The following is a 131,397-nucleotide window of genomic DNA, read 5'->3' as shown; positions in this document are numbered from 1 at the left end:
ACACACAATTTGCTCAAAATCACAAAACCTGCTCTCAAACTCTTTCATCAGTCTGTTAATGACTTGGCAGTATTTTTTTTACAGCTTTATCAAAAGCCATAGATGCAGAAACATTGTCACGAAGAACTTTTTGCACAGAGGGGAGGGCACAATACTTTTTCTTTGCAAATGCACAGAGAAAATGCTTGAAAAGCTTTTACAGCACTTATCATATTTGTGACATATCTGTGCCTTGCAGCTCACAGTTCAAATTGTTCAGTTTTTCTGTGACGTCTGTTAGAAAGGCAAGATCAAGCAACCACTCAGTGTTGTCCAAGAGGGAGGTGTCCTCTTCTCTGCTCTGCATAAACTCCTTTATTTCACCCAAAAGTGCCAAGAAACGTTTCAAAATCTGCCCTCTGCTGAGCCATCGGATTTCTGTATGCAGCAACAGGTCTCCATATTCTGCGGAAAGCTCCTCCAAAAGCATCTTAAATGCCCGCTGTTGTTTGGCTTTAGCGCGAATGCTATTGATGATTTTTACAACAGGGGTCATTACATGGTCAAACCCGGTCACTTTATATCGCCTGCTGGTGGATGATACAATGTAGTGTAGGAAAGGTGGAAAATCTGGGTCATTCTTGCAACCATTGCCGGTGCACCATCGGTAGTTACCGACACGAGCTTCTCCAGCGGCACTTTTTTCTCCATGAAGAAAGTTTTTGTCGCATTGTAGATGTCCACTCCTTGTGTAGTTGTCCTCAGCGGTATCAACGTGAGGAGCTCTTCTTTAGTGGAGAAATTGGCAAATACCATGCGAATAAACACTATTAGTTGAGCTGTACTGCTGCTGTCCACAGATTCATCACATTGGATGCTGAACCACCGGCATGTATCTAAGTCCTTGTCCAGCTGCTCATTCAGGTTTTCAGACAAAGCTCACACTCATCTGGACACTGTACTTGCCCCACGTTGTACATCAGCCAGACGTGAGATAACATCCGCCCCATTTTTATCGTCTTTAAAAACAGTCTCTGCGATTAGCATCAGAGCCCCCTTGACGATCTCTCCATCAGAAAACGTCTTCTTGTTTTTAATCAAATAATGTGTAGCTCTGAATGAAGCTTCGGTTGCCTTTTTGGCTTTATTCAGCGGTCTTGTGAAAAAGGTCTGCTGCTTGGTCAAAGCGGCTTTTAAGCGCAGTCTTGGGGGGGGGGGGGGAGTTTGTGTTTAAGCTGCCGTGAGCGGTTTGATAGTGTCTCTCCACATTGTGCCGCTTTGAAATCGCCACCGTAGCTCCACAAATAAGGCAAACACACTTATCTCGTATTGATGTAAAAAAGAACTCCTCTTCCCAGTGTTTGTTAAAAACATACGTTTTTTCCTCTTCTCAGCCATGTTTTTTTTTTTAGCACGGTATAATCAATGATGTATTAGCTAGCAAAAGCGGGGTTAATTGTCATGCGCAGGTAAGGCGCAGCATTTTGGTGACACCTGCTCTGGATCATCACAGACTTGCTGTGAAGTGACAGAGGTACATTTTCTTTCCATCCGATTATCTAACTCATCTCAAAGTCGCTCATCTCATACGTCATTTATTAAACTTTGTAATATTGGACTGGATATGATAGCATCAGCACCTGGAAGTGAAGCTTCCTACACTCTCCTGAGGAGACTCCTGTGGTGGGTGTGTGCGGAATTCTGGAGTTCCTCGTACGTTCTCAAAAACATGTCAGACTGTTGTTTGACTCTTTCAGTAGCCCGTTAAAACGGGACCGTGACTTATTTCTTGGTCCATGTCCCTGTTTTAGTCCTTTGCGGGCAGCTCCTCAGGCATGTTCCTCATAGATGCTTTTGTTTAGACGAGCCTTTTCATGTTTAACCAGTCGTAATTCTAATGTCAAGCTTTAAGGCTCTGATTAGTGAATTAGTTGGTGAGCAAATCTCGTTTGAATTTCAGTTCAGCAAGTCTGACATGAAACTGATGCTAAAGTTTGCCCAAATAAACCTGTAAAAAATTGCTTTCCAATGAATCACAAAGACATCTTTTTAAAAGGAAAATAAAATACAAATTCAATGTTACAATTTGTTTCCGCAAAATCTTTTTTCTTGGACAGCAGAGAAAGAAATGTTCAAACGGTTGTGTCACTTATATGTTCCAGCAGTGACCCCTGTTGGCCGATTATGACAAAGCATCTTTTACGATGTGAAATAAATGCTCAATTATGCAGTAAATGTGACATATAACAGTGTAAATTTCTTATTATAAAGAATATTATTGGGCATTGATTTTATTTATCAATTCATTTGTACTAGAATTGCTCGAGTTTATTTTTACTCCCCAAATGTCACAATTCTGAACTCTTTCCACACAAAAATAATCTGCAAACGGGATTAAAGAAGACAGATTACGGTCTGAAATATGTTACTTTGGGATTGTCAAATTTGATCAGTTGTTCTATATTTGATCTTAATTTTTTTTTTTTAATGCAGAGTAGCAAGGATGCATTTGAATTAAGACTTTGTTTTCAGGTTATTCCAAAGAAGGTAGATAAAGACATATATCCATATTTCTATGAAAGAATTTATTCTCTTTTATTGTGAAGGAATAAGGAACATTGTCATGCTGTAGCTGATGGCACCATGGGAGGAGGCCTAGTGGGAGATTGCCATAGAAAAGGCTGGGAGGGTGCTGAGGCTTTGCATGCAGGACGGTCCCTCTGCAGAACTGGGATTCAGTCAGCATCACAGCTGAGAAGGACCTGTCTGGGGCCCGATCCATCATCTCATCATCCTCATTCAATCATCAGTTGTTTCTACTGTAGCGATGTAGCGCATATACACCTGTTACATCCCAAAATATTTCAAAGAGAAATTTCCTTTGAACTTTGTCAAAGTGGCCTGTCTATGATCTTTTTACAAGTGTAGGCTGATGATACATTTAATCACCAACTGCTTGCATTTTGAAGAGAAGTGAGGTGTCTCTGTAAACGTCCAGCTCTAATTGTGTCAGAATCTTTGGTTCTTCTTCAGTGATTTGATAGGAAAGCTCCCTCTGCAGCAGCAACATGGAACCTGGTGGACTCTCACCACATTTAAGCAACCCCAACACCTTTCCTGCTAAACTTTGGTTTCTGGTAAATACTCCAGAAATCACTGCCATCATTTGGAACAATGTTGGTAATGGAATCCTCATTGATAAAGCTCTATTAGAGACCCAGGTGCTGTCTCCCACCTCTGATACCTTGAGGGGGTTGAGAAAATTTAAAGGCATCAAATTCTTAAGTTTTATCCGCCAGCTTCACCACTATGGCTTCAAAAAAGTCAAACCTGTGCGCGTCACTTCCAACTGCGTTCACCACTTCTTCCAGCCTTATTTCAAAAAGGACCACCCTGAACTTCTTCCAGAGGTGAAGAGAAAAGTTCGCCAGCGCACCAGGTCCCGACCTGCTCCCTACTCTAACCCCTACAACATGACCGGAATGCAGTACGTTGTACAACAGCCGCATGGAGGTAAGATTCTTTCATTCCTCTGTAGTGTCGAAGAACCTTTTTTGGTTTCCAGGGAGGGGAGATGACTGTTTTTACACTCTGTGCACACACACATGAACATGCAAAGAACACACGCACATGCACTCACAAAGGAAGAGGCGACCCCGTGAGTAAAGCTCTCCGGCCCGACACTCGATACATTTGCGAGTAGTGCTCCAGACACGTCCTGGAACCTCTCCTGCCACGGCCCACTGTCCAATCCTTTTGCTGCCCAGCTGAGCTCCAATCGGAAAGTTCCAGTGGTTCCCCAGTAACCCCATGTCCCACTGGAGCTCCTGACTACTTATTTCATGTAGAGCACAGAAACTCTAAAAGTGCAAATATTTGCGTATTTTCTGCAGGAATCTTTCATTACTTGCCAGCTCAACCCTTCCCCAACAACATGGAGTACTTTCTAACTGGAGCAAATCCATCGCTATACCCGAGGACAGCACCCAACACCTACAACCTCCAAACCCTGGTCCAGCCCATAGAAACAGGCCACCAGAAAGTCATTGAAGATCCATTCAATGATCTGAATGAGATGCTCTCGTTACTGTCCACCCTAAAGGAGCAAGCACAGGTAAACTTCACTTTCACTCCTTAGTTATGTTCTTGGATGCACTTGTAAATCTAAACTCAACTTTCCCTTCCACCATATCCAAACAAGTGGGAAACCAGCGGGATTCACACCCAGGAATTCCACCCAGCTGCAGGTGTTTTAGCGAATCACAACAATGTTTACTTCGGCTTTCCACCAATGCAGTAACGCAGACGTCAGGCTAATATGCAAAATAAAAGGTTGGTGCATTCATAAAAATGGAATGTTTCAGTTCTATCCATTTTAAATTTTAAATTTTCCTTTCTTTTTATTGCAAACAAACACAGTTCTCTTCTGCAATGTCTTCAAACAACATTAACGCATTGTCTTTCATTCTTGCAGAAATTGAAATCAGAAAAAAACAAGTATTTACAGCCACCGAGGGACAGTTGAAAGAGTAAAGAGTGGCTAATAATAAAAGCAAGAAATTATATTGTACATATGGATTTTATGAAGAAAGCACATCGGATAACACATCATTACAGCTCACTTCACTGGTTGGCCACCGCCTCAACACTGGACACCACGGTGTGCTCCATTTCCGTCTCACACCAATAGGGATCGCTGTGACATACTCCCGCTTACAGTGCGGGAAATTATACAGTAGAAGACGATTTTTGGAAGGCGCTACTCTGCAAATAAAATTTCTGCTCTAAAAACTATTCAGATTCAGATTCCTTTATTTGTCCCACACGGAGAAATTTACAGCGCAACAGCAGCAAAAACATGCTGAAAAAAATTGAAATAAAAATAGAAAAATGTATAAAAAAGAATATATATATATATATGTATATAATCCAAGATAAATGGATAATCAGCCTTTTGTATCCCTGTACATAGTACAGAGAGTGTATACAATATACATGTCAGAATACATACTATTCAGTGTGTGCAGAATGGTTGAAATGCTATTAGAGAATTGTAAAGTTACTGTGTGAGTCCAGTGGTAAATTTAGACATTTATTAACGTCCACTAGTCTGCAGACTACCTCTCCTTCACGCAGCGAGGGTGGAGCAGCCACTCACTGAAGGAGCTGCCCAGTGCTGTCAGGGTGTCCTGTAGGGGGTGGGATGTGTTGTTCAACATGGATGACAGCTTAGCCATCAACCTCCCGTTTCCCACCACCTCCACTGAGTCCAGGGGACATCCCAGGACAGAGCTGGCCCTCCTTAGCAGTCTGTCCATCCTCCAACTGTCCCTGTCCATGATGCTGCTGGACCAGCAGACTATCCCATAAAAGATGGCTGATCCCACCACAGAGTCATAGAAAGTCCTCAGGAGTGGTCCCTGCACTCCAAAAGACCTCAGTCTCCTGAGCAGAAACAGTCTGCTATTGCCCTTCTTGACAAGGGTTTCTGTGTTGTGTGTCCAGTCCAGGTTATTGTTTAAGTGAACACCCAGGTAATCATAGGACTTGACAACGTCATCGTCCGTTCCCAGGATGTTCACCGGTGCAGGCGGGAGGTTGTTACGCCTGAGGAGATCCACCAGCAGCTCCTTGGTTTTATTGGCATTGATCCGGAGGTTGTTCCGCAGGCTCCAGTCCACAATGTCCTGAATAAGTCCTCTGTAGTCTGTATCGTCCCCATCAGTGATGAGGCCAACAGCAGCAGAGTCGTCAGAGAACTTCTGGAGGTGGCATGATGATGAACTGTATGAAAAGTCCGCGGTGTAGGAACATTTGAGGGCAGTGCTCCATACACGTCCTGGAACCTCTCCTGCCACGGCCCACTGTCCAATCCTTTCGCTGCCCCGCTGAGCTCCAATCAGAAAGTTCCAGTGGTGCCCCAGTAACCCCATGTCCCACTGGAGCTCCTGACTACTTATTTCATGTAGAGCACAGAAACTCTAAAAGTGCAAATATTTGTGTATTTTCTGCAGGAATCTTTCCATACTTGCCAGCTCAACCCTTCCCCAACAACATGGAGTACTTTTTAAGTGGAGCAAATCCATCGCTATACCCGAGGACAGCACCCAACACCTACAACCTCCAAACCCTGGTACAGCCACCAGAAAGTCATTGAAAATCCATTCAATGATCTGAATGAGATGCTCTCGTTACTGTCCACCCTAAAGGAGCAAGCACAGGTAAACCTCACTTTCACTCCTTAGTTATGTTCTTGGATGCAGTTTGTCGAGGATTTTCTTCAGTTAAAACAAAGTCAGAATGCTACTTTTAAGAGTTTAATAAGTCAGTCAGAACACATGCAAATACAGAATGCAGAGAGATCTCTGCCCAATGTAACAAACATGTCCCTTATATAATGCTTAGCAACTATGCCTTTCTCTCAGTACTTTTCCATTTACTTACTTCATCGTCACAAGGTTAGCATGATAAACTGTAGCATTTTGAAGGTTGCTGACTCGCACATCTTCATTATTTTCTGAGGAGTCTTTGTTCTACAACTCGTGACACCTCGTACACCTGCACAAGCATCATCCAATGAACTTGCTTGACCTTACTGGTTGAAATGATCTATGCTAAACAATTTTTTTTTTTCCATTTTCCTCCTTTTAATCCTACAGGATCAACTTTTGATTATTGTATTTACATTTCAGCATTTCAAAACATTCCTAAAAATTCCACGGCAACACCCTTTTAAGTTTAAGTTGCCCCTTCATAGGTGGAGCATTTTAGCCATGACACTTATACATCATTTTCCATTTCTGACTCTTCACTGGAACTTTCTTCATGCAATTTTTCTATTTCTTCTTGATTCTTTATTGCTTCATACGTCAACATGGCTACTCGATCGCCAAACATCCTATTAATGTGTTTTCCCAACAGGGCATGTATGCACGGAATACAACGGCATCCTCATAGAATCATTATTGCCGCGAAAACGGCTATTGATATCAAAACAGACGCCACTAGGGTCTTGTACTTTCCAAAAATGTTCAACCATTTGTCCCACATTGCTGTATCTACTCTGGAATGTTCCTTCATCTTGTTGCTGAGTGTTTTCAGTCCATCCACGGCATGTGTCAGCCCTCCATATTGGTGCAGTGTTGTTCGGTATGAATGTGTAACATTGAGTCCCAAACATCGAGCACACTCCTCGCTCCGCCAGCAACCATCCAGTGCCATTCTATTTTGAAAAGCCATCATTGAAGTTGCTCTTAGCTGCTCGTGTACTGCTTGTAGGCCGTCTCTTGTGTAATTGGCAAGTCTCTGCACATTGTAATGGATGTAATTGATGCGGTCCACGTTCTTATTTATTGTGCACCACCAACATATTGTACTCTCAAACCCTGCAGCTATTTGATCTGCTAGTTTGTATTCGTCAGGCACACCTCTCGGCACTCCTATAGCATCGATGTAGGTAGGGTCGGTGTCATCTCCCAGAACTGATCGTCTTCTTCTTTGCAGGTCTCTGGTGTTGGTTATTTCCCCTTGTTCCCTCACGATTAGGGTTGGTAGTATCAGGTTTACAGGTGCGCACGTTCCCGTCCAATTCCATGGGAGAATATTTCTCAGGGTCTTTCCTCCACATCACCACCATAAATCCGCTCTTGCCACCTTAAATGGAACAACTGCATTTTCTGCACCATGTCCGGTTGATGGCCTCCAGTAGAAACTGCGCTGGGGGTTCTCTGGTGAAGCAAGTGAAATTTCCTGGGGCCACATCAGTGTCAAAGAGGGGTGGTGACGAAGTTTTGGACGTGACGAGGAAAAGGTGTCTCCCATTCTGAGCAGCTGGCAATTCTCTCCCGTGACAGAAGCCCCTCCAAGCAGGTCCCATTCAACAGTGGCCTTGGTCCTAGGCACACAATAGGCACACAAAAAAAACGTCTGGAATTACTGCTCCTGCCTGTTCCTGCAGTAACCAATTGTTGATATTTCCTAAAATTCCAGTCATTATTTCAATGTAAGTGTCCACCTTTGCTTTTGAGAACACCTATTATTCCTTTTGCGGTTGCTATGGGAGACAGTTCTATCGTCGGGTCTGGTTTGGGCAGGTCCACACATAATTCCAACAAGAAATGTGGGTCTCGCGATCTTAGCCATGCCCATATTAGGAACAGCCAGCATCCTGTTTTCTTGGGGTCGTCTCCCAGCAGATTCCCTTTGGTTAGATCCACAGACAGGGCCGGGGCGTGTTTTTGTGTTGGGGCGAGGCTCAGGAGAGGTCGTTGGCGACGAGCATGTTTAGTGCGAGTGTAGGAAGACCAATTGTGTCCTGGTGGATCAGCGACGAGGGTTTCCCACCCATTGTTTAGTTGGTCATTGGTCATATACCATGGGCCTTTTGCATACTGGTCTGCTGTCTGGTCCTTTCTGGACATTGTTTGCAATGGAATGACCACAGTTGCTGAGGAGTTAGGCTGGAAACACACTTGAGGAATCGTCAAACGGCTGGTACGGCCACAGTTGAAAATCTTATGCCCTCTGTGGTAAATTTCTTCTGGTGATGGTTGAGATGTTCTGATGAAAGACTTCGTAGACACCGACTTGGTTATGAGAGATGTTTATTGAAGAGAACAGTCAGGTATCAATCGGACGCTGCAGCTTATCCGAGGGAGGTTTCGTGGTCCCGATGGTGAAGATCTCCAAAGTGCTTTGTTCGGTAGACCCTTATATATGGTCAAGTAAACACATTCCTTTCTTGTAACCCCTGCACTCCTTCACAACACCAAATCACGAGCTAAGGAAGAATATACATTCTTTAGACACTACATATTCCCCCCTTCGAGACTACACTGAGTCTCGAAAAAATAAAAGGACAGTCAAATCTAATTGAAGGTGACGGTAACCAATAAAGTAGTACAATGTGATATACATGAGCAAAAATTGATTACATAGGTTTGATTAACATGTGAAAATTTAGTGGAGTGTGAGAGCGAAAAACCCATCTGACAGACCTCTTTCAGTTAAAACCATCAAAACACTCTAGACGGGAAAATTCTCTCACGGTCCCTTCATTTACGGCGACCACCTATGGTACTCCAAGCCAATTTGCAAAAAGTTATATTAGGGGAGAGTTTGGCAAACACATATGAGACACTCAAAAACAAAATCAAAAATGTCCAAGGTCCGGCTGGTCGACCCATCGGACCTTACCCTGGACCTTTCCCTGCCTAAGAACCCCTTTCCCTGTTCACCAAAACAAGGGAAAACCTGAGTTCTCATAGCAGCTGCCTACTGATGAAATCCCCCAAATAACTTTATTATCATAAAACTTCAGTTATATATGTTAAACACATCAAACAATGATTTTCGAATTGTAGTTCATAGTCCCCTGATGAAGGATCTTCAGGTGATTCACATTGTCATTCAGGGTCTTCCAGCGTCTTTCACAGTTCACTTTGAATTTCTGAGTCCATTCGAACATAGATGTCACCCCACTGTAGATCCCCAACTACTGTCCTGGAAACAGAGAAGAGAGGTGCCAGTATTCTTGCAACAAAACATTGATTTGTTAAAAAGGAACAAAAAACATATCAAAACATATGTATCACCATTAAGAAAGTTATGTGATCATTTCCCCCCTTGTCACCGGTATCACAAAACACATAAATGCCATTAAATGTAAAAGATAACATAAGAATATATCTCAACCGATTATACTGGATATTTATCTACCATGCTGTCAGAAATTTCTTCCACATCTGAATCAACTGAAATGTTATTGCTTAAGAGGGGCATTTGAGTCTGATCACCAGGCAACACCACACCAATCCAACGCAATATCATCGCCTTGGCACAAGTTAATGACAGGGTACAAAAACATCACACCTAGTGACACCACGACAGCACAAAGAACCTGAAGCAACATAGCTGTCATTGGACCAAATTTGTCCTGGAGCCACGCCGTCGCGGATGTTCCTGCGCCTTCAGAGCCTTCCTGTGTCTTCAAACAACATTAAGGCATCGTCTTTCATTCTTGCAGAAATTGAAATCAGAAAAAACACGTATTTAGAGCCACCGAGGGACAATTGAAAGGGTAAAGAGTGGCTCATTCAGTAATAAAAGCAAGAGATGATGTTGTACATATGGATTTTATGAAGAAAGCACATCGGATTACACGTCATTACGGCCTACTTCCCTGGTTGGCCACCGCCTCAACACTGGACATCACGGTGCGCACACCAAAGATGCGGGAAATGATACAATAAAGAAGATTTGATTGATCATTTCATCTGTACTAGAATTGCCCGAGTTTATTTTTACTCCCCAAATGTCACAATTCTGAACTCTTTCCACACAAAGATCCTCTGCAAATGGGATTAAAAGAAGACAGATTACGGGCTGTAATGTGTTACTTTGGGGTTGTCATATTTGATCATTTGTTTTACCAGACAGGGTTATATTCCCATTCTTATTTTTTAATTTTTTTTTTAATGTGGAGTAGCAAGGATGCGTTTGAATTAAGACTTTGTTTTCAGGTTATTCCAAAGAAGATAGATAAAGACATATATTCATATTTCTATGAAAGAATGTATTCTCTTTTATTGTGAAGGAATAAGGAACATTGTCATGCTGTAGCTGATGGCACCATGGGAGCAGGCCTAGTGGGAGATTGCCATAGAAAAGGCTGGGAGGGTGCTGAGGCTTTGCATGCAGGACGGTCCCTCTGCAGAACTGGGATTCAGTCAGCATCACAGGTGAGGAGGACCTGTCTGGGGCCCGATCCATCATCTCATCATCCTCATTCAATCATCAGTTGTTTCTACTGTAGCGATGTAGCGCATATACACCTGTTACATCACAAAATATTTCAAAGAGAAATTTCCTTTGAACTTTGTCAAAGTGGCCTGTCTATGATCTTTTTACAAGTGTAGGCTGATGATACATTTAATCACCAACTGCTTACATTTTGAAGAGAAGTGAGGTGTCTCTGTAAACGTCCAGCTCTAAGTTTGTCAGAATCTTTGGTTCTTCTTCAGTGATTTGATAGGAAAGCTCCCTCTGCAGCAGCAACATGGAACCTGGTGGACTCTCCACACATTTAAGCAACCCCTACACCTTTCCTGCTAAACTATGGTTTCTGGTAAATACTCCAGAAATCACTGCCATCATTTGGAACAATGTTGGTAATGGAATCCTCATTGATAAAGCTCTATTAGAGACCCAGGTGCTGTCTCCCACCTCTGATACCTTGAGGGGGTTGAGCAAATTTAAAGGCATCAAATTCTTAAGTTTTATCCGCCAGCTTCACCACTATGGCTTCAAAAAAGTCAAACCTGTGCGCGTCACTTCCAACTGCGTTCACCACTTCTTCCAGCCTTATTTCAAAAAGGACCACCCTGAACTTCTTCCAGAGGTAAAGAGAAAAGTTTGCCAGCGCACCAGGTCCCGACCTGCTCCCTACTCTAACTCCTACAACGTGACCACAATGCAGTACGTTGTACAACAGCCGCATGGAGGTAAGATTCTTTCATTCCTCTGTAGTGAAGAAGAACCTTTTTTGGTTTCCAGGGAGGGGAGATGACTGTTTTTACACTCTGTGCACACACACATGAACATGCAAAGAACACACGCACATGCATTCACAAAGGAAGAGGCGACCCCGTGAGTAAAGCTCTCCGGCCCGGCACTCGGTACATTTGAGGGCAGTGCTCTAGACACGTCCTGGAACCTCTCCTGCCACGGCCCACTGTCCAATCCTTTCGCTGCCCAGCTGAGCTCCAATCAGAAAGTTCCAGTGGTGCCCCAGTAACCCCATGTCCCACTGGAGCTCCTGACTACTTATTTCATGTAGAGCACAGAAACTCTAAAAGTGCAAATATTTGTGTATTTTCTGCAGGAATCTTTCCATACTTGCCAGCTCAACCCTTCCCCAACAACATGGAGTACTTTCTAACTGGAGCAAATCCATCGCTATACCCGAGGACAGCACCCAACACCTACAACCTCCAAACCCTGGTCCAGCCCATAGAAACCGGCCACCAGAAAGTCATTGAAGATCCGTTCAATGATCTGAATGAGATGCTCTCGTTACTGTCCACCCTAAAGGACCAAGCACAGGTAAACCTCACTTTCACTCCTTAGTTATGTTCTTGGATGCACTTGTAAGTCTAAACTCAACTTTCTCTTCCACCATATCCAAACAAGTGGGAAACCAGCGGGATTCACACCCAGGAATTCCACCCAGCTGCAGGTGTTTTACCAAATCACAACAATGTTTACTTTGGCTTTCCACCAATGCAGTAACGCAGACGTCAGGCTAATATGCAAAATAAAAGGTTGGTGCATTCATAAAAATGGAATGTTTCAGTTCTATCCATTTTAAATTTTAAATTTTCCTTTCTTTTTATTGCAAACACACACAGTTCTCCTCTGCAATGTCTTCAAACAACATTAACGCAGTGTCTTTCATTCTTGCAGAAATTGAAATTAAAAAAAATACACCACCGAGGGACAGTTGAGAGAGTAAAGAGTGGCTCATTCAGTAATAAAAGCAAGAAATTATATTGTACATATGGATTTTATGAAGAAAGCACATTGGATTACGCATCATTACGACCCACTTCCCTGGTTGGCCACCGCCTCAACACTGGACATCACGGTGTGCTCCATTTCCGTCTCACACCAATTGGGACCACAGCTGGTCCAGCAGCATCTCTGACCTAAACCTAATACTGGCATCAAGCATAAAACCATGTCTTAACCCTCAAACAGCCCTTTGAAATTATTGCTGCAAAAAAAAAAAAAAAAAAAAATCCTCACTTTGCTAGTAGAATAATTTTAGCAGTCAACATGTAGCAAATACTTGTTGTACACACTCAGACAACAACCTTGGAAAAACAACTTTGACATATAAGTAAAAAAGAAAAAAAACATCTGGTTCAATTTGGTGAGGGCTAGCTTGTGTTGTTACCAAACGGGACACCATAAATTGAAAATATAAAATATTTTGATACATAATATAAAAGATATCAACTAAATGAAATACAAATTAGAAAATAGGTTCAACTTGAAAATACATATTTTAAATACATGTATTGAAATGCTAACCATTTCTTGTTAAAAGTAGAGTTTGAAATTTGCAAAAAAATATTTGTTTTTCATCAACTGACTGTAGCACTGAAAGTCCACCTCCCTGGATGCATCTTGTGCTGTAAATGGATTTGCAAGAAACCACTGCGTGGTCCCAGTGTTATGATCAGCTCGTGAGGATCACAACAAGTAAATAGGAAAAGGGGAAATCCAAGCAGCACCTTGCATTTTCAGAGGTTTTATTCTAGTTAAACAAAAAAAGAAAAAGGCCGTGTGGCAGGTCACGGCTGCAACTCAGGGAGAGCCCGAGCAGGAAGTTCAGAGCCTCTTTTAAGCCCTTCCTAGAGGTGCAGGCCAATCAGGGAGCCACACCATTTCCACACCCAGCACCTTCAGCAGAGGGAGCCAAACCTGCTGAAACAACCAGAACACCCAACCACACACAAGGAGAAACCACCGTTTCCTAATGTTGGCCAGGGCCATCACACCCAGGAAAACAATCAGAGACAGAAGGCATACTGCTATCAGGCACAGGCAGCTTTGCATTGACCTGTTACCTTGGGCTCCAGGAGCAAAAAAAAAAAAAAAATCCCTCCCCATCCCTCATTTGCCAACAATTGGGCTTAAAAAACACAAACAGAAGCAGATCATAAATGCAACTCATCCTTAGAGAAAACAAGGGTTACCTTTAGGGAGCTGAGAGGACTCATAAGCAATGCAGAATTACAGTTGCAAAAAATAAAACTTCAAAACAATAACATCTGGTGTTTTTGACCTATACAAGGTCCTCAGATGCCTAGCTCCATCCTACCTGGAGGAGCTAGTGACACGTTACCAGCCCAATAGACCGCTCCGCTCTCAGAATGCTGGTCTACTCGTGGTCCCCAGAGTCTCTAGGAGTAGAATGGGGGGCCGAGCATTTAGCTATCAGGCCCCCCTGCTATGGAACCAGCTCCCTGTCCAGGTACGGGAGGCTGACTCCATCTCTACTTTTTAGATCAGACTTAAAACCTACCTCTTTGAAAAAGCTTATTGTTACTAATTCTGTAGTTCCAGTTATTATCATCGACAAATTATCATACTTAGGGGGTCGTCTAATCATTAGGTTTACATCTTAATTATGCTGTTATAGGCCAAGGCTGCCGGGGTCCAGAAACATGATCACCTGACAGGCCTCTGTCACCCCACTGGGTCATGGTTTCCTCTCCTCTCCTCCTCATCAAGTAGGCTGGTTATACTGATTTTTGTGTAGTTTTTCTGCTCCCCCCACTCCCCTTCTGTATTCATTTACAGGTATCGCCTCCTTCGGAGCTGCATGATGACCTCCGGCCCCTTTGACCCACTCGGCCGGCGGCTTGCATAAATAGTGTATTTTTGTATGTGTTTCTGTGCTCTATGCCTCTCCTCTCCTCTCCTCTCCTCTCCTCTCCTCTCCTCTCCCTACCTAGCCATCCATCAGCAGGAGGGTCCCCCTACATGAGCCTGGTCCTGCTCAAGGTTTCTTCCTGTTAAAGAGGAGTTTTTCCTTGCCATTGTTGCTTGTCTGGGGTCAGGCCCTGGGATTCTGGAAAGCGCCTTGAAACAAATGTAAAAGATGCTATACAAATAAAGACTGATTTGATAATAACACTCCATTACAAATAAGTCATGTATGCAGCCGTGGCTAACATCTTCTTGCTTACACTGGTAAAACTATCTTACTATTGCTAGTGCAGCTATTTTGTTGAAGCTTGTGAATATGTGTTGATCATGGGACATATGTGAAATATACTGTATACGGGCAGCAATGTTTGACAATCACTCTCGTGCAAAAGCGAGGGGTGTGGCTTTCTTAAGAGAGGGGGGGGTGCACTGAAAAATAGCTGGCCCCTGTAAACTGCTTTGAGAAACCCCATTATTTCAGCAAAGTCTGCTAACATACAAGGGCATGGAGATGTAGGTGCTGCGGTTCCCACTGGACCCCCATGCCACTTTTTTGCGCACCCTCCCCAGTGTTCCTCTTTGCCAAAACTAGATTCAGCCATTAGTTTTCAGACTTTTGACCAACAACACGTATAAAATGACATATGACCAGAAATGCTCAAGCAAGGTTGTCTATAACTTGTCATTCAAAATCATTTTTGACATCCACATCTTAAGAACAAAACACATAGACAACATGTTAGAATGATGTCAGGGAATTCCAGATTTTACTAATTGTGTCACAGTGGGAGTGTGGATTCTTACATTTCTCTTGTAAAATAGAATGGAGCCCAACTTGCTCCGTTGTTCACAAACTTCAGCCCCATTTGTCGGAATGACAATTGCGTCATTGAGGATCATCCAGGGGTCTGAAAAGTCATCTGGACTCCTGTCTGGATAAATACAATTGCAGACATAGTGTCCTGAAAGAAGGGAGATTGCTGCAGTTAAGATTTTAGCTCTTTTGAAGGTCAGACAATTGTAAAGGTTACCTCTGTGTAATGTCCCGAGATGATTGATGACGCTGACCAGACTGTAGCAGGCTGCACCCTTCAATAATGTTGAGAAAAGGAGATGTTGCTAACACTCATAAGATATTGTGTGTTAGGGATAGTTTTTACCTGTCGCATATCTTGTCATTTGTAAAGAAACAAAATCGCTTCAGCTGGAGGATGAACACACTGCAGGAAAAGGTTGACAGTTGTCAGGTTGACAATTTCTGACTGTCATCTGTTACAAAAACGCTTTGGACCACGATGTGATGTCGCTCACCGTGGTGGAGATTCCAAAGATGAACTGAGAATTGATCTACATCCTTCACACCACTCACACTTGAACTGAACTTCTTCCTCCTGTGAAAACAACGCAAAAGACAACAGGCAGCATTAGAAGAGGCAGAGAACAAGAAAAAAAATCAATGAGAACCAACTGCGCTCACGTGACAGGATGAGGACCGGCAGAACTCACCGTAAAGTACCTCTGCATCATCTCCTCGACCGTTGCTCCACGTATCACATCCAGAGACAGGTTTGTATAGTGTAGGTTTCTCATGCTCTTTATATTGCAACTTCATAGTAAAGAAACGTTGACATTAAAATTGCATTAGCATCATGCTTCTGACAATAGCAGCAACACAAGACTGCGCTTTTATCTCTTGCATTTTCTGACATAGTTGATGGAAAATTGCGTATGCTTTTTCACGGGGGCAGACGATGCTCTGAACGCTTTGCTTTGATGTGGCTCTCATCACCATACTAATCTGATCCAGGACCGTGGTCAGGAACTCATGAGCGTCCTGCAAACACAAGACCAGGGCGTCTGACTTCCAGCTGGGATGACTAGAGACAATGAACTGAGTGAAATCAGCCAACTCACATGCTGGAGGTTTCCGATGAATGCAGGAGCATTCATACTGAGTGACAGTTTGAATGATAGCAGGAGCTTGATTTTAACATTATGGTCTGTTGCGGTGTGGCTTTTCCTGAGCTTTAATAGCTCCTTTAGCATTTTGGCTCCATGGACGTGTCTCCAATCCTTCTCAATGAACTGATATCATTCATAAAGTCAGTCAAATTCAGGAGACTCTGTAAGCTGGAGTTCTTGGCGTCACATTTTCTTCTGTCGTGAAATGTCAGAAAGGCCTGTGTAATAATTCCAGCTAAGCTTTACTTTTCAGGATATGTTTTTCATTTTTCATTTCAGCCCTGGGAAATTTGTGACCGATCTCCACTGACCTGGTAGATTTCTCCTCTGAAAATGTCACCTTTTTTAAAATGCTGTTCCATGTTATTATCTTCCTGAGCGTTGAAAAGGATGTTCCCCGGTACTGCCTTTATTTCTTCTGGTTCTTGTATTTTTTCTTGTTTTTTCCTGAGTGCAGAATCAAAAGGCCTGTTGAATAAAGTCATTACCAGTTAGAGTTGGCATTGGAAACATTTTAAAATTGACAGGTTACTTTCTACACAAATGGAAAGTACAGTGTTTGAGAGTTTAATTGTAAAAGACCAGTTTAAAAGATCTGTCCCATTTATTTCAATCATGAGCCAATCTTTGCTGACCTGGTTGGATTGGTCTGTTTGAGCAGGTTTTCTGAGTTGTTTATTTTTCTGCCTGTCTGGGGGGTGCGGGAGGAATGAAGGTTGTTCCTTGGCACCTCCTTTACTTCTGGTGTTATTTTAGGTCTGAAAGGCCTGTATAACAAATCCATTACAAATTTTCATTCAACAGATTTTTTAAAAGGTTATTTGCAACATTTTTGGAGTTGTTAAAGGTCACTTTCCCTCCAACTTTCTTCAGAAAATGTTGCTCATGGGACAAGAAGCAGTTGAACAAAATGAGTTTTGGTTCTGAATTCTGGAGAGACTTTGACCCTTCTAGGATAAAGGCCATGATCATAAAGTAACCTCCAATTATGTAACCTTGTGTTATCCTGCCTATTTATTGTTCTGCAGATTCTGGCTAATTTTTACAATTATTTTTAAGGTGAACAACCTCCATTAAAATAAGACAACTCCACATACCTGCTTCTTTAAGTTATGAGTCAATACGGAACCAGTTTTTAATCCCCTAACATTTTAAAGCCAGTAGGAGAATTCAAGATAGAAAAAATTAAGCAAAAACTAAAACCAGAAATGCTTACACTGAATATGGTGATGGCTCTATAATGGGGTCTGGGGAAGAACACTGAGAAAACACAAAAAGGCCATGATGTCTCAAACCAAACGCATCCAACTCTAATTTACCGAACATGACTTCTGTTAAACGTACCATGCAGCATGAAAACAAGCTGTGCCACCAAGGCGTCTTTTCATGTGCGTCTTCACCATCGAGACAAGATACGGTCGCTCCCTTGTAGGTATCGCTAAACAGAAATTGTCTTTAGGATTTTGTTAGACCAAATAAACGGACAGTTACAGTAAGTCACAGACTACTTCAGTGGCCTTGTGTAATAGAATTTAACAGTACACCACTAACAAGTTAAATTCTTGTCTGGTTCAAACTTTTGATGGGGACTTTCTTTACTGGTTGTTATTGATTGTGATTAAGTTATGCTTCAAATATATAACACTAAAATTAGATAATCCATTTAAAAAAAAAAAAAATTTCCTCGATACAACAAATATTGACATTACATGTGACTGTCTCCATTTTTTTTTTCAATTAATTTTAATACCCCTTTTTTGGTCGTTCTTATTAGGAGGTGCACTTTTCTAAACACAAAGAAAAGGAACATTGAGAATAATAGGTTTTTCATTTATACAAAAAAATGACAACAGAAAAATGTGCCTATACATAAAACATACCTTTTTTCGAAAAATAAACTTTAAGTACTTCCAAGTCTTCATAATCAATGTGGTCTTCATAATGTTTATATGCTGGGTGGGGGAGGGGAGGCTGTAGTATTGCTGAATTGAATTATATATCTTTACTGTTACAATGTCTTTTTTAAAGTTTGATTCCCAACTCTCCATCCTCCTCAGACACCGTGAAAACTAGAAATTAAAATACATAAGCAGCATTTGAAAATGTAAATATCTTATTCTTGAAAGTCTCTTAATAAATGTCCAGCATTTAGACAGGTCCCAACAAGCTAGCACAGTAACATAGAAAAACATACCAAACTGTCTATTCAAGGGCACACACATTAAAACATACAAAAACAAATAAATTTAAAACAATCGTTACCGTGACCGCCTCTTGGACCGTGCAGAATTATTATTTTAAGGCCGTGTATACTTTCTTTAAACTATGTTGGCGCTCCGCCCTGTAGCCATGCTGGTGCTCTCTGTTACTGCACTGCCTCACTTAAAATGCCACGGCTGCGACCTCTGAACCCTACACGTGACTCTATCAAAAATAAACATAAAGAACAATACATTTTTAATCCATTTCAACAATAATGAATTGAGACAATAAATGAAATTATGACCATTTTAAAAAATGTAAAATAAACATTGACTGAATTTTCAATTAACATGTCTCGCAGACAGTTACACTTCCACCAAATTACTACGATTTATGATAACCTTAGTGCAAACATTTTAATAAATCAAGTAATCGCTAGAAGTAAACAACTGGTATCTTATACCTCCCAGGTCTTAACTGTTACTTTAAACTCTTTACACAGGTAGGTGTTTACAAATTGATTACATTTGAACACATTTTAGTTGTTCTCTACAAGCACAACTAATTTATGAATAGGGCGTTCAAGAACAGACATATTAGTGAGTCTTTGACCTTCTTTCCCTAGTTTTCTGTTTGCCATTTGTACTGTGGCTTTTCAAACCAGTCCATCTCCATCTTTGCAAACATCCATGTCTCCACTCATTGCTCTTTGAAAATGACAATATCTCCAATCTTAACATTTTGTCTTGAAAAGTGCCAGCGTTGTCTGAGGGTGATCTTTGCTAAGTACTCCTTCCTCCACCTACTCCAGAATTGCTCCGTTAGGTATTGTACCTTGTGCCATCTTTTCCTGGCATACACATCTTCAGCCAGAAATGTCCCTGGGGGAGGCAGCGGGACAGAGTTTTTCATGGTAAGCAAAGGGTTTAGGGTAAGTAGTTCTAGACTTTTGGGATCACTGATGTTATCAGTTGTGAGTGGGCGACTGTTAACAATTGACATGGCTTCATAGAAAAATGTTCTTAGAGAAGAATCATCAAGATGGTGGTGGCCAACCAGTCTGACATAGTGGTGGTGGATAAACACTGGAAGACAGTGGTGGTGATAGATGTAGCAATCCCAAGTGATAGCAGCATCAGGAAGAAGGAACACGAGAAGCTGGAGAAGTACCAAGGGCTGAAGGAGGAGATGGAGAGAATGTGGGGCATGAAGGCAACAGTGGTCCCAGTAGTGATTGGGACACTAGGGGCAGTAACACCCAACCTGAGTAGCTGGCTTCAATACCAGGAACCACATCAGAGATCGCTGTCCAGAACAGCGCAGTCCTAGGAACAGCTAAGATCCAGCGCAGAACCCTCAGACTCCCAGGTCTCTGGTAGAGGACCTGAGTCTGAAGGAAGGCAGCACCGCCCAGGAGGGCGAGGAACAGATTTTTATAGATATAATAATCCAAGATAAATGGATATTCAGCCTTTTGTATACTGTGAGAATTATTATTCTATTATTATTGTTTAAATGCATTTGTATGTTTACCGGTAGCACCTAAGTAGATGAAGAAGAATCAGAGTGTTTTTCACCCCTCTTGATTTAGTACACTTGTCCAGAGCACCAGATTTACTGTGAGATTGTAATCTGAAACCTTAAAAGCGTCTAGGGACATAACAAGCTGATGTGAATAAAGGAAGAAAGTTTGCAGCAGAGCAGCAGAACGACGGAGGGTGTTCCAGAGTGAACTGCTGCTCGTTCTCTGTTGCAAGGCCACCCGTGTGTCTGTGTGTTTTGTTGACTCATGCAGGGTTTTGCTGGGTTGCTCTGTTTCAACTCTAACATAATTTGGTCCTTCAAGCCGGATCCCAACATCTGTGAGGGAATCTCATCAGCGGGATGCCGACCAATGAAGGCTGTGCCAGACTGTGCCAGAACCCATCAACGGCGGTTCTGCATCAAAGACATCGGTCGTGAATTCAGCTCGAGGCCGGTCGGGCGGCCTCCTGAGATGAGAAGTCCTCCAGTGACGGACTCCAAACTACATTCTGGTGAACCAACGACACAGACAGGTAAGGAGCATTCCCGCAATTGACTGAGGTTCATTCAGGAAACCAAGACCCATTGGGGGTCTCGACAAAATTGTCATGGGGATCCTATACTATCCTCTTGTGTTGGAAGCAGAGGCAAGACTTGTCCGCCTCATTGAGGTAGAAGCCTGACAAGTACCAAGAAAGGATTTTAAAGGAAGTATAGAAGTCTGAGATTATACGTCCTGTAGGGACTCATATAACTCAGAATGGGACAAGGACAGGCAAAAGACCAGTTCAAAATCCCTCCATGTTGTAGATCATAGGTGTCAAACTCTGGCCTGTGGGCCAAATTTGGCCCATAATGTAATTATATTTGGCCCGCGAAGTTGTACCAATTGAGTATTAGTGCTGGCCCACCGGTATTATCCTTTAAAGTGCATGTGCTAATACTACAAATGTGTGAAAATCCACACTCCACATCTGTTGGTGGTGGTAATGCACCAATATGTGGCTTGCCAACCACCAAGAGAGAGGAAGTAGTCATAGTGACCTTATATGCTAATGCTATTTCTGGCACTACCCTTCTGAAAAATGATTAAAGGAAAGGCAGAAAATGTTTCCAGCTGTTGGTTCACCCTTTCAGTCTGGCCATTGGATTGAGGATGGAACCCTGATGACAGACTTGGTGTGGCTCCCAGCAATCTGCAGAACTCCTGCCAGAACACGGAAGAGAACTGGGGTCCCCTGTCTGAGACCACATCCACAGGAATTCCATGGAGACAAAAGACATGGTCGAGAAGTAGTTGGGCAGTCTCTTTAGCTGATGGGAGCTTGGGTAAGGGGACGAAGTGAGCCATCTTAGAGAAGCGATCCATGATTGTAAGTATGGCCGTCTTCCCCTCGGATGGTGGCAGATCAGTGACAAAGTCTATAGAAATGTGTGACCAGGGACGATGCGGCACAGGAAGTGGCTGTAAAAGACCGGATGGGGCCTGACGTGAAGACTTGTTCTGGTTGCAGGTAGGGCAGGCATTGACATATTCCTGGGTGTCCTCCTCTAACGTGGACCACCAGAAGCGTTGCTGGAGGACGTCACAGGTTCTCTGGATCTCCGGATGACAGGAAAACCTAGAGGCATGAGCCCACTGGAGCACTTCTGACCTTAGGGCTGCAGGCACATACAGGCGATCTGGGGGGCAAGCACTGGGACCAGCCTCCCCCTCTGTAGAGGTTCTCACCCTCTCCTCGATCTCCCACGTCAGGGATGCGACAACACAAGGAGACAGTAGAATGGTGTCTGCAGAGATGGATTCATCCCCCTCTCTCTGAAACTGGCGTGACAATGCGTCTGGTTTGACATTGCGGGAGCCGGGTCTGTAGGAGAGGGAGAAATCAAACCTGGTGAAGAAGAGGGCCCATCGTGCCTGTCGGGAGTTGAGTCTCTTAGCAGTTCGGATGTACTCCAGGTTCTGGTGATCTGTCCAAACTAAGAAGGGCTGCTTAGTCCCTTCAAGCCAGTGTCACCACTCCTCTAGGGCCAGCTTGACAGCCAGAAGCTCCCGATTGCCAATGTCATAATTTCTCTCGGCCGGTGAAAGACACCGAGAGAAAGAGGCACATGGATGGAGTTTCTGGTCACCTGCTGCTCACTGAGACAGGACTGCACCCACTCCAACATCGGAAGCATCCACCTCCACAACGAACTGTCGTTCAATGTCCGGGACCTGGAGGATGGGTGCTGAGCTGAACCGGTTCTTCAGGGTCTGGAAAGCAGAGTCTACAGCGTGGGACCAGCGGAAGGGACTCTTGGGTGAGGTCAACATGGTGAGGGGAGCAGCAATGGAGCTATAGTTCCGGATGAAGCGTCGATAACGGGTCTCAGGAACTGGCCAGGACTTTACCGCCTCCACCTTAGCAGGATCCATCTCCAAGCGTCCCTCGGCCACAATGTAGCCAAGAAAGGCCACCGACTGGGTGTGGAACTCGCATTTCTCAACCTTGACAAACAGCGAATTCTCCAGGAGGCGCTGCAACACCGTCCTGACATGGTGAATGTGATCATCAAGGCAAGTGAAGATAAGAATGTCGTCCAAGTAGACAAACACATATTTATTGATCATGTCCCGGAGGACATCATTCACCAAGGCTTGGAAGACAGCGGGGGCATTGGTGAGACCGAATGGCATCACCAAATATTCATAATGTCCAGTGGGGGTGTTGAAGGCAGTCTTCCACTCGTCTCCTCCCTGATGCGTACGAGGTGGTAGGCATTACGAATGTCAAGCTTGGTGAAGATCTTGGCCCCTTGAAGTAGCTCATAGGCAGAGGAAATGAGTGGTAGGGGGTACCGGTTCTTGATAGTGATGTCGTTGAGACCCCGGTAATCGATGCAAGGGTGCAGGGTCTTGTCCTTCCTGTCCACAAAAAAGAATCCTGCCCCTGCAGGGGATGAGGACGGGCGTATGATTCCAGCAGCCAGAGAGTCATTAATATAGTTCTCCATGGCCTCCCGCTCTGGACCAGACAGAGAGTAGAGGCGCCCCTTAGGAGGTGACGTGCCAGGCTTCAGATCAATACAGCAGTCGTAAGGGCGGTGGGGGGCAGCGAGGTAGCTTTGGCCTTACTGAACACCTCCCTGAGGTCGTGGTACTCAGCAGGGACTCTGGCCAGGTCCAGGCAGGTGCTGGGGAGCGTAGTCTGGCGCGGCATTGATGCATCCCGAAGGCAGACCTGGTGGCAGAAACCGCTCCAGCTGGGGATAGTGGCTGTGGTTCAGTCGACATGCGGGTTGTGTTTGCGGAGCCATGGAAAGCCCAGGATCAGAGGAATGTTGGATGAGGGCAGGAGATGAAACTGGATGGTCTCATGATGGTTACCAAGAAATCATCATGTGAACAGGGGCAGTCTGGTGGGCAACCGTTCCCAGAAGATGACCATCCAGGGCCCTGGCAGGAATCGGTGGGTTGAGGGGAATCCTCTCTAGCCCGAGTTGCATAGCCAAGCCCTCGTCCATAATATTGCCATCGGAACCGGAGTCAATGAAGGTGGCCAGGGTGTGAGAGTCATCGGCGAGAAGAAGCTTGGCTAGAAAGAGGGGGCGTTTAATCTGAGAGGAAGATTTCACTCCCACATGACTCACCAGGACTTCCTCATTCACTGGGGAGCTCTGCCTTTTAACGGACAGAGAGAGATAAAATGTCCATATTGCCAGCAGTACATACAGAGGTTCCCCATCTGGCAACGCCGACGCTCCTCTGGTGTGAGTCTGGTGCGACCCAGTTGCATCGGTTCTGGGTCAGCAGGAACAGGGGCAGAAGGGGAGGGGAAATTCAGGCGGTGAGCTGCCATGGAAAGTGCGGGGTTCTGTCTCCCTTCTCTTCTCCGGGCCCTGACACGGAGATCCAGTCGAGTGCTGAGCTCGATGAGTTCATCCAGTGTGGCAGGTAGAGGATAAGAAACCAGTTCGTCCTTGATATATTCTGCTAAACCATGCAGAAAGGCATCCCGGAGTGCAGCCAGGTTCCAGTCACTCTGACGAGCCTTGGTCCGGAAGTCGATGGAGACTGATTTCCCTGCCGTATGGAGAGGAGCTCAGAAGTGCCATCTGGACCCGTAGCTCCCAGCCCGAAGACCTTGCGCAGCTCCTCCGAGAAGGCCTGGAATGAAACACAGGCAGGAGTCTGCCTCTCCCACTCTGCAGTTCCCCAGAGGAGAGCTCTTCCTGTCAGGTAGCTGATGACGTATGCCACCTTGGCTCCCTCAGTGGCAAATGTGTGTGGCTGCAGACTGAAGAGCAGGGAACAGGAAGTCAGGAAGGGATGACAGAGCTTGGGATCCCCATTGTAGCGCTCTGGGGAATCTTGAATCATGAGGAGATTTTCAGTGTAAATATTAAAAGACCAAAAACTCAGTTGGAAGTTGAAGGAGTTTTGTTATGGTTTCTTGTGGATACTGGGGCAGGAAAGACAGCTGTAAAAGATGCTGTTCTGCAGCAAATGGAGTTGTAAATTAAGCAAGACTGTCAGAAGATGTAAATATTATAGACCCTGTGTCAGGGTTACGAGCTAAGACTCAAGTCATTCTGTCACCACAATGTCCAGTCAATCTATTAGGACGTGACATAATCTCTCAGTTGATGATTGCATTGTTACCTGGGAAGAAAGGACAAATTAAAATCCAACGCATGACCACAAGTAAACGTCTTGGAAGGCCTAGATGAGCCAGTACTCTATTGGACCTTAGATGTCATAGAAAATGCCGGTCCAGCAAATTCCGCCAGATTTGTAAAAGATAAAATATGCGAGCTTGTGTTAGACACAGCTGAATGGCACAATCCACATACACTGCATGTAACCATGCGTTATGGTGGACCACCAGATCCAAAGTATGACAAGAAGTGTGCTCAGCTGCCAACGACAATTACGGGCGTGGTACAAGATGTTTATGTTCACGAAGAAACTGCATTGATAACGGTAAGCTGCCTGCTGTTATTGGCAACAGCTTTGTATCACGTTCCAGGCTCAGTCATACACATATCAGTATCTAAGCCAAAGGATGGTATGTGGAAGTAATTAGGATGTCAAGCAAGAATGTGGTCAGCCTTGATTGATTGGAAACAGGAGGCTCCCGATAGATGGTACAGCAGCAGATACAGTGTGGAAGGTCACGATGAACCAAAGAGTGGCTTTCACTCCCTCACAGCATCTCAGTGTTGCGCATGAACAAACATGAGGTTTGTTTTTGCTAACAGAACAAGAGGAAGAGAAACTAAGTTCACTCTCTCCTAAATTGTGGTCAGAAGGACCTGCAGATGTAGGATTGATTAAAGGAGCAGAACCAGTTAAAATCAGACCAAAGAGTGATTATAGGCCTCATCAGAGACAATATCCCCTGAAACCTGATGTACAGGAGGGGATAAAACCAGTCTTACAGTCACTACTGAAAGCTGGAGTCATCAGAGAAAGCAATGACTTACCTGTAAATACACCATTGTTTCCAGTTAAGAAAGCTCCACCATCTAATGGATGGCGCATAGTGCAAGATCTGCAAGCAGTAATTGCCGCAGTAATTCAGAGAGCAGCAAGACAGAAAAACAACAGTGGGAAAAAAAACAGTGCTAAGATAGTGAATGGAATTTACACAATGCCTGATGGAAAACCTTTATTGCCAAGAAATATGTATATGTATGTCTCAACAGGAGGGATGGTGAAGGTAGTACAATCGCAGTTCTATGCAATAGGATTTCAATCTTACTCTAAAAAAATTTGTTTAGCATGTCCAATTTGTTTGAAGCATAGTTCTAAGGGAGGTATTAAGCCACAGAAAGGTAAAACACCTATACCATCCTATCCTTTTCACACGATTTATATGGATTACATTGAACTTTGTCCCTGTGAAAGAAAGAGATATTGCTTCGTGTTAATTGATCTTTTTACCAGATGGAATGAAGTTTTTCCTACAGCAAAAGCAGACGCAGTAACAGTAGCAAAAGCGCTATGTAGAGAAATAATACTTAGATTTGGAGATCCAAAAGTCATTTGGAGTGAAAATGGATCACATTTTGTGGATGAAATAATTGACAGGGTAGTACAAATATTTAACATTAAAGAATCATTGCTCATATTATCCACAGAGTGCAGGCCTCGGAGAGAGAGCAAATGGCACAATTGAGTCAAGGTTAAGAAGATGCATGGATGAAACAGGAAAATCATGGATTCATTGTCTAGATTTAGTGAAACTGTCACCATTTGAAATGATGTATGGTAGACCTTACGTCTTACCTCCATTCCAACAAAAGACAGGAGATGATGAAGTAGAAATGACAGTTGCAGATTACATCAGATAAATGCTGCAAGCAAAAGATGTTCAAAGAATGAATAATCTGCCAGATATGGCTTTGCCTCCCCAGGAAGAAGATAACAGCGTTGACGTGGGAGACTATGTGTGGGTGAAGCGCATTCGAAGAGCCAAGTGGAGTGACCCACGCTGGGAAGGTCCGTTCCAGATCCTTTTGAAGACATCTACAGCGGTGCGGATAGCGGAACGACCCTCATGGGTACATCTTTCCCACTGTAGGAAACAACGGACACTTCCAGGTGAAAACGAGGGAGCAGTGACAGTTCTTCCATAAACGGCTGACGGCCTGTATAGGTCTAGCAGCGGCTGAACCCCGTCAGAACGTGAGAAGAGGAGAAAAATAAATGATGTTGTTCTTCCTGGTTGTTGTGAGTGCTGTGATGGTGGGACTTGTGAGTTTCAGCCTTTGGAACTTCCAACAGGAGGCAATATTACTTCAGAGCAAAATAGCCGACATGCACGTACAAAACGTACTGTAGTCAATCACTTAGAACAGTCATGGTTACATCCCAGTAGTGAATTGTTACATACTTTCAGCTTAAACACATGGTGGTGCTAACTTCATGGCGCGCACCCAAAACCATTCAAATTGCTGTGTATGCTCACTGCTACCGGTCTCCGTACACACCCCACGGGTAACCGCCAAACCAATGAAGGACCCGGAAGGGCGTTGTTTTCTTCACATAGGAGTGGGCAAAAGGGGAGTTTATAAGATTAAATTACCGAACATCCTGTCTAAGGCGAACCAACTACAATTATACAGCCTGTAATGAAGAATGTGTCCAAGATCGTCATTGTGATTCCAAATGTTTAACAAGACTACACAATCGTGCCCAAGAGGCTATAATTGCACTTGCACTTATTCACAATGCGCACCATGACAGAAGGACAGGTATTTTATCAACAACGGTTGGTGGCTTTGTGGACACAACACGTATGCTCACCTACCAGCAAACTGGTCAGGACTGTGCGCTCCGGTCCACCTCAATGATAACACAGTCATAATATATGCTTCAAATGCTAGAACCGTTACACAGTGTGTAGAGGCTGAACAAGAAAGGAGCCACAACTGGTCCCTGCGGGGCACCGGATCTGCACATAAGCCGATGTGACTCGAAGCCCTTCACTCTCACAAACTGTGGTCTTTGTGTGAGGTAGACCAAAAGATTATTCCTAGTTTTTTTTTAAAGGTCTTTATTAGCTTTTGTTGCAATACAATTGAATGTGCACTTGCCTCATTTGCACATGGCAATTTTTAAAATAATTATTTGACCAGTTGTGTTGTTCAACATGGATGACAGCTTAGCCATCAACCTCCCGTTTCCCACCACCTCCACTGAGTCCAGGGGACATCCCAGGACAGAGCTGGCCCTCCTTAGCAGTCTGTCCATCCTCCAACTGTTCCTGTCCGTGATGCTGCTGGACCAGCAGGCTATCCCATAAAAGATGGCTGATCCCACCACAGAGTCATAGAAAGACCTCAGGAGTGGTCCCTGCACTCCAAAAGACCTCAGTCTCCTGAGCAGGAACAGTCTGCTATTGCCCTTCTTGACAAGGGTTTCTGTGTTGTGTGTCCAGTCCAGGTTATTGTTTAAGTGAACACCCAGGTAATCATAGGACTTGACAACGTCATCGTCCGTTCCCAGGATGTTCACCGGTGCAGGCGGGAGGTTGTTACGCCTGAGGAGATCCACCAGCAGCTCCTTGGTTTTATTGGCATTGATCCAGAGGTTGTTCCGCAGGCTCCAGTCCACAATGTCCTGAATCAGTCCTCTGTACTCTGTATCGTCCCCATCAGTGATGAGGCCAACAGCAGCAGAGTCGTCAGAGAAGTTCTGGAGGTGGCATGATGATGAACTGTATGAAAAGTCCGCGTTGTAGAGGGTGAACAGGAAAAGAGCCAGAACTGTTCCCTGTGGGGCAACCGATCTGCAGATAAACCGATGTGACTCGGAGCCCTTCACTCTCATAAACTGTGGTCTTTGTGTGAGGTAGACCAAAAAATTATTCCTAAAGATGCTCAGGTATTTTTTTAAGGTTGTTATTAGCTTTTGTTGCAATACAATTGAAGTACTGCAAATGCCGCATTTGCACACGGCATGTTTTAAAATAATTATTTGGATAGTTCTCTAAATAGGTTGCTAGCTGCTGAAGTGCAATTGACAACAGTAGCCACCAGCTAGCCTGTTAGCTGTACCGAAGTATGTTTTTAAAATGATCTGATTTACACTTGGTGCTTACAAATGCCGGAGTTTATTTTTTACAAAATATTTTTACAAGTAAGCTGTGTTGTAAAAGCGCACTGTGAACAGGAAGCTTCGGATGTGTGGTAGCATTGAAAATGACAGGTTGATGTGCAATATTCAAAGATTGTCAGCTGGTTTTCCTGCTGTTAACATGCAGCATGAATTAGAATAACGACCAGAGTCCATGACGGCACACCGTGATTTATTATTAAATCATTATAATAATTCTATATTTTTCCACATCTAAAAGCACCTCAAAATTTGAATCTGTTTGGAAACACAGTTCTCTTCTGCAATGTCTTCAAACAACATTAAGGCACCTTTCATTCTTGCAGAAATTGAAATCAGAAAAAACGCGTATTTAGAGCCACCGAGGGACAATTGAAAGGGTAAAGAGTGGCTCATTCAGTAATAAAAGCAAGAGATGATGTTGTACATATGGATTTTATGAAGAAAGCACATCGGATAACACATCGTTACGACCCACTTCCCTGGTTGGCCACCACCTCAACACTGGACATCACGGTGCGCTCCATTTCCGTCTCACGCCAATTGGGATCGCTGTGACATACTCCCGCTTATGGTGCGGGAAATTATGCAGTAGAAGACGTTTTTCGGAAGGCGCTACTCTGCAAATAAAATTTCTGCTCTAAAAATTACTCAGATTCCTTTATTTGTCCCACGCAGGGAAATTTACAGTGCAATAGCAGCAAAAACACACAGAAAAAAAACTGAAATAAGAATAGAAAATATATAAAAAATTATATATATATAATAATCCAAGATAAATGGATAATCAACCTTTTGTATCCCTGTACATAGTACAGAGAGTGTATACAATATACATGTCAGAATACATACTATTCAGTGTGTGCAGAATGGTTGAAATGCTATTAGAGAATTGTAAAGTTATTGTGTGAGTCCAGTGGTAAATTTAGACATTTATTTATGTCCACTAGTCTGCAGACTAGCGGCCATTATGTTTGTTGTGCAGTCTGACAGCAGCCGGCAGGAAAGATGTTTGATACCTCTCCTTCACACAGCGAGGGTGGAGCAGCCACTCACTGAAGGAGCTGCCCAGTGCTGTCAGGGTGTCCTGTAGGGGGTGGGATGTGTTGTTCAACATGGATGACAGCTTAGCCATCAACCTCCCGTTTCCCACCACCTCCACTAAGTCCAGGGGACATCCCAGGACAGAGCTGGCCCTCCTTAGCAGTCTGTCCATCCTCCAACTGTTCCTGTCCGTGATGCTGCTGGACCAGCAGGCTATCCCATAAAAGATGGCTGATCCCACCACAGAGTCATAGAAAGACCTCAGGAGTGGTCCCTTCACTCCAAAAGACCTCAGTCTCCTGAGCAGGAACAGTCTGCTATTGCCCTTCTTGACAAGGGTTTCTATGTTGTGTGTCCAGTCCAGGTTATTGTTTAAGTGAACACCCAGGTAATCATAGGACTTGACAACGTCATCGTCCGTTCCCAGGATGTTCACCGGTGCAGGCGGGAGGTTGTTACGCCTGAGGAAATCCACCAGCAGCTCCTTGGTTTTATTGGCATTGATCCAGAGGTTGTTCCGCAGGCTCCAGTCCACAAAGTCCTGAATAAGTCCTCTGTACTCTGTATCGTCCCCATCAGTGATGAGGCCAACAGCAGCAGAGTCGTCAGAGAACTTCTGGAGGTGGCATGATGATGAACTGTATGAAAAGTCCGCGTTGTAGAGGGTGAACAGGAAAAGAGCCAGAACTGTTCCCTGTGGGGCAACCGATCTGCAGATAAACCGATGTGACTCGGAGCCCTTCACTCTCATAAACTGTGGTCTTTGTGTGAGGTAGACCAAAACATTATTCCTAAAGATGCTCAGGTATTTTTTTTAAGGTTGTTATTAGCTTTTGTTGCAATACAATTGAAGTACTGCAAATGCCGCATTTGCACACGGCATGTTTTAAAATAATTATTTGGATAGTTCTCTAAATAGGTTGCTAGCTCCTGAAGTGCAATTGATAACAGTAGCCACCAGCTAGCCTGTTAGCTGTACCGAAGCGTGTTTTTAATATGATCTGATTTACACTTGGTGCTGACAAATGCCGGAGTTTCTTTTTTACAAAATATTTTTACAAGTAAGCTGTGTTGTAAAAGCGCACTGTGAACAGGAAGCTTCGGATGTGTGGTAGCATTGAAGATGACAGGTTGATGTGCAATATTCAAAGATTGTCAGCTGGTTTTCCTGCTGTTAACATGCAGCATGAATTAGAATAACGACCAGAGTCCATGACGGCACACCGTGATTTATGATTAAATCATTATAATAATTCTATATTTTTCCACATCTAAAAGCACCTCAAAATTTGAATCTGTTTGCAAACACAGTTCTCTTCTGCAATGTCTTCAAACCACATTAAGGCATTGTCTTTCATTCTTGCAGAAATTGAAATCAGAAAAAACACGTATTTAGAGCCACCGAGGGACAATTGAAAGGGTAAAGAGTGGCTCATTCAGTAATAAAAGCAAGAGATGATGTTGTACATATGGATTTTATGAAGAAAGCACATCGGATTACACATCATTACAGCTCACTTCACTGGTTGGCCACCGCCTCAACACTGGATATCACGGTGCGCTGCAGTTCCATCTACTACCAAGTGACGTCGCTGTGATACAATTCCGCTTAACATGCGTGACATGATACAGTAGAAGAAGATATTCGGAAGGCGCGACGCTTTAAATAAAAATTTCTGCTCTAAAAACTATTCAGATTCCTTTATTTGTCCCACGCGGGGAAATTTACAGCGCAATAGCAGCAAAAACACGCATAAAAAAATTGAAATAAGAATAGAAAATATATTTTTAAAAGATACCTTGGCGGAACCCCTGCAATGTGACCGGAATACACTACGTTGTACAACAGCTGCATGGAAGTAAGATCCTGTCATTTCTTTGTAGTGCAGAAGAAGAAAAGTCAAACATGTGCGTGTCACTTCCAACTGCGTTCACCACTTCTTCCAGCCTTATTTCAAAAAGGACCACCCTGAACTTCTTCCGGAGGTGAAGAGAAAAGTTCGCCAGCGCACCAGGTACCTACCTGCTCCCTACTCTAACCCCTACAACATGACCAGAATGCACTACGTTGTACAACAGCCGCACGGAGATCCTTTTATTTCTCTGTAGTGTAGAAGAAGAACCTTTTTTGGTTTCCAGGGAGGGGAGATGACTTTCTTTACACTGCATGTCCATGTGTGCACACACATATGAACATGCAAAGAACACACGCACATGCATTCACAAAGGAAGAGGCGACCCCGTGAGTAAAGCTCTCCGGCCCGACACTCGGAACATTTGAGGGCAGTGCTCCAGACACGTCCTGGAACCTCTCCTGCCACGGCCCACTGTCCAATCCTTTTGCTGCCCAGCTGAGCTCCAATCGGAAAGTTCCAGTGGTGCCCCAGTAACCCCATGTCCCACTGGAGCTCCTGACTACTTATTTCATGCAGAGCACAGAAACTCTAAAAGTGCAAATATTTGCGTATTTTCTGCAGGAATCTTTCATTACTTGCCAGCTCAACCCTTCCCCAACAACATGGAGTACTTTCTAACTGCCCGAGGACAGCACCCAATGCCGACAACCTCTAGCCCATAGAAACCGGCCACCAGAAAGTCATTGAAGATCCATTCAATGATCTGAATGAGATGCTCTCGTTACTGTCCACCCTAAAGGACCAAGCACAGGTAAACCTCACTTTCACTTCTTAGTTATGTTCTTGGATGCACTTGTAAATGTACACTCAACTTTCCCTTCCACCACATCCAAACAAGTGGGAAACCAGCGGGATTCACACCCAGGAATTCCACCCAGCTGCAGGTGTTTTACCAAATCGCAGCAATCTTTACTTCGGCTTTCGACCAATGCGGTAACGCAGTCGTCAGGCTAGTGTGCAAAATAAAAGGTTGGCGCATTCATAAAAATGGAATGTTTCAGTTCTATCCATTTTAAATTTTCCTTTTTATTGCAAACACACACAGTTCTCTTCTGCAATGTCTTCAAACAACATTAAGGCATCTTTCATTCTTGCAGAAATTGAAATCAGAAAAAACACATATTTAGAGCCACCGAGGGACAATTGAAAGGGTAAAGAGTGGCTCATTCAGTAATAAAAGCAAGAGATGATGTACATATGGATTTTATGAAGAAAGCACATCGGATAACACATCATTATGGCCTACTTCCCTGGTTGGCCACCGCCTCAACACTGGACATCACGGTGCGCACACCAAAGATGCGGGAAATGATACAATAAAGAAGATTTTATTGATCATTTCATTTGTACTAGAATTGTCCGAGTTTATTTTTACTCCCCAAATGTCACAATTCTGAACTCTTTCCACACAAAGATCCTCTGCAAGTGGGATTAAAAGAAGACAGATTACGGGCTGTAATGTGTTACTTTGGGGTTGTCATATTTGATCATTTGTTTTATCAGACAGGGTTATATTCTCATTCTCTTTTTTTTTTAATTTATTTTTTTATGCGGAGTAGCAAGGATGCGTTTGAATCAAGACTTTGTTTTCAGGTTATTCCAAAGAAGATAGATAAAGACATATATTCATATTTCTATGAAAGAATGTATTCTCTTTTATTGTGAAGGAATAAGGAACATTGTCATGCTGTAGCTGATGGCACCATGGGAGCAGGCCTAGTGGGAGATTGCCATAGAAAAGGCTGGGAGGGTGCTGAGGCTTTGCATGCAGGACGGTCCCTCTGCAGAACTGGGATTCAGTCAGCATCACAGCTGAGAAGGACCTGTCTGGGGCCCGATCCATCATCTCATCATCCTCATTCAATCATCAGTTGTTTCTACTGTAGCGATGTAGCGAATATACACCTGTTACATCCCAAAATATTTCAAAGAGAAATTTCCTTTGAACTTTGTCAAAGTGGCCTGTCTATGATCATTTTACAAGTGTAGGCTGATGATACATTTAATCACCAACTGCTTGCATTTTGAAGAGAAGTGAGGTGTCTCTGTAAACGTCCAGCTCTAAGTTTGTCAGAATCTTTGGTTCTTCTTCAGTGATTTGATAGGAAAGCTCCCTCTGCAGCAGCAACATGGAACCTGGTGGACTCTCCACACATTTAAGCAACCTTTCCTGCTAAACTTTGGTTTCTGGTAAATACTCCAGAAATCACTGCCATCATTTGGAACAATGTGGGTAATGGAATCCTCATTGATAAAGCTCTATTAGAGACCCAGGTGTTGTCTCCCACCTCTGAAACTTTGAGGGGGTTGAGCAAATTTAAAGGCATCAAATTCTTAAGTTTTATCCGCCAGCTTCACCACTATGGCTTCAAAAAAGTCAAACCTGTGCGCGTCACTTCCAACTGCGTTCACCACTTCTTCCAGCCTTATTTCAAAAAGGACCACCCTGAACTTCTTCCAGAGGTGAAGAGAAAAGTTCGCCAGCGCACCAGGTCCCGAACTGCTCCCTACTCTAACCCCTACAACGTGACCAGAATGCAGTACGTTGTACAACAGCCGCATGGAGGTAAGATCCTTTCTTTTCTCTGTAGTGTAGAAGAACCTTTTTTGGTTTCCAGGGAGGGGAGATGACTGTTTTTACACTCTGTGCACACACACATGAACATGCAAAGAACACACACACATGCATTCACAAAGGAAGAGGCGACCCCGTGAGTAAAGCTCTCCGGCCCGGCACTCGGTACATTTGCGGGCAGTGCTCCAGACATGTCCTGGAACCTCTCCTGCCACGGCCCACTGTCCAATCCTTTCGCTGCCCAGCTGAGCTCCAATCGGAAAGTTCCAGTGGTGCCCCAGTAACCCCATGTCCCACTGGAGCTCCTGACTACTTATTTCATGTAGAGCACAGAAACTGTAAAAGTGCAAATATTTGTGTATTTTCTGCAGGAATCTTTCCATACTTGCCAGCTCAACCCTTCCCCAACAACATGGAGTACTTTCTAACTGGAGCAAATCCATCGCTATACCCGAGGACAGCACCCAACACCTACAACCTCCAAACCCTGGTCCAGCCCATAGAAACCGGCCACCAGAAAGTCATTGAAGATCCATTCAATGATCTGAATGAGATGCTCTCGTTACTGTCCACCCTAAAGGAGCAAGCACAGGTAAACCTCACTTTCACTCCTTAGTTATGTTCTTGGATGCACTTGTAAGTCTAAACTCAACTTTCCCTTCCACCATATCCAAACAAGTGGGAAACCAGCGGGATTCCCACCCAGGAATTCCACCCAGCTGCAGGTGTTTTACCGAATCACAACAATGTTTACTTCGGCTTTCCACCAATGCAGTAACGCAGACGTCAGGCTGATATGCAAAATAAAAGGTTGGTGCATTCATAAAAATGGAATGTTTCAGTTCTATCCATTTTAAATTTTAAATTTTCCTTTTTATTGCAAACAAACACAGTTCTCCTCTGCAATGTCTTCAAACAACATAAACGCATTGTCTTTCATTCTTGCAGAAATTGAAATCAGAAAAAAAAATGTATTTACAGCCACCGAGGGACAGTTAAAAGAGTAAAGAGTGGCTCATTCAGTAATAAAAGCAAGAAATTATATTGTACATATGGATTTTATGAAGAAAGCACATCGGATAACACATCGTTACGACCCACTTCCCTGGTTGGCCACCGCCTCAACACTGGACATCACGGTGTGCTCCATTTCCGTCTCACGCCAATTGGGATCGCTGTGACATACTCCCGCTTACGGTGCGGGAAATTATACAGAAGACAATTTTCGGAAGGCGCTACTCTGCAAATAAAATTTCTGCTCTAAAAATTACTCAGATTCCTTTATTTGTCCCACGTGGGGAAATTTACAGTGCAATAGCAGCAAAAACACACAGAAAAAAACTGAAATAATAGAAAATATATAAAAAATTCTATATATAATAATCCAAGATAAATGGATAATCAGCCTTTTGTATGCCTGTACATAGTACAGAGAGTGTATACAATATACATGTCAGAATACATACTATTCAGTGTGTGCAGAATGGTTGAAATGCTATTAGAGAATTGTAAAGTTATTGTGTGAGTCCAGTGGTAAATTTAGACATTTATTTATGTCCACTAGTCTGCAGACTAGCGGCCATTATATTTGTTGTGCAGTCTGACAGCAGCCGGCAGGAAAGATCTGCGATACCTCTCCTTCACACAGCGAGGGTGGAGCAGCCACTCACTGAAGGAGCTGCCCAGTGCTGTCAGGGTGTCCTGTAGGGGTGGGATGTGTTGTTCAACATGGATGACAGCTTAGCCATCAACCTCCCGTTTCCCACCACCTCCACTGAGTCCAGGGGACATCCCAGGACAGAGCTGGCCCTCCTTAGCAGTCTGTCCATCCTCCAACTGTCCCTGTCCGTGATGCTGCTGGACCAGCAGGCTATCCCATAAAAGATGGCTGATCCCACCACAGAGTCATAGAAAGTCCTCAGGAGTGGTCCCTGCACTCCAAAAGACCTCAGTCTCCTGAGCAGGAACAGTCTGCTATTGCCCTTCTTGACAAGGGTTTCTATGTTGTGTGTCCAGTCCAGGTTATTGTTTAAGTGAACACCCAGGTAATCCTAGGACTTCACAACGTCATCGCCCGTTCCCAGGATGTTCACCGGTGCAGGCGGGAGGTTGTTACGCCTGAGGAGATCCACCACTAGCTCCTTGGTTTTATTGGCATTGATCCGGAGGTTGTTCCGCAGGCTCCAGTCCACAAAGTCCTGAATAAGTCCTCTGTACTCTGTATCGTCCCCATCAGTGATGAGGCCAACAGCAGCAGAGTCGTCAGAGAACTTCTGGAGGTGGCATGATGATGAACTGTATGAAAAGTCCGCGTTGTAGAGGGTGAACAGGAAAAGAGCCAGAACTGTTCCCTGTGGGGCAACCGATCTGCAGATAAACCGATGTGACTCGGAGCCCTTCACTCTCATAAACTGTGGTCTTTGTGTGAGGTAGACCAAAAAATTATTCCTAAAGATGCTCAGGTATTTTTTTAAGGTCTTTATTAGCTTTTGTTGCAATACAATTGAAGTACTGCAAATGCCTCATTTGCACACGGCATTTTTTAAAATAATTATTTGGATAGTTCTCTAAATAGGTTGCTAGCTCCTGAAGTGCAATTGACAACAGTAGCCACCAGCTAGCCTGTTAGCTGTACCGAAGCGTGTTTTTAATATGATCTGATTTACACTTGGTGCTGACAAATGCCGGAGTTTCTTTTTTACAAAATATTTTTACAAGTAAGCTGTGTTGTAAAAGCGCACTGTGAACAGGAAGCTTCGGATGTGTGGTAGCATTGAAGATGACAGGTTGATGTGCAATATTCAAAGATTGTCAGCTGGTTTTCCTGCTGTTAACATGCAGCATGAATTAGAATAACGACCAGAGTCCATGACGGCACACCGTGATTTATTATTAAATCATTATAATAATTCTATATTTTTCCACATCTAAAAGTACCTCAAAATTTGAATCTGTTTGCAAACACAGTTCTCTTCTGCAATGTCTTCAAACAACATTAAGGCATTGTCTTTCATTCTTGCAGAAATTGAAATCAGAAAAAACACGTATTTAGAGCCACCGAGGGACAATTGAAAGGGTAAAGAGTGGCTCATTCAGTAATAAAAGCAAGAGATGATGTTGTACATATGGATTTTATGAAGAAAGCACGTCGAATTACACATCATTATGGCCTACTTCCCTGGTTGGCCACCGCCTCAACACTGGACATCACGTTGCGCTGCAGTTCCATCTCACACCAAAGATGCGGGAAATGATACAATAAAGAATATTTTATTTATCTTTTTATTTGTACTAATATTGCCCGAGTTTATTTTTACTCCCCAAATGTCACAATTCTGAACTCTTTCCACACAAAGATCCTCTGCAAATGGAATTAAAAGAAGACAGATTACGGGCTGAAATGTGTTACTTTGGGGTTGTCATATTTGATCATTTGTTTTATCAGACAGGGTTATATTCCCATTCTCTTTTTTTTTTAATTTATTTTTTTATGCGGAGTAGCAAGGATGCGTTTGAATCAAGACTTTGTTTTCGGGTTATTCCAAAGAAGATAGATAAAGACATATATTCATATTTCTATGAAATAATGTATTCTCTTTTATTGTGAAGGAATAAGGAACATTGTCATGCTGTAGCTGATGGCACCATGGGAGGAGGCCTAGTGGGAGATTGCCATAGAAAAGGCTGGGAGGGTGCTGAGGCTTTGCATGCAGGACGGTCCCTCTGCAGAACTGGGATTCAGTCAGCATCACAGGTGAGGAGGACCTGTCTGGGGCCCGATCCATCATCTCATCATCCTCATTCAATCATCAGTTGTTTCTACTGTAGCGATGTAGCGCATATACACCTGTTACATCCCAAAATATTTCAAAGAGAAATTTCCTTTGAACTTTGTCAAAGTGGCCTGTCTATGATCATTTTACAAGTGTAGGCTGATGATACATTTAATCACCAACTGCTTACATTTTGAAGAGAAGTGAGGTGTCTCTGTAAACGTCCAGCTCTAAGTTTGTCAGAATCTTTGGTTCTTCTTCAGTGATTTGATAGGAAAGCTCCCTCCGCAGCAGCAACATGGAACCTGGTGGACTCTCCACACATTTAAGCAACCCCTACACCTTTCCTGCTAAACTATGGTTTCTGGTAAATACTCCAGAAATCACTGCCATCATTTGGAACAATGTTGGTAATGGAATCCTCATTGATAAAGCTCTATTAGAGACCCAGGTGTTGTCTCCCACCTCTGAAACTTTGAGGGGGTTGAGCAAATTTAAAGGCATCAAATTCTTAAGTTTTATCCGCCAGCTTCACCACTATGGCTTCAAAAAAGTCAAACCTGTGCGCGTCACTTCCAACTGCGTTCACCACTTCTTCCAGCCTTATTTCAAAAAGGACCACCCTGAACTTCTTCCAGAGGTGAAGAGAAAAGTTCGCCAGCGCACCAGGTCCCGACCTGCTCCCTACTCTAACCCCTACAACGTGACCAGAATGCAGTACGTTGTACAACAGCCGCATGGAGGTAAGATCCTTTCTTTTCTCTGTAGTGTAGAAGAACCTTTTTTGGTTTCCAGGGAGGGGAGATGACTGTTTTTACACTCTGTGCACACACACATGAACATGCAAAGAACACACACACATGCATTCACAAAGGAAGAGGCGACCCCATGAGTAAAGCTCTCCGGCCCGGCACTCGGTACATTTGAGGGCAGTGCTCCAGACACGTCCTGGAACCTCTCCTGCCACGGCCCACTGTCCAATCCTTTCACTGCCCAGCTGAGCTCCAATCGGAACGTTCCAGTGGTGCCCCAGTAACCCCATGTCCCACTGGAGCTCCTGACTACTTATTTCATGTAGAGCACAGAAACTGTAAAAGTGCAAATATTTGTGTATTTTCTGCAGGAATCTTTCCATACTTGCCAGCTCAACCCTTCCCCAACAACATGGAGTACTTTCTAACTGGAGCAAATCCATCGCTATACCCGAGGACAGCACCCAACACCTACAACCTCCAAACCCTGGTCCAGCCCATAGAAACCGGCCACCAGAAAGTCATTGAAGATCCATTCAATGATCTGAATGAGATGCTCTCGTTACTGTCCACCCTAAAGGAGCAAGCACAGGTAAACCTCACTTTCACTCCTTAGTTATGTTCTTGGATGCACTTGTAAGTCTAAACTCAACTTTCCCTTCCACCATATCCAAACAAGTGGGAAACCAGCGGGATTCACACCCAGGAATTCCACCCAGCTGCAGGTGTTTTACCAAATCACAACAATGTTTACTTTGGCTTTCCACCAATGCAGTAGCGCAGACGTCAGGCTAATATGCAAAATAAAAGGTTGGTGCATTCATAAAAATGTTTCAGTTCTATCCATTTTAAATTTTAAATTTTCCTTTTTATTGCAAACAAACACAGTTCTCTTCTGCAATGTATTCAAACAACATTAATGCAGTGTCTTTCATTCTTGCAGAAATTGAAATCAGAAAAAAAAACGTATTTACAGCCACCGAGGGACAGTTGAAAGAGTAAAGAGTGGCTCATTCAGTAATAAAAGCAAGAAATTATATTGTACATATGGATTTTATGAAGAAAGCATATCGGATAACACATCGTTACGACCCACTTCCCTGGTTGGCCACCACCTCAACACTGGACATCACGGTGCGCTCCATTTCCATCTCACACCAATTGGGATCGCTGTGACATACTCCCGCTTACGGTGCGGGAAATTATGCAGTAGAAGACGATTTTCGGAAGGCGCTACTCTGCAAATAAAATTTCTGCTCTAAAAATTACTCAGATTCCTTTATTTGTCCCACGCGGGGAAATTTACAGTGCAATAGCAGCAAAAACACACAGGAAAAAAAACTGAAATAAGAATAGAAAATATATAAAAAATTCTATATATAATAATCCAAGATAAATGGATAATCAGCCTTTTGTATCCCTGTACATAGTACAGAGAGTGTATACAATATACATGTCAGAATACATACTATTCAGTGTGTGCAGAATGGTTGAAATGCTATTAGAGAATTGTAAAGTTATTGTGTGAGTCCAGTGGTAAATTTAGACATTTATTTATGTCCACTAGTCTGCAGACTAGCGGCCATTATGTTTGTTGTGCAGTCTGACAGCAGCCGGCAGGAAAGATCTGCGATACCTCTCCTTCACGCAGCGAGGGTGGAGCAGCCACTCACTGAAGGAGCTGCCCAGTGCTGTCAGGGTGTCCTGTAGGGGTGGGATGTGTTGTTCAACATGGATGACAGCTTAGCCATCAACCTCCCGTTTCCCACCACCTCCACTGAGTCCAGGGGACATCCCAGGACAGAGCTGGCCCTCCTTAGCAGTCTGTCCATCCTCCAACTGTCCCTGTCCGTGATGCTGCTGGACCAGCAGGCTATCCCATAAAAGATGGCTGATCCCACCACAGAGTCATAGAAAGTCCTCAGGAGTGGTCCCTGCACTCCAAAAGACCTCAGTCTCCTGAGCAGGAACAGTCTGCTATTGCCCTTCTTGACAAGGGTTTCTATGTTGTGTGTCCAGTCCAGGTTATTGTTTAAGTGAACACCCAGGTAATCCTAGGACTTCACAACGTCATCGCCCGTTCCCAGGATGTTCACCGGTGCAGGCGGGAGGTTGTTACGCCTGAGGAGATCCACCACTAGCTCCTTGGTTTTATTGGCATTGATCCGGAGGTTGTTCCGCAGGCTCCAGTCCACAAAGTCCTGAATAAGTCCTCTGTACTCTGTATCGTCCCCATCAGTGATGAGGCCAACAGCAGCAGAGTCGTCAGAGAACTTCTGGAGGTGGCATGATGATGAACTGTATGAAAAGTCCGCGTTGTAGAGGGTGAACAGGAAAAGAGCCAGAACTGTTCCCTGTGGGGCAACCGATCTGCAGATAAACCGATGTGACTCGGAGCCCTTCACTCTCATAAACTGTGGTCTTTGTGTGAGGTAGACCAAAAAATTATTCCTAAAGATGCTCAGGTATTTTTTTAAGGTCTTTATTAGCTTTTGTTGCAATACAATTGAAGTACTGCAAATGCCTCATTTGCACACGGCATTTTTTAAAATAATTATTTGGATAGTTCTCTAAATAGGTTGCTAGCTCCTGAAGTGCAATTGACAACAGTAGCCACCAGCTAGCCTGTTAGCTGTACCGAAGCGTGTTTTTAATATGATCTGATTTACACTTGGTGCTGACAAATGCCGGAGTTTCTTTTTTACAAAATATTTTTACAAGTAAGCTGTGTTGTAAAAGCGCACTGTGAACAGGAAGCTTCGGATGTGTGGTAGCATTGAAGATGACAGGTTGATGTGCAATATTCAAAGATTGTCAGCTGGTTTTCCTGCTGTTAACATGCAGCATGAATTAGAATAACGACCAGAGTCCATGACGGCACACCGTGATTTATTATTAAATCATTATAATAATTCTATATTTTTCCACATCTAAAAGTACCTCAAAATTTGAATCTGTTTGCAAACACAGTTCTCTTCTGCAATGTCTTCAAACAACATTAAGGCATTGTCTTTCATTCTTGCAGAAATTGAAATCAGAAAAAACACGTATTTAGAGCCACCGAGGGACAATTGAAAGGGTAAAGAGTGGCTCATTCAGTAATAAAAGCAAGAGATGATGTTGTACATATGGATTTTATGAAGAAAGCACGTCGAATTACACATCATTATGGCCTACTTCCCTGGTTGGCCACCGCCTCAACACTGGACATCACGTTGCGCTGCAGTTCCATCTCACACCAAAGATGCGGGAAATGATACAATAAAGAATATTTTATTTATCTTTTTATTTGTACTAATATTGCCCGAGTTTATTTTTACTCCCCAAATGTCACAATTCTGAACTCTTTCCACACAAAGATCCTCTGCAAATGGAATTAAAAGAAGACAGATTACGGGCTGAAATGTGTTACTTTGGGGTTGTCATATTTGATCATTTGTTTTATCAGACAGGGTTATATTCCCATTCTCTTTTTTTTTTAATTTATTTTTTTATGCGGAGTAGCAAGGATGCGTTTGAATCAAGACTTTGTTTTCGGGTTATTCCAAAGAAGATAGATAAAGACATATATTCATATTTCTATGAAATAATGTATTCTCTTTTATTGTGAAGGAATAAGGAACATTGTCATGCTGTAGCTGATGGCACCATGGGAGGAGGCCTAGTGGGAGATTGCCATAGAAAAGGCTGGGAGGGTGCTGAGGCTTTGCATGCAGGACGGTCCCTCTGCAGAACTGGGATTCAGTCAGCATCACAGGTGAGGAGGACCTGTCTGGGGCCCGATCCATCATCTCATCATCCTCATTCAATCATCAGTTGTTTCTACTGTAGCGATGTAGCGCATATACACCTGTTACATCCCAAAATATTTCAAAGAGAAATTTCCTTTGAACTTTGTCAAAGTGGCCTGTCTATGATCATTTTACAAGTGTAGGCTGATGATACATTTAATCACCAACTGCTTACATTTTGAAGAGAAGTGAGGTGTCTCTGTAAACGTCCAGCTCTAAGTTTGTCAGAATCTTTGGTTCTTCTTCAGTGATTTGATAGGAAAGCTCCCTCCGCAGCAGCAACATGGAACCTGGTGGACTCTCCACACATTTAAGCAACCCCTACACCTTTCCTGCTAAACTATGGTTTCTGGTAAATACTCCAGAAATCACTGCCATCATTTGGAACAATGTTGGTAATGGAATCCTCATTGATAAAGCTCTATTAGAGACCCAGGTGTTGTCTCCCACCTCTGAAACTTTGAGGGGGTTGAGCAAATTTAAAGGCATCAAATTCTTAAGTTTTATCCGCCAGCTTCACCACTATGGCTTCAAAAAAGTCAAACCTGTGCGCGTCACTTCCAACTGCGTTCACCACTTCTTCCAGCCTTATTTCAAAAAGGACCACCCTGAACTTCTTCCAGAGGTGAAGAGAAAAGTTCGCCAGCGCACCAGGTCCCGACCTGCTCCCTACTCTAACCCCTACAACGTGACCAGAATGCAGTACGTTGTACAACAGCCGCATGGAGGTAAGATCCTTTCTTTTCTCTGTAGTGTAGAAGAACCTTTTTTGGTTTCCAGGGAGGGGAGATGACTGTTTTTACACTCTGTGCACACACACATGAACATGCAAAGAACACACACACATGCATTCACAAAGGAAGAGGCGACCCCATGAGTAAAGCTCTCCGGCCCGGCACTCGGTACATTTGAGGGCAGTGCTCCAGACACGTCCTGGAACCTCTCCTGCCACGGCCCACTGTCCAATCCTTTCACTGCCCAGCTGAGCTCCAATCGGAACGTTCCAGTGGTGCCCCAGTAACCCCATGTCCCACTGGAGCTCCTGACTACTTATTTCATGTAGAGCACAGAAACTGTAAAAGTGCAAATATTTGTGTATTTTCTGCAGGAATCTTTCCATACTTGCCAGCTCAACCCTTCCCCAACAACATGGAGTACTTTCTAACTGGAGCAAATCCATCGCTATACCCGAGGACAGCACCCAACACCTACAACCTCCAAACCCTGGTCCAGCCCATAGAAACCGGCCACCAGAAAGTCATTGAAGATCCATTCAATGATCTGAATGAGATGCTCTCGTTACTGTCCACCCTAAAGGAGCAAGCACAGGTAAACCTCACTTTCACTCCTTAGTTATGTTCTTGGATGCACTTGTAAGTCTAAACTCAACTTTCCCTTCCACCATATCCAAACAAGTGGGAAACCAGCGGGATTCACACCCAGGAATTCCACCCAGCTGCAGGTGTTTTACCAAATCACAACAATGTTTACTTTGGCTTTCCACCAATGCAGTAGCGCAGACGTCAGGCTAATATGCAAAATAAAAGGTTGGTGCATTCATAAAAATGTTTCAGTTCTATCCATTTTAAATTTTAAATTTTCCTTTTTATTGCAAACAAACACAGTTCTCTTCTGCAATGTATTCAAACAACATTAATGCAGTGTCTTTCATTCTTGCAGAAATTGAAATCAGAAAAAAAAACGTATTTACAGCCACCGAGGGACAGTTGAAAGAGTAAAGAGTGGCTCATTCAGTAATAAAAGCAAGAAATTATATTGTACATATGGATTTTATGAAGAAAGCATATCGGATAACACATCGTTACGACCCACTTCCCTGGTTGGCCACCACCTCAACACTGGACATCACGGTGCGCTCCATTTCCATCTCACACCAATTGGGATCGCTGTGACATACTCCCGCTTACGGTGCGGGAAATTATGCAGTAGAAGACGATTTTCGGAAGGCGCTACTCTGCAAATAAAATTTCTGCTCTAAAAATTACTCAGATTCCTTTATTTGTCCCACGCGGGGAAATTTACAGTGCAATAGCAGCAAAAACACACAGGAAAAAAAACTGAAATAAGAATAGAAAATATATAAAAAATTCTATATATAATAATCCAAGATAAATGGATAATCAGCCTTTTGTATCCCTGTACATAGTACAGAGAGTGTATACAATATACATGTCAGAATACATACTATTCAGTGTGTGCAGAATGGTTGAAATGCTATTAGAGAATTGTAAAGTTATTGTGTGAGTCCAGTGGTAAATTTAGACATTTATTTATGTCCACTAGTCTGCAGACTAGCGGCCATTATGTTTGTTGTGCAGTCTGACAGCAGCCGGCAGGAAAGATCTGCGATACCTCTCCTTCACGCAGCGAGGGTGGAGCAGCCACTCACTGAAGGAGCTGCCCAGTGCTGTCAGGGTGTCCTGTAGGGGTGGGATGTGTTGTTCAACATGGATGACAGCTTAGCCATCAACCTCCCGTTTCCCACCACCTCCACTGAGTCCAGGGGACATCCCAGGACAGAGCTGGCCCTCCTTAGCAGTCTGTCCATCCTCCAACTGTCCCTGTCCGTGATGCTGCTGGACCAGCAGGCTATCCCATAAAAGATGGCTGATCCCACCACAGAGTCATAGAAAGTCCTCAGGAGTGGTCCCTGCACTCCAAAAGACCTCAGTCTCCTGAGCAGGAACAGTCTGCTATTGCCCTTCTTGACAAGGGTTTCTATGTTGTGTGTCCAGTCCAGGTTATTGTTTAAGTGAACACCCAGGTAATCATAGGACTTCACAATGTCATCGTCTGTTCCCAGGATGTTCACCGGTGCAGGCGGGAGGTTGTTACGCCTGAGGAGATCCACCACTAGCTCCTTGGTTTTATTGGCATTGATCCGGAGGTTGTTCCGCAGGCTCCAGTCCACAAAGTCCTGAATAAGTCCTCTGTACTCTGTATCGTCCCCATCAGTGATGAGGCCAACAGCAGCAGAGTCGTCAGAGAACTTATGGAGGTGGCATGATGATGAACTGTATGAAAAGTCCGCGTTGTAGAGGGTGAAAAGGAAAAGACCTAGAACTGTTCCCCGTGGGGCAACCGATCTGCAGATAAACCGATGTGACTCGGAGCCCTTCACTCTCATAAACTGTGGTCTTTGTGTGAGGTAGACCAAAAAATTATTCCTAAAGATGCTCAGGTATTTTTTTAAGGTCTTTATTAGCTTTTGTTGCAATACAATTGAAGTACTGCAAATGCCTCATTTGCACACGGCATTTTTTAAAATAATTATTTGGATAGTTCTCTAAATAGGTTGCTAGCTCCTGAAATGCAATTGACAACAGTAGCCACCAGCTAGCCTGTTAGCTGTACCGAAGCGTGTTTTTAATATGATCTGATTTACACTTGGTGCTGACAAATGCCGGAGTTTCTTTTTTACAAAATATTTTTACAAGTAAGCTGTGTTGTAAAAGCGCACTGTGAACAGGAAGCTTCGGATGTGTGGTAGCATTGAAGATGACAGGTTGATGTGCAATATTCAAAGATTGTCAGCTGGTTTTCCTGCTGTTAACATGCAGCATGAATTAGAATAACGACCAGAGTCCATGACGGCACACCGTGATTTATTATTAAATCATTATAATAATTCTATATTTTTCCACATCTAAAAGTACCTCAAAATTTGAATCTGTTTGCAAACACAGTTCTCTTCTGCAATGTCTTCAAACAACATTAAGGCATTATCTTTCATTCTTGCAGAAATTGAAATCAGAAAAAACACGTATTTAGAGCCACCGAGGGACACTTGAAAGGGTAAAGAGTGGCTCGTTCAGTAATAAAAGCAAGAGATGATGTTGTACATATGGATTTCATGAAGAAAGCACATCGGATTACACACCATTACAGCTCACTTCACTGGTTAGCCACCGCCTCAACACTGGATATCACGGTGCGCTGCAGTTCCACCTACTACCAAGTGGAGTCGCTGTGATAATATCCCGCTTAAAATGCCATAAATGATATAGCAGAAGAAGATTTTTTTAAGGCGCTACGCTGCAAATAAAATGTCTGCTCCCAAAACTATTCCGAAAGATGCTCAGGTAATTTTTAGGTTATTAGCTTTTGTTGCAATACGATTGAAGTCCTGCATACGCCTTATTTTGAACACGGTGATTTTTTTAAAATATTTTTTTGGATAGTTTTCTAAATAGGTTGTTAGCTCCTGAAGTGCCGTTGACGACAGTAGCCACCAGCTAGCCTGTTAGCTGTACCGAAGCGTGTTTTTAATTTGATCCAATTTATACTTGGGGCTGACAAAAGCCGGAGTTTATTTTTTCCAAATGGCTTTAGAAGTAAGCTGTGTTGTAAAAGCGCACCGTAATCAGGTAGCTTCGGGTATGTGTTAGCATTGAAGATGACAGGTTGATGTGCAATTTTCAAAGATTGTCAGCTGGTTTTCCTGCTGTTAACATGCAGCATGAATTAGAATAACGACCAGAGTCCATGACGGCACACCGTGATTTATAATTATTAACTAATTATAATAATTATATATTTTTCCCCGTCTAAAAGCACCTCAAAATTTGAATTTGTTTGGATTTTAAGACTTAATGACTGAAAAAGGTTGACCATCGAGTTTTTGATAAACCTTGAAACGTGAGTGAAATGTTGTGGTTTTTCCCATTATTGATTCAAACAACTGTGTTGCTTCTACAGGTGATGATCCAGATCCTGAAGGACATGGGCATCACAGAGTACGAACCCAGAGTCATCAACCAGATGCTTGAGTTCACCTACAGTCAGTGACCTGCTTACATTTCCTGTTGTTGAACTGGCAGATTTTCCCCCACCTCAGCTAATATCAGGTTGTTCGGTTTTTATTCACAGGATATGTGACGACCATCATCGAAGACGCAAAGATCTATGCAACACATGCCAAGAAGTCCACGGTGGATGCTGATGACATCAAACTGGCTATTCAGTGTCGCATGGACCAGTCATTCACATCGCCGCCACCGCGTGATGTGAGTGCACAGGAATACTTACTGTATAGAGTCCTGCGATAGAAATATCACATTGTAAAACTTAAATTTTCTAAATTAAGGACTCATTTTCTGAGTGTGTGTGTCCTCTGTGTGCAGTTCCTATTGGAGGTAGCGAGGCAGAAAAACCAGACTCCCCTGCCCCTCATCAAACCGTACACTGGACCCCGACTTCCTCCAGATCGTTACTGTCTGACGGCGCCCAACTACAGACTCAAGTCCACACAGAAGAAGGTAACAATGTCAACTCTTAATTTGTAAGTTCTTGCTCTTTCTGGTGGTTCTCGCGATGGCTTCCTTTCATGATCTCTTGCAGGTTTCATCATCCTCCAGCAAGATATCTGTTCCTCGCCTCAGTGTTGGTGCCGTTTCCAGTAGGCCGAGCACGCCGACCCTTGGTAAGGCTCCAAATAAAATTGTGCTTATAATATAGAGCGAGGTGAATTAATCGATTGACGGATTATCTGAAGATAAATATTTCTTCTGTGTTCTGCATCATTAAAATTTCTTACTGGAAAGTTTTTATGTTCCATTTTGGTTTGATATCAACCAAAAAGAGTCATTTTCTTCTGATTTTTGTCGATATAATCCACAGGAACGCCGTCTGTTCAGACTGTTGGTACAAAAGTTGGAACCCCGGTGTCCCTGACAGGTCAGAGGTTTACCGTGCAGATCCCCCCGCCCTCACAGACCACCACCACCAAAACCAGTGAGTGTACTTGGCATTTACACCAGATTTTAAACATGTTTATTGTACCAGTCACAATGCAATCTTTTTGAAATTATAAGAAATTTCAGCCAATGAAAAAAAGAATGCTTAATCCGATCTTGCGTTTCGTGATTTTAGAGACAAAAGTAATTTTATTTGGTCGATTAAATATTCTAGTCGATTTATTTGTTATCGCTTCATTCCACTAGATGTCACTAAAGGGTCGTTAATGTGCTACATGGTAGCGAGATGCGAAAAGTCTTATGACTGTTATACAGCTTCGGGTTGAAAATAATTACTATTAAAATAATATTTGTAAATGATACAACTGAATACAACTGAAGCTTCTGCAAAACACATGTAAAAATGAATAGAATCATTTTTGTTGTTACATCAGCACAACACATTTAACTGTTGCCATTCTTTTTACCCCAACAGCCACACTGTCCACACCCACCGTCTCCAACGTTCTCATCAACCCATCTCTGATCGGCTCCAAAAACATCTTGATCACTACCAACATGGTGTCACAGAACTCCTCCAGCGAGTCGCTCAAGAGGAAGCACGAGGAGGACGATGACTACGATGCTTTATGATGGGGAAATACAAGAGGTGCTTGTGGTCATAACCTGCTTCAGAATGGGAGGCCACCAGTACAACCAGCTCACTGGAATACGAGTGCTGCTGCAGCAGAGAAGCTGCTGTGGCCTTCCAGCAATAAACTGACTCCATCTCTGCTTTCAAATCAAATCAATCTTTATTGATTTGATTTGAAAGATTTTTGAGGAACGTTCTGCTAATGCTGCACGTATTAGCAACTGTACCTTATCATGGTTAGCTTTTTGTGCATAGTGACATCATGAGGTTTGTAAGACTTTTACAAAAAATTCATTTTGTTGTTAATCAGGATAAAATACTGCAGGACAATGCGTATTGGTTGATAAGACCTGTAAATGTATTGGAGTAAATAACAATCCACCGGAATCACTGCAGACTAAACTGTGTACTTAGTTTTTGAGTAATTTTACTGGTGAGGACTTTGATACTTTCTACTTCTGTTACCCATTGTACTTAAATACTCAGAAGATAAGAGCTGAGGTAAACATTCAGGTTGTATTTTTAATGAGGTAAATAAAATATAACAGCTCAGTATGCTTTTCCCCTCAATTTCTGATCTTAACCGCTAATATTTTTTATTTAAAATACTACTAAACAATTGGAAACTTATAAACCATTTTTTTTGACAAGTACTTCATGTATAAATATTTCTTGTGTAAAAGTATATGTCCTATTTGTGTATAATGTTAAGAATATTGGTTCCAATGCAAATATAGCTAGTTATATATAACAGGAAGTGCCTGCAACAACTTCCGGTTTGTATTTAGAAGCTGCAAGAAAGGCATTAATAGTTAGCTTATTCAAAACCTTAGATCAGGGCGCTGCACCCTTAACGATCAGATATATTTTTGCCATTATTAATAAATTAAGTCAACTTTGAACGAATAAATCATATAGCTTTTACATAATATCTTGATAAACAAATACAAGATATTTTCTTTAAATGGCTTTGAAAAATATTTATTTTACATTTTAGTAATTTAGCAGACGCTTGTGTCACCAAAGAGCTTTGTCTTCAAGAACGAAGACACCTGCGTCGCACCTGTGCAAGCGTAAACAAGCACGTATCTGATCAATGACTCAGGTCAGCTAATCAGGACGCTGTAGTGAATCACGTGACAACCAGAGCCTATCAGAAAATTGCTAGCTGCAGGTTAACCAGGCGTCTGGCTCGTTTTTGGCAACATTTTCTATAAATTACGAATCCGGCTGCAACAGCTTTGGGTTGCCTTGAAATCTGATTCATTACGGTTAAGATAATCAAATGTTACAATTTGCAAATAATGTAAACAAAAGAAGAAATTAATTTCATACATTTATACATACTTAAAGGCGTCATGCATCAACCCTGTGGTGGCCCAGAATGGATGTCGTATTAACTGTGCAGCCCAATGAGGAACTTGACTGTTTTCTCAAATGCAATTTTAGATGATGAATAAATGTGTGTCGGGCCACCAGCTCAAGTCCCAGCACAGATATAAGGCACCCATGAGCACCCACATGCAGAAAAAGAAAAAATAATAAATGAGTCCAAATACAGACAGCAGCAAATCTGTTAGTTCATTTTGCCTTTAATAATAAAAAGAAAACTAAAATAAAAATCTCAAAATAAAAAATACATGGCAAAACAATAGACTCAAATGATTATGAGAATAACCATGGTCAATGATGACACAGTAGAAGTAATAAGTCACCATAATAATAATCAGAAGCATAATAATCTGAATTCTAACTTTTCTGGTGTTTGTCCCAGCAGCAGAAATCAATTCCTGTATTTTTAAATTTTTTTAAACAGACAGTAAGCATCGCACAGGCCGGGGCGTGGCACTTTGTCAAAATATTTTCACACTTAGCAAAAAGTTACCCCACATATGCACGACAAAATAAGGACAGAATCACAGCTCGTACGATTCACAGCACTGCTCCAAGAAAAAATAAAACATGCTTCTTCCCTTCTGGGTGATGGTCGCAACTTTCAAGACTAATGATGGAATTATGGCAGTATTTTTTTTTTTTTATATTAAGATAAATTAAACACATCATTTTGAGAAATGACCAAGCATAAAAAAAAAAGATCAGTGTTGTTCTTCTCATCTCACCTGAAAAGTTGACACGTGCAGTTCTGAGGGTTTGTTTTGTCCAATGAAAGTGCAGTGCTTGTGTGAAATGTTGATCTGTGCATCCTTCAGGTTGATAAATAGGGGAAAAACAAAAACAAACAAAAAAAACCCAACGGAGACTGGTTTGATGGCCGCAGATGTTTCATGCCATGTCCGAGTTTTGAGAAAGAACAATGTTTGAGGAGGCAGCGCGGTGGATCGGAATGTACGGAAGAGGATTAGAGCCACTTGTGAATTTTCCTTCCACACAATTCTGAGATTTTTTCCAGCAATCACAGAAGACAAATGATAAACCCTCAGAAATTTGCCCTCACCTCAGGAGGAAGAAAAAAGACATTCAACCAAAAGTTTAAAAGCATAATTTAGAGTGAAAGAGCTGTCGAATAATTCCACATGTGGAACTAATCGTCTTCCTTGGATGGGAAATGCTGCTGCTGAGTTTTCTCACATCCTCGATCTCTCTCGTCAGCTTTGCAGGCGTTTGTGATGCTTCAGTCTTCATCTGTTAACTTTTTAAAAATTTATATGGCACCAAAAAAAATTGAAATTTAAAAGACAACATTTCAAAGTTTAATGTTTTTAAAAACAAAGGCAAGACATCACAGAGTCGATCTAAACTCCATGGGTGGAAATATTTCAAATTGGATGTCTGACGGTGACTTTTCACTCTGCACATCGACTGGCAGGTGAATCTTTAACAAACTGTTGCAGTTTCTTTTTTGTTAAAGTTCTGCGAATCAGGAACAAAATAACTGGCCTTGAAAACATGGCAGCGGTGAGTCTGAAGGCACAACACTTGTCACACGTCACAATCCCACAGGTGATTCAAAAAACAGCAGCATTTCCCTTTAATGGAAACCAGGTGAGGTCGGGTCACAGCAGGACCAAAAGAACCAGAAGAGCCCAGGCCAGAAACAACCATAACAGAGGGGAGTTTGTGCTCGTTTCTGAAATTTGATGTTTTCAGACTCCTATCCTTGAACAGCAAAGCAGAGAATATTATCGTCACATTGATCGTTAAAATATCTTCAATTAAATGCTCGTTTTTTTTGTTTTTTTTTCTTAAATTCGATCGCTGGGAGCATCTAAAACTTTTTAGCATTTAAGATTAAACATGAAAACCTTTTGATTTTTGTGGCTGGGAATCACAGCCTCTCTGCATCCAGATATTTCCAGATGTCAACAAGCAACAGGAGCTCCAGTTTCAGGTACGGATCTGACACGTTGGGATGTTTAACAGATGCAGACAAATGTGATGACGCGACAAGATGGACGCCGCAGTCCGGAGTGACGGGAGAGGATGCTGGTGAACTCAGTCACTGCAGTCGCCTCTATAAGACTGTGTGTGTGTATGTGTGTGTGCGCATGTGCGCATGTGTTTCCTTCCTCAGCCAAACTTGAAAAAATCCTCCCAAAATACAAATCGTTTGTTTTGCCCCCAAAGGCAAACAGACTTCCTTCATTTTGAGCACCCCCAGCATCTAAACTCCCTCAGCTGCTCGACGTCTTTTCAGACTTGAGCCAAAACGGGGACGACGGATGGAGAGGATGGTGGCGGATGGATGAGATCAATAAAGAGGAAGAACACCAGTCCATCCTCCATCATCCCCTCCAGCAGGGAATGGAATGTGAACTCTTTGTGTGTGTGTGTGTGTATATATGTGTGGTGGGTTCAAAAGAGAGTGTATGAAGGGTGTTGGCGACCTCCTAGCAGTCCTCGTCTTTGTCGTCCACGACGCCTTTAAGTCGCAGACGTGCAAAGTCCTCGAACACAAAATCATCGTCCTGGGAGACGCTGCTGGGGAGCGAGACACGTGGTTAGTTCATGGAGTGGCCCTGCCAGTCAATCGATATATCCACCCCAGGTCAAAAATGTTTGATCCACTAGTTGTAAAACTTTATCAACAAAAATAAACAGGGCCTTGGATACTTACTTTGTTTCGAACTCTATCAAGTTGGTGTCAATAGGAGGATCCATCTCTGGGACAGCTGTAACACACACACAGACACACACACACACATTATTTTCCATGGTGGTTAGCAGGAGAGTTGTGGGTGTGGTTCCAGCTGATGTCAGACTGTTGGTGGTAGCTACACAGTGCTGTCTGCTGATTGACGCTAGACTGTGAAGTCACCTGACTGTGGGCGGGATGCAGGTGGTTCCACAGGTTTGGGATGCATCAAGATGAAGGGCAGCTCCACTGACACGTCTCTGAAAATTAAATACACACGTGTGTAAAGTGAGTCCAGACCCAAGCACCACACATAGACACATATTTCTATGTTTTTTATGAGGGCAGTATATGATGGAATACATTTCCAAGCCCTAAAACCAAGTCTTAACCCTCAAATATCTCTTTGGAATGAAAAAATGTCCTCACTTTGCTAGTACTTAATTATGTAGCATGTCCAACCACAACACACAGATGTGTCTTACCCTCCACGTGACACTACCAGCTTGACTTTGACTCTGTAGGACACCAAAATTCCCAGGACCTCCTTGTTGGTGACATCTTTGACACTGAAAAACAGAACAGAAGGTCGGCAGTTACATGAGTGTGGTGACGCACCTGTACACACACCTGTGCGGCCAGTTACATGGTGGAGGAGGCCAGGTTGGTGTCTTCGTGCTTGAGCTTTCCGTCCAGCGCGAGGCCCCTCTTCTCGCGGTTCTTGTCGAGTGTTGGGGTCAGAGTGTACACCTTGCAGAATGTGGAGCTGGATGAGACCTGGTCACTGAAAACAGGACATGCAGCTGTCAATAAAAGGCTCAGGTCAATCTTGCCCAAAGACTTCGAAACAGCTCCTATTTTACATAGTTTCAAGTACCACAATTTAAACCTTTTATTCCCATTTTTAGCAGTTGGGATACTATTCCTGCAGTTAAAACAGGAAAATAATAGGTCATCTAAAACCTTGGGAAGAAAACAGACTTACTCGGCCTCCAGTTGGGCCACTGGACACTTGTACTGGGCAGTGCTGAACAGACAAATGTCTGCGTACTGACGCACTGGAACCAGAAAGACAGCCTCAGAACATCAAACAGGAAATTCTCCATGTTTTCCTCTTCACATGGATGAAAAACTATCAAACGTCTTAGCATCTGCGATCGCCTCGTCATACATCAGCCGGGAACAGGCCAGGAAAAGCACAAATATTATATAACTAACTTTCTGTTGATGCTACTTCTGATCTAAGATCAGACCTCAACCTGATAGTCAAACAAGTTCTGACAGGAAGGACAGAGGTTGTAGGACAGGGACAGACCAGAGATCTTGACTCTCTTGACTGTTTTGGTGGAGTTGTTGGTGACGTGGACGTTGACGCTGATGGGCTCTCCGTGGTAATACAGCTGCTCACAATGCATGATGGGAAACAGAGACAAATAAATCTGTTTATTTAAGAGCAACATATTCTCTGTGTGTGTGTGTGCGTGCATGCGTGTGTCTGCACCTCCTTGTCCAGTGAGGCCTCCAGGTGCAGTGACCTGTCAGACATGAGGAAGCTGCGAGTTGTCTCCACCATTGGCTGTGGACCAGGTTTCTCCGGAGCATACTGAACCTTCCTGATCACCAGACGCACCGAGTTCCTAAACACACAAACACACTTCAGGTTTAGACACTGCACAGGCTCCACACACCCTTCCATAGAACTGAGCTCACCTCTTGTGAATCTTCTCTTCTATCGACTTGGCGCAGAATGCTCTGATCTCGAAGTCCACGCCGCAGGCCTGCGGGCAGATCAACAGCCTTTTTAATTTTTTAAATATTTGCCAAAGTACTGTATATGATCTGAAGCTGTACTAGAGGAGGAGGCTGAACTGGGAACAGGAGAGGGTACAGTGGTGGGACGATCCTGGGTAGATGTTTATTATTAGGGATATTACACATCTGATCCTGAAACTCTCCGTTTTAAAATATTAATTGTTGCTTGACTCAAACAGAGAAATTACTCTACGCATCAGACGAATGTTCGCTACCGTGGCAATGAACCACAACCGGGCTGTCGTGTTTACCAGGCGGTTTCATGGTCGTTACATTTTGATCGTAAGTGCAGAACCCATATTTCATCAGTCTTTTACTCTGAAACTGTACATAACCTCCTCCAGACCAGGTTACTGCACAGCATTGTTACCATGGTGATCTGACACTTTCGTCATACTGCGAAACCAACTCCTCTGCTGTTCCACAATGTACATTCAGAAATCCAATCTGCTGTATGTATATGTGTGTGCGTGCCCATGCACGTTACCTTCCCAGTGTCCTCTGGGCCGGGCTGTAAAGTGACCGAACATGGAAGGTTCTGAGGAATCTGTGCAGAGAAATACAACATCTGAATTTCGGAACAACCCACATCTATCTAAAAAAAGCCCAACACACAGCTGTAGTGGGTTCATGCTAGGGTCTCGGTTTGCTCCACAGGACAACAGGTGGTAGTTTTCTCTGTCAGACTTACAGTGAAGTAAAAGGGATGTGCATGCTGGCCGAGTTTCTTCAGAAGCCTCTCCTGCAGACGACTGTTGGGTTTCCTCTCCTCGGGCACCGGGGGGAAGGCCTGGGGAGGGTGGAAGACAAAAGGAAAGAGGATGTTTTAGGAAACAAGACATCACTCCAACAGTTCCGAAATAGTTAATATTTTTATGTGACGCTAACCTGGAAAGTGGAGATGTACAGATCCTTCCTGAAGGACAAACCCAGCACATCTAGATCTTCGCGACCATATCGAAACGCACAGGTCAATGTGACGAAGACTGGAGGGAGGAAGAGCAGAAATAGTAAGAGGGTGTTCAAGCTCAGAAACAGTATTATGGGACACATTGGCTGTCTTCACGGCAACATTTCTGGTTGATTAAAATGGTAAGATTAAGAAAAAAGTTAGCATTAAGACCAGCTGTGTCAACCTCAGGGCAACAAGCCTACTGCTTCGTGAGCTCGAGCTAAATGGACTAAAGCAAGTTTCAGAACAGCTGGAGCTCCAGTCCCAGGTTTTATGTGATGAAGACAAAACTGTCCTACCTTTCCTGTCTTTCAGATATTCAGGGTCAACGAGGATGACTCCATCTGGCAGCAGGAAAAACAAACAGTTCCCAGTCAGTAAAGTTCAATTTCAGTCACATCCTGTTAATAAAATGTCACCAAACATTTCAACTCACCCACTGGATCCACGTGGTCCAGATGATCCACAAAGTCTCTCTTTCCCAGATATACGGTCACCTGTGAGGATCAAATGCAGCTGAGCTGATTCATCTGCTTTAATTTTAAGCAAATTAAGCGGTTTTGGTGCGTTTCCACAGCCATGATTGAGAAATCGTTCGCTCACCTTACAGTTGGGGCTCGACTTCTTAAAAACTCTGAGAGGTTTTGGAAAGAGGAAGAAAAAAAAAGACAGGAGACACTGGTTAATCTTTCATACATTCAATGAAATGCAGCAAAATGTAAGCATCAGATATGAGGACGGCAACTTTCAGGAGCTTAGAAACTGTTGACAATCAACCTGCCAACTGTCAAGTTTGTGCTAGAGGGAACTTCGGGCTCGGCATTAGTCATTTTATTTTTTGACTTATCTGCTTTATGTTTGTCAAATTCTTCTGCTGGAACAGCCAACAGGATGCATTCAGATGATGGGAAATGAAACCATCTGAATCTGCACTAAACACATTTTATGAGAGGGAGGAAGCCTCTTCAGGGTTCCAGGTACACTCCTCGGGTGACCTTCTACCATCGCTTCCTTTTTAATTTAGTATAACCCTGATCAAATACCAGACTAATTATTATTTACTACATTAAGGATTACAGGTTTCAGTTATCTTAGTTAAACTTTTGCACACAAGGGTGGTTAAAACCTGCTGTCAACCGGTCATTTCCTTCATAAAGCACCAACGTACAAACAGGAAGTCACCAAGGTGGCAGTTTCTCCTCCTTATAAGTTCTCTAGAAAATACATTTCAGAAAAACACTGTATTAAGAGTCATTTACAGCTGATAATCACCTGATGGTGAACTAGATTAATAAAGTGGATTATTTCAACTGTCTAGGGGATAATAACTGGAAAACGGCTGGAAACGCTGTAGGTCTGCTAGCATGGAGCCTCAGATAAACAAACTGCAGAGACGGGAGACTTCAGGGATGACACACCACTGAACGCTGAAGTGATGAAACAGTAATTGTCTCTGATGGCGTCTGGGAAGTGCTGGGATTCAAGTTTATTTACATTAAACGGGTCAGCAACGGTTCCATTAAAGACAACACCTGGACTGATCAGTAGCAGAAAATATGGGAAAACACCAGTTATACCAATTAAACTTTAAATAAAATCAACTTCTCTAGTTCCCTGGTTGCCATGACAAGGCATGGCTTCCACATACAGTACATGAATTGGTGTTTGACACAGAAAAGGTTAAAATGGTTCTTTGAAAATCATATGCGGCTCGGCCTGGCACCGTTTTGTACAGCACGGTTTGATCTGGCCTGCTTCTCGGCTGCAGCACATGTGGGGCAGCTGCAGACAGCTGCTGTAGCGCAGGGCGTTAGCGACGTTGTGGGGAAAACACGCCACTGCTGTTCAACAACTCCAGCCAGGAAGAAGGTGAAGGTGTCCACGATCTGCCTCCCCTTTCTGAACAAACCTGGAGACGGAGGACTTGTGTCCTACTCAACGGTACAGTTTCATCTGCTTCACTAGTTGGGTTCCTTGTTTATCGTCCTACTCATCTACTTGTACAGCTACTGATTAGCCAAACAGCAGCGGGTTGAACTTTCCACCCTGACACAGATGCATCTTCACCAGTTCCTCTGTAGGCTGCAGTTTAAATGTAATCTACACGCGATGACTGGAAACTTAATATCAGTAACCCAAGAGAGAAAATTCCATTTCCTCAAAACACTGGGTCTTATTTTGGTCGCAGCAGTGCTACGTCCTGTCTGACTACGTCCTGGTGACAGTCACCTCAGCAGCATGAGTTGAACCTTTTTATCTCTACAACAGGATCTGCAGGTAACAGACAGGGCTATATTAGTACATGGACTAATTAAAACCATTTGTTTGGCTGATTTTTACAATGTTCTAGAAATCAAAAATTTCTCCTTAAATGCTGCGCTTGTTAATTATATCTGATTGAAAGTCAGGACCAGAGCTGAGCTAAAGTGGTCTGTATAATTTATCACAGGGTTCTCTTTAAGTCGTCTGAGGTTTTAAACTGTTACAGTATCATGACACGCTGCCATCTCTTGGTGCTTTCAAAGACCGCATCGCAGTAAAATACCAAGCCTTTAAATGACGGTGATGAGCAGAACCCTGCTTGAACGAGCAGTAAAGGTGGTACTTCTGGGTAAAACTGAGGTGACACTACGCTTTAATTTGGGGAACATGAAGCTTTACAAAACACCCTCAATGTGCAAAACCCGTCTGTAAAAATTAACATTAACGATCTTCCAGGCTCCTATAGGAATGTCCAACTGAAGGTTTTTGTAAGTGTTACTGATCACACTGTTCACCCAACAGTCAGTCTGCTCGCTGCCGCCAGTGTGTGAACCGTCGTCCAGTTAGGAAACACGCTAAGAAACAGGAAGTTGGGTACTTCCTTGGTTATAACGGCAGTTTCATCTGAACGCAAATGTCCAATCAGAGTTTGCTTTTCTTGCAAACCATCAGAACCAAAGAAGCCATTTAAAATGAACATTTCACCACCAGAACTTCAAACTCGCAAACTTTAATCTGATGGGAGCATTGAAATATTTACTCAGAATGTGCTTCTTATTTTTGCTGATTATCCATCCATGTGTTTAGTAGAATAAATTTGTGTGGAAACTATAACATTGGCCCCTCATCAGTGGCTCCTGCAGGACGATGAGGCCATATCAGCTGTTTATTCACACAGAGCTCGACTTTCCACACTTCCCCTTCTCTCCGATTCCCACCTGTTTCCTAACAGGAAGTGACACTGTGATAGTCGGAACTGGTGGGCATCATGTCAGCAACCCTCTCAGATGAAAGGGGGCGATTATTCTTTAAAATCCGATCACAAAAGGCATTAAAGATATGTTGTCTTGTGGCTAAGCTTGGGGAGCAAACAAAAAGGCATTTATGCTCCCGTCTCTCAACATGCAGGATGTAAACAGATTAAAAGATGAGTCAGCACTAAAAATAAATAAATAAATAAAATAAATTCAAAAAAACCCTTAAAAAATAATTTCTTTAAAATCCTGAACTGCGTTAAAAAACGTTTTGAGGTGTTGGGTTTAATTTAAAAGGAATAGCTGGAGTGAGGATTTAAACCCTCACATGATTCACTGCAGGTCCCCTTTGGTGTCGAGCGTATTTTAAACCCATTCGATCGAAATCACAATTGATGGCGACCTGCAGCCCAACGACCCCGAGAAAAGAGCCAGAAAAACAGTGGGTGCGGGTAGACGCGCATCCGAACGGTGTGTGTCGAGGAGCCGCTGCTAGAAGTGGGACAGCTTCATGCTTCTCCCGTGTTTACCTGCTCCCTGCAGCACGTTTCCCCAGCAGCGACCATCAGCCGCTCTCATCAACCACCAAGCCGTCAAAACACCCAGCTGATCCGCAGAAATCTGCGGCTCCTGGAGGCTCAGCCAGCTCACCCCAACTCTGTAGAAATGGATCCTTTTTAAACATTCTCTGTGTTTTCAGAGGCATAAATCTCGACTCCGCACGTCACGAAATACATCCATCAAACGTCAATGTCCTTACAAGCGTCTGCTGTTTGCATTGCATAGCAAGGTAAACCGCCAAACTTCTACATTTAACGGTACATTTTCACCGAGCAGACCGCCCACTACAGCCGTATTTTGAAAGAAAAGCACCGTGGGAATTCCTCCTACAACACGAGTTTAACAGTGTTCTAATGCAGTAGTGCCACTGATCGCTTTTCAGCTAATTCGCCTTTATTTTCGACATAATCACCGGCACAGAACCGGGATCTGACAGTGTTCTGGTCGCAGGCACCGTCCGAGACGTTCCGCGATTAGCTAACCCCACCCTGCTGCGCTAACTTGGCCTCCGGCGAACGAGGTCATCGGATGAGCGTTGAAAAAGAGGAGCCGGGGACACTCTTGGTTCTTTGCCTCGGAGATTGTCTCCTCGGAAAGGAGCCGAATCTCTGCTGCACAGGCTGAGGGTAAAACTCCCCCGCCCGGGCCAGCAGCAGCAGCAGCGGCAGCAGCTCAGCTAACGTTAGCAAACTGCGTGAGAGGGGATGCTAACGGCGGTTAGCCGTCCTACCTGGTGCCCGCCTTGTCCCCCATCTCCTCGGCAGGCTGTCGATAGCAAGATCCCAACAAAACGAGCCCTGAATCGGCGGTGTCGTGACTTTAGACGCTGAGGGTTGCTCCGGGAGGCTCTGCTCACCCGTCCATCCACATCGGCGCACAGCTAACTAGTTAGTATGCTAATTTAATTTAGCGCCGCCTCGGCTCTTCTGGCTTCCGCAAAGGCAAGATATCTGCGCGTGTGCGCGCGTGCACGACGTGCGGCGGCTGCAGATATGTTGCGCAACGCAGAGAAAAAGGACAACAAGAAGCATTTAAGGTTAAAAAGACCCAGGATGGTCCGTTCGAAGATGCGTTACTCGCTGATGTTACGCACGAAGGCTTTATAATCAGAACCAAAGATCGCGTGTAAAGCGGTTCGGCTCCGCACTGCACAGAACCCAGTCCTTTAAATAAATAAACCTTCAGATTTAATTTTAACATGACTGCCAGAAAACAGTGACAGAGTGAGATAAAGGTCCTGGCGTCTCAGTTTTAGGGAGCTTACTCGCTTATTTTAATCATGAACATTCGTCTCATTTCCTTATTTCTGTACTTTAATATTCAGGAACTGCGTTATTACCACATTAAACACATCGGACAGGGAGGTTTACGGTGTTCAAATATGCTAAAGAACTTGTCCAACAGGTTTCTACCTTGGCTTTCAGTGTCTTGGCATAACTGCTTCATAATTTAATCCATTTGATTATCTCAGGTACCAGCAGACCTATAAACGTGTCAAAGGTTCCTCCATAATAGATATTGAAGAGGAACCTTATTAAAAACCTAAAACAACTCAAACAATCACTCATGTTAGTTTTCTCCAAAGCCCTGTTTTTTGTAATTAATTCAACACCAAATAATTATAAAAGGATGAATACCCATCTGTCTGATCAGATAATCCCTAATTCTGATCACTGGTCATTACTTTGATGCTGGTTGTAATTACTTTAGCTTGTAGTTTCTCTTCTGCTACTATGTTAATCAACAAATGCATCCTTTTATAAAAACTGAAAAAAATAACTGCTGTGTTATGCACAGCTTCCACAGAGAAGTGAAACGCTTCTGCTTCTCAGAAATGTAACATTAAATCAGCAAAACTAGAAAATTCTCAGCAGCATTGACGAAGTTTCTGCTTTTGATGCGATGCTGGGGCCCGAATGGGCCACGTCAAACAGATGAACGTGTCTTTATTTACAGACAAGGTGTGTGTTTAAGAAGGCACATGTGACATTTGAGCTGTTTGCATGTGCAACATCTTAAATAGATAAATAAACACTAACATTTATTTATCATGACTGGATCCTCCAAACTGTACATTTAACTTTTAAAGAGCATTTACATCATGTCCTGCTGCTGCTGCTGCTGCAGCATCCATCGGTGGGTCAGAGTCGGATGGCGTAGGAGTCGGACAGCGTAGTGTAGCGGACCCAGCGCTGTGACGGGCTGGGCTGAACGGGTGAGATGCGAAGGAAGCGGATTTGCAGACCTGTGATGGTGACTTTGGGCAACTCGAAGCTCAGAACAAAGGGGCCGACTTCCAGCATGGAGGCCGAGCTGAGGCCGGGGACCTCCAGCTAAAACAGGATGCAGCCAGTTATGAGCTGAAGATGTTCATAAATATAAGGGATGAAAGACTTTAATGTGCAGATCCTCAACAATTGTTGGTGTCAGTGTGAGTGTTGATGAACGAGTGTCAAATGGAAATCTTCTTTAGTGAGCTATTACTCTAAATACTTAGGGCTTACTAACTGCAGTTCCCTTTAAAACACATTCTTTTAACTCATTCTTTTTACTTTGAACCTGCCGCCTTGAGGCAGTGAACTGGGACCTGAAGGGCTCTGAGAGATGGAGCGTTTATCTTTCCTATGCTTCCTTGTGTGGCTGACGTAAAGAAGCAACCCAGATCCCAGTTAGCGCCCTGAAGGAGAACTAACTACACTGTCCTTGCTGTGTGTGGTCACCTTGAACAGGGCCGACAGCTGCGTCCCTCCGGGGAATCGGGGGATCTGCCACTGGATGGATCTGCTCTGCAGCTTCAGCTCTGCGCTCTGATCAGGGCTGCTGAGTTCCTGTGACAAACTAAAGGTGAGACGGTGAACAGGTTAGCTGATACCTCTGCAGGCTGGAGACACTGACCCATGAACATGGATCCACAATAGAAACTATCACACGGGAAGCAGGTTTAATTCTATTCTTTCAAGAGGCAACCCAGATTCTTGTGTGTCCAAAGAGTCAATTTCAGTGAAAGCTGGTCATGTGGAAAACTGGTCATGGCTTCATTAAATTAACTAACTCAATTAAAACTCCGGCAGCTGACCCTCCACCAATCCCTGATTTACATGTCCAAAACTTTAAATACCAAATGAAGATCCCCTTCTTCTGGTTCCTAATTTGTTAATGTTGTTACCCATTTAAAGCAGGTCTTCCTCCTGAAGGCGACCAGCTCTTCCTCTCTGTTCTAAGTCTTTGCTTTTGGTTGAGTCAAACTCAATTGTAGAGACTGGAGTCACAGTCAAATGAGACGGGACTAGGCGATTTGGCACTGATGCTCTGGGCTTCCACGTGATGACTGATTTCCATAGCAAACATCCCATTTGAATGAAAGCGCCTTACCTCAGGGAGCCTTTGGGAACAGGGATGGTGGCACAGACGAAGATGGCAGCACTGCAACAGCAATCACCACATCAACACCATCAAATCCTCAATATGTTTAACAGCATTGCCTGACTGAGCACACGCTGACCTGCTGGCAGCATATAGCAGCACTAGTTTACAGATTAAAAGTCTCTTCTGTGATTAAAGGAGTGCACATTTACATTATGATGGAATTTCACGCTATTTTTTACCTTTTGGTGAAACAAAGTGCTGAATACATTTTAACATTAAAAACACTCTAAATAATCACTGTTCTATCAATGATGAGGTTCTGGATATCAGAGCAACAGATGTTTAATAATTTGATGTGTGCACATGTGAAATCAGGACTAACCTTTTAGGTGGAAGGTCACAGCGAAGTTTCAGATACATCAGCAGCCTGCAGAGGAGAAAAACACCACTGACCTCTGACCTCAGTACAGCAGAATAACTCATCCAAGAAGGTTGAATGTTCTTTAAACAGAACTATCCAGAAACATGCTGTTATTGGGCTCTGGTACTGGACTGAGTTCTGCTACTGGGCTCTTGTTATTTAACCCTAGATCCAGGGGCCACTAGGCTCTGGTACTGGGCCCAGTACTGGATTCTGGTACTGGGCTCTGTGCAGGCTGGTTGGAGTCTGACCTTCCTCCATTATCCCTCTCGATGGTTGGGAACAGGCGGAACGGTGGAACAGACGGCAGGTTGTCACTCAGCTGATACTGCATCACAGTTTGCTGCAACATGAGATGAAGATGAGGAAGAGAAATAAAACCTGTCATTGATGTCAAAGCACTGAAGCTGTCTGATGATAAGATCAAATCTATAGTTATATGTACGCATATAAATATATGCGTGTGCGCGCGCATGCGTGCGTGTATATGTGTGTGTGTGTCCGCGTGCGTGAGAACGTTTCCTTGAGGTGCTGATTGGTGAAAACAAGCCAGTTGCTGAAACATTTGAGGCTTCAGATGGGGGGAGGGGGGGCTCTGAAGGTGTCCTCTGTTTGACGGGTGTTTAGGAACCCCTCCACTCAGACCCCCCCAACAGCCTAATTTGATCTATTTTCAGAAATGTTACGTGGAGTGAAAACAAAAGCACTCAGATTAGCAGGTCTTTTTACCCAGATAAATGTAATAAGTGTTCCTGGGACTGTCGGCTCATCCTGCTTCAGAAATCTTGAACCGTTTCCTTCAAATGCTTACGTTTTTCATACACACATCCCAGTTTAATCAGAGAAATAAACACATTTGAGCCATATAGCATAAACTTATGCCAACTGTGAAAATGTCTCTGGAGAGGCTAAACAGGCCGTCCACAAGGCTGAAGCAAAACAATTGTGCAACACTAAGCAGATCAAATTCTTCCACAACCATGTGAGAGACTCGACGATGCTTGGCAGTGAATACACAACACTGTGTTCATGTTGGTCTTTGGCTCATCTTTATTCCTTCTCGGCTCATTAATGGACCCCTCTGGAAACCTCTGCTCATCACTGGACACCAGTTCTCGGTCCAGATCGACGAGTTTCAGAAGTGGAAAGAATAAAAACCAATATTTCAACTCTGGATCATGACTTCTTTGTTCCTGAGGAACTTGTTTGTATGACTACACGGTTCTTCAACGCCTGTGTTTATGTTGTATGGCTATATGTTATAATGTTGTATGACAAGTTCACCTCTCCCTGACTTGGACAGAGCCGGAGGATCCGGTTACTGTCAAATTCATCCAGTCGGACCGATTGGTGGAAGCTGCACTCGTCCACGTGCACAGCTGCTCCATAACCTTAGGAAAAAATCATACAGCACATGTAAAGGCTCTCTATTGCCCCCTAGTGCCCGACAGCAGTAAGAGCAGGTTCCTCCCCCATTCGCTTTCCAGATGTAAACTAGAAACCTGAGGAACTACAAAAAGAACCATCAGTTCGGATCATGTTGATTCATGTTCAAACATTCATGGTTCTGATCAGTGTTGCAGCACAAAAATTAGATAAAATGTTACGTTCCATATCTGAGCTGCTGGAAAAGCCAGTATTCAAATTTCTGTTTGATTTTATCTAAAGTCATCATATACGTAAAGGTCACCAAGTTCTGACTGAAAAGAATTTGGCCAACTTTTTTTGAGTTCCAGATTAGCTGATTGGTTCACACTGAGTTAAGCTTCTTTATTTCAGAACCGGGTTTGTTTTCCTGTTTTCCTATTATGAATTCATGTGACCTCAAATGCAGAGGATTTTTTTCTGACACAGACAGATAAGATAAGATAAGATGTTTGTAGAAACAGGAAGTGTGTGAGTATGCCTGCGTGTTACCTCTGAGTTGTGCCTTGCCGATGCTGAATTCTTCATTCATTCCAATTCTGATTTCTGTTTTGAAAAGATTCAATAAATCACTCATCTGATATGAAGGTATATTAATAACTAGTTTATAGACTGTTAGATTAATAAAGAATTTCTCACATATACCAAAATCCTGGGGTCCCACCAGGATGTTTGCTTGGACCAGTACCATTTATTTAACTCTAAGATTGTTTGAAAAGGTTTGATGATACCGAGTTATGTTTATTTTTTAAATCAGTTTTAAAAAAAATTCAAAATCTTAAAGTGTAAAAAGTAGATAAATTAATGTTATGTTAATGAAGGGAGGGTCTAATTGTGTGGACTCACCAGAACAGCTGGGCATGTAGCACTTGACTCGGACCTCGCCTTCAACGTCGGCCTTCATCAGAACTCCCTGCAGCATTTGTCCAGCAGGTGAGACGGATGATATTTTTATATTGATCAAAAATGCTGCTCCTTGTACGACGAACACTTACGTTGGAGCCAATGACAACCGACAACCTCTCAATCACGTCCACAAATATCTCACTCTTTCCTCCCTGGAAAAATGCAAAATGCTGGTGTTAAGACCCACAAACCCTTGGAACCTGCTTGTAATGCATGCAGATATTATCATTAGGTCAGAAACATACTTTATATTAAAACTTTTTCTCCTCACTTGTTTTAATACACAGTTTTAATCAGGTTCTCATGCTAGATGTTGGCGTAGTGCATCAGACTTAAAATAATTCCAATTTCAAATGGGTTACACTGCATTATCAATTTCAGTTGCAAAAAGGAAGTTGAAGTTTAGTTTTTCTTGAATTTTCATAACCACAGAGACGTTGACTGCTGCTTGATCCCCGCAGCTTTAGAGGAAACGCTTTCTCTGCTCCTCCATACCTGCTCTCTGCTGCACTGGATCGGTCTGGTGGCTGCAGAACTTGGCGCCACTTTACTTTGTTGTGTCTCCGCCCCAAACTGAAAAATACACACTTTCAAATTTCTCACAATGAACAAAAGCTAAATAAAGTGAGGAAAGTCTAAGAGCTGGTGCTGAAGTTATGGGGGGGTGAGCAGTTTATCAGTTGTTGTAGAGGTGGTCCTATGACACAGGGGGGACAGGATGAATGAGGCATATGGATCATACCAGGCCCACATTACTAAGGTCAAAGAGGCTAAATGGTCTGGAGGAGATGGCTTCAGTCTGGATAAAGTTCTTCAGGACATCAGAGGAGGTTGTCTGGATGTAGCCATAGTCCTGACAAACACAAAACAAGACAGTTGAGGCCCACGTGATTCAATATTTCTGCTGTGAATAACCCCACCTCCTCTGTCAGACTGGAGGATGTTGTCATGGTGACGCGTTGATGTTGTTGAGATGCGTTCAGAGGGACTCACCACCACCTCATCCAAGAGTTCGTAGATCAGTGCAAAGTTCAACTGCACAGTTTTCTCCGACAAACTGCCACAGTAATCTTTAAGCAATGCTGCAAACCTGACATGCGCACGCGTGCACACACACACACACACACACACACACACACACACACACACACACACACACACACACAGACATTGAATTTGTGCACTTTTCCACCTTAGGGCGTAAAATTATGAGATCATAGAGGAGTCATGTGAGGTAAAGTCAATACCCTCAACAAACAAGAAGAAAAAACCAAAAAAACCAAATTAAAAAAGGATGATTGTCATGTTGGCAGAGAAATGTGATCAGAAGATTCTGCCCATGGACAAGCTGCGCTGCGCTGTCAGTTGTAGTTATTGTTACTGCAAAATTAGATTGTAAAAAACTGAAACATACCTGTTGAGAAACTCAATGACAGCGAAGGGGGAGGAGTCAGGAGTGGTAGTCGTAGCAACCCAGTAAAGTCCTCCCTGTCTGATGTGGATAAAATAGATGCCTTTGTGACTCTGGTGGAGGGGGGAAGAAACAAAAATCAGCTGATTATAGTTGGGAATCTACAAACTGTGTGCCCTCACATGCACAGTTAAATGAGTAAAGGATGGCATTACCATGACGATCGGAGGCTGGTCTCCTGTCAGTGCTATGACCTTTTCATAAAAAATGTTTTGGACATCACTTCCCACATCTCCTCGAACTGACCCCAGGGTTAAGAACAAATGATGTATTGTCTTTGCTTCCAATTGTAGACATCTAGTGGCATCTAGTGGTCTGTTTGCAGAATGCAACCTCTGGCTGTAAAATGCTTAACGAAAGCTCATTGTAAGTGACAAAGTCAAAGTGGAATCAAATCCTGTTCAACATATGCGAGTGAATATTTAAAGGTTCCATTAACGGTCAGTTACTAACCAGAAAGTTTAAGGAATCTAGCAAGCGCAGAAATTACCTTTATTTTTACTTTAAAAAACAACACTGTATATGATTCAGTGCAACAGTGGGCCATATACACAAACCTACAATAATGAGAGAACCAAGGATACAGTCTTTGTAAATAAGGTGGTCTCCCTTTGAGGACAAGATGAAGATCTGAGAGATCATCCTGCAGACAGGCATTAATTATTACATGCTCATTATAATTGTCGTATGCTCCACATGTTTACAGTTACGACAATGAAAATATTTGCTGCTTAGATTTGATAATGTTTACGTGCTGATTTACCTTATCGAAGACTCCGGTGAGACTAGGGCTTAAAAACTATCATATAACTAGTTGCTCACGCTAGCTGCTGACTAACTGCACTGACAGTACAGCATTTTCATTACAACACTGCGCTGTCCTGAATCAACGCCGGAGACTACATCCAATTTAACTATAACCGGCGTAGTTTTAACATGGTAAAAATAACGTGGCCGTGTTTTAGGATTTCTATACATTGAAAAGAAACCAAAATGCATTTATGATCCTGTATTATTTACAAACCGGGTGAGTCGATGTTCCCTTTACAGCGACACCTACTGAACTGGATGGTAGATTACACGCAGTTCCAATCGCGATGTAAAGCAAAATTATATCTAAAAAACTATGCTTCACTCAAACTTAAATTTGTGTTTTAAAAATATAAAATTGGTCTGTCGAATGAATGGCACATTTTAGGCATTTAGTCGCACACGCCATATCCTGCAGTAAACGACGCCTCTCACCAGGGGGCACTAGAGGTAGACACACGCACGGAAACTACATTTCTGCCTCATCAGAGCATCGAAACTACTTCCGTGTAGTCCACAATGAAGTAAGTAAACATCGTGATATCAAACCATATTTAACCGTATTAGTTAGTCTTAGTTGGAAAATGTTAGCTTTTAAACGACATTTTAGTGACTAAATATACCAGTGCTTTATTGATTCGTTTCATTACGCCTATGTCTGATTCTGTGAAGGACGAGTGTTTTCTTTGTTTTCTCGTTTGAACTCTTAAGCTCACATGTGAATCCACCTTGCTCAATATGTGCTAGGTCTCTTAAGATATTTCAAAGCTTGGTTTGAATTAAATACTTGATGATGATCATATTTCTTAATGGAATGCTCAGAAATATTCGGCGAACTTTACTGGGATAATTTACTGGTTGTTTGTCCCTAAACGTCCTTATGTACCTTTTCTGCTCTTGTTAACAGTCCACTCACAAAAGTGAAGTTGATCAACCAACTGAATGAGCGCGAAGCTGATCTGGGGGTGAAAGAGACTGTTTCCTGGCACTCCGAGTACAAGGACAGCGCCTGGGTATTCATTGGTAAATTCACAATGTATTCTCAAATCAGAGGTGCTGTCCTTCATCCACTGTAACTCATCACAACACTGATGGTTGTTTTGCTGTTTACTGCAGGAGGATTTCCTTACGAGCTATCTGAAGGCGACATCATCTGCGTCTTCTCCCAGTATGTTAACTGGACGGTTCATAGTTGCTACAAACCCGAGGCCAATTAGTGACAACTCACTGGTCTACTTTATGTTTCAGGTATGGTGAGATTGTAAATATCAACCTAGTGCGGGACAAGAAGACAGGAAAGTCCAAAGGCTTCTGTTTTCTTTGCTATGAAGACCAGAGAAGCACCATCTTGGCTGTGGACAACTTTAATGGCATCAAGGTAGTTCAGTTTCTCAAATCAACATGTAATATATAATTTCTAGATTACTAATAGAAATCAAAGGCTTAAGTGGTGATCAGTGAGTCACACATTGTCACTACTTTCTTTTTTTAAGTGCACATTTAACCTATTGACAGAAATGCATTTGAAATCATTGTCTCAAAAACAGTTAAACTGACACACTGTGTTAATCAGATTAAGGGTCGGACTATTCGCGTGGACCACGTCAAAGACTACCGCCCTCCCAAAGACTCAGAGGATATTGATGATGTGACCAAGATACTGAGGGAGGAGGGCTGCGCTCCCAGTGCCCCAGCACCCTCCTCCTCCTCCTCTGAGGAAAATGAGCAGAATCCCGTTCCTGCAAAAAAGCTTAAAAAAGGTGAGGTCTCTTTTATGTCCAAGGTCGATGATGTCATAATTCATCTGTCCTTTATTGTAAATAGATCCAAAATAACTCCTGTTGAGACCCTTTTGGGCTTAGTAGTACAGTCTGTCAGTCCTTATCAGTTCTTGGTTGTTTCATTACAGTGTTTTATGTGAGGATTTTTGACAAAAACATTGTGGCAAATCAACCTTTCAGATGTTCTGTATGAGATTTGTGTTGACATCACACAATCATGCTTGCAAAGTGGCTGCTGCTCTCAAAAATCCAAACCCACTGAGCTAGAAAAATAAGCAAAACTCTTTCAACCTTAGACAAAAAAGAAAAGAAGAAAAAGAAGAAAGAGAAGAAGGAAAAGAAGCGGGCCAAGAAGGAGACAACTAGAGAAGGCCGGTCAGCACGCTTCTCTTCGCCTGCTAATTGTGCTCCTGCTGTCAGAGTTAAAGAGGAGAAAGAGGACGCTGCATATGATAAATACCATCACAAGGCGGCGCTGTCGTCAGGGGGACAGTCCAATGGACAGAGAGCAAAAGCAAATGAAAGATTACAGGATGAGCGAGAAGACAGGAGGAAGAACCAGGGGAAGGAGACAGAGCAGAGAAGGCAGACAGACAGAGACATCGACAGGAGAAGAGAGGCAGACAGAGAGAGAGAGAGGGACAGAAACATCAACAGAAGAGAGGGAGATATGAGACGGGAAGGGGACGGAGAAATCGACAGGAGACGAGAGGGAGAGAGAGAGAGAGACATTGACAGGAGTCGAGAGGGAGACAGAGAGAGGAACAGAGACAAAGACAAGAGGCGAGAGGGAGACAGAGGAAGAGAAACAGACAGGTACAGAGAAAAGTAGGAAAGATGAAAATAGAACTGCACCTATAGAGCATACACAGATTAGTTGGATGCAAATATCTATTAAAACTTTCTTGCATTGGTTTCTTTAGTTTTCACAAGCCTGTTTTCTGAATGAAATTATTCAGCGATCAGTAGTCATATATAATTTTCTATACTGTTAGATAAAATAAATGCAATGTTTTATTCTGTAATGGTTTTTGACTTTAACGGACTTATTTAAAATGGTCCTCTTTGGTCCTCTGAGATTTAATCTGGTTCAGGTTTAGGCACCATCAGATAGTCGGCTCCATTTCTAGAGCTGCTGCCTCTTATATATTTGCACTCAAGTCCATGAAACTCGGTGTGTCACTGTAGTATTAATTGTCTTTGTACAAAAATGTTATGTCCATGGTGCCTGTCCACCTAGTGGCCAACAGTGTAACTAGAAATGTGAAAATGGGCAAAGTATACAACTTTAAAAAGTTTTCAATCAATAGCCATTTCAGAAATGTTGGTGGCTACATTTTTATTTAATTTATGAAAATACCAAAGGGTGTGCATTTGTCTAATGACTAATCTGATTATCTAAAAGCATCCCTTTACCATGCCAAAATGACCAGCTACAATCAGACAATACCTTCTTAGAATCTGCATTTATTTTAAGACAGATAAATTTGACAGCGACATCTTATGGCAAGAAAAAAATCAGAAATTTTATTTTAGCAATGACAGACCGGGAGCAGAACAAGAAATACAAATGTGCTGAATTTAAACATCTTTTTCAGTCGTCCTTTAACTTGAGGATAAAAGCAGGTGTAAATGTTAATTCTGTAGTTCTGTTATGACGTAACTGTTAAAATGTGAATTTTACACCTGAAAGCTATGTAGCGATGCCTGACTTCCTCTTAGCTAGCATATGAAGCTAACATTAGCTTCAAAATGGAGCCATATTGTATGTCAAGGATAAAAATGTTGGACAATCTTGAATGTCATTACTGCAAATGGAAATATTCCCTGGGGTTACCTGAGTGAGAGACCCGTTTGGCTGATAACTTATATTGGAATAATTTTTCAATATGTTTTAGAAACTAGATTTAATAAAGGCAACTTCCAAAAAAAATCCCTCCAAAACCATGTCAACTGGGCAGGTAGAGAACAGATTAAAATTTGTATTTTAAAACCAACTTAAAAGTTACATTCAGAAGATTTCGATTTAGAAGAAATTCCTAACCTATATACCGGTAATATGCCCTAAACATCTGGATCATGTTTCTTTGCTACTGTGTTAAACCAAAATTGGAGTCATCTCTTTAGCTCTACTCATCATTTAGAGCTTTTGGGAAAATAGTTTCTTTGTGATGTTACTTTTATTATTTTTGTATTTATACAGATGTGAGATTTCCTCAAACTACAGAAGAATCAGAACAAACAGCAGAACCATCTTAGAAAATATTTTGAAAAATGTCTTTACAGAACAAATGCAAACAAGACACACAGAGTAAATGCTCAGTTTCAGAAAATATTCTTCATTTACAGTATTTTCAATAATTCAGAAATAGTGGGTTGTAAAGTGGAAGTGATAATCAGAGTGCAGCATTTCATCTGCAAGTATTCTGCTTGGTTATTTTATTTTTCTAATTTCAACACCCCAATCTAACGTTAATATATATGAATGAACCATTTTATTTAAAATGTTAGTTGACATCTGTTTTCTATTGCAAATAACACATCCAGCCTTACGTCATTGGCTGTTTTTTCTGAACAATAACAGAAAAAAACAATATTTTATGAATTACTATTTTATAATGTATATTTTGTAAAAGAAATATACTACTGGTATTTGTTTCTTGTATAAAGGCCAATATATTTTATGGAGGGAGATTAGAGCCTCATAAGATTGTTTTTTTTCCCTTCAGAAGTTTGAGTCTGTACCCTGAATAATAAGATCTTTGTTTCCTCAAAATTCTGAAGGAAAATGGTTCTTACATCAAGATATTTAAAAAAAGACAGATTCTTGGAATTTGCCACAAAAACGAAACTGCATGAAAAACATATTTTCCATTCCTCTTTCACGAATGGCACAAACCCGTCCCGACTGGGTGAGTCTTTATCCACCGTGGAGGAGGCACTACTGAGGTCTATGAGACAGTTACAGACTGTGGTCAGAGGTATCTGGCTGAGTCGCTACAAAAGTTTCAAGACAAGGAATGTGACAAGTTTACTCATTTTACCCACAATGCCACACACTAGTGGCAGAATAAAACACGATAATGTCCTAATTCAAACAAGCTGTCAGTATTTCAAACTCCCGAGTGTCGGTTCATGTGTTTCCCTGCAGGTCTGAAGTGAGTCGGCAACACGGATCCCAACGGGAGGACTCGGCGGTAAAAAAATAAGGCGTTGGCAGCTAGATGCGCTGCAGAAATAGCGATTGGAGGATTCCTCCACATTGCTGCTGAGATTACAGGATTGTGGATGAACTAGCCTCTGTCATCGACCTCCAACCTGCATGAGATCAGCCCACAGAAAAGTTTGCTGCTTCTATTGCAACCAGCAACCTTCTGCTTGACTTAAAAGGTTTCACCCCGCCAGCGTAGGAAGTTAGTTGTTATTGGTTCACAGCTTTCCTGAGAGGTTTGTTCTGCCCAGATTTTCTGCAGATCCTGACTGAACCTGGAGGTTATGGCTGATGTGATGAGAGTTTCGCTCCCTGAAGATCAGGTTCAGCTCCAGCACAACTGCAGGTCGAATCAAGCAAAAGTAACATTGAAAAATCTCACAAACCTTCAGTGGTGTTAGCAGGTCTGCAGGAACATTGTCCGGATGAGCACAAAGCTAATGTTAGCCAGGCAGCATCAGTGTCATCAGGGCCTCGGCAGCCATCTAAACTGGACTGAGCACCAGCAGAGGTCTGAACACCGAAGCAGTCAAGTTCAAGATCAGATCAAGCCTCCCTGGTTGCTGTGGTTGTCCCGACGGCTTTTGAGTTATGAATAGCTGCAGCGTGCAACATTGTGAAGTTATCGGTGATTCCATCAAGGCCAAATCCCATAATTCTGAGAACACACATCAGGTAACCTGGAGAATTCTCAAATGTTTAAATTGGTTTGTGCTGTATCTCCTCCGTGGTGTCAGTTTTCTGGGTCCTTATTGATCCTCAGCACATGGAGATGGTCACATTAATCCCCAAATTACCGTTGTCTGCGAACAGATGTGCGATGGAGGTGTCAAACACCAGACAGTCACTGTTCATGATGGCGGCCGCCACACCGTCATGGATGGAGCGTGGTGTGGCCTCCCAAGTGAGTCGCCGCCGGTTGCCGTTGAGCTCTAGCCGGTAGGCGAAGTTCTCGGCCTGCTTGCGAGTTCCGATGAGCAGCACGACAGCAAAGAACTGCTGGTGGCCCTCGTACTTTTCTTGCTTCTCTAAAACCAGCATGAAGTGGTGGTTGAAACAGGACTGCATCATAACCCAGTCCACGGCACCCGGCAGGCTGATGTCCGTCGCCAGGAAGACGATGTCCTCCCCCTGTGAAGAGAGGCGGAGCGCAGAGGAGACAAAAGCAGAAAAGGTGATATAATCAAGTCCATACGGAGACAGCAGAACATGCCAACTCCAGCACTGCAGATCATCCATGTGAGAAATTCTGGTGCCGACCTGCAGCGTAGTGATGGACTTGTGTGCATGCATCAGGTGTGGCATGACGGCCTCCAGCGAGCCATGCCATTTGCAGGTGGCACCGGGACATGGGCATGTGTACGGCCTGAACTCACAGACCTCCTCATGGTCGGGCTTCTCGCTGTGATGAAGGTTCAGCAGACAGCCGGCTGAGGAGTACTGCAGGGAGGACAGTCGGGACTATCAATCCAATCCGAGGTTTATGCAAAATAAATCTGAATTAAACCCCATAAAATCTAGGTTCTTCTTATCATTTTGCATTATGTCACATCAACAAGTAAAACATTCAGCAATAAATATAACTAGGTGCGTGTTACTATTCTGGTCTGGCGGTGAGTGGAGCGTTAACAACCTGTTGAAGCTGTGGTATAAATAACACACCAGTGTTTCCATTCTGATCAGATTATAATGCCCCGGCTGCAGGTTTCTCCTCAGATGAGCACGCTGAAGGTCAGAGTGATGGGATTTTCCCCCTCCTCCCTCCTCTCATCCCTCTTTCATCTTCAGCAGCGCAGCACCCACAGATAGCCTGCAGCCATTTTGGCGTTTTGGGGGGGGGTGATGAATATGGCAAATGAGCTATGAAATCACTGAGACAACGAGAACAGAGGCAGGCGGCGGCGTTACTGATGCCGTTTGAACATGAAGGCGCAATTCTCTGCAGAGCCAAATCATCCATAAATATGAGCGGAGATGATGTTGATCAGGCCTCTTCATTTCCGCAGGGTGGCAAGAAGAGCCAAAACATCAAAACAAGCATAAAAAGGGTTTTTTTTTTGTGGTGCGTCAGTGTAGACAGCCTGAAATTTCAAACCTTTAAGCACAAGCTTAGTTAATGATGTCACCATGGCAACAACTGACAGTACAAATTACTTATCTACTGAAGAACAATGGATGGTGACCTGTTGATCTAGGTTGGTTTTATTTTTATTTTTTTTTATTCAAAGAAGGTGCTGACCCAGATTCTGTCAGTGGGACAGAATTCCAGACTGGACCACCGAGAATCCCACCTGCTCAGGCAGGACTGACAACCAGCACATCCGGCACAACCATGTGTCGGTGAAGGCGGGCAGATGCTGCTGCCGCCGGGGCATCGGTGTTGATCTCATTAAATATTCATCACCTGCAGGTCAGAACTGCAGGCTGCAAACCAATTAGACTGGAGCCGTTTTACCTTCAGAACAAACCGCAGCTCCTTGTCTGGGTTTTTGGTGAGAGCAGGAAAAGAACAATGATGTACACAATGGCAAATAAATGGAGAAAAACTGAAAGAGAATCGGTGATGCAAATGAAGAGTAAAGCAGCCCCAGCTGTCAATCAATTATTCAAACAGTAAAGTCTGAGCTCACCGATGCCATCACCTTTAATAAAGGGCAGTGAGGAGAAAAGAGAAGACATTCGAACAGTGTCTAAGAGCTGGATACACCTGAACTGAAGAGCAGCACAGTGAGTGAAACACTGCAGAGCCTCAGCCTGCAACAGCTCGATCGATACCAATCACGCTGAGAGGTCTGTGTGCACGCGTGTGCAAGCCGAGCGACACTTCAGCAGAGTGTTTTATTACTGGCTGGAAATCTGCCGACTGCTCAGTTTGCTCAAGATTGAATCAAATCCATTAAAGCCTGAAAGGCGGCTGACTGACCTCCATCATTGCTGAAAAGTGGCCGAAACACTGAAGACAGTGCCATCAGGGCTTATTTATGTTCCTCGTGATGCACAGATTCTTGGACTTAATCCAGGATTGAGACCTTTCTGTGTCTCCAAGTGTTTTCTCAGGTACTCCAGGAACAGCCACAAGCATGCCAGATTAATTTCCGCTTCACACTCTTTGCACCCTTTCAGCTTTAGATTGACTTTAGGGGTCAAATTTCATCATACAACTATTAAAACAGGAAAACTAAATAATAAAACCATGAACGCTCTCATATTCACAGAACTGATATTATACCACGCCCCCACCAGGGGGCGCCAATAGCCCATATTCTTTCTTTGACAACATGTTGGCAGTTTGAATGAGAAAATGTTTTGCTGGTTGTGCATGTCGCTTGGTCATACTGCCAGCCGCGCTTCAAAATTAAATTAAAGTCTACATGCATTTAGACAGATAAACCAACAAATCCTCCTCTGAAGGACGAAACTGCAACCCCAAATCACTTCTTCACATTGTTACCATAATAATGTTTTCAGTCATTGACAAAAAAAAGTTGTTCTTTGGTCGAAGCTCCGTTCAGTCCAGGACTCACCTGGCTGCCCGACAGCGGTTTGGTGTGACCAACGGGTCGGCTGGCCTTGCCTTTCACCTCTGACCCCTGCTGCAGCTGTTCAGTGTTAGGGCTTAGCCCAGGAGTGCTAGAAGAACCGACGCTGTGTTGGCGATGCCAGCCCAGCAGGCAACGCCACTGAGCCAGCTCCCGGAGCAGAGGCAGACAGGAGGCTGGACACAGCATCGCACACACACGGCTGTCTCAGCATGCACACGCACGCACACGCGCGGGCACACGCACGCACACGCGCGGGCACACACACGCACACACACTTTAATTAGTCCAAGCGACACCTAAGAGCTATCAAAACACAAGAGAAAGCTAAGCTACCTAAATGTTTCACACCCTTTATAAAAATAATCAAACTACTGAGTTCCTGAGTTATATAAACTCTTCAGGGATCCACTTTTGGTAGTTAAAGGTTAACACTTCTCCTCCCAGCTCTGGCCTCCAGATAGCCAGAGACCAGTCAAAAGCTTTTTAGACAGATGGAGGAGCGTCAGGCAGATCAAATGACAGATTAAAACAACTGGCTGCTGACTGAAGAGCCTCAGGTTTCTAGAGAAACACGTGAAAGTCAGATGTCTGAAACTAAACCTCAAAGTCACACGGAAGGCCAGCAAACTCAAAGAGAGACTAAGTGCCGTGAAGTGAGGACAGTGTGGCACTACCTTCGAGTCTGCAGGAAATGATCTTTACAAAGAAATGATTACAAACACAATGGGATGTCAATCAACTATTAACATCTATGAAACAAATAGTACTTTACTAATAACTAAGAGTAATATAGTGGAGTTGAAATATCCCTCAATTCAAGGAGTCAACCTGAACTTACCAATAACATCTTACTGGTTTGTTAGAAGAGCTAATAATCAATCAACCAGTCTCTCATTCTCTCGCTCTCTCACACACACACACACACACACGTACCAGCCACAGACGCAGCAGAAATGCAGCTGAACCTCAGTTGCCCGTGCTCCCTCACTCTCTCCCCCACGGCAGCAGGAGAAAAACAACAGTTTTCTTCTGTGGTCAATGTAAAAATGGACAGACACTCAGAGCAGAAATGAGGAGCCACCAGACATCGATACACTCGCTCGACTGTGTGGCCGTCGTTTGGACTAAACAGCGCTCAATCCCACCCCACACACGCTGTCCGTCTCTTCAAGCACCAGAAATACATCCAGTCTCCGACGCCGCAACCCTCTCTCTACCTCACACACACGCACGCGTGCGCACGGTGGGGGCGGGGAGTAAGAAAGCAGAAAGAGAGGGAATAAAAAGGGACTATCAATCAGCAGAGAACCATTCCCCTCCTCTTCGTGTCTTTTTACACCCTACTAACAAACACATGTCACATGCAGTTTACACATGCATTACCTACATATACACGTGTGTGTGAGAAAATTAGTTGACAGATGCTGAGAATTTTTTTAAATATTTCTGTTCTTCAAATAACCCTGCTAATCTTGTAATAGAATCGCACGTGTGTGTGTGTGTGTGTGTGTGCGTGTTCTCACATTTCTTTAATCCAACATCATAAATAAAGCTGGCGGCCACATTCCCATGTCCTCCCAAAGAACTAAAAATATCACGATGCTGCTAACAGAGAAGCAGAGCCGGAGTGAACACCAGCAGAAGTTTAATCTGCTGCCACCTTAGATCATCTTCACCAAAAAAAACAAAAAAAAACAGCACCAAATATAAAACCCCCTACTTGCATCAGACCACCAAAAGTACCTACAGCGCAACTAATATGAGTTGAGGTGTATTTGGTGTTTTTCTCTTGTTAATACACTGCCTGACTTGCTGGAGTTTGTAATCATGCAGGTTTCGGTGTGATATTGGCATGGATACACAGACGTACACCTGATACAACAATCACCTTAGTTGAGCAGGTGTGGGAGGAGCAAGGTCAGTGTAGAGGTCATACAGGTGACAAATTTAGGCGACTGCAAATGGAAGATGTTGGTTACATGTGCAGACAATGAGAAGTAAAAATGTATCTCAAGGAATTCTCTTTCAAATGCTAAAATAAAGGTTGAAAACACAACACAACCTCTGCCTGAGACCACAGGGGTCACAGCACGAAGCAGGACGGGGCCCCAGCTGGCCCTGCAGCCAGAACCCAGCAGGAAACCAAACCGGGGCTCCACAGGAGAGCGTTGCTTCGTATCAATCAGTCCTTCAGCTCAACAACAACGGTGTTAAATCCAGACCTAGTGCTTACTACAATCGGAACAGCAGACACAAGTACTGGTCCTTTCAAAAGACCTTGTAGGTAAACGGATTTGGATTTTCTTTGGGATGGGTACGATCAGCCATCTCTCTGTGAAGTCTGGTGCTGTCTGCACGGTTTGTTTTGGTGCTCCAGTGACGTCACCAGCGACCACCGGCACGCACCCCCCCCTTCCCCCTCAGCAGTTTCAGGATCAGGAAGTGAAGTTAGTTTAAGTTGCGAGGGATAGGTGGACACTTCTGGCGTTTTACCTTGCAAGGGAACGGCAGTGTGGAGGCTACTTTCTCCATGGCCAGGTTCCGGATGCTCGGTGTGAGCGGGCCTCGGCAGGTCCGGCAGCAGCTTAGCTTTTGGTGGCAGGAGTTGCAGATCAGGTGACCCCCCGGGCACTGCAGAATTGGTGGCAGGACGTAGTCGAAGCATACTGGGCACTCGAACAGTGCCGTGAGCTCGGGAGTCTGGCCGGGCAGACTAGCCGTGGTCAGGGACACGGCGGAGGAAGGCGCCGCTGACACCGACCCAGCCACAGAGCCAACGCTAGCGGCTGCAGCGGCCGCGGCGGCCACTGCCGCGGCAGCGCCACTTCCTCCTCCGTGCTTTCCTCCACTTGCTTTCCCCGTTCCGAGTCCTCCACCTCCGGCTCCCGCTGAGGATGGACGGCTCATAGCTTCCAGCTGCGGTCAGTTTGGGAAACTGCCGAGCGCACGGGAACGTCATCTAGCGGCTACTAGTGTGGGTTACTATCGGATGTCGCTTGTGGCTCCCAAAGACACAAGATGGCGGCTGAAGGGCGCCCAGCCAATCAGAGAGTAGAGATTTTCCACTACGTAAACATACATTCAAGTGATCCTCGGATTCTCAATGAACATCGGTATCTCCATCCGTTTTCTCAAAGCCTGGTACGTAGGGAAAATGTTTGTTTATATAATTTAACTCTAATTCTGTACTCAGCCATGTTTATCAAAGAAATATTATCCAAGGGGAACCGCTGCAAAGGGTTGTACAACAGTGTTCAAATGTATTTTGTTTTCTGTATAGATTCTATTAAATGACATTCATAATTGTATTGTTTTGTTACGTTTTTATTATTTTGTGTAATTTATCGCAACAATTCATTTATTTCCTGTCAAAGGGGACGTCTGAATCTTTTTGGCACGTTGGCCCTTCAGTCCTCCCTCGGCTCCTGTAGCTCCCCTGCTGTTTCCGAAACCACCCCCTATACCCTACGTAGTGCACTCAATAGTGTGGACGCCATTTTGAAATAGTGTCCGAAATTTTAGTGAGCATCGCTGTACGCTATGTACTGCACTCAATGTATTCCACAATGCACTGCGAAAAGTAGTGTACAATTGAGCACCCTAACTCGGAAAATGTATCCCATCAGCCGTTACGGTATCACGTGACGGTATCACGCTGATTGGATACATTTTTTTAAATCGTAATTTCTACTTTACCGTTTGATATATGATTTTTTTTGGAAATGAGATTTTTTTTTCAGTAGGGGTCCAATATGATCATCTTAAAATATTACAACATAAATGTGTAAAAAAATCAATCAATCTTCACTGATCCCCCCGCCCCTCACTTAAAATTGTTCTTCGGAATCAGAATCTCAGTAAAAGAATATTTACAAAGATGAAAAGTAGCTCTGGATCCATTTTTTGATTAAAGAATTGCTTTATTAAATGTTTTCACTACAGCGGAATATGACTTGAGAATGTGGCATTACATCTTGGCTTGAAAATGTCAAGGGACACTAATTATTTTAGGTAATAAGTAATTATTATTGTATTATTATTGACATTAATATTTTATTGTATTATATAAAGTTAATTATCATGTAAAATATTGCATTTTCATGAAATGACCGCTGAATGTATTTCTCATGGGTTAAAATAATTAAATGGACCTGGCCACTTTTCCCGGCTACCGGTTCGTAATTATTATGCGACACCATGACGTCACTTTACGTGCGCCGTAAATGACGCCGTTGTCCGAATACTAACTTAAAATTGAGTGCACTACGTAGTTCACTCAATCCATGTCCCACATGTAGTGAGTAGTGAATAGGGAACGAGTGTGTGGTTTCGGAAACAGGTTGTCATTGCTGGGGAGCGGAAGATTCAAAATGGCCATAAGGCAACTTTTTATTTATGTCTTCTGCAGGACTTGTTGGGGAAATAAATCAATAAAAAAAAGGAAGACCACATGGGTTGCAGTTGCTTTGTTTAAGATTTCAATAATTGAATTTTTTTTTTGATGAAACAAGATAAGAATAAAATGTAAACCAAGAATTATTTTTCAAATTGGCTTTTTTCGGACTCCATCCCCCTGGAGTTCAGTTTTCTGATATGTCCTTCAGCTATGAACACATTTGGGAGCCGCGGCTTGTCTTTTGGGGACAAATAGAGGAAAAATGTCGAAGCAGAAATAAAGCTACATTAAGGAGCAATACTTGTGACAAAAAATTAATATACAATTCCATATTTTAGGAGATACATTTTGTGCCTTCCAAATAATAAAAACGTGGCGGACACAAAGGGGTGTATCTCACACCCAGGTGATGCATGGGGTGATGGGCGTGGTTAGCCCTTGATTTGATGCAAGACGTCCAAACCATCTGTTCTGTCCAAGTCATTCTTCGTCCGGCCACATTGGTGACCCCGTTTTGAACATGTGCAAGGCAGCAGACGAAGGTATCTCCTCTTCGGCCATGTCGCCCCGACACACGCAGCCAGCCAGCTAGCTTCACCGCGTCCGTGAAGCTGCCCGACTTCTGGCAGAGCGACCCGGCTCCGTGGTTCCAGCATGTCGAAGCGCTGTTCCACCTGCGAGGAGTCATCGAGGACGACTCCAGATATTATTTGGTGGTCGCGGCTCTGGACCAGCAATTCACTCACCGCGTCATGCGGCAAGTACACAGCGATCAAAGAGCTCCTGCTCCGGAGGTACAGTCAGTCCGCCGCGGAAAGGGATAAACTGCTTTCCCTGCCGGGTTTGGGCGATGGTTCGGCGGGGGACCTTATGGACAGCATGCTGTCGTTGCTGGGCTCAGACAAGGGCAGGTTCCTTTTCCCGCACATTTTTCTGTGCCAACTTCCACATCCGGTCCGGGCGGCCTTGGCGAACTCCCCGAGTTTGGCTGCAGGTGATTTTCGTGGTTTGGCTGAGGAAGCGGATCGTGTGCTGCTGACTGCTAGGAGGACCTCCGTGCAGAGCGTGTTGGTGGATTCCCGGTAGCTGGTACCAGATAACACTGACCAGGCGATGGTGGCTGGAGTTTCCTCCCGGAGGAGGAAGTGTGACGGGGGGGACCTGGGCCACTGGCACATGCCAGTTTTGCTGTGGCGGGCAATGTTTTTCAGCGATTGCTTGGTGATTTTCTGTGGCTTACTACGCCCGTGTTTTCCACGGCCGTCACAAAGTGGTCACGGGTGGAGCGCGGTCCGCCTGTTTTTGCACGCGAACGGCGACTCGACGCTGTGAAGTTGGTGACGGTTAAGGAGGAATTCGCCACAATGGAGCGTTTGGGGATTGTGCGGCGCTCTAACAGGCCATGGGCCTCTCCACTCCATATGGTGCCCAAGGCGGATGGCACTTGGCGGCCATGTGGCAATTTTCATCGTCTTAACAACATCACAGCCCATGACCGTTACCCCATTCTGCACATACAGGATTTTTATGTTCGCTTGGCAGGCAGTACCGTTTTCTCCAAAGTAGACTTGGTGCGTGGCTATCATCAAGTTCCGGTGCATGCTGAGGATGTGCCCAAGACTGCGGTGATTACCCCATTTGGGCTTTTTGAGTTCCTGCGCATGCCCTTTGGCCTGAAGGGGAGCGCATACCTTTCAGCGGCTGATGGACTCGGTATTACGTGACCTCACCCTTGTGTTCAAGCACCTGACACGCCTTGGGCAGGTTTTTCAGCGACTGGCAGATCATGGCCTGATTGTAAACCCAGCGAAATGCCAGTTTGGTCGGTGTCGGAGCCTTGGTCTGCGCGTCAGCAGCGTCACCTGCAGTGTCAGAGTTCACGACTGACATTCGGCACGTAGCTGGAAAAGCTAACCCGGTGGCCGATTGTCTGTCGTGGGTGCTGATTTGTCCTGTGCACTTAGGGCTGGATTTCTCTGCCATGGCGGCCGACCAGTCTGGGGACCCAGAGATACGAGCTCTTGAGTCCACCGGTACAGGCTTGAAGCTGGAGGAAGCTGTAGTACAGGATGGTGGTCCTACCCTCCTTTGTGACGTTTCCACCGGTCGTCCCCGACCTGTGGTCCTGATGGCCTGGCGCCGCAGGGTCTTTGATATGGTCCATTCCATCTCACACCCTGGGGTCCGCGCATTAGTGAAACTGGTGAGTGCCAAGTTTGTCTGGCCTGGCCTTCGCAAAGAGGTCAGGGAATGGGCAGCAGCCTGTGTAGCATGTCAGTGTGCTAAGGTTCACTAGCACACCATGGCACTCCTTGAACCATTCGCGATTCCAGCCAGACGGTTTGACCACGTGCATGTGGACCTGGTGGGACCCTTACCTCCATCCCACTCATCTGCTCACTATGGTGGATCGGACCACCAGGTGGCCGGAGGTGGTCCCTCTTTCCTCCACGACATTAGCAGACGTCGCTCGAGCATTTCTTTCTGCTTGGGTCGCACGTTTCGGCTCCCCTTCCGACATTACTTCTGACAGGTGGCCTCAGTTTGTCTCGGAACTCTGGTCATCTATGGCTAGATCATTGGGCACACAGGTTCACTGTACCACCGCGTACCACGGGCTACGTGAACGCTTTTACCGTTCACTCAAGGCTGCATTGCGTGCCGCGCTTTCGGATGACAGCTGGGTGGATCGTTTACCTTGGGTGATGCTCGGTTTGCGTTCAGCTCCTAAAGAGGATTTGGATGCTTCGCCTGCGGAATTGGTCTTGGGACAACCACTTCGTGTTCCAGGGGAATTTCTGCCGGAAAGTGCGCCTCCTTGTAACTTTCCTGCCAGAAGTTCCTTTTCGGCTGGGCCCGCTCTGTCTCCATCCCCCGTGCTCCACTGTTTTCCGCGGTCGTTTGTACCGACGGACTTGGCAACGGCTCGCTTTGTTTTCGTACGACATGACGCCCACCGGTCACCCCTTCACCATCCGTACGACGGCCCATTCCAGGTGCTCAAGACGGGGGCGAAGAGTTTCGTGCTCGATATGGGTGGTCAGTCGGAGCGGATCACATTGAATAGGCTGAAGCCTGCGTATTTGCTGGTTGGGCAGGATGTGTTGCTGGCTCAGGTCGCCCGTCAGGGCCGTCCTCCTAAGGTCCAGAATGTCTTATCTGATTATCTTTGTTCAAATTTACAGCCTGCTGTGTACTTGTGTACTCCTGCCTGCAACTCATCTGCGTTCCCAGAAGAGGGCCGCCGCTGCCGCCGTTATGGCAGACTGATTAAACCCCATCAGGGACTGATATGTAAAATTTTTAGTTTATTTTCTTTTTCCTCTCTCTGCTGTTTCCCTTCTGGGTGTTTGGGGGGGGGGACACATAGGGGTGTATCTTTGATGTGATGCACTGTTCAACGTGCCATTTAGTGTTGTCCGGAGGATGCAGAATAAAGACGTCCAAACCATCTGCTCTGTCTGAGTCGTTCCTCGTCCTGCCACAACGTCAATTAACGTAAACAATGAATAACGGCATTTTAGGATTAATGATAAATTTTACTGCAGATTTACATGAATAAATGCAGAATTAAAGTTTATGTAAAGTAATTGAAACCGACACCGTATCTGCGGTGAATAAATTGTAACCACATTTCTGATATGGCGCCCTCTAGTGGATGTTTGGTGGAACTTCTTTTATAATACCGGTAAGTGTCTATTTTTTCCCCCCGATTTTACTCAAGTTGGAAATCCAATCAGCTTTATTTTTATTTTTTACAGTCATCTCTGCTTTTTATTGAATTAGTCCATTCCTGGATTTGAAATCTGTTTTGTATTTCCAAACTGGAAACCAAAATGATCAGCTACAATATAATTTTATTTATTTCATTGCTCACTTTTATTGCCACTGACCATTTATCTTAACTGCTTTGGACATGATGTATCATCTCATAGATGCAACTGACACTTCTGCATTCATTCCTTGACCACGCCACTGTCAAAACTAAAAAGCATTTATAAATGTATTTTTTTTTGGTTTTGGGGTGAAGTTCTTTAAAAAATAGACTACCGGTAATTTGTTTTCTGTTGTTTAGAGCAGTTTAGATTCAACCTTCAAGCTGCCTGAGAGCCTCTGATATTAATTGTCAAGAGGACTTAAAGCAGATCCTGACAACAGTGTCCCAGTTCAATTAACCTGAAGAATCCTTTAATTTCATTTAACAAAGCTGGAAAAAAAAGACCAAAACATCAGGGGAGTCTGAAGAATCTATGGCAATCACATCAGTTCAGGTTTTTGTCACTTCTTTGTTCAGTTTTTTTTCCTCCGGTAAAACTTGATGACACAGACGTTAATTCAAGGTTTCAACGATCCAACTTCTTCTATTCTGTGCCTGTTTAAAACAGTTGAGGCAAACCACAAACTGGCTTTGGGAGCAGCTATTGTGGCTCCTGTCAGTCACGATGGGCTGTAACTATGTGTTTCAGCATGATTTAATGAGTGTGAAAATTCTTTTAATTCTCTTCATCGCAATTTTTTATTTCTTAGATCCTTTCTCATGAGCATATTTTTCCTTTAATGTGATACCCTTTAACTTCCTTCAGCCTGAACACTCAGTTAAAGTTGTTTTTTTCTCATTGTCAGTAATTATATAAATATAAGTTATATAATATAAATGGTTTTGCCTATTTTCACTTCATCGCCACAGTGACTATCAGCCAATTTACTCTACTGCTAATCCGTTAATCTCCTCTTAAATGACCTCAGGCCACTTTTCAAACTTTGTTTCATCATTTAATAATGTGACTCTGAACAGCTGTCTGTGTGTTTGGTGTTGACCTTTGACCTTAAAGGTGTTCTCAGGGGCTTTGAGCTCATTTACGGGACTGTGGGTGCTGATGAGACTCATTCAGCCACATTTAAGTAAAGAAACATTTATGAAAATAGTAATTAGCTGCCTGGTTCTTCTGTGTACAGCCAGAATTAAGAACCTTATATGTATTTAATTAAACATGTTATCTGTAAATAATGCCTCAGATCACAAATATGAGGTTTAACTGCGTCTGTTAATCTTTAGCAAATTTTTGCAACCTTTTTACAGTAAGTAAAGAATCCAACAAGTCTCATTTCTTCTTATTATCCTCTTTTATCATAACTTTTCCAGCATTGACGAAAAGTTTGTATTTTACGTCCAGCCTGGGTGGGACACTAACGGCCCCTCACACAGGAGGGGCCACCACAGCTCTCTCTCTCTCTTCTGTTCTCTCCCTCTCTTTTCCTCTCTCTCCATATCCTTCTCTCTTCACAGCATTTGCCTGTTGGCGGTCCGTCAGAAGCGTGAGCGTATTGATCGGTATTGATCGAATCAGAGAGGAGGGAGCGGAATGAAGCCTCTACACAGCGGCTCGCTCCTGCTGCTGCTCTTCCTCCCAGGTGAGAACCTCCTTATCTCCAAGACAGATGTCATTAAGAATAAAACATCCCTGAATGAGCTGAACTGACTGATAATGCAACAGCGTGGTTCTAAAGCTGCGATGGCTTTGCTGCTTCAGGATTCTTTGATGTGAGAATGTGTTCTCCACCGCGCTGTTTTGAGGGCCACTGAGGAAGTTCCAGTGGCAGTTTAGGGACTTTTTAGTCAGTTCTTGGCTCTAGAAAAGGTTCTTGGGAGTTGTTTTTGGTGCTTTCTGGTCCTTAAAAAGGTCTAATAGATGTTGGATGGTTCTAAGAAGTTCTTCTATGTAGTGACCCATTCTCAACTTTCCCATTTAAACACACTGAAGAAATTAAAGAAAAGATGAAATGATTAATTTTCTGAATGGTAAATGTTCATCTGAAGGTTCCAGTGATCACAGCTGAGGTTTGGAAAGTCTTCAAGGTTCTCTTGCTTGTCCAACTCAATCCATCCCTCACCGAGGAGAGTCAAGGATGCAGATGTCTGCTCGGTAGAGAGAAAACTGGAGAAACACTGCATCCAAATTTGTTTAAGGAATTTCTATGACTGATAACATGGGTCTGCTGTAACATGTTTCTTGTCAAATATGGAGGATTTTTTAAAGGATGGTGTTCTTCATCAGTTGCATGAGAAACACTAAATAAGGTCACATGATCTAGAAGAATGGGGATGAGATCCACCTCTAGGACCAGGAACATGCAGGCTGGCTGAAGACACTGAATGTGTCCTCAGGTTGTGTATACAGTGTCAGAACTAATGTAAATTTTAGAGGAAATGAATGTGTTGGACACAGAAACAGACCTGCTGTGAGCAGAGTACTTTTATCTGAACCTTTTCTTTGCAACTGTGGGAGCTGCTTTCAGAAACAGGCTCCTGCTTCCATTAAAGTGATTCATTCACTGGGTCCTTTCACCAAAGGCATCATCCTTTAAGGGGACGATTGCAGATGGCCACAGCTTCACCTCCACATGTCCATGTATGTACAAAGGATGTTAAAGATCAGCGGTTGCAGCTTGATAAATGATTTCCTTTCTATCTGAAGGTCGTTGAACAAACTCACTTCCTTCTATGAGCAAGGCATGTGTGATTCGGACTCTAATGGGCATAAAGCAGAACATCGGGCCCAGCCGAAAAGGAACCACAAATCTCTTTGTTCCATCTTTAAAACATGTCCACATCATCATCTGTCCTCCCACTTTGTGTCTTTAGCTTCAGCAACACATTTCCCCACTGTTTGGCTCAGACAAACCATCTGAGGTGTCTCCACAAGGTCCCGTTCAAGTGTTTGACAGCAGTTCGAATCCAAACAGCCGGAATGAATTTGAAGCATCAGGGCAGCTAGAAATAAAGGTAGATAAATGGTAAATAACTCACTCTACACCAGCTTTTATTGGCTGGTGTATTTACAATTTCTCATTGCGATGATGAGGCGCAAACACCTTATAAATTATCTTAAATAGAAGTAGAAAGATCAGCTGGTCTGCTGTGGGTCCATCGTCCTCCATATTAATTAGTCTGCTGACTCAGATTGATGTGGCCAATCCTGAGGAGATTATTAGGTTAATTAAAGAGGGTGTGTGTGTGTGTGTGTGTGTGTGTGTATGTGTGTGTGTGTGTGTGTGTGTGTGTGTGTGTGTGTGTGTGTGTGTGCGAGAGAAGGAGACCATGAGAGAATAATGTAGGTGATTTAAATGAGGATTAAAGGTCTACACGTGAACCCAAACGTCACCATTTCTGGACAGAACTGTCAGCTAAGATTAAAAAGGAGATTAAAGGAGCTGGAAACACGGAGAGATCAAATCTGACTCTGGATTAACATCTGGCAGTGAAAATATTTATAGAAGAGCAAATGTCTGGTTAATGTGAGTCCTTCAGAGGTGCCGTTTATCTTTAGGTGAACTTTTATTTATTCATCTGCTGTGATGAGACTGAAATGGACCTTTGTTCAGCTCCTCAGGTGGGATTGTGGGTAAACCCAGTGCAGGACATGGGATGGTCTAAGAGGAACAACATGCTGTAAGAATGCTAATAAATGCTCTAATGGTGGTGCTGTACAGACGGACGGTGCCAACAACAGTTTTCTTCAGCGACTGTTCATAGAAGACGTTGTGTTGCTGGACTGTGCGCTGCGCTAATGTTAGCATGACTCTTTGCGTGAGCTTTGAGTGGCCTCAGGACAACGTCCTCTCAGCTTCTCACTGAGCTCAAAGAAAGACTAGTATTATTATCAAACATAATAGAGTTTAAAAAAAAAAACAGAGATTCTCCTGACGAGGAATACTTTCTAAGGAAGGCTTCCTGCTCAGCACTAACATTCCTTCTGCCTAGTGTACTTTGCTGCTCATGGTCGCTTTGCTCAGAAGCTGATGACTGACCTGTTCTCCAACTACACCAACGCCCTGCGGCCAGTGGAGGACACGGATCACATCATCAATGTCACTCTGCAGATCACCCTCTCCCAGATCATCGACATGGTAACCATATCCTATCTGTTATGTTCCATGTTCCTGTCCACTCCGACACCATGTGTATGTCATCTCTCCAGGATGAGCGCAACCAGATCCTCACTACGTACCTGTGGGTCCGCCAGGTGTGGATGGACGCCTACCTCACCTGGAAGAAGGAGGATTACGACGGACTGGATACGATCCGGATCCCCAGCAGCTACGTTTGGAGGCCAGATATTGTCCTGTATAACAGGTGGCTTCATTAAGTTACTCAAGATTCATCTCCATCAATGTATGTCCCTGCAATCACATGATTTCTCCATCCACTCCACCACAGTGCCGATGACGAGTTCTCCAGCTCTATGGAGACCAATGTGGTTCTCCGTCATGATGGCCAGGTAATGTGGGATCAGCCTGCGATCACCAAAAGCTCCTGTTCCGTGGATGTGGCCCACTTCCCCTTTGACCTGCAGGAGTGTCATCTAACCTTTGGTTCCTGGACGCACAACGGCAACCAGATGGATCTGTTCAACGCTTTGGACAGTGCTGACCTCGCAGACTTTGTCCCCAACGTGGAGTGGGAGGTGAGTCGTTATCGCTGTTTGGAACGCTGCGGAAAATCAACTCACATTAGAGTCATTCTTTAAGGTTCTGGGAATGCCAGCCAAGAAGAACGTCATCCTGTATGGCTGCTGTTCAGATCCGTACCCAGATATCACATTCACCCTACACCTGAAAAGACGCGCCTCCTTCTACATCTTCAACCTCCTCATCCCCTGCATGATGATCTCTTTTCTGGCCCCTCTGGGATTCTACCTGCCAGCCGACTCGGGTGAGAAGGTCTCTCTGGGTGTGACAGTGCTGCTGGCCCTCACTGTGTTCCAGCTGCTGGTGGCGGAGAGCATGCCGCCGTCCGAGAGCGTCCCGCTCATAGGTGAGAGCAGATGCAGTTTGGCCGTTTATTTGATAGAAAATATTGCAAAAATGGTGTTTATTTCCTAAACGTTAAGGCCTCATCAATGGTAGAAAATCTATAAAAGTCAGCCAACTTAACAACCTTCAGGAATCCTGTGATTCCAGCGAAGGTGACCTGGGACAGTGACCTGCACTGGTTCAGTCCAGCACACCTTCTTCTGCTTGTTCAGCTCAAGGCAGAAACTGTTCTCTCAGGTGCAATTCACAAGTTGGGGTTTCCTGTTCAGAGCTAAACTAAGGAAAATTCTGAAATAAAAGCTTGAAGCTAATCTTCTGAGCTTATTTTAGCAACAAACTATCACAGTAGTTTTAAGATATTTAACTCTCAGATCGCCTGAAGTCAAATGGAATACAGGTGAAAGTTGGTAAATGTGCTGTCTCCACCATCAGCCACATGTTCAGTATCTGAGCTCTCAGGATTCCATCTAAAGTATAATTTACTTTCTCATTCCAACAGGAAAGTACTACATCGCCACCATGACGATGGTCACTGCATCAACGGCACTTACTATCTTCATCATGAACATCCACCACTGTGGATCTGAGGCTCATCCTGTCCCGTCGTGGGCCGAACGTTTCATCCTCAACTACCTCGCTCGCATCTGCTTTGTCTACGAGGTTGGTGAGAACTGCATGGATGGGACCTCGTCCAGGCAGCCATCCCAAATGGAGGCCGAGGTCTTGTCAGCCAGTGGGGTCAATGCCAAAGGAGCAAATTGGGATGTGAATGGGCAGGCGTTGGGAGGGAGGACGGACGAGGATGCAGCATCAAACACGGGCCAGGATGTGATCTCAGACAAGGACTTGAAGGAGGATCTGTTTGTGACCATCGACCACTCTGAGGAAGGAGCAGCGAAACCGTGTGAAGTGGGAAAGGAGGAGGCCACAAGTACCTTCACAGGAGGAGAGAAGGAGCAGGCAGAGGAGAAGAAAGGCCCGGGAGGTCAAAGGGGAGGCAGAACCAGGGGCAGCAAGAGGGAGATCTTTGTGAAAGCCCAGTGTGTGTGCCAACACCAAGGCCTGTGCAGGAACATTGAGTACATCACCAGCTCGTACCAGGACCAGCGAGCTGCACAGCTGCGCATCGGCGAGTGGAGGAAGGTTGCCAAAGTGATGGATCGCTTCTTCATGTGGCTCTTCTTCATCATGGTCTTCATCATGAGCATCCTCATTCTGGGTAAAGCCATCTGATTGGAGCGGGTGGCAACCATTAACGCTTGGAGACGTCTGTTGAGGGGTGAACAGTGATAATTTTGGAGAGTGGAAATTGACTGTTTGCCTGTAGTTTCCCCACAAACAGCAGCATTAAGCAGTACAGTGAGAAAATTTCTGATTCTGTACATCTGATGTTAAAGGTTAGCCCTTCCACTTTGGCTCCTGACCTCTGACCCTACGCACGATCACTGGCTGATGTTTCGGGTTCACACAGGATCAATTTCAGTGCCTCATCTCGAACCAGATTCAAGAGGTCTTTGGTAGGAGAACTGGTTCCAGAGTAGCTCTGACACTTGGGGGTTGTATTGCCCATCAGCGTGGACTCGTTCATGTTGGTGCTTCTGGTTAAACATCAGCTGTTTGCAGCACATTTGAATAACAGATTTTTGGTGTGTGTGTTTTTTTTTTGCACTAAAATGCATGTGAGCTGTTTTTATATCATGTATCCCAACTAAAATTTAATCTGCTACTGAGACGATTCGAATGAGAGGACTTTTGTCTAAACCTGTCTTCAAACTTCAGACATCAAAATCATGTCACCCTCAAATCTGGATCAAGACATTTAGAAAACTTCCTGAAAAAAAGAAGGAAACGGGACACAAAAGGGACAAAAAATTTACCTTAAACAAGTTCATTCAGGGTACTTGAAGCAGGTCTCGTGATCAGACGGACACGCTGACGTCACGTCTCGCGTTTAGGTTAAGAGACCTCTGGTGACAAAAAAGGATTTATTGCATGTTTAAAAATACAAACCATCCCACATCCCGTTTAAGTGAGATTTAAGAAATATGGGGAAAATAGGCGGTGAAGAGAAAGAAAATACAGCGGTTTTCTTTTTACAATAAAGAACATAAAAAAAAAATAACTGAGCCTTTTGAATAGAAGGCAAAACGTCTTCAAAAGACAAGAAAACAGTCCAGTTGACACAGAAAACTACCTTGGATAAGAGAATAAGAATCTACACAGACATAAAAAATGAGTATTTCCTTGATCTGTTATGTACTCTGTATGTACAGCTTCACGTTGTTAGCGTCATGAAAAGAAAGTGTTTTCCCAATAAATGATTTATCGAAACCGAGATATTTTGCTGTCTTTACTCATTCTGCTTGTAGTTAATAAAAATGACGCGAGGGGGAACTGTTGAACCAGGTTTTAGTGCTCCTTTGAAAAACAGTTGAGTGCTACGGAATAGAGGGAGAGGAGAGGAGAGGAGAGGAGAGGAGAGGAGAGGAGAGGAGAGGAGAGGAGAGGAGAGGAGAGGAGAGGAGAGGAGAGGAGAGGAGAGGAGAGGAGAGGAGAGGAGAGGAGAGGACAAAAGATGCTAAAATCATGTGCTGGTGACTGGTTTATGTCCAGACCAAGCCTTAACTGGGCGTGCTGAGGCAACACTTCAGGAGCTGCACTTCTGTTGAGCTTGTTACCATTGAAATGAACATTTCTGTGACTTAAACAATAAATGTCAAACGCTACAAGGCTGTGACTTTGGTCTGTGAATTTAGATTAATTTTTTTTTAAAAATTCAAAAGCCCCATCTGTACACCACCAGGACCCTGAGGCGTGCAGGCAGGATTGTGGCTGACCCCTCCCACCCTGGATTTAAATTTTTTGAGCCACTCCTGTCGGGCAGAAGATTGAGGCCCATCAAGACCAAAACTTCTCGTCACGGAAACAGATTCTTTCCCGGCAGGGCTCCTCAACAAGGCCCAGGGCTCCCACAGACATTGGCCCCCGCCCCCCCTTCCCTCCTCTCCTCTATGGCTCCACCGCACCACCATCACCCTGCACAAGACACTTTTGACTTCCTTATACTGGACTTTAAATATGCTTAATTTTTATATTTACTTATGTATATTCTTATTTTACTCTGTTATTGTTATTTTGTCTGCACTGCATGCAACAAACACCAAGTCAAATTCCTTGTATGTGTAAAAACGTACTTAGCAATAAAGTTCTTCCTTATCCTTATTCTTATCCTTAAAAAGATTGGATCCACCTTCTCATTGCATTGTAGATACATGCAGAAAACATAAAAACTATGAAGGAAGATATATGGAACTATGTTGCAAACAATACAGTATGAAATGACTTCATCTGTGGTGTTCATCTGAAAGGGATTTCATTTCGCTGGCGTTCCCTGTCAAGGATCACTGGAGGAATTTCTTGCCTCGATAATGGGTCTAAACATTAGAGGTCAGGTTGGTTCACAGGTGGCAGACCTCTGACAACTGTTGAGGAGCTGAGGAGTCCATCTAAGACAGCAGCCTCAGAAATCACAAATTGTTAACACCTCAGTACAGAACCCAGACAAAGACCACACGGGGTTCTGGTAGCAGACACATCAGCTGTCCAGAGACCGCATGAATCAGGCCTTTTGGGTCAAACAGCTCTGAAGAAACCACGACTAAGTAACCACAGCGAGCAGAAGAGATTTGGTTTGGACCAGTGGACATCTGTGTCCACCACAGCAGCAACATGCCATCCAGGTTTGGGTCTAGCTGCTCCAGACCTTCAGAGCTGTTTGACCAAGCAGGGATGGAGTCCTACTTTAGATGCCCTGACCTAAACCCAGTCAAGATGGTTTTAGATGAGCTGGAGCACAAAGTAAAAGCAAAAGGGCCTACAGGTGCTGCACGAAGCATTTGAAGTGACCACCTCATTAAGCTTCTCCAGAGAAGGTCAAGGGTGCTGTAGTCAAAGCAAAGGGAGGCTGTTTTGAAGAATCTAAACTGTAAAACCTGTTTTGACTTATTTGACTGGTAGAGTATGTAAACATTTTAATCTGTTTTATTGTTCAACCAGATCTTGTCAAGCCTGAAAGCTGGCGAATATTTTTCAGGTTGGTCCAGGGGTTTATCAGTAGGAAACATAATGGTTCATTTTTGGGATATGATGTACAGTTCTCTAAGAAAAGAACCAAGGAAGCTCTCTTTCTCCTTCCTGTTCTACATCAAAATGACTAATAAAAACTGACCAAAATCTGAGTGTTGCTGTCAAACATGTGACAGTTTTTCAGTTCCACTCTGTAAGAATAAACCAAAACAATTGTTACTGTTGTGACGTGCTGTGCGTGCTCAGGGAGGTAACTGCCCTCTCATGGTCCTCCAATTGCATCACCCAGTCTTCTGGTTGCCACAGCAACCAGATGCAAGTGTTGACAATGAACATTAATGAGGTGCATGGTGAGGGCAGCACATGGTAATTAACCCTCTGGGAGTGTCATGACAAGGAAGGGGAGTTTTTCCTTGCCACTGTTGCTTGTCTGGGGTTAGGCCCTGGGATTCTGGAAAGCGCCTTGAAACAATTTTGATTGTATAAGACGCTATATAAATAAAGATTGATTGATTGATTGAAGCTTCTTACACATCAAAAGACCAGCGACACATCCATCCCACATGAACTAACACACTTATTAAACTATTTCGCTGAATAAAGTCTTCACACTTGTAGTTGTTTGACATCATCTTGCAGAAATCTCTTTGACTGCAAAGAGTGACACAAAACTTTGGATTAGGGTGAATATTATCTTGCCGAACCCCATTAATTATATATTATCGACTACCCTGATATTTAGTTTTCCTTCACAAAACCAGAAGCAACTTGATTGTTGAACAGATCTGAATAGAAAGTCAGTTTTATTTCTTTAATAGTGTTCCTGGGGGTCTTTCTAATATAACAATAGCTTGGAAAGGTCAGGTAGAGCAATACTGTCTCTAGTGGCAGCTTGGCCGTATCATGCTGAGAGTCTCAGCAACATACAACATTTTCAATCTGGACTAAATGCATCAGTTGGAGGTTAAACATCTGAATATCTGCTTCTATCGGAGTAGAACAGTTTGACATTAGAGCTAATTAGTTGGTTTTGAAACATGAGCTCACAGGCCTCCAATTGCTGCTGCTGAGGAGGAGGAGGAGGAGGAGGAGGAGGAGGAGGAGGAGGAGGAGGAGGAGGAGGAGGAGGAGGACAGTGATGAGGGTGATGATGATGTTGAGGAGGATGATGATTGTGGGCAGCTAATGATGCTGCTGATGGTCCAAACCCTCCAGTCAGTGATTAAAAGCCAACACAGTCTTGCTGCTGAGTCAGAGCATCAGCGCTCTGGAGACAGGACACCTTGTGATCTTCAACTTTTACAGTGTTGTGAGCCTCAAACATTCTCTTTTTAGTTTTATGTGTTTGATAATACATTGAATTTTGAAGTTTCCTGTTTTCTTTGAAGGTATGATGGTTTACTGCGTTCATGTGCAGTCACGACCTGTTTGCTGCCTGACTACTTCTTAATATCCTTTCCCCCCAGAACTTTTGATGGAGAACTTAACGATGCTGACTCCTCTCAAACAGCCGGTGGTGTTTGAGTTGGTGGGCTTCTATGTCCCTCCAGGCTCTGGCCCTTTGTTCTTCTGCGTGACTCTGATTGCCTACCTGCTGACACTGCTGGCCAACGGTGTGGTGGCCGGTGTCATTCTTATAGACAAGAGTCTGCACAGACCCATGTTCATCATGATTTGTCATCTGGTGGTCTGTGATCTGCTGGGGGCAACAGCGATGCTGCCTCGCCTCATGGTGCACTTTCTCACAGGGCATAAAAGGATCCCCTATGTGGTGGCCATCATCCAGGCCCTCTGTGTACACACATATGGTGCCGGGATTCAGACTATTCTGGCTGTGATGGCCTACGACAGGTAGCTATGGAAACACAGCAGTCTGGTAATGAAATGGATTGTGATGTTATAAACCATGGGAACAGCTGAGGGAAGCAGATGTAAGAGATGGTTCTCAAGTTGAGCTTGTCTCTGATGATAATGGAGGTTCTGTTGACTTGTTGTTTCTATTTATCTCTTCTAATGAGGGAAAAGTTCAGGCAACAAGCTTTTGGACTGAAATGATTGTCTTCAGAGGCTTCCGATCTTTTCAGAACAGTCAGTGTACCGACCCAAGGGTCCAAATGTCTGGGAACCTCCTAACAGCAGAACTGTACAATAACAGTAGGAATTATAGATGCAGCCTTTCCTGATCAGGATACTCAGGGTCCAGATTTGAGAGCAAAGCTAAGACCTATAAATAAATAAATAAATAAGGAATAATCTTTTATAGTGATGTTTTTAGTTCATGGTAGCAAATTGATTTTGACATATTAAAGCAGCAATGAGTTAAAGCACATGTTTATGCATATTTTTGCAGTAGATGAAACATTTCTAAGATAAAAGCATCAGACTGTGGGTTTATTCTGGGTTGTAGCCCTGAGGCAGTAATGTGTCTTTTCTCTCTCAGGTATGTGGCTGTGTGTGAGCCGCTCAGGTACGCCACCATCATGACGCCAGCTCGCCTGCACACCTGCTGCTCGCTGGCCTGGCTTGCTGCTGTGCTGTCTATTGGCGTGCTCTTTGCTTTTCACGCAGATGTCCAGCTGTGTGGAAACATCATCCAACATGTCTACATCAGCAACCGTGGGATCCTGGATCTGGCCTGCAGCCCCACCCCCATAAACAACATCTATGGTCAGTGCATCATTTTAGATTAATCTAAAAATCAGAATTACACCAAGAGCATAATAATCACATAGACCTGAAATGGTAATAATGTCATAAAAAGAGTGCAGGAAAAAAACACAGTAATTTTTGACACTGAAATTGAGGCAATTTGTCTTATTTTTAGCACATTTCTGAATACAGAAAATTAAATTTTATATATGTGTGAAAATACTATGGAATCAATACCTGATGATTAATCTGTTGCAATATTTAAAAGAATGAATTACTTAGAATGAAAAGATATATGCTTCAACCTCAGCCATGGTTAAAAATTAAGTTAAAAAGTTAAAAAAGAATAAATGACATGAATAACAAAGAGAAAAGGTGGTTGCAGACTCTATATACAACCATTATAACTGAAACGCTGAATTGAAAGACCTTATAGTGATGCTACTGAAAGGTTGAATAGCTGAAATCATCAGGCACTAACAAGCATAAAAGGTTTTATTTGTAGCATAGAAAAAGAAAAAGAATGATAACGGTGCCTGTGAAGACACTGTAGGTTTCCTGCACTCCAGGAAACTCCCGAGAGATCTTCATATGACACCTAAAGCAACATTACACAAGTGGAAATACCTAAATGTGGAATGCTACTGTTGAAAAAACGGGTCGGGGGATGTTGGTTGAAGGGGATTGTGTCATTTTCAATAATTCAGGAATAAATAGATAATTGTGACATGTTTTGTAGGCCTGTCCATGACCTGGACTTTGAGTACAAGTGTCTTCCTGATCATCGCGTTGTCCTACTTCAGAATCCTGAATGCCGGAGTCAAACATAATCGGACAGGCATCAACAGCAAAGCCCTGCGCACGTGTGCCACACACCTGGTTGTTTATGTGGTCTACGAAGTAGCCACACTGGTCATCATTGTCAGTCTTCGGTTCCCCTCACTGTCTCCCAACGTCAAGAAATTCTGCAGCATCCTGTTCATCGTAGTCCCCCCAGCCGTCAACCCTGTGATCTACGGACTGGTCAGTAAAGAGCTACGTGCTAGCATCATCAAGCAGCTCAGCACTAAAGCACACAAATGAACTCTAGTGCCTCTCCGTCTACATAAGAGCTAATATAGTTACCGTACATATATATCTCATCAATGTTAGACAGAGCTTCTCGCTGAACAGTTATTAATGACAGCGCATAAATGAGAGGTGTGGATAAACCTGTTCTGCCGCTCATTTTAGATGTTTTTATGCCTTAGAAAGAGATGTAGCACCAAAAGAGGGGTTCTTTAAGATGTGGCGCTTTTCTACGGTACACTCCGGTTCAGTTTGGCATGATACACGTCAACAAAATGCGAAACATTGCAGTTGCCATGCACCATTGTTATTCGTTAATATATGCATTTATGTATTATATGTATGGAAGCAGTTAACTACAATTCCCTTTATGTGGCTTTATTAAAATGAATTCACAGCCCTTGAATGTGTTAGTGCTACACTTCCTCAGGATTTTCATAGCAATAATCACAACAGAGTGCATATCAACAATATCATTCTTCACACATCAGTTTCAGCATCATAATAAAGCTCAGTTAGATAGTAGTCATCTTTTCCTTCTCTTATCAAAGCCATGTAATCAGACAGCATCACATTTTTTATGGCTCTAGAAATCCAACTAGTTATCAAACTACCTAAGCAAGCTAAAATACATCCAGAAAACAAACTAAAAAGAATGACGTCCGAAAACAATGCAGGGAAGCCAACCAATTCTGCACGTTTGTCATCATCCACATCTGAAAACATGCAATACAAATTCTGGAGTAACTTAATTCTTTAACCACTATTTCAAAACCACATCTGGAGTTGACAACTCCTCAAGGCCGACTGCTGAACAGATGCTCAGAACTGCAGACGTACACAAAGTATTATTAACCACTCCACTGTCCCCTTATCCTCCTTTCTGATGAGTATGAAAAGGTTTTAAATTTACATCACACAGTCTGGTAGTTTACCTAGAGTTTGGCGTTGCAATGATGTAGTTTAAATTGGACACTTGTCGTACTATGGAGTAAGGACGTGAAAATTTCGCCTCAAAAGGAGAAGTCACTGTAGGTTGTAAAACCAAAACTTGATAACCTGCCTGAAACTGCTTTGGGTCTGCATGGTCATACAAGGTTTTCATTTGACGCTGTGATTTTACCAATTTCTCCTTTTCACATTCAACTGCAAGAACCAATCTAGGCCTGAACCCATTGACATAATCCAGTAAATTTTGGGGAGATTCTGGTATTTCCCAACTGTCCTTTAAAACCTTGTGACCAAACACCAAATTATTTGGGTTATATCCCGTGACCTCCTGAACCACTTTTCTAGCTGCCAACAAGAGCCACGGTAACCTGTTGTCCCAGTCGTCCCTCAAAAGAGTGTACTTAAGACTTAAGCGTCTGATGAAAACGTTCCAGGGCACCTTGCGATTGGGCACAATAAGCCGAAGCCTTGGTATGTTCAATGTGTGGGCGGTCAAGGATTTCTGCAAACAAATTTTGAGCCTTGATCACTCTGAATAATTTTACTTATGTTAACTGACATGTGCGACACATTTTGACAAACTCTGCGACATCCTGTTTCAAGCATGGCCAGAAACAGTACCGCAACACCCAGTCATATGTTTTATTTACCCCCGGATGCCCAGCCACATTGTCAAGACAAGTTTTCAACACCAAGTTTCAAAACTTTCTCGGCACTACAAAATGGTTATCAGGGTCCTTTTATAACAGACCTTTTAAACTAGTATTCCTTACTGCTCTGCAACCTACGCAGACCAAGATACAGACTTAAATTCATCAGGCAAAGACAAGGTACGCACTGACGCAGGAACACCACCATTCCCATAAATCTGACCAGTACTACATCTCCTGTGTCAGTCTTGGATGAGAATGATAAAACAGTCTGGGACAGTCAAGCCAGAATGGATCCCCTAATTAACTTAACTCCCTCCCTAGTCTTCATGTCACTGTTGCCCAGTGGGAAGAAAAAGCAACCGTTACCAGCCACTCTACCTTGTACCATGGATGTGCCCCCGAATCAACTACTCTACCCACTTTTGCAGCCACAGTAAGACACCGCAAGACCAGCTTCCCAACTGGAAACCAGCCTTCTATACCTCAATAGGCGTCACAATTTTTTATTCATTTATTTAAAATACCTGTCCCAAACCATCCCATCCCAAAAAAATATTTTTAAAAAATACATCAATTGTGGAACTCCCAACACTGGCAGCTACCCAGCAGGTCGCACCAGGTGCTTTCAGTCAACCAAACCCAACTTTTACCAACAACATTTTTCACTCCATCAGTAATCAAAATTGAACATTCGGACAAGCCCCCATTTTGTCACAAACAGGGAGGGTTAGTGGCAAAGAAGGAAGTCCACACATAAGATAAAGCAAGTGACAGAAAAATTAACCCCAACCATGAATTCCAAACAAACCACAGGAGGTCAATACTTATTTTCTGGGAGGAGACCTAGACACACAAAGCACAGTCAGGAAACAGCTAAAGAAAAAAGAGAGCAAACACCCAGACAGCTAATGCTTAGGTCATGGTGTTTGGTCCTGAATCTCTCAGGGATAGATTAGATCACATGATCACTCTAGACGGTATCTCATTAACATCTAGTCTCTCTGTGAGGAATCTAGGAGTAACTTTTGATCAAAATCTCTCTTTCGACTCACACATTAAAATAGTCTCTAGTAGTGCCTTTTTTCACCTGAGGAACATCACAAGTATCAGAAAGCTACTGATGCGGCATGATGCTGAAAAGTTAGTCCATGCATTTGTTACTTCCAGGGTGGACTATTGTAATTCTTTATTATCAAGGTGTCCAAACAACTCTTTAAGAAGCCTCCAGTTGATCCAAAATGCTGCAGCCAGAGTTCTAACAGGTATTGACAAAAGAGATCACATAACTCCTGTAATGGCGTCGCTTCATTGGCTGCCCGTTAAATTTAGAATAATTTTTAAAACCCTTCTTTTGACCTACAAGGTCCTCAGAGGCCTAGCTCCATCCTACCGGAAGGAGATAGTGATACCTTATCAGCCCAATAGACCGCTCCGCTCTCAGAATGCTGGTCTACTTGTGGTTCCCAGAGTTTCTAGGAGTAGAATGGGGGGCCGAGCATTTAGCTACCAGGCCCCCCTGCTATGGAACCAGCTCCCTGTCCAGGTACGGGAGGCTGACTCCATCGCTACTTTTAAGATCAGACCTACCTCTTTGAAAAAGCTTATTGTTACTAATTCTGTAGTTCCAGTTATTATCATCGACAGACAAATTATCATACTTAGGGGGTCGTCTAATAATTAGGTTAACATCTTAGCTATGCTGCTATAGGCCAAGGCTACCGGGGTCCAGAAACATGATCACCTGACAGGCCTCTGTCACCCCACTGGGTCATGGTTTCCTCTCCTCTCCTCTCCTCTCCTCTCCTCTCCTCTCCTCTCCTCTCCTCTCCTCTCCTCTCCTCTCCTTATCAAGTAGACTAGTAATGCTATTTCCTGTGTTGTTTTTCTGCTCCCCCCCCCCCCCCTTCTGTATCCATTTACAGGTATCGCCGCCTTCAGAGCTGTATACTGACCTCCGACCCCGCTGACCCACTCAACCAGCAGCTTATTCAATTCAATTTAATTCAATATAATGTATTTTTGTATGTATTTCTATGCTCTATGCCTCTTCTCTCCTCTCCTCTCCTCTCCTACCTATTCTATCCTCTACCTGTCCTCCCCCTTCTCCTCTCTCTCTACCCAGCCGGCCATCAGCAGGAGGGTCCCCCTACATGAGCCTGGTCCTGCTCAAGGTTTCTTCCTGTTAAAGGGGAGTTTTTCCTTGCCACTGTTGCTTGTCTGGGGTTAGGCCCTGGGATTCTGGAAAGCGCCTTGAAACAATTCTGATTGTAAAAGACGCTATACAAATAAAGATTGATTGATTGATTGATTATATCCCCTCTTTGATGTTCACCAACAAGTGAGACAACTCAGCCTGAAGACATGTCCCAAGTTCCACACAGGGAACACACAACCAGTCGTCACACTTTTACTTTAAAAAGTTGATGAATATTTTATATTTACTGTCAGATCTGCTGTTTAGGAAAGCGGACACTGGCCTGTCACTCATACTGTTCTGCTGTTACGGCATTAGGTCAATGCCTCTCTTTTCCATTGTGCTCTGCTTCCCAGTGTTGTTTCATGCAGGTGCCTTATGATTAGTGTGGCCAATGGGAATCACCGAATGACTCACCATGGGCCGATGAGGGTGGAATCCTGATAAACTTGGAACAACGCTAGCATCGCAGCTGCGTCAGGCTGTGATTGACTGGCTGTATGAGCACTGCTTGCTTGGAGCGCTTGACAGTTGTGGGTCAGGCATAGATTCTATAACTAATTTCACCTTGTGCTACACGTGAGGAACAATAGTGTTAGATTGCTGTAGACTTAGGGGAGCCTGCCAATGTATTTTGTTATAATAACAAGTCAGGTTCTCTTGTTCTTTTGTTTCCATTGCTCTGTGCTGAAGCAAAGAGAAACATGAGTGAGTTTGGTTTTGTTTTTTCCTTTTTAGCCACTTCTGGAGGTGTTACCTCACCTTCATTTGGTCACAAAAACTCAAACTTATTTATACCTTTCCAATCTGGTTTTTATGTGCTTTTTGTTGGATTCAAAGCTGCAAAAAGGGTTCTGCATGTGATCATTAAAATTATATCTACATTTTCAGCTACACAAATTTTTGGCAGCTTTTATATAATTTTCTTAACTGCACAGACCACAATAGGTGTCTATTCTCATGTCACAAACTTCACAGAACGTTCAGTAAAGTTTGTGACATAAGAATAGACACCTATTGGTGTAAATTCCTTTTTTTTTGTTTTGGAACAAAAGCTGTGACCTCTTCTGTGAATAATACTTTCTTTTCCATTTTGCAAATCAGCTTTTCACTCCAGTTCTAATGTTTTCATGTGAAATCACGACCTGGTTGCTGCCTGACTACTTCTTCCTGTCTCTTTCCCCAGAACTTTTGATGGAGAACTTAACGATGCTGACTCCTCTCAAAAATCCGGTGGTGTTTGAGTTGGTGGGCTTCTATGTCCCTCCAGGCTCTGGCCCTTTGTTCTTCTGCATGGCTCTGATTGCCTACCTGCTGACACTGCTGGCCAACGGTGTGGTGGCCGGTGTCATTCTTATAGACAAGAGTCTGCACAGACCCATGTTCATCATGATTTGTCATCTGGTGGTCTGTAATGTGTTGGGGGCAACAACGATGCTGCCGTGCCTTATGGTGCACTTCCTAACAGGGCAAAGAAAGGTCTCTCATGCGATAGCCATCATCCAGGCTCTCTGTCTACACACATATGGAGCTGCAATGCAGACTATTCTGGCTGTGATGGCCTATGACAGGTAGATATGTAAACACAGCAGCAGGGGAAGGATTTTAGCTGCTGATTCAACTGTATTGCAAAGAGTGTAGTCTCTACTGATCAGGACGAAAAATGTAATGATTAATGTAAAGCGGCAAGATTTAAACTTCAAGTTATACATCGAAATATATTTATGTAGTAAGTAAAGCGCTAATTATAAGATGTAGAAAATGGACAAATTTTGTACCATTGCGAAGGGTCAGTAATGTGGAGATTTTTTATTTTATATATTAAACTTTATGGCTATGATGTTATATTTTAGGACAAGGTTCTATTAAAATTGAATGCAGTTATGCCGCTTTTCTGTCCCTACAGGTATGTCGCTGTGTGTAACCCGCTCAGGTACGCCACCATCATGACATCAACCCGCCTGCACATCTGCTGCTCTCTGGCCTGGATCGTCTCTCTGCTGGTTATTAGTGTGCTGTTTTTTTTTCATATCAACATCCAGCTGTGTGGAAAAATCATTCAAGATGTGTACAGCAGCAACCGCGGAATCCTGAGTCTGGCCTGCATTCCCACCCCCATAAATAACATCTATGGTAAGTGCATTTAACATGAATCTCTTACTGATCTGCTGAATAAAACAGAGGATATAGTGAATTCTATGAACTTATAATTATCAGTGTCATTCCTGTCTTCAGGTCTGACCTTGACCTGGACTCTGAGTACAAGTGTCTTCCTCATCATTGCCTTTTCCTACATGAGAATCCTGCGTGCTGGAATCAAACGTGATAAAAAAGGCTTCACCGTCAACACCAAACCTTTACGGACTTGTGCAACACACCTCGTGGTGTATTTGTTTTATAGAATAGCTGCACTCATCATAATTGTCAGTCTTCGGTTTCCCTCACTGTCTCCCAACGTCAAGAAATTCTGCAGCATCCTGTTCATCGTAGTCCCCCCAGCCATCAACCCTGTAATCTACGGACTGATCAGTAAAGAGCTACGTGCTAGCATCATCAAACAGCTCAGCACAAGAGGGCATAAATGAACTCTAGTGCCTCTTACTTTAAAGTTACTATATTTACTGTATGTATACATGATCAATATTAAATAGAGCTACTCACTGAACAGTTATTAATTATTGTCAAAATTATTTTAGGGTTTGTAATTATAACTGATAAAATGTTAAGAGCTACGTACAAGCATCATCAAGCAACTAAACACAAGAGTGCACAAATGAAGTAAGTGTCACTTCCTGTAAATCTGTATCCAGGCTTTCAAATGCCACCACAGATTTAGGAATTAACACGTTGTAATGTTTATTATTTAATTAATGTTCAGTCAGACAGCCAAGAAATGATATTATATTGTATATTTCCCATTAGTATACTATAGTAAAACTTTTTTCTGAGCTCTATCAACATTAGCTAGAGCTCAGCACCCTGCAGTTATCATTTATTGGTGTGATCATAGACAAGTTCAAATCAGCTGAAGTGGAGTGTACATTGGTTTATAACTATAGCTGGTGAACTATCATTTTTAAATCCTCCCCATGAACAAACAGGGTTTTTTTTTTTTTGGAAAAGCACAATTCTCAGTGATCGACACTGTCAGTGAGCTTCTCTGTTAACCTGACTGTCTGTGAGTATGACTGAAAAACAAAAAAATCTCTTCTCCTTTTGTTGATAATGGTGTTTCTAATACATCAGTAAATTATTACCCAAACCTACATCTTGTAAATTGCTTATTCTGTGCCCAACTATTGGAGATGGTGCCAAAATTCTTTGTGCAAATTGTGACTATCAGGCCAAGTTTCTGAAGTTCTCCACTGGTCAACAAATGTCTGTTTTTTGCTTTGAAAAGACCATTTGATTCATTCATCCCTGATCTGAGCACATTGCATAGGAAGACAAAAGTCCTGAACCTCAGCCTTCTCTTAAGCTGCAGCAAGCTTTGGGAGAGGAAATGCTTTTACTAACTTGGAAATATGGAGAATTTTCTCTTTTAATTCCTTAATGACGGGAGAGAAGAGAGGAAAGAAAAGACTAATGTCCCCATAAATTGGTGTCAATATAAACAAGAAGGGAAGTTTCCTCTGGGGCAAAGAGATGACCAAACTATTACTAAAACAATTATTTCCTCTCCATGGCATTCCTGTTGAGGTGATGTCTGACCAGGGAACACAGTTCTCATCAGAGTTCTGGAAGGAGTTCTGCACACTTATCGGGGGCTCAGCCAGCCTGTCTTCTGGGATGTATGCCCAGTCCCATGGACAGACCCGAGAGGAAAAACCAGGAGATGGAGGTGGTACTTCACGACTATTGTACATGCTTCCCTTAGGGAACATTATTCGGCAGCATGGGATAAATTCTCATTGTTATGCTGATGACACTCAGCTTTATTTACCCATGAAACCAGAGGAGACCAGAATCAGAAGAATCAGAAGCAGATTTATTGCCATTGTTCATGTAATACACAGTATTACACAAACTAGGAATATGACTTGGTGAGACGCTGCGACATTCAACATAAAGAAGACCACACTAGAATAAGATAAATAAAATAAAAATAAGACATATATACAGTATATACATAAATAGTAAGTGGTAAGAGGTAAGTGGTAAGAAATAGTGCAGGTCAATGCAGGAGTAATGTGATGTATTGTTCGTGAGTCCGACTGGCTGCTGTACATGGTGCTTAAGTGATAAGTCACTTGGTGTTCAGCAGCCTGATGGCAGAGGGGAAGAAGCTGTTTGTGTAGCGGGAGGTTTTGGTCCGAATGGACCGTAGTCTCCTGCCTGAGGGGAGGGGGGAAAACAGTCCGTTACCAGGGTGGGAAGGGTCGGCCGTGATCCGACCTGCACACCTCCGGGTCCTGGAGATATACAGGTCCTGGATGGATGGAAGCCTGCAGCCGATCACCTTCTCGGCAGCGCGCACGACGCGCTGCAGCCTCAGTCTGTCCCTGACAGTGGCACCAGCAAACCACACGGTGATGGAGGAGGTGAGGATGGATTCGATGATGGCCGTATAAAACTGCGCCAACATCCTGGGAGGCAGTTTGAGCTTCCTCAGCTGCCGTAGGAAGAACATCCTTTGCTGGGCCTTCTTGATGAGGGAGCTGATGGTTGGCTCCCACTTAAGGTCCCGGGTGATGGTGGTGCCCAGGAAGCGGAAGGAGTCTGCGATGGTGATGGGGGAGTCCATGAGGGAAAGGGGGGGCAAAGGGGCTGTGACTTTCCTGAAGTCCACAATCATCTCCACTGTCTTCTGAGCATTCAGCTGCAGGTTGTTGTGTCCGCACCAGGACACCAGTCGAGCCACCTCCCTCCTGTAGTCAGTCTCATCGCCATTGGAGATGAGCCCGATGAGGGTGGTGTCATCCGCAAACTTGATCAGCTTGACAGACTGGTGGCTTGAGGTGCAGCAGTTAGTGTACAGGGAGAAGAGGAGGGGGGAAAGTACACAGCCCTGGGGTGATCCGGTGCTGATGGTGACGGAGTCCGAGACAGTCTTCCCCAGCCGCACGTACTGCCTCCGATCCGTCAGGAAGTGGGTGATCCACCTGCAGAGGGAGTCAGGCACACTAAGCTGGGACAGCTTGTCCTGTAGCAGAGCAGGGCGGATGGTGTTGAATGCAGAGCTGAAGTCCACGAACAGGATCCTCGCGTAGGTTCCCGGGGAGTCCAGATGCTGCAGGATGGAGTGAAGGGCCAGGTTGACCGCGTCGTCCACAGATCTGTTAGCTCTGTAGGCGAACTGCAGTGGATCGAGGAGGGGGGTGGTGATGGACTTGAGGTGTGGCAGGATCAGGCGCTCTAAGGACTTCATGACTACAGAGGTGAGCGCCACAGGTCTGTAGTCGTTAAGCCCGGTGATCCGTGGCTTCTTGGGGACAGGGACGATGGTTGAGGTTTTGAGGCAGGCTGGCACCTGGCACGACTCCAGGGAGGAGTTGAAGATGTCTGTGAAGACAGGAGTCAGCTCCTCTGCGCAGTGCCTCAGGGTGGAGGGAGACACGCCATCCGGGCCAGGGGCCTTGCGCGGGTTCAACCTGGCGAACTGCCTGCGCACATCCTGCTCACTGATGGTGAATGAAGGGGGGGAGGAGGGGGGAACTGGTGGTAAGTGATGGGGGGGGGACTGATGGTGAGTGGAGGGGGGGGGGGGGGGGGGGGGGGGGGGGGGGGGGGGGGGGGGGGGGGGACTGCCTTTGATGGAGTGAGGTCCATGGGGGCAGTGGCACTGGGGGGAGGGGAGGTGTTGGGCATGGCTGACGAGGTGTCAAAGCGGGCATAGTGGAGGGACAGGCTCTGACAAAGGGCTTTGTCGTCCTGACCCTTTGAAGCCTGAGGCCTGTAGTCGGTGATCTGCCTCAGGCCTCTCCACACAGAAGCAGAGTCGTTAGCAGTAAACTGCTGCTGAAGTTTCTCCGAATACACAGATTTAGCTCTCCTCAGTTCCTTGCTAAACCGGTATTTGGCCTCTCTGTAGCAGTCTCTGTCTCCACTTTTCAGCGCTGCTTCCTTTTCTTTCCTGATCTGTCTGAGTCTCGGTGTGAACCAGGGCTTGTCATTGGAATAACTCACCCTAGTGCGCGTTGGTAGAATGCGCTCCTCACAAAAGTGGATATATGAGGTCACAGTGTCCGTGTACAGACAGAGAAGTTAGTAAAGCTTCAGACCTGTCTTAAAGACATAAAGTCCTGGATGTCTTCAAATTTCCTTCTCCTTAACTCAGGAAAAACTGAGGTCATGGTGTTTGGTCCTGAACCTCTCAGGGATAGATTGGATCACATGATCACTCTAGATGGTATCTCATTAACATCTAGTCTCTCTGTGAGGAATCTTGGAGTAACTTTTGATCAAAATCTCTCCTTCAACTCACACATTAAAGTCTAGAAGTGCCTTTTTTCACCTGAGGAACATCACAAGGATCAGAAAGCTACTGATGTGGCATGATGCTGAAAAGTTAGTCCATGCATTTGTTACTTCCAGGCTGGACTATTGTAATTCTTTATTATCAGGGTGTCCAAACAACTCTTTAAGAAGCCTCCAGGTGATCCAAAATGCTGCAGCCAGAGTTCTGACAGGTATTGACAAAAGAGATCACAAAACCCCTGTACTGGTGTCTCTTCATTGGCTGCCCATTAAATTTAGAATAATTTTTAAAACCCTTCTTCTGACATACAAGGTCCTCAGAGGCCTAGCTCCATCCTACCTGGAGGAGCTAGTGATACCTTATCAGCCCAATAGACCGCTCCGCTCTCAGAATGCTGGTCTACTTGTGGTTCCCAGAGTCTCTAGGAGTAGAATGGGGGGCCGAGCATTTAGCTACCAGGCCCCCCTGCTATGGAACCAGCTCCCTGTCCAGGTACGGGAGGCTGACTCCATCTCTAACTGTTAAAATTAGGCTTGAAACCTACCTCTTTGAAAAAGCTTATTGTGACTAACTCTGTAGTTCCAGTTATTATCATCGACAGACAAATTATCATACTTAGGGGGTCGTCTAGTCATTAGGTTAACATCTTAGTCATTCTGATATAGGCCAAGGCTGCTGGGGTCCAGAAACATGATCACCTGACAGGCCTCTGTCACCACACTGGGTCATGGTTTCCTCTCCTCTCCTCTCCTCTCCTCTCCTCTCCTCTCCTCTCCTCTCCTCTCCTCTCCTCTCCTCTCCTCTCCTCTCCTCTCCTCTCCTCTCCTCCTCCTCATCAAGTAGACTAGTAATGGTATTTCCTGTGTAGTTTTTCTACCCCCCCCCCCTTCTGTATCCATTTACAGGTATCGCCGCCTTCAGAGCTGTATACTGACCTCCGACCCCGCTGACCCACTCAACCAGCAGCTTATTCAATTCAATTTAATTCAATATAATGTATTTTTGTATGTATTTCTATGCTCTATGCCTCTCCTCTCCTCTCCTCTCCTCTCCTCTCCTCTCCTCTCCTCTCCTCTCCTCTCCTCTCCTCTCCTCTCCTCTCCTCTCCTCTCCTCTCCTACCTATTCTATCCTCTACCTGTCCTCCCCCTTCTCCTCTCTCTCTACCCAGCCGGCCATCAGCAGGAGGGTCCCCCTACATGAGCCTGGACCTGCTCAAGGTTTCTTCCTGTTAAAGGGGAGTTTTTCCTTGCCACTGTTGCTTGTCTGGGGTTAGGCCCTGGGATTCTGGAAAGCGCCTTGAAACAATTCTGATTGTAAAAGACGCTATACAAATAAAGATTGATTGATTGATTGATTGATTATATCCCCTCTTTGACGTTCACCAACAAGTGAGACAACTCAGCCTGAAGACATGTCCCAAGTTCCACACAGGGAACACACAACCAGTCGTCACACTTTTACTTTAAAAAGTTGATGAATATTTTATATTTACTGTCAGGTCTGCTGTTTAGGAAAGCGGACACTGGCCTGTCACTCATACTGTTCTGCTGTTACGGCATTAGGTCAATGCCTCTCTTTTCCATTGTGCTCTGCCTCCCAGTGTTGTTTCATGCAGGTGCCTTATGATTAGTGTGGCCAATGGGAATCACCGAATGACTCACCATGGGCCGATGAGGGTGGAATCCTGATAAACTTGGAACAACGCTAGCATCGCAGCTGCGTCAGGCTGTGATTGACTGGCTGTATGAGCACTGCTTGCTTGGAGCGCTTGACAGTTGTGGGTCAGGCATAGATTCTATAACTAATTTCACCTTGTGCTACACGTGAGGAACAATAGTGTTAGATTGCTGTAGACTTAGGGGAGCCTGCCAATGTATTTTGTTATAATAACAAGTCAGGTTATTTTGTTCTTTTATTTCCATTGCTCTGTGCTGAAGCAAAGAGAAACATGAGTGAGTTTGGTTTTGTTTTTTCCTTTTTAGCCACTTCTGGAGGTGTTACCTCACCTTCATTTGGTCACAAAAACTCAAACTTATTTATACCTTTCCAATCTGGTTTTTATGTGCTTTCTGTTGGATTCAAAGCTGCAAAAAGGGTTCTGCGTGTGATCATTAAAATTATATCTACATTTTCAGCTACACAAATTTTTGGCAGCTTTTATATAATTTTCTTAACTTCACAGACCACAATAGGTGTCTATTCTCATGTCACAAACTTCACAGAACGTTCAGTAAAGTTTGTGACATAAGAATAGACACCTATTGGTGTAAATTCCTTTTTTTTGTTTTGGAACAAAAGCTGTGACCTCTTCTGTGAATAATACTTTCTTTTCCATTTTGCAAATCAGCTTTTCACTCCAGTTCTAATGTTTTCATGTGAAATCACGACCTGGTTGCTGCCTGACTACTTCTTCCTGTCTCTTTCCCCAGAACTTTTGATGGAGAACTTAACGATGCTGACTCCTCTCAAAAATCCGGTGGTGTTTGAGTTGGTGGGCTTCTATGTCCCTCCAGGCTCTGGCCCTTTGTTCTTCTGCATGGCTCTGATTGCCTACCTGCTGACACTGCTGGCCAACGGTGTGGTGGCCGGTGTCATTCTTATAGACAAGAGTCTGCACAGACCCATGTTCATCATGATTTGTCATCTGGTGGTCTGTAATGTGTTGGGGGCAACAACGATGCTGCCGTGCCTTATGGTACACTTCCTAACAGGGCAAAGAAAGGTCTCTCATGCGATAGCCATCATCCAGGCTCTCTGTCTACACACATATGGAGCTGCAATGCAGACTATTCTGGCTGTGATGGCCTATGACAGGTAGATATGTAAACACAGCAGCAGGGGAAGGATTTTAGCTGCTGATTCAACTGTATTGCAAAGAGTGTAGTCTCTACTGATCAGGACGAAAAATGTAATGATTAATGTAAAGCGGCAAGATTTAAACTTCAAGTTATACATCGAAATATATTTATGTTGTAAGTAAAGCGCTAATTATAAGATGTAGAAAATGGACAAATTTTGTACCATTGCGAAGGGTCAGTAATGTGGAGATTTTTTATTTTATATATTAAACTTTATGGCTATGATGTTATATTTTAGGACAAGGTTCTATTAAAATTGAATGCAGTTATGCCGCTTTTCTGTCCCTACAGGTATGTCGCTGTGTGTAACCCGCTCAGGTACGCCACCATCATGACATCAACCCGCCTGCACATCTGCTGCTCTCTGGCCTGGATCGTCTCTCTGCTGGTTATTAGTGTGCTGTTTTTTTTTCATATCAACATCCAGCTGTGTGGAAAAATCATTCAAGATGTGTACAGCAGCAACCGCGGAATCCTGGGTCTGGCCTGCATTCCCACCCCCCATAAATAACATCTATGGTAAGTGCATTTAACATGAATCTCTTACTGATCTGCTGAATAAAACAGAGGATATAGTGAATTCTATGAACTTATAATTATCAGTGTCATTCCTGTCTTCAGGTCTGACCTTGACCTGGACTCTGAGTACAAGTGTCTTCCTCATCATTGCCTTTTCCTACATGAGAATCCTGCGTGCTGGAATCAAACGTGATAAAAGAGGCTTCACCGTCAACATCAAACCTTTACGGACCTGTGCAACACACCTCGTGGTGTATTTGATTTATAAAATAGCTGCACTCATCATAATTGTCAGTCTTCGGTTTCCCTCACTGTCTCCCAACGTCAAGAAATTCTGCAGCATCCTGTTTATCGTAGTCCCCCCAGCCATCAACCCTGTAATCTACGGACTGATCAATAAAGAGCTACGTGCTAGCATCATCAAACTGCTCAGCACAAGAGGGCATAAATGAACTCTAGTGCCTCTTACTTTAAAGTTACTATATTTACTGTATGTATACATGATCAATATTAAATAGAGCTACTCACTGAACAGTTATTAATTATTGTCAAAATTATTTTAGGGTTTGTAATTATAACTGATAAAATGTTAAGAGCTACGTACAAGCATCATCAAGCAACTAAACACAAGAGTGCACAAATGAAGTAAGTGTCACTTCCTGTAAATCTGTATCCAGGCTTTCAAATGCCACCACAGATTTAGGAATTAACACGTTGTAATGTTTATTATTTAATTAATGTTCAGTCAGACAGCCAAGAAATGATATTATATTGTATATTTCCCATTAGTATACTATAGTAAAACTTTTTTCTGAGCTCTATCAACATTAGCTAGAGCTCAGCACCCTGCAGTTATCATTTATTGGTGTGATCATGGGTAAAGTGTGGTAATAGACAAGTTCAAATCAGCTGAAGTGGAGTGTACATTGGTTTATAACTATAGCTGGTGAACTATCATTTTTAAATCCTCCCCATGAACGAACAGGGTTTTATTTTTTTGGAAAAGCAGAATTCTCAATGATCGACACTGTCAGTGAGCTTCTCTGTTAACCTGACTGTCTGTGAGTATGACTGAAAAACAAAAAAATCTCTTCTCCTTTTGTTGATAATGGTGTTTCTAATACATCAGTAAATTATTACCCAAACCTACATCTTGTAAATTGCTTATTCTGTGCCCAACTATTGGAGATGGTGCCAAAATTCTTTGTGCAAATTGTGACTATCAGGCCAAGTTTCTGAAGTTCTCCACTGGTCAACAAATGTCTGTTTTTTGCTTTGAAAAGACCATTTGATTCATTCATCCCTGATCTGAGCACATTGCATAGGAAGACAAAAGTCCTGAACCTCAGCCTTCTCTTAAGCTGCAGCAAGCTTTGGGAGAGGAAATGATTTTACTAACTTGGAAATATGGAGAATTTTCTCTTTTAATTCCTTAATGACGGGAGAGAAGAGAGGAAAGAAAAGACTAATGTCCCCATAAATTGGTGTCAATATAAACAAGAAGGGAAGTTTCCTCTGGGGCAAAGAGATGACCAAACTATTACTAAAACAATTATTTCCTCTCCATGGCATTCCTGTTGAGGTGATGTCTGACCAGGGAACACAGTTCTCATCAGAGTTCTGCACACTTATCGGGGGCTCAGCTAGCCTGTCTTCTGGGATGTATGCCCAGTCCCATGGACAGACCCGAGAGGAAAAACCAGGAGATGGAGGTGGCACTTCACTACTATTGTACATGCTTCCCTTAGGGAACATTATTCGGCAGCATGGGATAAATTTTCATTGTTATGTTGATGCCACTCAGCTTTATTTATCCATGAAACCAGAGGACACAGAGAAGTTAGTGAAGCTTCAGACCTGTCTTAAAGACATAAAGTCCTGGATGTCTTCAAATTTCCTCCCCCTTAACTCAGGCAAAACTGAGGTAATGGTGTTTGGTCCTGAACCTCTCAGGGATAGATAAGATCACATGATCACTCTAGATGGTATCTCATTAACATCTAGTCTCTCTGTGAGGAATCTTGGAGTAACTTTTGATCAAAATCTCTCCTTCAACCCACACATTAAAACAGTCTCTAGAAGTGCCTTTTTTCACCTGAAAAACAGTGCAAAGAACAGGAAACTACTGACGCGGCATGATGCTGAAAAGTTAGTCCATGCATTTGTTACTTCCAGGCTGGACTATTGTAATTCTTTATTATCAGGGTGTCCAAACTCCTCTTTAAGAAGCCTCCAGGTGATCCAAAATGCTGCAGCTAGAGTTCTGACAGGTATTGACAAAAGAGATCACATTACTCCTGTAATGGCGTCTCTTCATTGGCTGCCCATTAAATTTAGAATTATTTTTAAAATTCTTCTTCTTACCTACAAGGTCCTCAGAGGCTTAGATCCATCCTACCTGGAGGAGCTATTGACACCTTATCATCCAAATAGACCGCTCCGTTCTCAGAATGCTGGTCTACTTGTGGTCCCCAGAGTCACTAGAGGTAGAATGGGGGGCCAAGATAAGACTTAAGATAAGACTTAAAACCTACCTCTTTGAAAAAGCTTATCATCACTAATTCTGTAGTTCCAGTTACTATCATAGACAGACAAATTATCATACTTAGTGGTCGTCCAATTATTTCGTTAACATCTTAGTATGCTGCTATACTCCGAGGCTGCCGGGGTCCAGAAACATGATCACCTGACAGGCCTCTGTCACCCCACTGGGAAATGGTCTCCTCTCCTCTCCTCTCCTCTCCTCTCCTCTCCTCTCCTCTCCTCTCCTCTCCTCTCCTCCTCACCAAGTAGACTAGTGATGTTATTTCTTGTGTAGTTTTTCTGCTCCCCCCTCAGTATTCATTTACAGGTATCGCCGCCTGTACTGACCTCCGACCCGCTGACCCACTCAACTTGATTCTACTGGCAGCTTACTTTACTTAATATAATGTATTTCTGTATGTATTTTCTATGATCTATGCCTATTTTCCTCCTCTACCTCTACCTGTCCTCTTCTGTCCTCTCCTATCTATTCTCTCCTCTACCTGTCCTCCCCCCTTCTCCTCTCTCTCTACCCAGCTGGCCATCAGCAGGTGGGTCCCCCTACTTGAGCCTGGTCCTGCTCAAGGTTTCTTCCTTTTAAAGGGGAGTTTTTCCTTTCCACTGTTGCTTGTCAGGCCCTGGGATTCTGTAAAACGCCTAGAAACAATTCTGATTGTAAAAGATGCTATATAAATAAAGATTGACTGGAAAATGGCGGGGGCGTTGGTTAGTCCAAAACCCATGACAAGGTACTCAAAATGGCCCAACGGGGTGTTGAAGGCCGTCTTTCACTCATCCCCTTCTTGGATCCGCACCAGAAAAAAAGGTGTTGTGAAGGTTGTGAGAAGAATTATTGTTATTATTACTATTATCATTTCAATGCTATGGTGAGTAGATTTAGAGTGTTTAAGGAGTGTTTAAGAAAAGGAATGTGTGAATGTTTAAGTGCTGGAGCTGTTTATATAACCAGCACTTGGAGGTACCCTGTTCGATAAGACGAGGAGGTCGTAAAGATGGGAAAAGTAGATAGGAAACAAGGAATCGTGAGGTCCTGATTGACATAAATCTTGTGTGCACCAAATAAAAGAGGTGAGCGAGCAGCAGAGGAGCGGAGTTGAGAGAAGAAGCTTGAACTGCTGCTCAGCTCTCCCTTGCAAGGACTTGCGTGGTTTGTCTGAGTCTTAACATAAGAGTAAAGAACAGCGCCGGTGACCCTCACAAGGTCAAGCTTAGAAAAGATCTGGGCCCGGTGGAGAGGGGCGAAGGCAGTGTCGAGGAGGGGCAGCGGATACTTATTCCTGACCGTGATCTCATTCAGAGCCCAGCAATCGATGCAGGGCTGCAGTGAACCGTCCTTCTTCTGAACATAGAAGAATCCAGCCCCAACTGGGGAGCATGAGGGCCAAATCAATCTTGTACCTCTCGACAGGGACAGTGGTCCCCAACCTTTTTATCACCGCGGACCGGTCAGCGCTTGGAAATTTTACTGTGGCCCGGAGTTGTTGAACTGCCGGATAAGTGTGCCCACAAAGACTCACAAGCGCTACTCTCTCCTACTCGCTACGATAACGTTTAAACATCCCTTCAAAATAAGCTACAGCAACGCTACAAAGACGAATATAAAGAGCATTTTATTTTCATGAAGATTTTGACTCACCTTAACGACAAATCAATGGGAGCCCTGTGCTTGTTTCTCTGCAACGAGACGGTCCCATCTGGGAGTGATGGAAGACAATGACACCCAAAGTGTGTTGCTTATGCCCAGTCTACTTCATTGTTTTGTTTTAGTTGTTGTCACCGCAGAAAATCTCGCTTCACATAGATAGAATGTCGGAAATGGCAACCGGGTTTTCAGTGCTGTGGTGGTGATTTCAGGGTATTCTGCCATGACTTTAACACAGAATACTGGAACACCAGGTATGATGCTCTCAGTACGTTCACATTTACTGATGTGGTGGCCCTTCTTCTGCCCATTGTGTTCCTGTTTTTTTTCTTTCAAAATACTCCAGGGGCTTGTCTTTGAAACTAGGGTGCTGGGTGGTGAAGTGGCGAAGTAGTTTTGAAAGCTTCATTGCCTCATTAGCGAGCCAGTCGCCACAAATTACGCAGAGTGGGCTTGGTGTGCGGGAATCACCTACCGGGTTAAATCCATATTTTCCGTAGAACTCATGATACTGTCTGTCAAAAGCTTTCTTTTTCTTGGAAGAGGGCTCTTCTCCCATCTCTTGATTGCGCAATTTTATTTTATTTTTTTTAAAAAGACGTCTGTTTTTTACTCATTTTGCTCACTTGTGGGTTCAATGTTGGCGCTTAAGACGTAACCAAGAGAATCCGGTCATTTCCCAAAATGTTTTTCAAAATAAAAGATCATTCAGACTCAGCTAATGCATAAAATGGAATCATTTAATTATTTCTTGTGCGGCCCGGTACCGGTCTGTGGCCCGGTGGTTGGGGACCAATGTTTCAGGACACTATTCCCCACTGCATGTTGCCTGCTTTCGGGTCCGGAGACAACCTATTCTAACAAGGCCCTCTGTGTACACACAAATGGTGCCGTGTTACAGATTAATCTTGCTGTGACAGCCTATTACAGGTTGCTATGGAAACACAGTAGCAGGGGGAGATGTTATTTCTTGTTTAGTTTTTCTGCTCCCCCCCCCCCCCCCCCCCCCCCCCCCCCCTCATATTCATCTCCAGGTATCGCCGCCTTCAGAGCTGCGTAATGATATCCGACCCCGCTGACCCACTCAACTTGACTCTACCGGCAGCTTACTTTACTTAGGGTAATATAATTTATTTCTGTCTGTATTTTCTATGATCTATACCTATTCTCTCCTCTCCTCTCCTCTCCTCTCCTCTCCTCTCCTCTCCTCTCCTCTCCTCTCCTACCTATTCTCTCCTCTACCTGTCCTCCCCACTTCTCCTCTCTCTCTACCCAGCCGGCAATCAGCAGGAGGGTCCCCCTACATGAGCCTGGTCCTGCTCAAGGTTTCTTCTTGTTAAAGTGGAGATTTTCCTTGCCACTGTTGCTTGTTTGGGGTCAGGCCCTGAGATTCTGTCAAGCGCCTAGAAACAATTTTGATTGTAAAAGACATTATATAAATGAAGATTGATTGAGAAAAGAGCTGCTGATTGAACTGTGTTGCAGAGACTTCTGGAGTTCATCTAAATAGTATTAAATAATCCTAAGTAAATAGAATACAAAATGATCTATACATACATTCATTTATGAATGGAAGCAGTTGTGGCAGTAGTTATAAAAACCTGATATTTTTGAAACATTGTCCTTTTTGAATTTCAAAATATGAAACAATTTCCTAATGTTCATGAAATATAAATATTGGATGCACAAGAAATATCAGATGAAATGATTTGACTCTGGAGCAACCACATAGGGCCCCAGCCAAGAAACTCAGGCTGTGGTCTGGCTCCTAAGAGGTCAATAAGTTGCTTTTACAATAGAAGTGAAAGTCAAATTCATAACCAAGGTAGTTTTCTCTGTCAACTGGACTGTGTTTCTTCTCTTTGAAGACGTTTCGCCTTCTATCCAGAAGGCTTCTTCAGTTCTGGACACCCGGGTGAAGAGAGGGGCAGAGCTGTCAATTGATCAGCACCTGGTGGTGAGTTGCCTCCGATGTTGGGGAAAGATGCCGGACAGACCCAGCAGACCAAAACATATTGTGAGGGTCTGCTGGGAAGGCCTGACAGGAGGAGGAGTTTTTTGACTACCTCGGCAACTTCAGCCCCGGAGATACGAGAGCCTGACACAGGTCCCCAGGCCCTGTTTCCTCACTGGAAGGCGCGTTGGTGGGATTAAGGAGGTCCCCGAAGTATTCCTTCCACTGATCCACAACATCCCGAGTTGAGGTCAGCAGCACACCATCGGCACTATACACTGTGTTGACAGTGCACTGCTTCCCCTTCCTCAGACGCTGGATGGTGGTCCAGAACCTTTTCAAAGCTGTCTGGAAGTCGTTCTCCACGACCTCACTGAACTCTTCCCATGCCCGGTTCTTTGTCTCAGCAACCGCCTTAGCTGCACGCCGCTTGGCCTGCCAGTACCTAACTGCTGCCTCAGGAGTCTCACGGGCCTCAACAGAATCCCACTAGAACAGCTGTCGGCAACCCGTGGCTCTGGAGCCACATGCGGCTCTTTGGCGCCGCCCTAGTGGCTCCCTGGAGCTTTTTCAAAAATATGAAAATGGAAATTGTTTTAATATAATTTCTGCAGGAGGAAAAACGTGACAAACATTCTTAAAGTTCTCCAATGCTGTATAAATGTGTATAATAAATATTTAATTTCAACATCTCATTATAATGGAAGTTAAACTTAAAGCTCCATCGCACAGCAGAGTGGCCACGTGGTGCGTCATTCTCTCCAGGATGCGCTGCAGGGAAAATAAACATTTAATCATGAATGCTCATTATGTATTTGTAGCCTTATTATCATTTGGAAAGTAGGCTAATACAGCTAATATAGACACTTACAGCATGTGTTGCCTTTATTATAAGCCCTATATAAGGCTTTAATTTTTTGCGGCTCCAGACAGATTTGTTTCTTGTTTTTTTGGTCCAATATGGCTCTTCCAACATTTTGGGTTGCCGACCTCTGCACTAGAACAAAGGCCACTGCCCAGGGAGAAACCTGGGCATTGGCCTTTGGTCAGCTTGATCGTCATCCTGTGGCTCTTGATGGCAGCATAGCACAGAGGGTTACAGATGGCCATGTATCTGTCAAACGCCATAATTATGAGGATGGTGTGAGACGTGGTGCCGTACAGCTGGGTGGCAAAGGCCTGACCACACACTCATTAAAAGTGATGCGACGTTCACAGGGAGGACGCAACAAGTCCACCAGCAAATGGGGAAAAACATAAGTGCTGCCAATAATGTCACTAACTAAGAGGTTAGCTAAAAATATATACATGGGTCCGTGTAAATTCTTATCAATAAAAATGAGCGTGTGCTATGATCCTGTTTTTGAGCTGTGTGTTTGGTTTGTGATGTTTCCACTAGGGGATATGGTTGACCCACCTCGCACGGTGGCTGCCTAAATATACCAAAAGCAAAATGATTGTTGCCGGTCGAGAGAGCAACAGCCATCAGAAAAACCTGAATCTTACATCATATGGTGTTATTCAAGAATGAATTCCCTGAGGGTGAATTTGCATCTATAAAAAACGGTTCAACTTTAATATTGAAGGCAGACTGTCTTATGTAAAGATGTGGGGGTCCTAAATCGCAAAGCAGATCTTAAAGTGTATTTCCATTTTTACTGATTTGATGTTGGTAGAAATATGACTGAATATTTATCTTTGATTGTATTTTCTATTGGCTTGATTTGGTGGGTTTGCTGTGTAATTTAATACATGTTGAAATGCCAGTTTTGTCACAAACTAATCAATATCCTTATACTGCTGTTTTTGTTCTTTCAGATGGAAAACTTCACCTATAACAGCTTTATTCTCCAGGTGGAGGGCTTAACTCTCACAGAGGGCTCTGTCTATCCTGCCTTCTTCTTATTCCTTTTTTGCTATCTGTTTATAATTGTTGCAAACGTGGGCATCGCCACTCTCATCTTCATTGACAGCAGTCTTCAGCAGCCCATGTATCTTCTGTTTTGCAACCTGACCTTTAACGACATTTTGGGAAACTCAATCCTTATTCCACGTTTGCTGGTGGACTCGTTGCGCCCTCCCTCTGAACGCCTCATCACTTATTATGAGTGTGTGGTTCAAGCCTTCACCACACATATGTTCGGGACCACGTCTCACACCGTCCTCATGATTATGGCGTTTGACAGATATGTGGCCATCTGTAACCCTCTGCGCTACGCTGCCATCATGAACCACAGAATGGTGATCAAGCTGACGGTTTCTGCCTGGGCAGTGGCCTTTTTTCTGGTAGGGATTCTGCTGGGTCTGACCATACGGCTGAACCGCTGCAGGACCCTCATCAAAAACCCTTACTGTGACAATGCGTCTCTGTTCAAACTGTCCTGCGACAGTGTGGTGATCAACAACATCTACGGCCTCACGTTCACTGCGGTGCTGCTGGGCAGCTCGATCGGCAGCATCGTTCTGACCTACATTAAAATCACCATTGTCTGTGTGACCAGCAACAACAAGTCTCTGAACAGCAAAGCCTTGAAGACCTGCAGCACTCACTTGACTGTTTTTGTAGTTCTATTGACTACTGGACTATCAAACATTGCTTTGCATCGTTACCCTCAGCACAGACATTATCGGTTGCTCTGCATGATTCTGTTTCATATCGTCCCTGGCATTCTCAATCCCATAATTTATGGTTTGCAATCAAAAGAAATTAGAAAAGTATTGTCAAAACCTTTGATGCACATGAAAAGTTTGTCATTTTCATAAATGCAATGTCAGTTTTCTCTGTTGATTTGTAGGTCATCATAAACAAAGCAAATGTTCTTCAGCTATTCTATGTGATTCTGCAGACAAGAAAACATGGCAGTTAAACAGTTCCTGTTTAATCAAACTGGTGTTTTTGTTTTTGAGAACAGCTCTGTTAAATAAAATGAGGAAATAATCATGTCAACACAATGTCACTCAGAGCTGATTAGAAGTGTTATGCTTCAAATAAAGAGAAAGACACAGAAAACCCAGGAGGAAACATCATTTATTAATGTCATTAAAACTCATGAGCTCAGTGCCTGAACCTTGTTGTTACAACTCCTGCATGCACAAGCGAGAGAGAGAAAAAAATCTTTGAAATGATTGAACTTAAGGATAAGAGGAAATTTCATCCTCCTCTTAATAAAAAATAATGAACATGCTCATCAAATGTGTATGAGCTGAGGGGCTGAACCAAAAGAGGTTTCTGTAAACCAAATTCTTTCACAAAATAAGTGGTTTATGAGTTGTACTGAAGACAACCACTAGAGAGCACTCGAAGGTTTTAGCTTACATTTGAGAAACGCTCAGTTTTTCATATGTACAGTCAAATGACTGTGAGAACAACAGTTGATCGTGGCTGAAGGAAAACCATGATGATTGTGTGATGTTTACACTGAAGCCTCTGAAGACACTCACTTTAGCACCATCTGCCCATTCAGGATGTTGGGAGGGGAGGATGCACCTACCTCATCCCATACAACCTGGGATGCAGGTCTGCAGTCAAACGGTTGCTGATACATTGATGCATGTGGAGCATGTGTGAGCTCTAGCAGGAGGTGAACCGGTGGACTCCAAAGACATGTCGGCAGGTTTCTTTGCAAAATTTGCAACAACTTGCTGAAGTCTAAAGCTAATTAGGTTTATTTAGCATTTATTGGCATTTGTAGCAGTAAAGAGGTGCACAGCTTCATCCTCAAAGTGTTTTACCCCGGTAGGGTACTGGGGATGGCTTTGGGTGAGAGTCAGGGCACACCTGGGATAAGGTAGTTGGCATATTTGGCAAATAAATAAAGAAATTAGAGCGAAGTATTCCAAAATAATGGTTAATGAAACACCGATATTTTATCAAGATGAAAGATTTTCAGCTTCACTGAGATTATTTTATCATGTGCAGCTGGTTACATTTGAGACGTGATGCTAAACGTTTATATGCACAATCACTCACAGTTTCTTCATATCCATCATCAAACTTTAGGGATACACCCCTGAAGAATTAGATTATCATTAATGTTGAATTATTGAGGCAGTCTTTGAGTTTCTTGTAAACAGGATGATAAGTTTCTCTCGTACTACTTTGATTTGGAGTCCATAGATGACAGGATTCAGTGCAGGGGGCGCAACATGTAGCAGGATGTGTACCAGCTTCCTATGGTCGGATAACTGAGGGAAGCGGTGAAGTATGATGGTGATGGAGCCGGAGAGAAGCAAGAGAAGGTAAACGGCGAGGTGGGTGCTGCAGGTCTGCAGCGCTCGGCTGTTCAGCACATTGTTCTTACTTTGTAAACAAACTGTTGCAACTTTTAAGTAAGTGAGCGTCACGCTGCCGATGGAGGAGCCCAGCAGGACCACCGTGTAGGCCAGGCCATAGATGTTGTTGATGAGGATACTTTCGCAGGACAGCTTGAACAGGGTGGCATTGTCACAGAAGGGGTTTTCCACAATCCACCTGCAGCGAGATAGACGGACACTGAGTCCTATCAGGATCGCCACCATGATGAAGACTGATCCCCAGGCCCACGCTGACAGATTCACCATCATCCGATTGGTCATAATGGAGCTGTAATGTAGTGGGTTACAGATGGCCATGTATCGGTCGAAGGCCATGATCATGAGGACAGTGTGTGAGACACTTGCGTGATAGTTGTTGCAAAAAGCCTGAAGGGCGCAGTGGTTGTAAAGGATGAACCGCTCCGAACTGGGAAGAAAAATGTCTCTAAGCAGGCGAGGGATGATGGTGGTTGCCCCAAAAACATCGTTAACGCTCATATTGCAGAAGAGAAGGTACATGGGCTCACGGAGGGTCCTCTCCATCAATATCAGAAACATGAGGCTCATGTTGGACACCATGATGAAGATGTAAATGAGGAGGAGGAGGAGAAATGCAGGAAAGGAGGACCGGCGGGTGACCTTGAGGCCCTCTAGCAGCAACACATCTGAATTTAAAGTCCAGTTATTCATTTTTCATGCCTAATGAGGGACAGACACAGTAGAATTAAAGACTTAAATTAGCGGCACTTTTATTTTCTCTAAGTCAAAACTAAAAAAATAATAATAAATAATAATAATGAAGAACACACACACAGACACACACACACACACACACACATACATACATACATATATCAAAACATCAAATATATTGTGAATATAGTTAAACTAAAATCTTTAACACAATGTGACATCTGAATGATGTAGGATGAATTATACCTGAACAAGACAATGAAACCACAATTAAATTATTCCATTTCTAAAAATAGAAATAAACAATAAATATAAACAAAATAAACAAATAAACAAAACAAGAACGGTGAAAGGTTCAGTTGTCATGTTTACCTGCACTCTTATTTATACATGTTATTTACATTTGTTCATTTCCACCAGGGTTTTCAATTCTGGACTCACATCTCTCACAGTGAAATTAATTCCTGTGTTTTTGAGTGAAAGCAGAGAATCTGGAGAAAATACATAAAAACAAAAGAACCTATAAACACGGACGGGCCCGACTCCCTGATCTGGAAACCTTAGCATGCTCACGCCACCACGCCCGTAGCCAACGGGTTATGTGATAGTCGACAACACAAAGGTTGAGAGACAAGAAAAACAACTCAGTAAATACAGACACAATTTAGTCTGACAAAGTCTGAAGACATACGCCTGCAGAAATACTCACATATGTGATTTCTGACACACAAAGAGCAAACAGATCACTGAGTGAAGGGTTGTACGAACAGAAATTTCTATGGTCTCACCTTCTCCTAGCAGGTGCTCAGTTACAACCTCAGCTGGGCACTCTTTATAAGATGGACGAAGATGCCTCAAGGGTATTGCTCAGCCAAGAACAACGTATTTCTTGGCAACAGTGTTTCCCTTTAACACATTGAGTTGATCCTGCTGGACCGAGACATTACCGATTTTCTGTTACTGTCCCACTAGTGTTTGAAAGTGAACCAACGTGCACTAGAGCCCTGACACATTATTTATCCCCCTACATGAGCCTGGTCCTGCTCAAGGTTTCTTCTTGTTAAAGTGGAGATTTTCCTTGCCACTGTTGCTTGTTTGGGGTCAGGCCCTGGGATTCTGTAAAGCACCTAGAAACAATTTTGATTGTAAAAGACATTATATAAATGAAGATTGATTGAGAAAAGAGCTGCTGATTCAACTGTGTTGCAGAGACTTCTGGAGTTCATCTAAATAGTATTAAATAATCCTAAGTAAATAGAATACAAAATGATCTATACATACATTCATTTATGAATGGAAGCAGTTGTGGCAGTAGTTATAAAAACCTGATATTTTTGAAACATTGTCCTTTTTGGAAATATGAAACAATTTCCTAATGTTCATGAAATATAAATATTGGATGCACAAGAAATATCAGATGAAATGATTTGACTCTGGAACAACCACATAGGGCCCCAGCCAAGAACCTCAGGCTGTGGTCCGGATCCTAAGAGGTCAATAAGTTGCTTTTACAATAGAAGTGAAAGTCAAATTCATAACCAAGGTAGTTTTCTCTGTCAACTGGACTGTGTTTCTTCTCTTTGAAGACGTTTCGCCTTCTATCCAGAAGGCTTCTTCAGTTCTGGACACCCGGGTGAAGAGAGGGGCAGAGCTGTCAAATGATCAGCACCTGGTGGTGAGTTGCCTCCGATGTTGGGGAAAGATGCCGGACAGACCCAGCAGACCAAAACATATTGTGAGGGTCTGCTGGGAAGGCCTGACAGGAGGAGGAGTTTTTTGACTACCTCGGCAACTTCAGCCCCGGAGATATGAGAGCCTGACACAGGTCCCCAGGCCCTGTTTCCTCACTGGAAGGCACGTTGGTGGGATTAAGGAGGTCCCCGAAGTATTCCTTCCACTGATCCACAACATCCCGAGTTGAGGTCAGCAGCACACCATCGGCACTATACACTGTGTTGACAGTGCACTGCTTCCCCTTCCTCAGACACTGGATGCTGGTCCAGAACCTTTTCAAAGCTGTCCGGAAGTTGTTCTCCACGACCTCACCGAACTCTTCCCATGCCCGGTTCTTTGTCTCAGCAACCGCCTTAGCTGCACTCCGCTTGGCCTGCCGGTACCTAACTGCTGCCTCAGGAGTCTCACAGGCCAGTAAGGCCCGATATGACTCCTTCTTCAGCCTGACGGCATCCCTCACCGCTGGTGTAAACCAGCGGGTTCGGGCATTGCCGCCACGACAGGCACCAACCACCTTGCGGCCACAGCACCAGTCAGCTGCCTCAACACGGAACATGGTCCACTTGGAATCAATGTCCCCTGGCTCCCCCGGGACATGGTCAAAGCTCTCCTGAAGGTGTGAGTTGAAGCTCCTTCTGACAGGAGACTCTGCCAGGCCTTCCCAGCAGACCCTCACACTACGTTTGGGTCTGCCGGGTCTGTCCGGCATCCTTCCCCACCATCGGAGCCAACTCACCACCAGGTGCTGATCAGTTGACAGCTCTGCCCCTCTCTTCACCCAGGTGTCCAGAACATGCGGCCGCAAATCCGATGACACGACCACAAAGTCGATCATCGATCTGCGGGCTAAGGTGTCCTGGTGCCAAGTTGGCATGTGGACGCCTTTACGCCTGAACAAGGTGTTTGATATGGACAATCTGAGACGAGCACAGAAATCCAACAACAAAACACCACATGGATTCAGATCAGGGGGGGCGTTCTTCCCAATCACACCTCTCCAGATCACACTGTCTCTGCCAACATGAGCATTGAAGTCACCCAGGAGGACGAGGGAGCCCCCAGAAGGAGCACTCTCCAGCACTTCCTCTAAGGACTCCAAAAAGGTTGGATACGCTGAACTGCTGCTTGGGCCATAGGCACAAACAACAGTCAGGAGCCGTCCCCCCACCCGAAGGCGAAGGGAGGCTACTCCAATATACAGGCACTGAGCTGGGGAGCAATGAGAATTGCCACCCCTGCCCGTCGCCTCTCACCATCGGCAACTCCAGAGTGGTAGAGAGTCCAAACCCTCTCGAGAAGACTGGTTCCAAAGCGCTTGCTATGCGTAGAGGTGAGGCCGACTATATATAGTTGGAACTTCTCAACCTCACACACCAGCTCAGGCTCTTTTCCCATCAGCGAGGTGACATTCCATGTCCCTAGAGCTAGTTTCTGCAGCCAGGGATCAGGCCACCATGTTCAGATTTCAATATCTGAAATGAAAAAAAAATTAGGAACCAACATCCAACATATGTCTTTCTTGAGGCACAAACTGGTACTGTCTTTCTGTTCCTCAGGTACGTGGCTGTGTTTGAGCCGCTCAGGTATGCCACCATCATGACACCGGCTCGCCTGCACACCTGCTGCTCCCTGGCCTGGCTCGCTGCTGTGCTGTCTATTGGCGTGCTCTTTGCTTTTCACGTAGACGTCCAGCTGTGTGGAAACATCATCCGACAAGTCTACATCAGCAACCGTGGGATCCTGGATCTGGCCTGCAGCCCTACCCACATAAATAACATCTATGGTCAGTGCATCATTTTAAATTAATGTTAAATGCATTCTTTTTATAAATATAATTTTCACATGTTAAATATTAAATACATATTGAAAAAGTGTATAGAAATGGTAAGAATAAAGGAAGATATGATGATGTTATCACAATTAAATGAATTACTAGAATTGTTTTGAGTTAATTTCCCGGGTGATTTAAATGGCTTTTTTTTTTAGGTCTGACCTTGCCCTGGACTCTGAGTACAAGTGTCTTCCTCATCATCACCTTTTCCTATATGAGAATCCTGCATGCTGGAATCAAATGTGATTAGACAGACTTCACCATCAAAACAAAAGCTTTACAGATCTGTGCAACACACCTTGTGGTGTATGTGGTCTATAGAATAGCTGCACTCATCATAATTGTCAGTCTTCAGTTACCCTCACTGTCTCCCAACGTCAAGAAATTCTGCAGTATCCTGTTTATCGTAGTCCACCCAGCCATCAACCCTGGGATCTACGGACTGGTCAGTAAAGAGCTACGTGCTAGCATCATCAAGCAGCTCAGCACTAAAGCACACAAATGAGGATGCACAGTTCAACCATTTGAATTTGGGTTTCCAAAGTTGTCTGTGCACTTCTGACTCCCTCCAGTACATTGATGGTGCACACATTTGGCAGGGAGAAAAGCCTCTGCTGAGCTTCCACCTTCCATGTCCATGCATCCACTTCCTCCCATGACATTTGCTATATCTGCTAAAAAAAACCTTAGACCCTCAAATCTGAACCCTTCCCCACATCTGTCCATAAAAATATGAAAAGAACCTGAGAAAATTCCCTAAGTAAGGGTCCATCCAGCCCTCAACAGGGTGAATTCTGGCATCATAATGCAGCTCAAGACCCTATAAGAACATGTGGTTCCACAAGAAAGAATTTTTTATGACTGATTGAAATAATCTGGTACTTGTCAGATGTGAGTTTTACACAAGCGCGCGAATGTGGGTCACTGGTCCAGGCTGCGTAACACACACAGTCATTATATGCTGCTTCTCTATTAACACTGAAGTGTCAGTTAGGAAATTCTATCCATCAGTCATCAACTTTAAATTGAGTCTCAGCCTTTCTTCTGTGCGACATCATAGCACATCATGACAGAAGAGAAGTCTTGATGCGTCTGAGGGACTTTGTCACACCCATTTTTAGAAACAAGACACACGTTCATGAAGTATGGACATGGATATGAACAAAGCAAATATGATAAATATTGACCATTTAAAATGCGGTAGCTGACTGATATGCTAACTTTAACACCCATCCCTTCACCTTCAACAGCAACTTCTAAATCATACACATTAAATCAAAATGTGATTTTGTGATTTTGCGATAATTTATTGTTACCTGCACAAAAAAGTACATTTACTGATTTGTGCACTTGAGAAAGAAGAAATTAAAATTGATCTCTTTTTTATGTAGTGTGGAGTTTCTCAAAAACTTTTGTATCTCTTTTGACTGAACTCCATAAATTTGTGTATTGAAGCTACCGGAAAGGACAAGAAACAAGATGACACTAAGTTTCCTGTAATCTGTGTACTGAGGGAAACGGTGTAGAATAATTGCTATACATCCGCTGATTAACATGATCAAATATACAAATAAGTGAGTGCTGCAGATCTTCAAAGCTTTGTGGTTCACAGACTTTTTTTCACCTGAGGAACATCACAAAGATTAGGAAGCTACTGACGCGGCATGTTGCTGAAAAGTTAATTCATGCTTTTGTTACTTCTAGGCTGGACTATTGTAATTCTTTGTTATCAGGGAGTCCAACCAACTCTTTAAGAAGCCTCCAGTTGATCCATAATGCTGCAGCCACAGTTCTGACAGGCATTGACAAAAGAGATCACATAACTCCTGTAATGGCGTCGCTTCATTGGCTGCCCGTTAAATTTAGAATAATTTTTAAAACCCTTCATTTGACCAACAAGGTCCTCAGAGGCCTAGCTCCATCCTACCTGGAGGAGCTAGTGATACCTTACCAGCCCAATAGACCGCTCCGCTCTCAGAATGCTGGTCTACTTGTGGTTCCCAGAGTTTCTAGGAGTAGAATGGGGGGCCGAGCATTTAGCTACCAGGTCCCCCTGCTATGGAACCAGCTCCCTGTCCAGGTACGGGAGGCTGACTCCATCGCTACTTTTAAGATCAGACTTAAAACCTACCTCTTTGAAAAAGCTTATTGTTGCTAATTCTGTAGTTCCAGTTACTATCATAGATAGACAAATTATCATACTTAGGGGGTCGTCTAATCGTTAGGTCACATCTTAGTTATGCTGTTATAGGCCAAGGCTGCCGGGGTCCGGAAACATGATCACCTGAAAGGCCTTTGTCACCCCACTGGGTCATGGTTTCCTCTCCTCTCCTCTCCTCTCCTTTCCTCTCCTTTCCTCCTCCTCATCAAGCAGACTAGTTACCGGTATGCTGATTCCTGTGTAGTTTTTCTTCCCCCCCCACCCCCCCTATTCATTTACAGGTATCGCCGCCTTCGGAGCTGCATGATGACCTCCGGCCCCGCTGACCCGTTGTATAGTGTATTTTTGTGTGTGTTTCTGTGCTCTGTGCCTCTCTCCTCCTCTCCTCTCCTCTCCTCTCCTCTCCTCTCCTCTCCTCTCCTCTCCTCTCCTCTCCTCTCCTCTCCTCTCCTCTCTCTCTACCCAGCTGGCCATCAGCAGGAGGGTCCCCCTACATGAGCCTGGTCCTGCTCAAGGTTTCTTCCTGTTAAAGGGGAGTTTTTCCTTGCCACTGTTGCTTGCCCGGGGTTAGGCCCTGAGATTCTGGAAAGCGCCTTGAAACAATTTTGATTATATAAGACACTATATAAATAAAGATTGATTTGATTTGATTTGATTTGATTTGATTTGATTTGATTTGATTTGATTTGATTTGATTTGATTTGATTTGATTTGATTTGATTTGATTTGATTTGATTTGATTTGATTTGATTTGATTTGATGTTGGTCACACAGACGAGGGTGATCTTAGTGTACGTCCCAATGATGCTGCCGATCGAGCTGCCCAGCAGCACCACAGTAAACGTGAGGCCATAGATGTTGTTGATCACCACGCTGTCGCAGGACAGTTTGAACAGAGACGCATTGTCACAGAATGAGTTTGTGATGAGAGTCCTGCAGCGGTTCAGCCGTATGGTCAGACCCAACAGAATCCCCACCAGAACAAAGGCCACTGCCCAGGGAGAAACCTGGGCATTGGCCTTTGGTCAGCTTGATCGTCATCCTGTGGCTCTTGATGGCAGCATAGCACAGAGGGTTACAGATGGCCATGTATCTGTCAAACGCCATAATTATGAGGATGGTGTGAGACGTGGTGCCGTACAGCTGGGTGGCAAAGGTCTGACCACACACTCATTAAAAGTGATGCGACGTTCACAGGGAGGACGCATCAAGTCCACCAGCAAATGGGGAAAAACATAAGTGCTGCCAATAATGTCACTAACTAAGAGGTTAGCTAAAAATATATACATGGGTCCGTGTAAATTCTTATCAATAAAAATGAGTGTGTGCTATGATCCTGTTTTTGAGCTGTGTGTTTGGTTTGTGATGTTTCCACTAGGGGATATGGTTGACCCACCTCGCATGGTGGCTGCCTAAATATACCAAAAGCAAAATGATTGTTGCCGGTCGAGAGAGCAACAGCCATCAGGAAAACCTGAATCTTACATCATATGGTGTTATTCAAGAATGAATTCCCTGAGGGTGAATTTGCATCTATAAAAAACGGTTCAACTTTAATATTGAAGGCAGACTGTCTTATGTAAAGATGTGGGGGTCCTAAATCACAAAGCAGATCTTAAAGTGTATTTCCATTTTTACTGATTTGATGTTGGTAGAAATATGACTGAATATTTATCTTTGATTGTATTTTCTATTGGCTTGATTTGGTGGGTTTGCTGTGTAATTTAATACATGTTGAAATGCCAGTTTTGTCACAAACTAATCAATATCCTTATACTGCTGTTTTTGTTCTTTCAGATGGAAAACTTCACCTATAACAGCTTTATTCTCCAGGTGGAGGGCTTAACTCTCACAGAGGGCTCTGTCTATCCTGCCTTCTTCTTATTACTTTTTTGCTATCTGTTTATAATTGTTGCAAACGTGGGCATCGCCACTCTCATCTTCATTGACAGCAGTCTTCATCAGCCCATGTATCTTCTGTTTTGCAACCTGACCTTTAACGACATTCTGGGAAACTCAATCCTTATTCCACGTTTGCTGGTGGACTCGTTGCGCCCTCCCTCTGAACGCCTCATCACTTATTATGAGTGTGTGGTTCAAGCCTTCACCACACATATGTTCGGGACCACATCTCACACCATCCTCATGATTATGGCATTTGACAGATACGTGGCCATCTGTAACCCTCTGCGCTACGCTGCCATCATGAACCACAGAATGGTGATCAAGCTGACGGTTTTTGCCTGGGCAGTGGCCTTTGTTCTGGTGGGGATTCTGCTGGGTCTGACCATACGGCTGAACCGCTGCAGGACCCTCATCAAAAACCCTTACTGTGACAATGCGTCTCTGTTCAAACTGTCCTGCGACAGCGTGGTGATCAACAACATCTATGGCCTCACGTTCACTGCGGTGCTGCTGGGCAGCTCGATCGGCAGCATCGTTCTGACCTACATTAAAATCACCATTGTCTGTGTGACCAGCAACAACAAGTCTGTGAACAACAAAGCCTTGAAGACCTGCAGCACTCACTTGACTGTTTTTGTTGTTCAACTGTCTACTGGACTATCAAACATTGCTTTGCATCGTTACCCTCAGCACACACATTATCGGTTGCTCTGCATGATTCTGTTTCATATCATCCCTGGCATTCTCAATCCCATAATTTATGGTTTGCAATCAAAAGAAATTAGAAAAGTATTGTCAAAACCTTTGATGCACATGAAAAGTTTGTCATCTTCATAAATGCAATGTCAGTTTTCTCTGTTGATTTGTAGGTCATCATAAACAAAGCAAATGTTCTTCAGCTATTCTATGTGATTCTGCAGACAAGAAAACATGGCAGTTAAACAGTTCTTGTTTAATCAAACTGGTGTTTTGGTTTTTGAGAACAGCTCTGTTAAATAAAATGAGCTCTGTTAAATAAAATGAGTAAACCATGTCACTCAGAGCTGATTAGAAGTTTTATGCTTCAAATAAAGAGAAAGACACAGAAAACCCAGGAGGAAACATCATTTATTAATGTCATTAAAACTCATGAGATCAGTGCCTGAACTTTCTTGTCACAACTCCTGCATGCACAAGCGAGAGAGAAAAAAATCTTTGAAATGATTGAACTTAAGGATAAGAGGAAATTTCATCCTCCTCTTAATAAAAAATAATGAGCATGCTCATCAAATGTGTATGAGCTGAGGGGCTGAACCAAAAGAGGTTTCTGTAAACCAAATTCTTTCACAAAATAAGTGGTTTATGAGTTGTACTGAAGACAACCACTAGAGAGCACTCGAAGGTTTTAGCTTACATTTAAGAAACGCTCAGTTTTTCATATGTACAGTCAAATGACTGTGAGAACAACAGTTGATCGTGGCTGAAGGAAAACGATG

General features: G+C 43.7%; 16 protein-coding genes, 1 long non-coding RNA gene and 1 pseudogene across 27 annotated transcripts; 12 read left to right on the top strand and 6 right to left on the bottom strand.

Moving 5' to 3' along the window:
• The first annotated feature begins 3,047 nt into the window (after positions 1-3,047).
• LOC115252735 (uncharacterized) lies at positions 3,048-4,762 on the top strand. The gene is made up of 4 exons (XM_029848684.1): positions 3,048-3,492; positions 3,873-4,093; positions 4,181-4,311; positions 4,454-4,762. The coding sequence occupies exons 1-3, from the start codon at positions 3,048-3,050 to the stop codon at positions 4,277-4,279; spliced, it is 765 nt and encodes a 254-aa protein (XP_029704544.1). The 3' UTR covers positions 4,280-4,311; positions 4,454-4,762.
• A 6,644-nt stretch (positions 4,763-11,406) lies between these two features.
• On the top strand, positions 11,407-35,573 carry LOC105419122 (uncharacterized). Of its 3 annotated transcripts, XM_029848626.1 has the most exons (7): positions 11,407-11,480; positions 11,861-12,042; positions 32,441-32,479; positions 34,153-34,294; positions 34,675-34,895; positions 34,983-35,113; positions 35,252-35,573. In XM_029848626.1, the coding sequence occupies exons 1-6, from the start codon at positions 11,450-11,452 to the stop codon at positions 35,079-35,081; spliced, it is 714 nt and encodes a 237-aa protein (XP_029704486.1). In that variant the 5' UTR covers positions 11,407-11,449; the 3' UTR covers positions 35,082-35,113; positions 35,252-35,573. The 3 variants fall into 3 exon arrangements, 1 of the variants encoding a protein (XP_029704486.1); XR_003891033.1 differs by lacking the exons at positions 11,407-11,480; positions 11,861-12,042 and adding an exon at positions 31,470-31,827 and having other exon boundaries at positions 32,290-32,479; positions 33,396-34,294; XR_003891034.1 differs by lacking the exons at positions 11,407-11,480; positions 11,861-12,042 and adding an exon at positions 31,492-31,827 and having other exon boundaries at positions 32,290-32,479; positions 34,190-34,294.
• On the bottom strand, positions 14,584-18,815 carry LOC115252714 (uncharacterized). Of its 5 annotated transcripts, XR_003891036.1 has the most exons (12): positions 18,700-18,815; positions 18,318-18,506; positions 17,782-17,875; positions 17,654-17,697; positions 17,073-17,204; positions 16,749-16,905; positions 16,390-16,655; positions 15,982-16,309; positions 15,787-15,866; positions 15,636-15,695; positions 15,507-15,564; positions 14,584-15,437 (listed from the first exon to the last, which is right to left on the bottom strand). It is a non-coding gene; the product is annotated as an uncharacterized lncRNA (long non-coding RNA). The 5 variants fall into 5 exon arrangements; XR_003891035.1 differs by having other exon boundaries at positions 16,390-16,905; XR_003891037.1 differs by lacking the exon at positions 15,507-15,564 and having other exon boundaries at positions 14,584-15,407; positions 16,390-16,905.
• A 2,801-nt stretch (positions 35,574-38,374) lies between the features above and the next one.
• Positions 38,375-40,096, top strand: LOC115252734 (uncharacterized). The gene is made up of 4 exons (XM_029848683.1): positions 38,375-38,819; positions 39,200-39,420; positions 39,508-39,638; positions 39,772-40,096. Exons 1-3 carry the CDS (start codon positions 38,375-38,377, stop codon positions 39,604-39,606), a joined length of 765 nt encoding a protein of 254 aa, XP_029704543.1. The 3' UTR covers positions 39,607-39,638; positions 39,772-40,096.
• A 2,806-nt stretch (positions 40,097-42,902) lies between these two features.
• Positions 42,903-44,624, top strand: LOC105418821 (uncharacterized). Its single transcript, XM_029848682.1, has 4 exons — positions 42,903-43,347; positions 43,728-43,948; positions 44,036-44,166; positions 44,300-44,624. Exons 1-3 carry the CDS (start codon positions 42,903-42,905, stop codon positions 44,132-44,134), a joined length of 765 nt encoding a protein of 254 aa, XP_029704542.1. The 3' UTR covers positions 44,135-44,166; positions 44,300-44,624.
• Positions 44,625-46,615: 1,991 nt separating this feature from the next.
• taf9 (TAF9 RNA polymerase II, TATA box binding protein (TBP)-associated factor) lies at positions 46,616-49,740 on the top strand. Of its 2 annotated transcripts, none has more exons than XM_003978253.3 (7): positions 46,616-46,722; positions 47,339-47,420; positions 47,510-47,646; positions 47,764-47,898; positions 47,981-48,062; positions 48,260-48,373; positions 48,812-49,740. In XM_003978253.3, exons 1-7 carry the CDS (start codon positions 46,687-46,689, stop codon positions 48,967-48,969), a joined length of 744 nt encoding a protein of 247 aa, XP_003978302.1. In that variant the 5' UTR covers positions 46,616-46,686; the 3' UTR covers positions 48,970-49,740. The 2 variants fall into 2 exon arrangements, with proteins under 2 accessions (XP_003978302.1, XP_011617886.1); XM_011619584.2 differs by having other exon boundaries at positions 46,654-46,791.
• An 802-nt stretch (positions 49,741-50,542) lies between these two features.
• Positions 50,543-60,710, bottom strand: LOC101076921 (arrestin red cell). 2 transcript variants are annotated; one of them, XM_011619585.2, is made up of 16 exons: positions 60,355-60,710; positions 56,431-56,461; positions 56,264-56,324; positions 56,127-56,171; positions 55,764-55,861; positions 55,567-55,665; positions 55,363-55,422; positions 54,774-54,841; positions 54,565-54,700; positions 54,379-54,463; positions 54,049-54,121; positions 53,710-53,847; positions 53,549-53,632; positions 53,247-53,323; positions 53,046-53,100; positions 50,543-52,906 (listed from the first exon to the last, which is right to left on the bottom strand). In XM_011619585.2, the coding sequence occupies exons 1-16, from the start codon at positions 60,375-60,377 to the stop codon at positions 52,819-52,821; spliced, it is 1,221 nt and encodes a 406-aa protein (XP_011617887.1). In that variant the 5' UTR covers positions 60,378-60,710; the 3' UTR covers positions 50,543-52,818. The 2 variants fall into 2 exon arrangements, with proteins under 2 accessions (XP_011617887.1, XP_003978303.1); XM_003978254.3 differs by having other exon boundaries at positions 50,543-52,909; positions 60,355-60,704.
• Positions 60,711-60,916: 206 nt separating this feature from the next.
• ap4m1 (adaptor related protein complex 4 subunit mu 1) lies at positions 60,917-68,291 on the bottom strand. Its single transcript, XM_003978255.3, has 16 exons — positions 67,977-68,291; positions 67,798-67,856; positions 67,369-67,454; positions 67,157-67,266; positions 66,736-66,832; positions 66,485-66,595; positions 66,238-66,315; positions 65,832-65,894; positions 65,683-65,749; positions 65,329-65,382; positions 64,696-64,802; positions 63,663-63,754; positions 63,373-63,417; positions 62,997-63,047; positions 62,345-62,462; positions 60,917-61,957 (listed from the first exon to the last, which is right to left on the bottom strand). Exons 2-16 carry the CDS (start codon positions 67,853-67,855, stop codon positions 61,766-61,768), a joined length of 1,329 nt encoding a protein of 442 aa, XP_003978304.1. The 5' UTR covers position 67,856; positions 67,977-68,291; the 3' UTR covers positions 60,917-61,765.
• Positions 68,292-68,431: 140 nt separating this feature from the next.
• Positions 68,432-70,829, top strand: rbmx2 (RNA binding motif protein X-linked 2). The gene is made up of 6 exons (XM_003978259.3): positions 68,432-68,547; positions 68,931-69,046; positions 69,140-69,191; positions 69,272-69,401; positions 69,597-69,783; positions 70,101-70,829. The coding sequence occupies exons 1-6, from the start codon at positions 68,543-68,545 to the stop codon at positions 70,634-70,636; spliced, it is 1,026 nt and encodes a 341-aa protein (XP_003978308.2). The 5' UTR covers positions 68,432-68,542; the 3' UTR covers positions 70,637-70,829.
• Positions 70,830-71,307: 478 nt separating this feature from the next.
• Positions 71,308-79,594, bottom strand: siah2l (seven in absentia homolog 2 (Drosophila)-like). The gene is made up of 3 exons (XM_003978256.3): positions 79,051-79,594; positions 74,276-74,455; positions 71,308-74,146 (listed from the first exon to the last, which is right to left on the bottom strand). Exons 1-3 carry the CDS (start codon positions 79,462-79,464, stop codon positions 73,775-73,777), a joined length of 966 nt encoding a protein of 321 aa, XP_003978305.2. The 5' UTR covers positions 79,465-79,594; the 3' UTR covers positions 71,308-73,774.
• Positions 79,595-86,240: 6,646 nt separating this feature from the next.
• LOC446028 (neuronal acetylcholine receptor subunit alpha-9) lies at positions 86,241-92,102 on the top strand. 3 transcript variants are annotated; one of them, XM_029848524.1, is made up of 7 exons: positions 86,241-86,365; positions 88,716-88,861; positions 88,933-89,087; positions 89,172-89,232; positions 89,308-89,418; positions 89,483-89,768; positions 90,267-92,102. In XM_029848524.1, exons 1-7 carry the CDS (start codon positions 86,317-86,319, stop codon positions 90,998-91,000), a joined length of 1,542 nt encoding a protein of 513 aa, XP_029704384.1. In that variant the 5' UTR covers positions 86,241-86,316; the 3' UTR covers positions 91,001-92,102. The 3 variants fall into 3 exon arrangements, with proteins under 3 accessions (XP_029704384.1, XP_029704383.1, XP_029704385.1); XM_029848523.1 differs by having other exon boundaries at positions 89,172-89,418; XM_029848525.1 differs by having other exon boundaries at positions 86,259-86,365; positions 88,751-88,861; positions 89,172-89,418.
• A 3,240-nt stretch (positions 92,103-95,342) lies between these two features.
• LOC101079411 (olfactory receptor 10G6-like) lies at positions 95,343-97,585 on the top strand. The gene is made up of 3 exons (XM_029848681.1): positions 95,343-95,704; positions 96,294-96,520; positions 97,242-97,585. The coding sequence occupies exons 1-3, from the start codon at positions 95,343-95,345 to the stop codon at positions 97,583-97,585; spliced, it is 933 nt and encodes a 310-aa protein (XP_029704541.1).
• Positions 97,586-100,423: 2,838 nt separating this feature from the next.
• Positions 100,424-104,347, top strand: LOC101075874 (olfactory receptor 52E4-like). Its single transcript, XM_029848519.1, has 4 exons — positions 100,424-100,436; positions 102,555-102,939; positions 103,275-103,501; positions 103,604-104,347. Exons 2-4 carry the CDS (start codon positions 102,563-102,565, stop codon positions 103,951-103,953), a joined length of 954 nt encoding a protein of 317 aa, XP_029704379.1. The 5' UTR covers positions 100,424-100,436; positions 102,555-102,562; the 3' UTR covers positions 103,954-104,347.
• A 5,086-nt stretch (positions 104,348-109,433) lies between these two features.
• Positions 109,434-111,133, top strand: LOC115252733 (putative olfactory receptor 13C6; the record flags this gene model as incomplete). Its single annotated transcript, XM_029848680.1, has 3 exons — positions 109,434-109,740; positions 110,218-110,602; positions 110,938-111,133. Coding segments are annotated over exons 1-3 (585 nt in total), but the record flags the coding sequence as incomplete, so codon positions are not given.
• A 7,990-nt stretch (positions 111,134-119,123) lies between these two features.
• On the top strand, positions 119,124-120,068 carry LOC101075872 (putative gustatory receptor clone PTE03). The gene has a single exon (XM_003979297.1). The coding sequence runs from the start codon at positions 119,124-119,126 to the stop codon at positions 120,066-120,068; it is 945 nt and encodes a 314-aa protein (XP_003979346.1).
• Positions 120,069-121,334: 1,266 nt separating this feature from the next.
• On the bottom strand, positions 121,335-122,288 carry LOC101079868 (olfactory receptor 52J3). The gene has a single exon (XM_003978264.2). It carries the CDS (start codon positions 122,286-122,288, stop codon positions 121,335-121,337), a length of 954 nt encoding a protein of 317 aa, XP_003978313.2.
• A 4,902-nt stretch (positions 122,289-127,190) lies between these two features.
• On the bottom strand, positions 127,191-129,649 carry LOC101072084 (putative gustatory receptor clone PTE03; annotated as a pseudogene).
• A 165-nt stretch (positions 129,650-129,814) lies between these two features.
• LOC115252732 (putative gustatory receptor clone PTE03) lies at positions 129,815-130,759 on the top strand. Its single transcript, XM_029848677.1, has one exon. The coding sequence runs from the start codon at positions 129,815-129,817 to the stop codon at positions 130,757-130,759; it is 945 nt and encodes a 314-aa protein (XP_029704537.1).
• The last annotated feature ends 638 nt before the right edge of the window (positions 130,760-131,397 follow it).

Source organism: Takifugu rubripes, chromosome 15 (assembly GCF_901000725.2).
Source record: "Takifugu rubripes chromosome 15, fTakRub1.2, whole genome shotgun sequence".
Lineage (NCBI taxonomy): Eukaryota > Metazoa > Chordata > Actinopteri > Tetraodontiformes > Tetraodontidae > Takifugu > Takifugu rubripes.
This window is presented reverse-complemented; position numbering and strand designations above follow the sequence as displayed.

What these genes read in the sequence shown, in the direction of transcription:
- LOC115252732 (XM_029848677.1), top strand. Translation starts at nt 129,815, where the DNA reads ATGGAAAACTTCACCTATAACAGCTTTATTCTCCAGGTGGAGGGCTTA.
- LOC101075874 (XM_029848519.1), top strand. Translation starts at nt 102,563, where the DNA reads ATGGAGAACTTAACGATGCTGACTCCTCTCAAAAATCCGGTGGTGTTT. An exon ending in GCTGTGATGGCCTATGACAG is followed by an intron (nt 102,940 to 103,274) that starts GTAGATATGTAA and finishes CTGTCCCTACAG; the next exon opens with GTATGTCGCTGTGTGTAACC. An exon ending in CCCCATAAATAACATCTATG is followed by an intron (nt 103,502 to 103,603) that starts GTAAGTGCATTT and finishes TCCTGTCTTCAG; the next exon opens with GTCTGACCTTGACCTGGACT.
- LOC446028 (XM_029848523.1), top strand. Translation starts at nt 86,317, where the DNA reads ATGAAGCCTCTACACAGCGGCTCGCTCCTGCTGCTGCTCTTCCTCCCA. An exon ending in GATATTGTCCTGTATAACAG is followed by an intron (nt 89,088 to 89,171) that starts GTGGCTTCATTA and finishes ACTCCACCACAG; the next exon opens with TGCCGATGACGAGTTCTCCA. An exon ending in CGAGAGCGTCCCGCTCATAG is followed by an intron (nt 89,769 to 90,266) that starts GTGAGAGCAGAT and finishes TCATTCCAACAG; the next exon opens with GAAAGTACTACATCGCCACC.
- LOC115252735 (XM_029848684.1), top strand. Translation starts at nt 3,048, where the DNA reads ATGGAACCTGGTGGACTCTCACCACATTTAAGCAACCCCAACACCTTT. An exon ending in TGTACAACAGCCGCATGGAG is followed by an intron (nt 3,493 to 3,872) that starts GTAAGATTCTTT and finishes TATTTTCTGCAG; the next exon opens with GAATCTTTCATTACTTGCCA. An exon ending in CCCTAAAGGAGCAAGCACAG is followed by an intron (nt 4,094 to 4,180) that starts GTAAACTTCACT and finishes TATCCAAACAAG; the next exon opens with TGGGAAACCAGCGGGATTCA.
- rbmx2 (XM_003978259.3), top strand. An exon ending in CAGCGCCTGGGTATTCATTG is followed by an intron (nt 69,047 to 69,139) that starts GTAAATTCACAA and finishes TGTTTACTGCAG; the next exon opens with GAGGATTTCCTTACGAGCTA. An exon ending in ATCATCTGCGTCTTCTCCCA is followed by an intron (nt 69,192 to 69,271) that starts GTATGTTAACTG and finishes TTTATGTTTCAG; the next exon opens with GTATGGTGAGATTGTAAATA.
- taf9 (XM_011619584.2), top strand. Translation starts at nt 46,687, where the DNA reads ATGTCTGCTCCCAAAACTATTCCGAAAGATGCTCAGGTAATTTTTAGG. An exon ending in CATCGCCGCCACCGCGTGAT is followed by an intron (nt 47,647 to 47,763) that starts GTGAGTGCACAG and finishes CTCTGTGTGCAG; the next exon opens with TTCCTATTGGAGGTAGCGAG. An exon ending in TCAAGTCCACACAGAAGAAG is followed by an intron (nt 47,899 to 47,980) that starts GTAACAATGTCA and finishes GATCTCTTGCAG; the next exon opens with GTTTCATCATCCTCCAGCAA.
- LOC101075872 (XM_003979297.1), top strand. Translation starts at nt 119,124, where the DNA reads ATGGAAAACTTCACCTATAACAGCTTTATTCTCCAGGTGGAGGGCTTA.
- ap4m1 (XM_003978255.3), bottom strand. Translation starts at nt 67,855, where the DNA reads ATGATCTCTCAGATCTTCATCTTGTCCTCAAAGGGAGACCACCTTATT. An exon ending in CGGCAAGGCACAACTCAGAG is followed by an intron (nt 64,803 to 65,328) that starts GTAACACGCAGG and finishes TTTTTTCCTAAG; the next exon opens with GTTATGGAGCAGCTGTGCAC. An exon ending in TGTGACCTTCCACCTAAAAG is followed by an intron (nt 63,048 to 63,372) that starts GTTAGTCCTGAT and finishes TTGCTGTTGCAG; the next exon opens with TGCTGCCATCTTCGTCTGTG.
- LOC105419122 (XM_029848626.1), top strand. Translation starts at nt 11,450, where the DNA reads ATGCAGTACGTTGTACAACAGCCGCATGGAG. An exon ending in CGTTCAATGATCTGAATGAG is followed by an intron (nt 12,043 to 32,440) that starts ATGCTCTCGTTA and finishes GATCTGAATGAG; the next exon opens with ATGCTCTCGTTACTGTCCAC. An exon ending in CCCTAAAGGAGCAAGCACAG is followed by an intron (nt 34,896 to 34,982) that starts GTAAACCTCACT and finishes TATCCAAACAAG; the next exon opens with TGGGAAACCAGCGGGATTCC.
- LOC105418821 (XM_029848682.1), top strand. Translation starts at nt 42,903, where the DNA reads ATGGAACCTGGTGGACTCTCCACACATTTAAGCAACCCCTACACCTTT. An exon ending in TGTACAACAGCCGCATGGAG is followed by an intron (nt 43,348 to 43,727) that starts GTAAGATCCTTT and finishes TATTTTCTGCAG; the next exon opens with GAATCTTTCCATACTTGCCA. An exon ending in CCCTAAAGGAGCAAGCACAG is followed by an intron (nt 43,949 to 44,035) that starts GTAAACCTCACT and finishes TATCCAAACAAG; the next exon opens with TGGGAAACCAGCGGGATTCA.
- LOC101076921 (XM_003978254.3), bottom strand. Translation starts at nt 60,377, where the DNA reads ATGGGGGACAAGGCGGGCACCAG. An exon ending in AGTCGAGCCCCAACTGTAAG is followed by an intron (nt 56,325 to 56,430) that starts GTGAGCGAACGA and finishes TGATCCTCACAG; the next exon opens with GTGACCGTATATCTGGGAAA. An exon ending in GTGGCCCAACTGGAGGCCGA is followed by an intron (nt 53,848 to 54,048) that starts GTAAGTCTGTTT and finishes TCCTGTTTTCAG; the next exon opens with TGACCAGGTCTCATCCAGCT.
- siah2l (XM_003978256.3), bottom strand. Translation starts at nt 79,464, where the DNA reads ATGAGCCGTCCATCCTCAGCGGGAGCCGGAGGTGGAGGACTCGGAACG. An exon ending in CACTGCCGTTCCCTTGCAAG is followed by an intron (nt 74,456 to 79,050) that starts GTAAAACGCCAG and finishes TCCTCCCTGCAG; the next exon opens with TACTCCTCAGCCGGCTGTCT. An exon ending in AGTCCATCACTACGCTGCAG is followed by an intron (nt 74,147 to 74,275) that starts GTCGGCACCAGA and finishes CTCTCTTCACAG; the next exon opens with GGGGAGGACATCGTCTTCCT.
- LOC101079868 (XM_003978264.2), bottom strand. Translation starts at nt 122,288, where the DNA reads ATGAATAACTGGACTTTAAATTCAGATGTGTTGCTGCTAGAGGGCCTC.
- LOC101079411 (XM_029848681.1), top strand. Translation starts at nt 95,343, where the DNA reads ATGCTGACTCCTCTCAAACAGCCGGTGGTGTTTGAGTTGGTGGGCTTC. An exon ending in GCTGTGATGGCCTACGACAG is followed by an intron (nt 95,705 to 96,293) that starts GTAGCTATGGAA and finishes TTTCTCTCTCAG; the next exon opens with GTATGTGGCTGTGTGTGAGC. An exon ending in CCCCATAAACAACATCTATG is followed by an intron (nt 96,521 to 97,241) that starts GTCAGTGCATCA and finishes CATGTTTTGTAG; the next exon opens with GCCTGTCCATGACCTGGACT.
- LOC115252734 (XM_029848683.1), top strand. Translation starts at nt 38,375, where the DNA reads ATGGAACCTGGTGGACTCTCCACACATTTAAGCAACCCCTACACCTTT. An exon ending in TGTACAACAGCCGCATGGAG is followed by an intron (nt 38,820 to 39,199) that starts GTAAGATCCTTT and finishes TATTTTCTGCAG; the next exon opens with GAATCTTTCCATACTTGCCA. An exon ending in CCCTAAAGGAGCAAGCACAG is followed by an intron (nt 39,421 to 39,507) that starts GTAAACCTCACT and finishes TATCCAAACAAG; the next exon opens with TGGGAAACCAGCGGGATTCA.